This window comes from Bufo gargarizans, chromosome 7 (genome assembly GCF_014858855.1).
Source record: "Bufo gargarizans isolate SCDJY-AF-19 chromosome 7, ASM1485885v1, whole genome shotgun sequence".
Classification (NCBI taxonomy): Eukaryota; Metazoa; Chordata; class Amphibia; order Anura; family Bufonidae; genus Bufo; species Bufo gargarizans.
Window position 1 is genome coordinate 17,403,682 of NC_058086.1, and position 144,179 is coordinate 17,547,860.

The window sequence follows — 144,179 nt, forward strand, 5'->3', positions numbered from 1 at the left end:
ATACAGCTCTGTTTCATCTGTCTGTTTCTCTCTCCCACCAGCACTGAGGCTGAACCGCTGCATATACAGCTCTGCTACATCTGTCTATTGCCTTCCCCCACTAGCACTGTGGCTGAACAGCTTTATATACAGCTCTGCTACATCTGTCTATCTCTCTCTCCCACCAGCACTGAGGCTGAACCGCTGCATATACAGCTCTGCTACATCTGTCTATTGCCTTCCCCCACTAGCACTGTGGCTGAACAGCTTTATATACAGCTCTGCTACATCTGTCTATCTCTCTCTCCCACCAGCACTGAGGCTGAACCGCTGCATATACAGCTCTGCTACATCTGTCTATTGCCTTCCCCCACTAGCACTGTGGCTGAACAGCTTTATATACAGCTCTGCTACATCTGTCTATCTCTCTCTCTCTCTCTCACACCAGCACTGTGGGGGAACTGCCTCATATTAAGCTCTGCTACACCCGTCTTCCCTGAACCCCTCTATATACAGCTCTGCTACATCTGACTTCCACATATAACCAAAAAAGAACCAAACCATTAATCCCATAAGAAATGAGGAGAACACTCATATAAAATATATGAAGTTTATTAAGACATAAAGTAAGCATACAGTAACATAAGGCACAAGGTACTGGGAGGATGAGGCGCCCCGTGTATCGGAGCCACAAACCCTCACCCGCACATATACCGTACTGACAGGGGAACGTGCCAGAAATACAGGGTGCTGAATCACACTTAAATGGGTGAGATGTTAACTCACCCAGAGTAACATATAACTAAATGCATATCACAGATGTACTAAGTATCACCTATCACACACGCCATAGCTGCCAGCCAAAAAGAGCATCCGGGGCCTGCCCTTAGTATAGAGCAGAAGCCCGGTCACAGAGGCAGTTGCATCGGTAGCATGTGTGAGAAGTAACATCTGACTTCCACTCCACAATGCCAGCACTGTGTTTGAATCACTTCATATACAGCTCTGCTACATCTGTCTTCCACTACCCCACCAGCACTGCGTCTGAACAGCTTCATTTACAGCTCTGCTTCATATGTCTGTTTCTCTCTCCCACCAGCACTGAGGCTGAACCGCTGCATATACAGCATATACATATACAGCATATACATATACAGCATATACATATAAAATCGTTGGTGGTTTAGTGGATGAAGGAATTATGTGTGGCAGCCACTTAGCCAGTCTGTTGGTCCTTCGGGTCTCCAGGTCACATCCTCTCTCTGCTGCTTGCTCCTGTGCGCTCAGCTCCTCTCTCCCGCGCTCCCTCCAACTGCTATGCTGCTTGTAGAGCATGAGCGGCTCTGTATCAGATGCGGCCTTCAAAAAAGATCTGCGCATGCACGGCACCATGCGCGCTCTTGTGGGAATGACCGGCCGCCTGGGTGAAAAGTAAGTGCAGTCTGCGCAAGAGCAACCCATAGATGCAGCCGAGGAGCGGTGGCCGTATCAATGGGTTGCCACATGTCAACAATGGGGTAAGAGGGAAGGGAATTTATCAAAATGGGTGCATTTAAAATAATACAAGCAAATTGCAAAAATTATCTATGGCATTAGTGTAAACATCTCAAATATGATCTTGAAGATGGGATTACCCCTTTAACTTTTGAAGGAGAGCGCTATACATCAGCTACTGTTGTCACCAGACGAGCCTTTGGTGGTGGTGGTGTTACAGTGTGGGCAGGTGTGTCTGGTCAATACAGAACTGCCCTACACTATGTGAATGGTACAGTGACAAGCCCATACTACTTGAATAACATCACTAATCCAGTCATTGTGCCTTTGCATGGACTACACAGGCATAATTTCATCTTCATAGACGACAATACACCAGCTCATCGAGGTCGCATCATTAGGGAACGGTTGCTGGAGGTACTTCAAGCGGAATGGCCTGCACTTTCCTGAACAAAAAATAGATGCGTTTGTGATTTTTTTTTTTTTAGGCTGGTGGTACTTTACTTGACTAAATTATTTTGGTGATAATTATCATCACTTTACAGCTCACAGTAAATGCTGGTAATAAGTTTGTATCAGTATACTTATAATCTTTGCCATTTATTATGGTTTTCCAATTTGTCCATAAAAAATGTTGCCTGTCCATGATTTGGGGATAACCTGTCCATAAAAAAGAAAAAAATTCTAGTTGGCAACCCTGATTGGTGGAGAGCTAACGAACTACAGGAAATATGTTGTATAAAGTATAGTTATGTATTTCTGAGCTTCATGAGCCATCTATGGTGATATGTCTTTTTTCAATTGAGAGTTTTAAAAGTTTGAGAGAAGTTGGAGCTTTTTCCATCTGTGAAACAATTGGGGTAATATGGCTTTGTCAGTTTTAGAATTAAGAATGAGTTATATTCTTTGATTTATTATCCTTGGAATATGATCTTCCAAAGAGTATGTTAATAAATTATTATCAAATAAAAACTGGGTTAAAAGAGATAGGGTGGGAGAAATACACTACTCACAAAAAGTTGTGGGCGAAATTTCAGTATGAACATAAAATGCATTCTAACCTTTACAGGTGAACTTAATGTAAACTTCTCTTAAAGGGTTTTTCCCATCTTGCTAATTTATCTTCACCTGCAGCCAGCTATACTGTTCACTTCCTGGTTTCCTGCTTCTAAGGCTGGGCGAGCTTAGGCAGTGTAAGTGAAGGCCGGCCACGCCTCTGTATGACATCACACTGAGAACTCAGTCCTTGCGTGCTCGTTCATGTGTATAGTATGAGTCATCAGTCTGGCAGCCTGCAGTGTCTGTGAAGCCCATCCCTCCTGCTGGGGAATCATCATTTAGAGAGCAATGGTAGGTGAGCTCAGTGTACAGTAACATGTTGCTATCCTGCATTCTAATACAGTTTTACACACAAAATCTAAGTCTTATCTCTTACAAACCCATTCTGTGCAGCAAAAACAATAATTCCATATTATACATTAGCCCAAAAGCATGTTAGCTAGTAGACTTATAATCTGTGCTTTTGATTCCCATAAAACATGACCAACCCCCACCCACCAGCACTGATGCAGATTTGTTTCCATTGCAGCTGTACTACAGTTGTGTATAACCCTTAGACCATGATCTGTATAGATGCATATATAGCTCAGCTACATCTGTCTTCACCAGTCCCCTAACATCACTTTGGCTGAATGGCTTCCTATACAGCTCTGCTACATATTTATTCAACTCCCCTACTAGCACTATGGCTGAACAGCTTCATATACTGTACAGCTCTGCTTCATCTGTCTGTTTCTCTCTCCCGCCAGCACTGAGGCTAAACCTCCACATATACAACTCTGCTACATCTGTCTATACCCTTCCACCACTAGCACTATGGCTGAACAACTTTATATACAGCTCTGCTACATCTGTCTATCTCTCTCTCGTACCAGCACTGTGGGGGAACTTCCTCATATAAAGCTCTGCTACACCCGTCTTCCCTGAACCACTCTATATACAGCCCCACTACATCTCTCTTCCCTGAACCACTCTATATACAGCTCTGCTACATCTGACTTCCACTCCATAATACCAGCACTGTGTTTGAATCACTTCATATACAGCTCTGCTACATCTGTCTTCCACAACCTCACTAGCACTGTGTCTGAACCGCCTCATATACAGCTCTGCTACATTTGTCTTCCACTACCCCACTAGCACTGTGTCTGAACAGCTTCATATACAGCTCTGTTTCATCTGTCTGTTTCTCTCTCCCACCAGCACTGAGGCTGAACCGCTGCATATACAGCTCTGCTACATCTGTCTATTGCCTTCCCCCACTAGCACTGTGGCTGAACAGCTTTATATACAGCTCTGCTACATCTGTCTATCTCTCTCTCCCACCAGCACTGAGGCTGAACCGCTGCATATACAGCTCTGCTACATCTGTCTATTGCCTTCCCCCACTAGCACTGTGGCTGAACAGCTTTATATACAGCTCTGCTACATCTGTCTATCTCTCTCTCCCACCAGCACTGAGGCTGAACCGCTGCATATACAGCTCTGCTACATCTGTCTATTGCCTTCCCCCACTAGCACTGTGGCTGAACAGCTTTATATACAGCTCTGCTACATCTGTCTATCTCTCTCTCTCTCTCTCACACCAGCACTGTGGGGGAACTGCCTCATATTAAGCTCTGCTACACCCGTCTTCCCTGAACCCCTCTATATACAGCTCTGCTACATCTGACTTCCACATATAACCAAAAAAGAACCAAACCATTAATCCCATAAGAAATGAGGAGAACACTCATATAAAATATATGAAGTTTATTAAGACATAAAGTAAGCATACAGTAACATAAGGCACAAGGTACTGGGAGGATGAGGCGCCCCGTGTATCGGAGCCACAAACCCTCACCCGCACATATACCGTACTGACAGGGGAACGTGCCAGAAATACAGGGTGCTGAATCACACTTAAATGGGTGAGATGTTAACTCACCCAGAGTAACATATAACTAAATGCATATCACAGATGTACTAAGTATCACCTATCACACACGCCATAGCTGCCAGCCAAAAAGAGCATCCGGGGCCTGCCCTTAGTATAGAGCAGAAGCCCGGTCACAGAGGCAGTTGCATCGGTAGCATGTGTGAGAAGTAACATCTGACTTCCACTCCACAATGCCAGCACTGTGTTTGAATCACTTCATATACAGCTCTGCTACATCTGTCTTCCACTACCCCACCAGCACTGCGTCTGAACAGCTTCATTTACAGCTCTGCTTCATATGTCTGTTTCTCTCTCCCACCAGCACTGAGGCTGAACCGCTGCATATACAGCATATACATATACAGCATATACATATACAGCATATACATATAAAATCGTTGGTGGTTTAGTGGATGAAGGAATTATGTGTGGCAGCCACTTAGCCAGTCTGTTGGTCCTTCGGGTCTCCAGGTCACATCCTCTCTCTGCTGCTTGCTCCTGTGCGCTCAGCTCCTCTCTCCCGCGCTCCCTCCAACTGCTATGCTGCTTGTAGAGCATGAGCGGCTCTGTATCAGATGCGGCCTTCAAAAAAGATCTGCGCATGCACGGCACCATGCGCGCTCTTGTGGGAATGACCGGCCGCCTGGGTGAAAAGTAAGTGCAGTCTGCGCAAGAGCAACCCATAGATGCAGCCGAGGAGCGGTGGCCGTATCAATGGGTTGCCACATGTCAACAATGGGGTAAGAGGGAAGGGAATTTATCAAAATGGGTGCATTTAAAATAATACAAGCAAATTGCAAAAATTATCTATGGCATTAGTGTAAACATCTCAAATATGATCTTGAAGATGGGATTACCCCTTTAACTTTTGAAGGAGAGCGCTATACATCAGCTACTGTTGTCACCAGACGAGCCTTTGGTGGTGGTGGTGTTACAGTGTGGGCAGGTGTGTCTGGTCAATACAGAACTGCCCTACACTATGTGAATGGTACAGTGACAAGCCCATACTACTTGAATAACATCACTAATCCAGTCATTGTGCCTTTGCATGGACTACACAGGCATAATTTCATCTTCATAGACGACAATACACCAGCTCATCGAGGTCGCATCATTAGGGAACGGTTGCTGGAGGTACTTCAAGCGGAATGGCCTGCACTTTCTACAGACCTGAATCCCTTTGAAAACCTATGGGATCAGTTGAGTCGCTGTGTAGAGGCTTGTAACTCTGTACCCTAGAACCTCAATGACCAGAGGGCATTCAAAAAGAGTGGTATGCCATGCCTCAGCAGACAATAAGTCGACTTGTGAACAGCATGAAATGTCATTGTTAAGCTGTAATTGATGCTCAAGGCCACATGACAAGTTATTGAGACATTGACATTTTTTGTGGGGGTATACCCACCACTGGTCTTGGCTTTTGTTTCAATAAATTGTTTGAGATGAGGAAATCACCACTGCATGCTTCTACTTAAGTGCCCTTGTAACTTCCCAGAGTTATGTTACTAAACTCTTTTTCCCTGCTACTATTTGTTGGTAACATGTGCCTTGTCATCTAATTTGACTTTATGTAATATTCCTCACAAATGTGCATATTCTAAGCCTGTTAGATGTATTTGCTGTAATTTCCATTTGCAATGTGTCAGCAGGACCTTAGTATCAGTTTAGTGTTTCTAAACTGGAATAGTTTATTCCAGTTTATCCCCCCCCCTCTTTGAGGAGGTGTGGAATGTTCCTACATGCTGCCTCATGGGGAGGGAAGGAAGTTATAGTTAGTGTGCCAGCCACCCCGGCTAGGGGAAGGCTGTGCTGGTAGGAGCTCCCAGTTCTAGGGATCCCAACACAGGATCTTGTCTCGGTTGAGACCAAGGATCTTCATCCCCAGTCTGAGCCTTCAGCCTCAGCTGGTTGACAAGCAAGCAGCACCTCCAGCCCTCCAGGAAGAGCCATTCCCTGTGAGATAACTGTGAGTAACTATCCAGAGACCAGGAGAAGCCAAATTCCTCCTCAGCTAGTCAGTCCCATACACAGCAGAAGACAGACAGAGCAGAAGATAGATTCCTGCCACATATTACAGAGCCATAAGCAGACGACTAATCCTGCAAGAGAGCTCCAGGCACAAGATAGAAGCAGAAGAGATAGTAATCCCTGCCATACATTGCCAAATTCCTGCTAGGACCCAAAAGACTAATGCTGTATCTCATATGGATTAATGCTGCCTTCAGTAAAGACAAGTTGAAATTATATTTCAAGTCTGGATCTCATTCATTACTACCAAAACCCTCAATTACTCCTACTAGCAACACACTCATTTTATTGCAAGTGAGCCAGGATCCAGGAGTCCAGCCGTACCCAGGTAGGAGACACCGTTGACACTATTGCCATTATCACACAGAGACATTACACCACTCTGGCATTCCTCACCTGGTGCGTGAGTTGCAACACCTTAAAGGGCCCTGTGTTAGTACCCTGCGCACGCTGCAATTGGCGTCACAAACAAAAACTATAGACTTATATATCCATAACCGGACCCACTGCATAATTCGGCGTCCGTGTAACCGTACAACGCCCCGGTTCTATTGCACCCTACTTTCATGATATAATATCACTGTAGCGTGAACTTTTTAAGTTTTCCATAAATTTCACCTGAAAACCAAATATCCCTAACTTTCTGTGATTAGTGTATATCCGATTTGATGTTTTCGTGTTTTGGAATTGGGTTTTCTTTTAAACAAGGTTTATGCTAAATCTGCTGCCTCAAAAATACATCAAATGTTGATGAGATCTGAGAGCCTTGTTCCCCCTAGCTATTTTACAGAAAATCTGGAAAAAGATTTGGGTGCTATTTATCAAGATAATTGGAATAGGGTACTGATTAATATCTTCTCTGTGTCTTTGTTTTCATCACAGTGTATTTTGCAGATTTATATAGTGTACAGGGATCATTTCTCATTTTTGGGGAGAAAGTTTGTTGCCTACTTGAAGAAATATTTGTAATATCAATTTTGACAAATCCTCTTGTATTTTGGTCTTGGAAATTTAGGTTTCATGTCGTAAAGAGGAAAAATTGTGATTTCTAGAGCTCTGAATCTTGCTAGTAAGAGATTCTTAGAAATTGTAAAGGTGAGTTACTTCCAGCTAAGGCTACTTTCACACCTGCGTTAGGTGCGAATCCGTCTGGTATCTGCACAGACAGATCCGCACCTATAAATGCAAACGATGGTATCCGTTCAGAACGGATCAGTCTGCATTCTATGCAAAAAAAAGTCTAAGTCTAATTGTTAGTCAGACGGATCCGTCCTGACTTTACATTGAAAGTCAATGGGGGACGGATCCATTTGCAATTGCACCATATTGTGTCAACGTCAAACGGATCCATCCCCATTGACTTACATTGTAAGTCAGGACGGATCCGTTTGGCTCCGCACGGCCAGGCAGACACCAAAACGCTGCACCAAATCAGAGCCAAACTGATGCATTCTGAATGGATCCCCATCCATTCACAATGCATTGGGGCTAAACTGATCCGTTTGGGGCCGCTTGTGAGAGCCTTGAAACGGATCTCACAGGCGGACACCGAAACGCTGGTGTGAATGTAGCCTAATTGGAAATCCAAATTGTATAGACATATAAAGCTTGAGAAGGGGGCGACCCCCTCTGCAAGAGAACCAGAGCAGTCATATTGTGTGCCTTTATAAAATAATGTCCTTATTAAAATTATATTCAACGATTACTAGTGTTGAGAGCGAATATTCGAAAAGCAAATTTTTATTGCGAATATTGGCACTTCGAGAATTTGCGAATATTTAGAATATAGTGCTATATTATTTTATTTTTTTAACACAGTACACATCAGGTGATCATCCCTCCCTTCTTCTAGCTTGTGGGCCAATGAGAAGGCTTTGTCACAGCTTAGCAACATCCCTAGCAACCAATAGAAAAGTTGCCTACCCCTTACTATATAAGAACCTCCCCAGCAGCTATTTTCTAAAGTTTATTGCAGTTATGACAGAGACAGCAGTGTCATTATTGCTGTGTTCTGTGCTTTGCTTTATTACATTAGACAGTAAACTTATATATATAATACAGATAGTTAGGGGGGATAGTCAGTGTAGGTTAGGTTGATCTATAGTGTAGCTGATAGGTTCCAGTGCAGGGTGTTAGGCAGTGTGATAGGTTCTGCTGTCCATACATACATGCTACAGACATAGTGCTGTGATGTCACAAGTTGCACATATTGCCAAAAAATATGTGCATCATTAATTGCCGAAAATTCGCAAACGCGAAGCTATTCTAATGTCCTGCCATGCCAACCATTTTCTCCAGTCTCAGGAAACTTATACCAGCTTGAAAAATGTAGCATAAGTTACCCACCCCGGTATTTTGCGCACATTACGCGAATAATACATTGCCGATTTTCGCAATCAAGAATATAATCTCGAATTCGCAAATATATGACAAATATTCGACAAAATATTCACTAAATATTGCGAATTCGAACATTGCCCCTGCCGCTCATCACTAACGATTACTAAGAAAATGTAATCTGAATGGTTTATATAGTAGCATATTGCAAACTTTTTAGTTATCTCTCAAAGGGATTTTGGCTTCAAAGAGGTGCATAGTTATAAGGGATGCATGGGTAGCAGGTAGCAGAAGTACCACTCACCTGGAGCCTCTGGAGGCTCAAAGGCCCCTCTACTACATAAGACACCAGTAACAAATTGTCACATGGTAGGTGATTGGACTAGTTAGAGATTTTGCATTGTGGCCCAGGGGATTTTACTTTTGCTTGTGGCTGCAAATCATCTTGCCTCCTACCAAAAGATCAGCAATCATAAACTGATTTGCTACTGACACTGTGTTGAGCTGTTTTATTAACCTAGAGGAGGCACTGAAGGCTTTACTACTATTAAGGGAGCACAATGGGCATTACTATTGTGAAGGGGCACAATGGGCATTACTACTATGAAGGGGGCACAAAGGGCATTTTTACTATGAAGGGGCACAATAGGCATTACTACTATGAAATGAAGGGGCACAATGAGCATTACTACTATGAAGGGGCACAGAGGGCATTACTACTATGAGGGGGCAAAATGGGTATTACTACTATGAAGTGGGCATAATGGCTATTACTACTGTGAAGGGGCACAATGGGCATTACTACTATGAAGTGGGCACAATGGCCATTACTACTGTGAAGGGGGCACAGAGGGTTTTACTACTGTGAAGGGACATAACTGTTATGGGGCACAGAGTGGGTATTACTACTATGAAGGGGCACAATAGGCATTACTATTGTAAAGGGGGCATAGAGAGCATTACTACTATGAAGGGGCACAGAGGGTATTACTACTGTTAAGGGGGCACAGAGGGCATACTACTGTAAAGGGTCATAACTGTTATGAGGGCACAGATAGGGCATAACTACTGTGAAAGGGTCACAGAGAAGGCATAACTACTGTGAAAGGGTGCACAATGAAGGGATAAGTATTTTAAGGGGGCACAGTGTAGGCAAAACAACTGTAAATGTTGTATAATAAGAGCATAAATACTGTGAGGGGGTACAGTGTGGCCATAACTACCGTGAGGGGGTACAATATGGGTATAACTACCGTGAGGGGGCACAATATGGAAATTATAAGGGGGCACATATCTGGACATACCTACTGTGAAGGGTTGTACAATGAGGGTAATACTACTGTGAGGGTGCACAATGTTTTTAAGTATTGGGGGGGTGCCAGAGAAATGACCCGCCCTGGGTGCCAAACACCTTAGGCGTGCCACTGCCCCTAAAGAACCACTTTAAAGACTATGTACACCTTTGGGGGCAATTTTTTTTTATGATTGCATTTTACTAATTTTGGGGTAAAACAAAACATTGTTTTAATTGGTCTCTATTAAAAATATTGAGTTGTTCTGTCAAAAAGAGTTAACAGTTTTTCTAGCTGTATGAATGGTAGTTTTAACTTTCACTTTACCAAAAGTCATAAATGCTTATTTAAGCCACATTCCTATCAGTAAGATAACAATTAAGCTATATTGAGTGTTTAGAAGGTCAGAGATCAGTGACAAGGAGCCATTCAGCTGAGCTGCCTGACGGAACAGAGTGAATTCAGATCCTTCTACTAGAGAAACTCAAGGCTGCACAGAGACAGGGGTTCAACATTTTTCCTACAATTTCTAACATCTCCAGCAGCTGATTTCCTCCTCATTCCACGTTTCTATACACGTCCAGGTCATCGCTTCGTGTGATATGCAATTCCCAGGGGAAGAAGTTCTCTAGATGCGATTTTCTTTTTCCCTTTGTAACAAGAAGTTCCATGTCACTGTTGTCCACCAGGCGAATCAGATCACCATGGGAGTCCTTCATATTCAAGGCCAGGTCAACATCAGGGAACTGATTTCTGGAAGAAAAAAATTGATAGGAATGTGTTAAGCAGCATAGAACAAATTAATTTTGCACTGCCAGACACTGATATCAGGATACCAGGGGAGGTCTATGAGCGCAAGATGGGCGTGATAGAGGATATGATCCTGTCACTCGCCTCATCTGGTAATATGCCCCAGTGACTCCCAGAGCTAGGTTTTGATGATGTCAGGTGCATTTTAAAAGTGGATTTTTTACACAAACATGAATTTCAACAAAACCAGTTTCTGAAAGCTGGCAGCTTGAACAGTGGGAATGTGTCAATAGTTCAATGGACCAGTTCTGATAAGTTGTCTTTTGGGGAAGCAAAAGATTTATCAGTGTATTTATTCCAGTTGTGTGGGGTACATGCATTGAGAAATATGGTGGTCAGAATGAGCACCATAATTATGAAGCACTTGTTCTAATTATTCCCACATAGGAGTTGCATAAAGTGGGTGAGACGTAGGGTGACTTTTTTTGTATTCAAAATGTCTTCCTTTTAGACAAAATAAATTATCAAATATCTCTGGAATCTTTCTTTGCATTCTGCGCTAATTGGCACATGTGTCCTGGGAAACTGGGTGGGCGTGGGGCGCGCTTCTGGTATACCTCCAATGGACACTACAAAATGTAATATGAAAGTTGCCTCAATGGCATAGATCGATACAGAAAAATTAAAACTATATATCTAATAAACTGCAAATGGCTGGGATTGTCTTGACAATTAAGTCACATAACAAAAATGAATTTTCTTTTCTTTAGCGGCTATTGATTTTGTTCCCTGCTAAAAATACCAATACTGCATACTGTAGACTTGTTGAAAAAATGCTGCCCATTAGTAGTGACCTTCTTTAAACCAAGGGAAATGCCCCTTCCAGTAATAATGCACATATTGAATAAACCAACAAATTAAAGCCTGTGGTAAACCTATTGTATCCAATCTGCTATAATATGAGATTTATTGATCACACCATTTATAAACCAACTCTCTTGTTTTATATCCGAAACCGAGATTGTACCTCATTAATTCTAGCAGTTCATTGTATGGCGGTCGTTTCTTCACATCCTCTTCTAGAGGGATATCTCTGTAACACAGAAGATTGCATACTGTATGTCTATGTACTGCATGATGTGATTGTGAATGATGACGGCAACAGCGCCCCCTACTGTAATTACCTGATTGCGCACACATCATAATCATGGAAATAACATCGCAGCCAGCTGACAGGAAATTTTTCCACAGGAAGATCCTTGATAATTCTCACAAAGGACTGGGGAAATATTCCTATTCCATCGGGAGTAGATCCCTGATTACCAGAAAATGACATACATTTCATAATTACTAATTGATTTCTACCCTTTTATAATTATTATATCACCCATAAGTAATAAATAGGGATGAGCGAATCGAAGTCCATGAAGTTGACTTCGATCCGACTTTCAGGTTAAATTCCATCCGAGGCGAAGCCAAATATCCTCGTGCTTCGCGGTAGCGAATCAATTTAACCTGAAATAGTGTAAAAAAATTAATAAAAAATAATACTTACCTGCTCCATTTGCTCGTAACGGGCCGCCCGCTGCCATCTGGCTTGAAGATCTCGTCCGAAATCCTGTTAGCGGTGACGTATGACGTCACCACACCGGCTGGCGTGATGATGTCATCTCGGGCCGCACAAGATTGCGCGCCAGACCTTCAAGCAAGATGGTGGTGGCCGGCCCGTTGCGAGTAAATGGATCAGGTAAGTAATCGTACTACCTAGTAATTTGTCACAAAGGGGATTTTTTTATAAAATTCAGCGAAGCAACCGAATCAAATTTTACCAAACTTCGCTCTTCTCTAGCAATAACCTAAAGAACGAGTATCAGATGTGCTGTTTTTCTAAGCATGTTACTTAGCCGCAGTCTTTGCCAGGTGTGGGTGACATGTTTTGCCAACTGACCATTATGCACCACTTTTGCTCCAAGCGCTCAATGAAAGTAACAGTACCAAATTGTTAATGTATTCCCTATCCACAGAATAGGGAATAAGCATCTGATCAGTGGGGGTCTGACCTCTGGGACCCCAATGATCACGAGAACAGAGGCACCACCCCCCTGAATGAATGGAGTGGCAGGTTGTGCATGATCGCTGCTGTTCCTTTCATTTTCTCTGGGTCTGCTTAAGATAGTACAGCACTTGGCTATCTCTGGTGGCCTCATAAAAAATGAACCTGCAGCTCAATTCATTCTGGCAAATGAGCCCCCCATTCTCGTGATCATTGGGTTCCCAGAGGACAGACCTCCACTAATCAGATAGAGGAGAAATGGATAGGGAATAAGTAAATTATGTGGCAAAACACATTTGATTTAGATTTTTTATTTTTTTTATCAGATCATTTTTATTGTAAGGCAAAGATATCACATAATATTTTGATAAATACATGCCATGTGTACCAAATACAGAATAAAGCACAACATGCTTCAAGACATATCAGCATGACTCATAGTACATTACATTAATACAATCTTTGGAAAAGAGGAAATGTATAAAATCTTAGCAACAGTCCTGACTCCAATCCTTTTAAAAAATATTGGTGTTTTATACACCCTGTGTATAATAAAAAGTTGAGACAGCTTACCCTGTTCGCTCAGTGAGGACAGCGGAATCGCCTCCAAAACTTCCTCCCATTGATCTTGGGAGATCCCCCCCCCCCCCATCATTTTCCCACTTTTTCATCCGGGTCAACGGTTAAGAATCCAGGAACTTATCCAATAATAGGGAACACAGCCTAGAAATCAACCCTCTTTTCCCCCCCTCTGAGAGAATCAACTTTTGGGCTTCATCTAGTTTAGAGATGCTAGTACTATTTTTAATCATAGTGTCATACACATGACGGATTTGAAGGTATTGGTAGAAGCGCGTGCGTGGGATCTGATATCTTTCCTGCAAATCCGTAAAGGATCTAAACATACCATTATCTAATAAATCTCTTAATCTAAGGATCCCTTTATTCTCCCAATTCAGAGTACTTGACAAAGGAATAAATTCAGGGAGCCGAATATTATCCCAAATTGGAGAAACCTCACTAAGGCTACTTTCACACTTGCGGCAGGACGGATACGACAGGTTGTTCACAATGTCGGATCCGTCCTGCGGCTATTTCGCCGTGCCGCCGGACCGCCGCTCCATTCCCAGTGACTATAATGGGGATGGGGCGGAGCTCCGGCGCAGCACGGCGGTGCACGGCGAAAGCCGCCGGACTAAAAAGCCTGACATGCAGTAATTTTAGTCCGGCGGCCTTTCACCGTGCACCGCCGTGCTGCGCCGGAGCTCCGCCCCCGTCCCCATTATAGTCACGGTGAAATAGCCGCAGGACGGATCCGACAGGGTGAACAGCCTGTCGGATCCGTCCTGCCGCAAGTGTGAAAGTAGCCTAACTCCCCCAATTCCCCTTAGCTTTTTAATCTTGTCCCACACTTTGGAAATAAGCCCTACCAAAGGCGAATTAGGCTCCAAATTTTGTAACCCTGCACCCTCCAAAAACCACATTAAGTCCCTCTTACCTATATGGTGCCGTAAAATCTGACTAGACATATCCGCCAACCTCTAATCCAACCACCCCTTAAGATGCTGCAAGATAATAAATCCATGGGTTTGGTACCGCCAATCCACCCTTTGTTTTAGGATACTGCAACGTCTCCAATTTGATTCTGGGTTGGTTGGCCTCCTCTCCATATCAAATCTCTAAATATTGCATTAATTTTGTGGAACCTATCCATAGGCAACCAGACTGGGGCATTGTGAAGTACATACAACAATTGCGGCATCATTATCATCTTAAAGAGGACCTTTCACCAGAATAAAACTTCTAAAGTAACTATACAGGCATGCAGAGCGGCGCCCAGGGACCCCCCTGCACTTACTGTTATACCTGGGTGCCGCTCCGTTCTCCCGTTATAGCCTCCGGTATCTTCATAGTTAGGCTCCACCCAGGGGAACCTGCCGGCGTCTCATTCTCCCATGCTGTAGCGCTGGCCAATTGCAGCGCTCAGCTCATAGCCTGAGAGGCTTTTTTCTCTCTCAGGCTATGAGCTGAGCGCTGTGATTGGCCAGCGCTACAGCATGGGAGAATGAGACGCCGGCAGGTTCCCCTGGGTGGAGCCTAACTATGAAGATACCGGAGGCAATAACTGGAGAACGGAGCGGCGCCCGGGTATAACAGTAAGTGCAGGGGGGTCCCTGGGTGCCGCTCTACATGCCTGTATAGTTACTTTAGAAGTTTTATTCTGGTGAAAGGTCCTCTTTAATGAGGTTTACTCTGCCTACTACAGAAAGAAATAGTTTACACCACGTCTTAACCTTCGATCTGAGTCTCGACAACAGGGGAGCCAGATTAAGCTCCTTAAATTCTGCGCTCCTTGGCGAGATGTGAATTCCTAGGTATTTAATTTTCCCAACCTGTGGGATATTATTAGTATGAACCACGGCAGACACCTCCTGACCATCAATAGGCATTAATGCCGACTTCTGCCAGTTTATGGTAAGTCCCGAAAGACCGCCAAATTTGTCTACAAGTGACATAGTGAAAGCTAGAGAGGCCATCGTATCTCCCAAGAACAAAAGAGTATCATCCACATACAGCACAATTTTATTATGTACCCGCCCATACTGAAAACCCTTTATAGCTGGCGATTTACGCACAGCTGCTGCTAACGGCTCTATGGCTATTGTAAATAACAGCAGCGAAAGTGGGAAGCCCTGCCTAGTTCATCTAGCCAATTGAATGTAATTAGACACTCCCCCATTGGCCCTTATTCTTGCCTTCGGATTGGAGTATAAAACCTGCACCCACTGAATAAACCGAGGCCCAAATCCCATACATTTCAGCGTACCCTATAAAAATCCCCACTCTACACTGTCAAAGGCCTTGGCAACATCAAGCGACAGAATGGCTCTATCTCCACAGTTATCCGCTGGAATTTGCAGACTGGTATAAACTCTACGAATGTTAATTGCCGTAGACTTCTGAGGCATAAAACCTGTTTGATCAGAGAGTACTACACTAAGAATCACTGTAGCCAAACGTTTTGCCAAGACCTTTGCCAGTAGTTTAACATCCGCCGTCAGAAGGGATATGGGTCGATATGAATCAGGCATCCTCTTATTCTTTCCTTCCTTAGGTATTACCACTATAAGAGCCTCCTGCATTGACTCCGGTAGGAAACCCACCTCCAACGAGTAGTTGAATACTTTCAATAGTTCCGGTAGTAACACTCTTTGGAAATGCTTGTATACCTCCATTGGGAGACCATCCGAACCTGGGGCTTTATCATTTGCCATGTCTTTCATGGCCTCTTCTAATTCCTCTAAAACCAAAAGTTTCTCTAAGTTCTCCCTATCTCCCTTTGATAAAGACGACAAACGGTCGGTTTGATATGTCGCTTAAAGGGTTTATCCCATCATAATGATCACTGTTAAATCTGTTAATGATTTGACAGTGATCATTTTTGTAAATATACTTTATTAACAAATTCCCACCGATTAGGATAAAATTCACCCCCACTTACCTTATTGTTGTGACTCGGTCTCCCCTGGTTATGACCACCGCTCTTCTCTAAAATCCTGATGGTCGCGCTTGCCCAGAAGACTCCTTCTTTTCTCCCGGCCGGTCCGCTCGCTGTCCTGAACGCGCACGCTGCCGCTGCCTCTGTACTATACTGGACAGAAATAAGTCACCATTGCGCATGTGCGGCGGCGTGTGCGTTCAGTCCAGCGCTCGGCCCGGCCGGGAGAAGACTTCAATCAAGATGAAGCCCGCCCCCAGCCAGAATCCAGGAAGTGAGCGCGGTGGCAGCAGGTAAGTATAAAAATGCAAAGTGGGATAACCCCTTTAACTCTTTGGTTGCTTTTGCAGTATGCTTTGGGTCATTGTCCATCTGCACTGTGAAGCGCCGTCCAATGAGTTCTGAAGCATTTGGATGAATATGAGCAGATAATATTGCCCGAAACACTTCAGAATTCATCCTGCTACTTTTGTCAGCAGTCGCATCATCAATAAATACAAGAGAACCAGTTCCACTGGCAGCCATACAGGCACACTACCACCACCATGCTTCACTGATGAGGTGGTATGCTTAGGATCATAAGCAGTTCCTTTCCTTTTCCATACTCTTCTCTTCCTATCACTCTGGTACAAGTTGATCTTGGTCTTATCTGTCCATAGGATGTTGTTCCAGAACTGTGAAGGCTTTTTTTAGATGTCGTTTGGCAAACTCTAATCTGGCCTTCCTGTTTTTGAGGCTCACCAATGGTTTACATCTTGTGGTGAACCCTCTGTATTCACTCTGGTGAAGTCTTCTTTTGATTGTTGACTTTGACACACATACACCTACCTCCTGGAGAGTGTTCTTGATCTGGCCAACTGTTGTGAAGGGTGTCTTCTTCACCAGGGAACTAATTATTCGGTCATCCACCACAGTTTTCCGTGGTCTTTTGGGTCTTTTGGTGTTGCTGAGCTCACCGGTGCGTTCCTTATTTTTAAGAATGTTCCAAACAGTTGTTTTGGCCATGCCTAATGTTTTTGCTATCTCTCTGATGGGTTTGTTTTGTTTTTTCAGCCTAATGATGGCTTGCTTCATTGATAGTGACAGCTCTTTGGATCTCATCTTGAGAGTTGACAGCAACAGATTCCAAATGCAAATAGCACACTTGAAATGAACTCTGGACCTTTTATCTGCTCATTGTAATTGGGATAATGAGGGAATAACACACACCTGGCCATCTAACAGCTGAGAAGCCAATTGTCCTATTACTTTTGGTCCCTTATCAAGTGGAAGGCACATATGCAAACTGTTGTAATTCCTACACCGTTTACCTGATTTAGGTGTAAATACCCTCAAATGAAAGCTGACAGTCTGCAGTTAAAGCACATCGTGTTTGTTTCATTTCAAATCCATTGTGGTGGTGTAAAGAGCCAAACATTTTAGAATTGTGTAGATGTCCCAATATTTATGGACCTGGCTGTATAATGTTGCGACGAGATCTATTTTCTAAATCATCCGCCTTGGCGAATAGAGCAGCCATATCTTTCGCAGTTGATTTAGCCGCCCTTTTGAGAGGCCGCACATCATCCTCTAATACTGACGCTCTTTTTTCCACTTCTGAGGTTCTCTCAGTAATCTTGTGCATATCATTTCTTTTTAGGGAAATGTCTTCCCTCAGACTGCCCACCTGAAGATGAAGGGCTTTAAGAGTGGTGTTGCAACTAGCTCCTGCCTTCATTATATCTTTAAGAGTCGGCTCTTGCTCACTGAGCTTAGGAGAGTCAGCTTTCTCCTGTGACTGCACTTCTTGCTCAGGAAACTGGTGCGTCTTTTTAGCTTCTCCTTCCTCATCAGAGGAGCGATCTTCATGTTCAGAAGAGGACCCAGTCTCAGCTGTTTTGCTTTGTTACCAGTCCCTTACCTTCTCCGACTCTCTGGCAAATCTACTGAGGCGCGCTGCTGCGCTCCGACTCACTCCCTCATGCTGCTTGTCTTCCCCCTCCGCTGCGGCACCATTTTGACCGCTCTCCACTCTGTCCGAGCGGCTGCCGATCTTCACTCTCTTGGGCATCTTGAGCGCTCCGGATATACTTCTGAGGACTCCTTTCTCCCTCTTACTGTTGTCCATTAGTCAACGCCTGGTAAATTGTGCCTGACAGAGGATTGTAGCAGGATAATGGCAGGAGCGCACAGAAACGCGACTCACACCATGCTATGGCAGGCCACGCCCCCCTGATTTAGATTTTCTACGTACATTTTTATTACTTCACTGCATCATCAGAGTGACAACCTCTAGAGTAATACACAGGTCATGCAGACCTTTGTGTTCCCATGACTACGTCTGTCACCATATGGATGTATAGATCTGCATAGGATCTGTATACACAAATGGTTGGAAATTTTTAATCAAGTCCATCAGCAATTTTGCTAAGGCATGATCAAGTTTTCACAGCTTGACCCTGTCAATCAATGGAGAGGGTGCAGCAGTTGAATAAAGAGCAGAGCCCTTACGTTGCTTCTAGAGGCTCATTTGCATATATTAAAAAGCAATGTGGCCACATATGAACATGGGACCAACACAGACTCCTTCAGCTGCGTCTGGTCCCCGCTGTGCGCTGTGTCATAACCACGTACAGCATCAGGGCATAGTGCACATATGCACCATGCACGCACTATGACCTAACGCTGTGCAACACCAGGTCACAGTGCAGCGCGGGAAAGAATAAGCGGTGTGGTGCAAGGAGCAGCGAGTCCTGGATCTGCAGTGGAGCAAGTGAGGTAAGTTTATTTATTAACGTCTGATCTGAGGTCTGATAGGGGTCCAATCTGAGGCTGATGGGAGTCCAATCTAAAGGCTGATGGGGTCTTATCTGCGGCTGATGGGCTCTAATCTGAGGTTGATAGGCTATAATCTGAGGCTGGGGGGGTCTGATCTGAGTCTGATAGGGCCTGGGGAGTCTGATGGGGGCAGATCTGAGGCTAATGGAGGCTGGGGGGATGTATGATCTGAGGCTGATGGAAGTAGGGGTCTGAGGGGGAGCTGATCTCAGGCTGATGGAGCATGGGGTCTGATCTGAGGTCTTATTAAGAATGGATTTCTGGTTTGGGGATCTGATGAGGACTGGGAGTCTGCCCCGAGGTCCGCTGGGAAATATATATTTTTTTCTTATTTTCCTCCACCAAATCCTAGGTATCCTAGGTCTTGTAGTCCAAAAAATACGGTATATGTTACACACAATGTATGATTTCCTAATCTAAAAATAAATGAAAAAATAAAATAAAAGAATGATAATGTCTGTTGACTTTATTGGCGTTATTAAAATCAATATCAAAATATATTGTATAATATATAGTATATAATATATAATAATAGTATACCAGCTTTATGGACCTTCTTTGATATTCAAAACAACTCATATGTTGCATTGGATGTCCATAATTATACAGTTCTTCAAGATGAAATACTAATGGGTTGCAGAACATTCTGTAAATGTCTTTGCAGAGTCTATCCAGGATGTGCAGCTCTCAGTGAGAACCAACCACTAAGGACTGCTCCGATTCTATAATGTTCATCTTTACAGAGTCTGCAGCTGCTGGAAAGGGAAGCCAGCTGCCAAAGACAGCCGGACTGGACTCCTCATAGCAAAGGCAGAGTTGGTTTATTCCTGTTTCTGTCTTCCTGAATGCAGTGTGTATACATATAATGCTTACTGCTACAGTCCCAGAGATCATGCGATCAATGGGTGCTGGGCAGCTGCAGAATCTGCTGGGTCTTAGAAGAGCCAGATCAGGTCTGCATTGTATCTCCAGAGGTTGTTTTTCCACTGAAAATGGGTCTTATGTGTAAGAAATATAAAACAAAATAATAAAAAGTTAAAGGGGTTTTCCAGGACTTTGATGGCCTATCTTCAGTATCAGATCAAGGTCCGATACCTGGCACCTCCACCAATCAGATGTTTCGGGCAGCTATGGCGCTGGAAACTATACAGTGGACAGAGCTTTTCATACACTCTTTAGTTTCCGGTGTCGGCAGCCTGCCTTGCACCCCAAAACTCATATCCACCCAAGGCTCCCCATCTATCACTGGGCACCTTTTCCATCACTGCACAGTGAGGACTGCCTCCATAGCAATTACTATCACCATCATTGCTACCATCACTCCTGTTCTCCACTCCTCTCTTGGTCCCGCTGCACACATACTGGTCTCTTGGGCCCTGACTTATCATGGACTTGACTCCTGTTTTTGGCACAGAAAAGTCACAAATCTCATCACAATATGCATTTTACGCTGCCCTCACTAAGTCTACAAAATGGGGTCATGGTGAAGGTGGCGTGAGGAAATCATGAGGGCAGGGCGAGAAACTGGCATAAATACTGACTGAAATCTTTGGCAGTTCCGAGCTGCCATAGATTTCCCTCCAGTGCACAGAGAGCAGGAGGAGGCAGGTAATTTATGACAAGGCCTACGGCCCCATCAAGACAGGCATAGCACACACCAACTTTAATATGTCAGGGACTTGGTCTTCATCAGATTTTATTAAATGCATAAATTCTGTCGTGCATTTAATAGGAACGAACGTGTTGTGTTAAATCAACAGTCTCATTAGTCATTTAAACCCAGTGACTGTCTACATATTTATTTTCCATGTCCTAATTTTTTACTTTTATAGACTACAAATTTAAAATAGAACATTTCTGTTAACATTTAACACAACAGAATTTTTGTGGAGTAGATGGGTTTACAGGTGTGGAAACTGCCAGCTGGAACATTTCATACACAAGGGCCTTATGAAATATGCCATAATATACTTTTTGAAAAGAGTCACTGTATTTCTTAGACCGAGTTCACACTTCAGTTATTTGGTCAGTTATTGTGAGCCACAACAAGGTGCGGGTCAAAAACACAGAACAGGTGCAGATCTTTCCACTCTACTTTATTTCTATCTAGGCTTCACTACTGGTTTTGGCTGCGATTGGCTGAACCCCCTTTTTCCTCCCCCCTCAACACTGGATGTTTTTATCCGCGAACAAAGAGAAGCAGCGGCGGCCATGCGGGGACCAGGAGCAACGCGGCATATCGGGGTTATTTCCGGGGTCGGATAACCCCTTTAATACTTAACTCCATTCTCTTGTTAGGGTTCGTTTCCATTACAGTTTTGTTATCCATTCTTCTAATCCATCAGAAGAACAGAAAACATTTGAAAAAAACTGATCCTTTATTTTGGGCATCCGTTGTGTTCATTTTGCTTCCATTTGTGGCAGTTCCGTCAGAGATCCGTTATTTTTGATGGGTCCTGTTGTGCACCCCTTAGGTTAATACTTACCCTCCATTCTCTTGTTAGGGTGGTTCCTATCACAGTTTTGTTTTTCATTCTTCTGATCCATCAGAAGAACAGAAACATGTTTAAAACACGGATCCTTAATTTTGAGCATCCACTGTACCCATTTGTGTCAGTTCTGTCAGAGACCCCTGATTTATTAACTATACTACCATACAAAGAGCTGTCTCCGATATATTTATTGGGGTTTGTGCTCCTAGAGAACCCCCAAGAAAATCCTGAGAACAGGAGTTATAATGCATGTACGGTATTTTTTGCCCTATAAGACGCACTGGCCCATAAAAAGCACCTAGGTTTTTGGGGAGGAAAATAAGAAAAAAAATATTTTTAACCAAAAGGTGTGCTTTTGGTGGGTTTGGAAGTAATGGTGGTCTGTGGATGGCACTATTACTGGGGATCTGTGGATGGCACTATTATGGGGGATATGTGAAGGACACTGTTATGGGGGGATCAGTAAAGGACACTTTTATGGGGATCTGTGGATGATGCACTGTTATGGGGGATCTGTGGATGATGCACTGTTATGGGGGATCTGTGTATGGCGCACTGTTATGGGGGATCTGTGACGGACACTGTTATGGGGGGATCTGTGAAGGATACTGTTACAGGGGGGATCTGTGGCTGACATTGTTATGGGGGATCTGTGGATGGCACTGTTATGGGGGACCTGTGGATGGCACTGTTATGGGGGACCTGTGGGTGGCACTGTTATGGGGAACCTGTGGGTGGCACTGTTATGGGGGATCTGTGGATGGCACTGTTATGGGGGATCTGTGGATGGCACTGTTATGGGGGATCTGGGGATGGCACTGTTATGGGGGATCTGTGGATGACACACTGTTATTGGGGGATCTGTGTATGACGCACTGTTATGGGGGGATCTGTGACGGACAATGTTATGAGGGGGATCTGTGACGGATACTGTTACGGTGGGATCTGTGAAGGATACTGTTACGGGGGATCTGTGGATGCCACTGTTATGGGGGATCTGTGGATGGCACTGTTATGGGGGATCTGTGGATGCCACTGTTATGGGGGATCTGTGGATGGCACTATTATGGGGGATCTGTGGATGGCACTGTTATATATGTGCTATCCACAGACCCCCCCACCCCATAACAGTGCCATCCACAGACCCCCCCCAGCCCATCACAGTGCCATCCACAGACTCCCCACCCCTTAACTGTGCCATCCACAGATGTCCCCCATAAAACTGTGATCCACAGATTCCCCCCCCCCCCCCCCCCGCCGCTCCAGTGCTGCACTATACAAATATAAAATGTCTCATTCAATTAAAAGTGATTAAACATGCCCCCTCACTCCTAATATTACCGTACACCCTAACAGCTTCTGTACAACGCAGGCAGGCCGGGCGGCGCGTCACTCACTGACGTCACGTGCCTGCGCCACCTGCTTCATTCATAAAGTAGGTGGCGCAGGCACGTGACATTAGGGAGTTACGCTGCCGCCCGCCCGGCCTGCCGGCATTCTACTGAAGCTGTTAGGGTGTACGGTAATATTAAAATTGGGGGGGGGGCATGTTTAATCACTTTTAATTGAATGAGACATTTTATATTTGTATAGTGCAGCACTGGAGCGGTGGGCCGGAGTACAGTGACTGCACCGCCCCGCCGCAATTGTCGGCCCCCAGCTTCTCCTCCCAGTCCCTCCCCGCTCGCTCATATATCGCAGCCTGCGATGTAAAAAGTCAGCATTTGCCCCATAAGACACAGAGGCATTTTTCCCACATTTTTTTTTGGGGGGGGGGGAGTGCATGTTATGGGGTGAAAAATACGGATCTTCAAGTAACGAGGAGCTGCTTTATCCCAAGGTCAGAATGATGTCTACGGACCCTGTTGTTACAGACATGTAAGCAGCACAGACCTCTCCTCGTGTACAGAATCTACAGCTGCCGCCTATACAACATCTATTACACAGGATTTGTTTTATGTTGCAGAATCCAGTTTAGATAGATTTGCCACATGATCATTTTTAATATTAACTAACAGATTGGCAGCCAATTGGGTTCTGCTGGCAACTCCTGAAGTTGAAATTCAGCCCACACCTCCTCTTCTTACCTCCAGCCAGTTCTTGTTGACTCGACTTAAAAGATATATGAGATCTCCAGACTTAAAGCTAAGTTCTTGGTCAGCGTTTCCCTTAAAGTCAAAGACAGCCTAAGGAAAAGGAAAGAAAAGCATTACATGAACCAGGCGAACATCTGGAGATAGATTCTCCCTGTATACAGTAAATAAACCTGTGCACCAGTTTTGATAAATCTCAGTCATTATTAGACAATCCAAGGCTGGCGTTAGGGGGTATGTGACTAATACAATTACACAGGCCTGTCATTACTGAAGGGAGTGCCACTGGCCATGATGGATAAAGCACCTGGAGCTCCTCTAAACCTACAGTTGGTGCCAAAGCCTGTAAAACGGCATCTGTACAAGATGCAACTACATTCCTTAGTTTATTGATTGGGCAGTATTATTTGATCTCCTTACAGTAATATTATTTGGGCACTACATGCTACACCATAATGCAGAAGGTACTGCACAGAGCACAAAGAGTCCAGCCGAGGTCACTTTTAGACCGCTTCTTTTCCTCCTACAGAACTGTGGTACAAAAGGCCCAGGACTGATTATGAGCTGTACAACTATTAGGACAACCTTAACCACCTCAGCTCCCCTAGCTTAAACCCCCTTAATGACCAGACCACTTTTTACAATTCATGCACTACACTACTTTCACGGTTTATTGCTCGGTCACACAACTTACCAACCAAATGAATTTTACATCCTTTTCTTCTCACTAATAGAGCTTTCATTTGGTGGTATTTCATTGCTGCTTCATATAGAAGAAACCGCAGCACTCTCCTGTCTTCAATTCAGTGGAATTTATTTCACCAGCAAAAAAATGCGACGTTTCGACCGTAAAGGTCTTTCTCAAGCAACATACAGAGTGAATAGTAACAGACATATATACCCATTCATACCCTCCCAGTAAGTCACATGTCCCAATTATACATGTAAATTAAGTGAAAGTTACACCAATATAGTGGATCCTCTTTTCATCCACCCACCTGTGATTAAAACCAATAATATATTCTATTCTACTCTCTATCCACACAGTGACAAAATCATATACCATTAACATGGTGTTTAAACACAAATTTTTCAATTAAAACTACATTTCTATATATATTTTTCTCTAAATTTATTGTTCTACATGTCTTTGATAAAAAAAATGCAATAAGTATATTTATTGGTTTGGGTAAAAGTTATAGCGTTTACAAACTATGGTGCAAAAAAATTCATTTACGCACTTTGACTTTCTGTCATGTTTCCTGAAGTTCTACAATGCCCAGACAGTAGAAATACCCCACAAATGACCCCATTTCGGAAAGTAGACACCCTAAGGTATTCGCTGGTGGGCATAGTGAGTTCATGGAAGTTTTTATTTTTTGTCACAAGTTAGCGGAAAATGTTTTTTTTTCTTTTTTTGTTTTCTTTTTTTATAAAGTCTCATATTCCACTAACTTGTGACAAAAAATAAAATTTTACATGAACTCGCCATGCCCCTCACGAAATACCTTGGGGTGTCTTCTTTCCAAAATGGGGTCACTTGTGGAGTATTTATACTGCCCTGGCATTTTAGGGGACCTAAAGCATGAGAAGTAGTTTGGAATCCAAATGTGTAAAAAATGCCCTGTGAAATCCTAAAGGTGCTCTTTAGTATTTGGGCCCCTTTGCGCACCTAGGCTGCAAAAAAGTGTCACGATGTGGTATCGCCGTACTCAGGAGAAGTTGGGGAATGTGTTTTGGGGTGTATTTTTACATATACCCATGCTGGGTGAGAGAAATATCTCTGTAAAAGACAACTTTTCCCATTTTTTTATACAAAGTTGTCATTTTACAGAGATATTTCTCTCACCCAGCATGGGTATATGTAAAAATACACCCCAAAACACATTGCCCTACTTCTCCTGAGTACGGCGATACCACATGTGTGATACTTTTTTGCAGCCTAGGTGCGCAAAGGGACCCAAATTCCAATGAGTATCTTTTAGGAGGGCATTTTTAGGCATTTGGATTCCAGACTTCTCACGCTTTAGGGCCCCTAAAATGCCAGGGCAGTATAAATACCCCACATGTGACGCCATTTTGGAAAGAAGACACCCCAAGGTATTCCGTGAGGGGCATGGCGAGTTCATTGAAGTTTTATTTTTTTTGCACAAGTTAGCGGAAATTATTTTTTTTTTTCTCACAAAGTCTTCCTTTCCGCTAACTTGTGACAAAAAGTTCAATCTTTCATGGACTCAATATGCCCCTCAGCGAATACCTTGGGGTGTCTACTTTCCAAAATGGGGTCATTTGTGGGGGGTGTTTACTGTTCTGGCATTTTGGGCGGTGCTAAATTGTGAGCAACCCTGTAAAGCCTAAAGGTACTCGTTGGACTTTCGGCCCCTTTACGCACCTAGGCTGCAGAAAAGTGTCACACATGTGGTATCACCGTACTCAGGAAAAGTAGGGCAATGTGTTTAGGGGTGTTTCTTTACATATACCTATGCTGCGTGAGAGAAATATCTCTGTAAATTGACAACTTTGTATAATTTTTCTTTTAAAGTTGTCATTTACAGAGATATTTCTCACACATAGTATAGGTATATGTAGAAATACACCCCAAAACACATTGCCCTACTTTTCCTGAGTACAGCAATACCACATGTGCAACACTTTTTTGCAGCCTAGGTGTGCGCAAAGGGGCCCAAATTCCAATGAATACCTTTTAGGAGGGCATTTTTAGGCATTTGGATTCCAGACTTCTTCTCACGCTTTAGGGCCCCTAAAATGCCAGGGCAGTATAAATACCCCACAAGTGACCCCATTTTGGAAAGAAGACACCCCAAGGTATTCCGTGAGGGGCATGGCGAGTTCCTAGAATATTATTTTTTTGGCACAAGTTAGCGGAAAATGATTTTGTAAGAGAAACAAAAACAAAAAACATTTATACTGCCCTGGCATTTTAGGGGCCCTAAAGCCTCAGAAGAAGTCTGGATTATAAATGTCTACAAAATTTTACGCATTTGGATTCAGTGAGAGGTATGGTGAGTTCATGTGAGATTTTATTTTTTGTCACAAGTTAGTGGAATATGAGACTTTGTAAGAAAAAATAAAAATAAAATTTCTGCTAACTTGTGCCAAAAAATAAAAATCTTCTATGAACTCGCCATGCCCCTCAAAAGTGATCTTTATAGCGCCGCAGCGATTTTACAGTGTTTTTGCAGTGATCAGAAAAAAAAAATAGTTTCTGTCACTGTGGTGGGGCGGACTAAACGCAAGTGTACGCACAAGATCAGGCCTGATCGGGCGAACACTGCGTTTTTTGTAGAGCCTATAGAACATGTCCTATTCTTGTCCGCAATTGCGGAAGAGAAAATTCATTTTCTATATAGTTCTGGCAATGTGCGGATCCGCAAAATGCGGAAAGCACATTGCCGGTGTCCGTGTTTTGCAGATCCGCGGTGTCCGTGTTTTGCGGATCCGTGGATCCGCAAAACACATACGTACGTCTGAATGGAGCCTTACAGGGGGATGATCAGGGGTTAATAAGTGACAGGGGGGTGTAGCGTAGTGTGGTGCTTGGTGCTACTTATTACAGAGCTGCCTGCGTCCTTTGGTGGTCGATCCAAGCAAAAGGGACCACCAGAGGACCAGGTAGCAGGTATATCAGACGCTGTTAACAAAACAGCGTCTGATATACCTTTCAAGGGTTAAAAAAAATCGCATCTACAGCCTGCCAGCAAATGAGCGCCGCTGGCAGGCTGTAGATCAACTAGTTTACCTTCCGATCCTGTTAACGCGCGCTCCTGTGAGCGTGCATTCACAAGAAATCTCGCGTCTCGCGAGATGACGCGCCGGCGCGTCAATGAGGAACAACCTCGTTAGGCGGTCGGGTAGCGGTTAAAGGGGTTGTGTCATTTTAGAAAATAGCATTTATTATGTAGAGGAAGTTAATACAAGGCACTTACTAATATATTGCTATTAGCCATATTGCCTCCTTTGCTGGCTGGATTCATTTTTCCATCACATTATGGATATACTGTCGTGGCCAAAAGTTTTGAGAATTACATAAATATTGGAAATTGGAAAAGTTGCTGCTTAAGCTTTTATAATAGCAATTTGCATATACTCCAGAATGTTATGAAGAGTGATCAGATGAATTGCATAGTCCTTCTTTGCCATGAAAATTAACTTAATCCCCAAAAAACCTTTCCACTGCATTTCATTGCTGTCATTAAAGGACCTGCTGAGATCATTTCAGTAATCGTCTTGTTAACTCAGGTGAGAATGTTGACGAGCACAAGGCTGGAGATCGTTATGTCAGGCTGATTGGGTTAAAATGGCAGACTTGACCTGTTAAAAGGAGGGTGATGCTTGAAATCATTGTTCTTCCATTGTTAACTATGGTGACCTGCAAAGAAACGCGTGCAGCCATCCTTGCGTTGCATAAAAATGGCTTCACAGCAAGGATATTGTGGCTACTAAGATTGCACCTCAATCAACAATTTATAGGATCATCAAGAACTTCAAGGAAAGAGGTTCAATTCTTGTTAAGAAGGCTTCAGGGAGTCCAAGAAAGTCCAGCAAGCGCCAGGATTGTCTCCTAAAGAGGATTCAGCTGCGGGATCGGAGTGCCACCAGTGCAGAGCTTGCTCAGGAATGGCAGCAGGCAGGTGTGAGCGCATCTGCACGCACAGTGAGGCGAAGACTTTTGGAAGATGGCCTGGTGTCAAGAAGGGCAGCAAAGAAGCCACTTCTCTCCAAAAAAACATCAGGGACAGATTGATCTTCTGCAGAAAATATGGTGAATGGAGTGCTGAGGACTGGGGCAAAGTCATATTCTCCGATGAAGCCTCTTTTCGATTGTTTGGGGCATCAGGAAAAAGGCTTGTCCGGAGAAGAAAAGGTGAGCGCTACCATCAGTCCTGTGTCATGCCAACAGTAAAGCATCCTGAGACCATTCATGTGTTGGGTTGCTTCTCATCCAAGGGAGTGGGTTCACTCACAATTTTGCCCAAAAACACAGCCATGAATAAAGAATGGTACCAAAACACCCTCCAACAGCAACTTCTTCCAACAATCCAACAACAGTTTGGTGAAGAACAATGCATTTTTCAGCACGATGGAGCGCCGTTCCATAAGGCAAAAGTTATAACTAAGTGGCTCGGGGACCAAAACGTTGACATTTTGGGTCCATGGCCTGGAAACTCCCCAGACCTTAATCCCATTGAGAACTTGTGGTCAATCCTCAAGAGGCGGGCGGACAAACAAAAACCCACTAATTCTGACAAACTCCAAGAAGTGATTATGAAAGAATGGGTTGCTATCAGTAAGGAATTGGCCCAGAAGTTGATTGAGAGCATGTCCAGTCGATGTGCAGAGGTCCTGAAAAAGGGGGGGAGATCTGTGGATGGGACTGTTATGGGGGGTGATCTGTGGATGGCACTGTTATGGGGGGTGATCTGTGGATGGCACTGTTATCTGGGGGGTGATCTGTGGATGCCACTATTATGGGGTGAGGGATCTGTGGGTGACACATATATAGCAGGGCCAACACTGCAAATAGTGACTCTTTGCATAAATGTCATGTAATTGTCGATAAAAGCCTTTGAAACGTATGAAGTGCGTGCAATTATATTTCACTACATCACAGAAACAACTGAAACAAAGATCTAAAAGCAGTTTAGCAGCAAACTTTGTGAAAACTAATATTTGTGTCATTCTCAAAACTTTTGGCCACGACTGTACAATCCATCAGCGGTGGCCGTGCTTGCACACTATAAAAAAAAAGCACCAGCCTATATGGTTCTGGCCAAAAGAGAGGCCGGCACTTTTTTCTATAGCAGGCATGGCCACCGCTGATGGATTGCAGGGTGGTCGTAACTATGGAAACAAGCAGTTTTTTATTGACTTTCTCTACATGATAAATGCCACTTGCTGAAGTGACACAACACCTTTAATTATTGGGGTAATACTTATGGAAAATGACTTATTCACTATTCGACTGTAAATGAGCTATTAGAATATGTTCAAACACATCAGATACACTACAGATTGTCCATCCGGATTTGCAGTGGAAAATCCGCAGCATTTTACAGTAGCAGCAAAGTGGATGGGATTTTAAAAAAATCTGACCCATGCAGAGAGTGACATCTGGTGCAGGTTTAATGTCAATTCTCTCAGCAAATTTCACTCTTTACAATGCTTAGGGTGAAATTCATGGCTACAAAATCCATGACAAAATGCGGATGTGAATCGAGGCTGCTTGTAAAAGCAAAATCAGTTGAACCCGCCTAGTTTGATGGGACTGGATGACTTTCCTCAAACAGATGATGGTCTTTCTTCTCACGAGAGATAAGTAGCTGCCAGAGGTCTCTTGCAGTGGCTTACTCCACTCTACCAACTGTGAGCAGAGCGTGCACCGGTATGGAGAACTTAAGAATAATGGCTGAGCATTCTGCCAACACTGCAGGTGAAATGAAGTACTGCACAGAAGCACTGAAAACAATGTGCCCTCCAAGGTCTTGATGAAGGGCTAAAGATGTAATAGCCTGAAAAGCGTCACAGCAACTTGTCCTGTTTGATGTCTGGATTTTATGGAAGTCGATTAAAAGCATATTTTATGTGGCGCTGGATTCAATTTGTTTTATTGCCATCCAAGTAATGCATCGAGGAGCGAGGTCCTCCAGTGGGAGAGTAATTCTTTGTATCACTTTCCAGCTTTCTGGCTAACAGAGGTGAGTCCTAGGCAGGGAATCCCTCTGATGCTCTTTTTGCCCTTTTTTTGGAGATACAGTGAATTACTGGGATCCCCATGGCTTCCGCCTAGCAGTGAGCCCGGTGATGTCACCGGCACTAATGGGCGGGCTTTAGCACTGCCCTAGCCTGTAAAACGGTGAAGTCACCGGCAACACTGCTAGGTGGAAGCCTCTGCCTACCAGTGAAGGTTTGCAAACAAAAAAGCCCTTGCCCTGCGCGATACAGCAGGTGGCTGCCTGGGTGAAAATTGGGATATGTCTGAGTTCAGCTGTGAACCCTGACAACCCCTTTAAGGGTTTGGTTACACGGCAGCTGAGCTAGTTCTACAAGGTAATGTGTCTGGTTTAAAAGTGACAAATCACTTTTCCTAGGCTATTCCCTAATGTCTGTAAGGTTATGCTGTAATGTCATGTTATACCGTAACCAGAGTTTGCCTGATTGAGTTAGTAGTGAGTGTCATTCAGGTGTATTTTAAAATGTATTTATCCAGAAAACTCAACAGAAAAATAAAATAAACAAAAAAAAACATCATATCCATTCAATACATTATACCACTTACTTTACCAGGCACCTAGCGTAAGTATGTGGGGCATACAATAACTAATTTTGACCTTTGCTACTCATAATGATAAGATATCCCCCCCCCCCCCGCCCCCCGCTCACTCTATGACTTCATCTCATTTACATATAAATATAATCAGATCTCTAATTTATCTGAATACATACATCACACGGACAGAATTATATCAGCCTATTATAGGAAAAGAGACGTTTAGCTCTGAGCCCCTCTCTATAAATACATTAGTCTGCTCATTATATTGAGCGGCCGCAATCCCTAGCACAGTGCCAAGACTGTCTACAGCAGTTCCTGGAGACCATGGTATGTACAACATTAAACCATTAAAACTGGATTGTTGAAAGTGTATGGTAATCAGCCATATTGGATTCCTCTTATTAAGGAATGCAGCAGTGCAGATCGGGTGAAGTGATGACGCTGGGGCTAATTGCACACGATCAGGATTGCGTTCGGATTTAAGTGCGGAAAATCCGCACCGTAGGTCATGTACATTGTGTTCTATAAGAATTTGAAATCCTCATGTACACGATGCAGATTTTTCTGTGCGGATTTTGACCTACAGTGAGGATTTTAAAATCTGCAGCAAGTCAATTTATTTAATTTTTCCTGTCCGGATTTTCTCTATTCAATTCATTGGGGAGATTAAAATCAGCATGCGGAAAATCAGCACCAGATATGCATCAAATCTGCATGTAAGGCTAAATGCACACGATCAGGAAAGCATGCAGATTTTCAGTGCGGATTTGCGTGCGGATTTTGACCTGAGGTGCGGATTTTAAAATCAGCAGCATGTCAATTTATTTTATTTTTTCTGACTGGATTTTCAACGGGAAGAGTAAAATCTGCACCGAATCTGCATCAAATCTGCATGTAAATCTGCATGTAAATCTGCACCAATTGATGCAGATTGTCCGCACGGATTTCCCTGTAAACACCTGCGGATTTCAGTGCGGATTCTCAGCACATAAATCCTGAACGTGTGCATTTACCCTAGAGGTGAACTTCCCTTCTAGATGTATAGGTAATCCCAGACTTGTATAACAGAATTGATGATTTGAATATACAGTATTATATATATATATAAGACGGTTTTTGAGGAGGAAAATAAGAAAAAATATATTCTTAACCAAAAGGTGTGCTTTTGATGGGTTTTGAACTAATGGTGGTCTGTGCATGACACTACTATGGGGGATCTGTGGATGGCTCTGTTATGGGGGGATCTGTGGGTGGCACTGTTATGGGGGGCTGTGTGGATGGCACTGTTATGGGGGATCTGTGGATGGCACTGTTATGGGGGGATCTGAGGGGGCACTGTTATGGGGATCTGTGGATGGCACTGTTATGGGGGGGATCTGTGGATGGCACTGTTATGGGGGTGATCTGTGGATGGCACTGTTATGGGGGGTGATCTGTGGATGGCACTGTTATGGGGGGGTGATCTGTGGATGGCACTGTTATGGGGGGTGATCTGTGGATGGCACTGTTATGGGGGTGATCTGTGGATGCCACTGTTATGGGGGTGATCTGTGGATGCCACTGTTATGGGGGGTGATCTGTGGATGGCACTGTTATGGGGGAGTGATCTGTGGATGGCACTGTTATGGGGGTGGATCTGTGGATGGCAATGCTATATATGTGTCACCCACAGATCCCCCACCCCATAACAGTGCCATCCACATATCCCCCCCCCCATAATAGTGGCATCCACAGATCACCCCCCCCCCCATAACAGTGCCATTCACATATCCCCCACCCCATAATAGTGGCATCCACAGATGCCCTAATATACCGGAGCTAAACCTGTGGGAGGGGCCGGTGTCATGCAAATGCGGAGGGGCCGGTGCGGTCACTGTACTCCGGCCCCGCCGCTCACTCACTGCTTTATTGCCTAAACTTTTTATAATAATAGCTTTCATTGAAGTTCCGATCCCCAGCCCCATCTGTACTACTTACTAAATGTCCTGTAGCAGGCAGAGAAGGGCGGGCGGGCGGCCGGCCGGAACTCACTGACGTCATGTGCCTGCGCCGCCTACTTTATGAATGAAGTAGGCGGCGCAGGCACGTGACGTCAGTGAGTTACGGCCGGCCGCCCGCCCTGCTCTGCCTGCTACAGGACATTTAGTAAGTAGTACAGATGGGGCTGGGGATCGGAACTTCAAGGAAAGCTATTATTATAAAAGGTTTAGGCATTAAGGAAGTGAGTGAGCGGCGGGGCCGTAGTACAGTGACCGCACCGCCCGTCACATTTGCATGACACCGGCCCCTCCTCCCTCCCCCGTCCAGCTGATACATTGCAGTCTGCAATGCTGCAGCATCGCACTCTTGGGGGGGGGGGAGTGCGTCTTATGGGGCGAAAAATACGGTAGACTCTTCCCTCTGTGAGATGACCATTTTCTCCATATAACTGTATTACCTCCGCCCGGGGTCGCTCCATATCTGAAATGTGCTGGGAGTTCTTCTTACTGCCAGAAAAAAAATATATATACAGATTACTCCATGGGATTATACTGAAAAATAATACAGACTCTTCTTACACCTTCAGATTCACACAGCTACAAATGACAGTATATATTACAGAGTGCTGTACCCTTATAACTCGAGTTGGTCGATTTTACCAAGCAAAGAGTTTGGGCAGCACGGTGGCTCAGTGGGTAGCAGTGGGGTCCTAGGTTTGGATCTGACCAAGAAAAACATCTGCAAGGAGTTTGTATGTTCTCCCTGTGTTTGTGTGGGTTTCCTCCAGTTTCCTCCCACACTCCAAAGACATACTGAGAGGGAACTTAGATTGTAATCTCCCTTGGGGACAGTAAGTGATGATAATATCTGTAAAGCGCTGCGGAATATGTCACTGCTATATAAGAAAAATAACAATAATAATACTACAAGAGGGAAGTGCTCCCCCATCTCCTCTTCTTCCCCTCACCAGCGTGTGTATACATGTACAGATGTAGTCAAGCTAAAATTGACCGTGATAAGGCTACTTTTACACTAGCATTTCTATTTTCCAGAATTGAGATCTGTCATAGGCAGGGCCGTCTTTAATATTGATTGGACCCTGGGCAAAAATGTACTTGGGCCCCCTCGATCCCGCCTTCCCACACCTTAGCAAGCAATCACGCCCTCCACAACACACACACACAAAATCCACACATCTGGTAGAGTACAGTGAGTGACTTTAAATACTTCCAGTTCTAAAGACTCCAGCAGCTCAGGATCAGTGCTCTGGGCTCAGGCTGGAAGTGGGCACCGCTCTGCAGGAAGGAGACCAGGGCTCGGCGCACCCCAGCACCCCACAGTATGCAGTATAGCACCCTGTAGTATACAGCACCACACAGCATGCAGTATAGCACCCCACAGTATATAGTAGAGCAGTATAGCAGCCCACAGTATACAGCACCCCACAGTATACAACACCTCACAGTATACAGTAGAGCACCTCACCGTATACAGCACCCCAAACTATACACAATACAGCCCCCCACACTATACAGTACAGCAGTATTGCACTCCACACTATACAGCACCCACAGTATACAGACCCCCACAGTATACAGTACAGCAGTATAGCACTCCACAATATACAGCACCCACAGTATACAGTATACAGCCCCTCACACTATACAGGCCCCCCACAGTATACAGGCCCCCACACTATACAGGCCCCCCACACTATACAGACCCCCACAGTATACTGCCCCCCACACAGTATACAGACCCCACACAGTATACAGCCCCCCCACACTACACAGGCCCCCACACAGTATACAGCCCCCCACACTATACAGGCCCCCACACTATACAGGCCCCCCACAGTATACTGCCCCCAAACAGTATACAGCCCTCCACACAGTATACAGCCCCCCACACAGTATACAGACCCCCACACTACACAGGCACCCACACAGTATACGGCCCCCCCCCACACTATACAGGCTCCCACACAGTATACAGCCCCCCACACTATACAGGCTCCCCACACAGTATACAGCCCCCCCCCACACTATACACCCCCCCACACTATACACCCCCCACACAGTATACAGCCCCCCACACAGTATACAGGCCCCCCACAGTATGCAGGCCCCCACAGTATACAGGCCCCCCACAGTTTACAGCCCCCCCCCCACAGTATACAGGCCCCCCACAGTATACAGGCCCCCCACAGTATACAGTCCCCCACAGTATACATGCCCCCCACAGTATACAGCCACCCCACAGTATACAGGCCTCCACACAGTATACAGCACCCCACTATACAGTAGTTTACAGGATATTAGCATAACATCCCCTGTCACCTTTTTCTGATGTAATCTTCACAAAAAAAGCTCCACAATTAAAGGGGTTGTCCCACTTCATTAAATAGGGTTTAACTAATTCATTTCCCCCCACTGAACATATCCTCCTATATATGTCATTTTCAAAAAGTTCGCATTCGTCCTAAAAAAGGTTCTATGAGAACCCTTTGTTTATTATTGTCTCCCATGGATACGGCCTCATCTCGCCGGCCGCATCCATATGCCGCGCCTGCGCACCACAGCCGAAGACATTCATCGGCCAGCCTCTTCAGTATTACGAGAACGCGCACGTCCGCGCATGCGCAGTATATCCAGCGCGTCTGAGATAGAGCTGCGCATGCGTGGGCATCCGAACAGTTCGGGCGAGTCAGCGGAGTGAGCGGACGGACGTCAGAGGAACGGGATACTATTTCCTAAAAGGTAAGTATAATATCTACTGGCCCACTAATCCACCAACGATTATTGAATACTGGGCAACACCTGGGGGGCAACTATATGCTATATATGGACACCTGGGGGCAACTCTATGCTATATATGGACACCTGGGGGCAACTCTATGCTATGTATGGACACCTGGGGGCAACTCTATGCTATCTATGGACACCTGGGGGCAACTCTATGCTATGTATGGACACCTGGGGGCAACTCTATGCTATATATGGACACCTGGGGGCAACTGTATGCTATGTATGGACACCTGGGGGCAACTGTATGCTATGTATGGACACCTGGGGGCAACTCTATGCTATCTATGGACACCTGGGGGCAACTCTATGCTATATATAGACACCTGGGGGCAACTGTATGCTATGTATGGACACCTGGGGGCAACTCTATGCTATCTATGGACACCTGGGGGCAACTCTATGCTATATATGGACACCTGGGGGCAACTGTATGCTATGTATGGACACCTGGGGGCAACTCTATGCTATGTATGGACACCTGGGGGCAACTCTATGCTATATATGGACACCTGGGGGCAACTGTATGCTATGTATGGACACTGGGGGCAACTATATGAATTTTATGCAGACTGGGGGCAACTATATTATATGAATGGACACTGGGGGCAACTATATGAATTTTATGCAGACTGGGGGCAACTATATTATATGAATGGACACTGGGGGCAACTATATGAATTTTATGCAGACTGGGGGCAACTATATTATATCTATGGACAGCAGGGATAACAGGGATATGTAGCAGAGCTAGGTATGCGCTGGTACATTCTCAGTGATCGAAGAGGTGGGGATTATCAATATATGTCATATAAAGAATGGTGGAGAGATATTACAGGTGTAGGACTGAGATAACAGGGATATGTAGCAGAGCTAGGTATGCGCAGGTACATTCTGAGTGATCGGTGAGGTGGGGATTATCAATATATGGCATATAAAGAATGGTGGAGAGATAGTACAGGTGTAGGACTGAGATAACAGGGATATGTAGCAGAGCTAGGTATGCGCTGGTACATTCTCAGTGATCGAAGAGGTGGGGATTATCAATATATGGCATATAAAGAATGGTGGAGAGATAGTACAGGTGTAGGACTGAGATAACAGGGATATGTAGCAGAGCTAGGTATGCGCTGGTACATTCTCAGTGATTGGTGAGGTGGGGATTATCAATATATGGCATATAAAGAATGGTGGAGAGATAGTACAGGTGTAGGACTGACATAAAATGGATATGTAGCAGAGCTAGGTATGCGCTGGTACATTCTCAGTGATTGGTGAGGTGGGGATTATCAATATATGGCATATAAAGAATGGTGGAGAGATAGTACAGGTGTAGGACTGAGATAACAGGGATATGTAGCAGAGCTAGGTATGCGCTGGTACATTCTCAGTGATCGAAGAGGTGGGGATTATCAATATATGGCATATAAAGAATGGTGGAGAGATAGTACAGGTGTAGGACTGAGATAACAGGGATATGTAGCAGAGCTAGGTATGCGCTGGTACATTCTCAGTGATCGAAGAGGTGGGGATTATCAATATATGGCATATAAAGAATGGTGGAGAGATAGTACAGGTGTAGGACTGAGATAACAGGGATATGTAGCAGAGCTAGGTATGCGCTGGTACATTCTCAGTGATTGGTGAGGTGGGGATTATCAATATATGGCATATAAAGAATGGTGGAGAGATAGTACAGGTGTAGGACTGACATAAAATGGATATGTAGCAGAGCTAGGTATGCGCTGGTACATTCTCAGTGATTGGTGAGGTGGGGATTATCAATATATGGCATATAAAGAATGGTGGAGAGATAGTACAGGTGTAGGACTGAGATAACAGGGATATGTAGCAGAGCTAGGTATGCGCTGGTACATTCTCAGTGATCGAAGAGGTGGGGATTATCAATATATGGCATATAAAGAATGGTGGAGAGATAGTACAGGTGTAGGACTGAGATAACAGGGATATGTAGCAGAGCTAGGTATGCGCTGGTACATTCTCAGTGATTGGTGAGGTGGGGATTATCAATATATGGCATATAAAGAATGGTGGAGAGATAGTACAGGTGTAGGACTGACATAAAATGGATATGTAGCAGAGCTAGGTATGCGCTGGTACATTCTCAGTGATTGGTGAGGTGGGGATTATCAATATATGGCATATAAAGAATGGTGGAGAGATAGTACAGGTGTAGGACTGACATAAAATGGATATGTAGCAGAGCTAGGTATGCGCTGGTACATTCTCAGTGATTGGTGAGGTGGGGATTATCAATATATGTCATATAAAGAATGGTGAAGAGATAGGGTAATACACTGATATGTGGCCGAGTTCCATATAAGCTGGGTAATAGGTCAGTGATAATATCAGACACCGGGAAAGCTGGGTAATAAGTCTATAAGACTTATTACCCAGCTTTCCTGGTATCAGATATTATCACTGACTTATTACCCAGCTTTCCCGGTATCAGATATTATCACTGACTTATTACCCAGCTTTCCCGGTGTACAATATTATTACAGACTTATTACCCAGCTTTCCCGGTGAACAATATTATCACTGACTTATTACCCAGCTTTCCCGGTGTACAATATTGTACACCGGGAAAGCTGGGTAATAAGTCAGTGATAATATTGTACACCGGGAAAGCTGGGTAATAAGTCAGTGATAATATCTGATACCGGGAAAGCTGGGTAATAAGTCAGTGATAATATCTGATACCGGGAAAGCTGGGTAATAAGTCAGTGATAATATCTGATACCGGGAAAGCTGGGTAATAAGTCAGTGATAATATTGTACACCGGGAAAGCTGGGTAATAAGTCTGTAATAATATTGTACACCGGGAAAGCTGGGTAATAAGTCAGTGAATATATCTATCTATATCTAGCACAGATCATATGGCTACTAGCTAACATGCATTTATGCTGTAGTGATTTATTGTTTTTGCTGCACAGAATGGGTTTGTAACACAGGTTTTATGTGTAAGTGTATTAGAATGCAGGACAGCCACAAGTTACTCCATTAGTTCACTAGCATTGGTCAGTGGTCACTGAGTGATTCCCCAGCAGGGGGAGGGGCTTTACATACTCTGCAGGCTCCATGTGGATGACTCATCCACATGAACGAGCACGGACTGAGCTCTGAGGGTGAGTCATGAGGAGGCGTGGCCTTCACTCAACTGCCTGAGAAGCAGGAAGTTATCAGGACATCTACTGCTGGTAAGATTGAAACAGCAAAGTGGGACAACCCCTTTAAGGCAAACTTCAACTGCAACACTCCTGGTAGGACCTGTGATGACCTCATAGCCATGTGACCAGTAATATTGCTAGGTTACTGGTCACGTGGTGATTATGTCATCTAAGGTCCTAGATCACATCTCTAACACAGTACAATGCCTGGACTCAGTGCCGGCAGGCATGGCATGGCAGCACCCCCTGTGTAGCTGACAGCTTCACGTTTTGTCCCCATTCATTGTCAATGGGGACAAAACTGAACTGAACAGAAGTGAATGCTCCAAAAAGCTTTCCGTTCCATTTGGTTGCGTTCCCATGCCGGAGAGCATACTGCAGCATGCTGCGGTTTTCTATCTGTCATGGGATGCGTAGCAAAAAGGATCTGTCATGACCCACAATGCAAGTCAATGGGGACGGTTCAATAGAAAACACAATAGAAAACAGATCCGTCCCCCATAACTAATGTAAAAATTAAAATCAGAAATCATATAGTACATAATGACCTATTTCTAACAAAGCTAGAACCAGCCCTGTACCTCACATGAATCCAGAGATCTCCACATTCATTGCTCTGTTCATTTTATATGAAGCTGAAAGCTCAAGGGGAGTGTCTTTTCTGCTGCAGCTAAGGGGGCGTGTCTCAGCTCTCCCTATCACAGCTCAGGGGGGCGTGTCTCAGCTCTCCCTATCACAGCTCAGGACGCAGTTGAAGGATGAAACTGAGCATGCGCAGCCTTCTCAGTGAGCAGGACAAATAAATAAGAAAAAGACAAACAGTAGGTGGCGCTATACAGATACACTTTATTGAATAACTTAGTGGCTATGTTAAATTTTTAATTACATGCAATTACAAAAGTATTCAGATCTAGGTGTTGGTTTGTAAACCATAGAATACTTTTTGTGGGACAACCCCTTTAAAGCGTTAACCACCAAGTTTAGCTCGGCTACAACTGTAAATGAGGGGGTGGGGGAGAGTACTTACAATTATGAAATCTGCGCTAGATTGACAGTACAACAGACCTCCCCTTATTGGGACAGCCTATTATGGGTACATATTTGCTTTAAATGATGTCACTGTGTCTGTTATGATGTCATCGCTAACCCTAGCTTGTGGACCCTCACTCTATCCCTACCATAGTTATTTAAAAAGACCTGATATGCTAAATATGCAGTTTACAATGAAATTCATACATTTTTCGGGTAGGTGGACGTAACCTGCGCAAGGCTCGAGGTATTCTCACACTGTCATCTGCTGTTTGGTGGAAGAACAAACGAAGGTCTTCATCTAATAGAATCCAGGTAGGTAAATTCAGAAGCGCCTGTAGAGCAGACATGAGATAGATAATGCAAGGCTTTTCAGACGTGGTTGTGGAAACCTTTACAACAAACTTTATTGCTCTGTTTTTTTTTTTTATCCAAATGCAGCGCCATACTTGTCTATGAGTCACTTAGCAATCTGTTGCTCCTTTCATTCTGGAGAAAAAACACTTTTAATCTATATGCAAATGTGTAGTTAAGTGCACCGAGGTTGGGCCCAAGCCTCTCTGTGCAACCTTGCTCATTCTGCTTCCTCTACCAGCCCCTCCCTCTCTTTGATTGACAGGACCAAGGGAGATGACTATGGAAAGCTGGCCCTGTCATTAAAGAAGGAGTGGGAGAACTGGAAGGGGAAGCTGTAGGAGCCATGCTGCACAGACAGGCTTGGGCCCGCCCTCAGTGCACTTAAATGCTAATTTGCATATGAATTGCAAGTATTTTTGTACCCAGAATAAAGTAAGCAACAGATCACTAAGGGAAAGGTATCATTACATTCAGCTGAGCTAGCCTACAGGGCATTGTGTCTGGTTTAACAGCGAATCTCCTGGTGACAGATTCCCTTTAAACCAATAATAAGTCTACATTTTCATACAATCCATTGATCTCTGGTAGCAGCCATTTTGGACAAAGGAATTATTGATAGGAAATGCAAAAAAGAAAAGTTTTAATACCTCTAGTCTGCTAAAAAAATAAAGCCCATAAAAATCAGAAAGTGGCGAGGGTGGAGAAATGAAGAAATACATACCAAGAAACATGGCGGAATACCTATCCCCCCTCCTAATTGTATGGGTTCGTTCATCCCCCTAGTACGGTAATGTCTGAGCCAGCGATAAAGAGGCAACTCTACATCACCACAGCAAGGTGAATGATATAATTCTGCTGATGATTTTCCATCAAGTATATTTAGAGACTGATTAAGTACTTTTATGAATATACTGCGCTAGTTAATAAAGTCACATGATACCCCTACCCTCATTTATCAGGGGCAGTCACTGACAGAGGCCCCTGTACAGTATGCTATCACTGCATCATAGCTCCCTTATTATATTGACAAAAAGACCTGGTGATTTTTTTTCCCCCCTCTCCATCACCATTTTTTTAAACGATTTCTTGGGTCAACCTTTACAGTTCCTACATAGGTTCTTGTCACCCAATAGCAAAGAATATGGAAGTCCAACTAGGGCAGGGTCCCATCTCTCCAGTGGCTCTGTTGCAGCCACTTGGTCTCCAACATTTTATGTAGACCTTTGCTTGTTTTCTAGTTGATAATTTGATAATAGTGGGGTGTTAGCCATACACCTTCTCATTCTTAGCTCCCCAGAAATCATATCTATGTGCCAAACGTAAGACAACTATTTTCTCCTGGAAGAAAAATCGACAGGCGTCCTTTAGAGGCCAAATGGAAGACACAGATGAGAGTGTAGACCATGATGTGTGATCAACCAGACTGTAGTATTATTATTTTACTTAGCCCTGGGCCTCCTTGTCTACAGGTAGTGTGTGTCCACCCCCTGGACCATCCATTCTACAAATGTTCTGTGTGAAACGTAAAGGGGTTCTCCTTTTTAAAAAAAAATAACTTTATATGTTATAAGGGTCTCGCAATGATAAGCTGGCTGTATGGTATCCTTTCCCAGGAACCTCAATGACCAGAAAATCTGACAGTGCCATCACAAAGGAAATGATGCATTATATTGCATCCACTGAAATCAATGGGCTGTCCATGCAATACAATAGCGTCCTGAGTCCTCCATACCATAAAACCATCTTTGTAGCCATTCTCCATTCTGGCTAATAGATGAGGGCCCCTCTATTAACCCATTGTAGAATTTTCTAAAAATGAATTTGAAAGTGAGGTTTCTCTACCAGACAACCCCCATAAATGATTGGTTAGTTTGGAGGACACTGTGCAGGGGACATGTTCAGAAATGGATTGCACAAACTATACCTTTATATAGGCACTCAAGAGAGTTATGCGGCTCTCAGCAATTTCCTTTTTGTTCCCAACATAAATCTTTTCTGCAAGACAAGGTTATGAGAAAGATTACACTGGGCACAGCACACTTAACAGCCAACACATCAAATCAATGTTAAATTAGGCTCCAGAAGAACGCAGGTCATTGGCTAAAGGTACAGATGGCACTGACCACAGCTGTTTGCCAGAAAACAAAGAACTGCTCTGTCAGTTCCCAAGAGATGGAATGATTCAATTAGACATTCAATGAATGTTCTGAAACCATAGAAAATACCAAGGCCACTTACGTGGTAATGGTGGAAAGGTGCAAATATAAGGTGCCATGCCATTCTCAGGTCCATAATTGTTTTCCAGCTTTGCGTGCAGAGTGAAGAACTGGCTATATCTCCTGTATATAAAATACTTAGATCCACCTTTTGTTTTGACCTCGATCACAAAAGTCTGGAAAGTGATATTAGATAAAAAAACAAAATTGAAAAATTAAAATTCAACAAACTGGAAAGTGGTAGATCATCGCTAATAATTTCTACATTAATAATGATATTTTCAAGTGTTCAGTTCATGAGGCTTCTACTTGGATTATTGCTTATGACCTGACAGAGATGCACTGCTCACCAAGGTCATGGTCACTTGTGTGTAAGATCAAGCTCTAATAACTTCACTTAGCAACAAACAATGACCTTCAGTGACCCAGCAGCCTTGGGGAAAACAGTAATGGGTAGAGATGAGCAAAGCTTACAAAAATTTGATTTGGCTGTTATGAAGCGCATTTCTTTTCTTAATAGCTGGCACAATGACAGGGAATGGCGATTGCGTCGTACTGCGTCATTGAACCCCTCAGATACCATGCTCATTGCTGACCACGGCATCTAAGATGAAAAATGAGGACTTTTAGGAGTTAATCAATTAGTTAAAAAAAATATGTATATATATTCACCGCCGCGGCCATCTTGATTGAAGATCCTGCGTGAAATCTTGCGCAGTATGTGATGATGTCATGCGGAATCTTCAATCAAGATGGCCATGGCGGCCTCTTGGCAGTAAAATATATGAGGTGAGTATGATTTTTTTGGTTTTACCACAATTTCGCTGAAAATTGATTTATTTTTCAGCTTTGCAGCTAATCGAATTTTCCCTAAAATTCAGATCGAAGTCCACTTTGGATATTTCTATTCTCTCAACAATAGTAATGAGATTGAAATCACCTACCAGGTGACACCATGCTTTCCTTATCTTTGCAACCACAAAATGCACATGGCAGGGTTGTTACATACAGAGGCTATACACTGGTACACTTACTATGGACCATAATATGGAACTGCTCTGGAAGCTTTGCGTCAATGATTCTTTAAGAATCTGCAGAATCTAAAGGAGGCTGCCACTTATTAAACTAGAGGCATGTGCTGGTACTAGTGCTGAGCTAATCGAAGCATCCAAAGTGGAATTTGATCCAAAATTTAGGAAATTTTATATTTGCCATGAATCTGAATTCCTCGCGCTTCGTGGTAGCAAATCTTTTTTTTCTAAACTGGCAGGTGCGCAGGTTACACAGTGACAGTAAGAAGCCTGGGAACGCGAGATCACTCATAATGCCGTGCAGCCTGCCAATCCACTGTCAGCAACCCTCCCCTTGGTGATGTCACAAAGCCTCATCCCATGCGGTCTCTGCCATTTCACTGTGAGCTGAGCATAGGGAGAGACGTGGCAAGCAGTGATGGCCAGTTCGCAGTGTTCGCCAGCGAACACATGCGGGCTGCCATCTTTAGTAAGGTTAAACTCACCCGTCCGGCGATGCACTGTTAAGCTCTTGCCTGTGCCTGTGCCGCAAGCCGGTCTGAAGTCAAATGCGGTCACCGGGAGCAGGCAGGTCCAAGAACAGCCCGATGAAGGCCCCCGCTGGCTGTTCTCAGAACTGCCTGCTCCCGGTGACCGAATTTGATTTCAGACCGGCTCACGGCACAGGCACAGGAAACGGCTTACCTGTGCATCGCCGGCCGGGTAAGTATAACCTTACTAAAGATGGCAGCCCGCATGTGTTCACTGGCAAACACTGCAAACTGGCCATCACTGGTGGCAAGCGTTCATGTGCTAGGGACAGTGTTGCTGAAAAGAGTTTAAAAAAGAATATTGGAGAGTGCAGGGACAATGCAGGGAGATCATAGGGAGAGTTTTTTGAGACTGTAGAGAGAGCATAGGTAGACTGCAGGATGCATGTAATCGTTGCATGCATCTTGTTTAACTGCTGCGAAACTCATAGTACCTTTACACGAGGTACAGACAATTACACCACGGGTGTGTTTGCTTTGTGCAAATGGAACTCTCTGATATACAAATGATAGAATATGCGATCGAAATTACGATTTTGTGATTGATAATCAGCATGTCTAAAGGGTCACTGTTGAAACGTTCAGTAAACCAAGAAACAACTCGTTCGTTCCTCAGTGGTACCAATCATCTACTGATGTAAAGGTACTTTAACTTTCAAACCTTCAAGATTGGGTCACCAAGTGGAATGAATATGATTAGGCAGAGTTGCCTGGGTATTCCAGATTTATCTTGATTTGTAACTAATTAATTTAGAAGGAATCAAATTTCTTGTCGAATTTTTCAAAACTTCGCTCATCTCTAGCTGGTAGAGAGGTCTATTCCAAATCAGGTGGAATTTGAAAAAAAAAGCAATTCTGCCACAGTTTTGCAGGTTTTGTTCCTATGGCGTTCACTATGTGGTAAAACTGACTTGTACTCTTCATCCAGGTCAGTACGATTATGGCCACACACCACCACACATGTATAGTTTTTCTTGCATTTTAATACAGAAAAAAAAAAAGCTTTTGAAAATATTTTTTTTTCTTCTTGTCATCGCCATATTCGGACCCCCATAACATTTTTATAGGTATGCCTACGGAGATGTGTGGTTGCTAATACCATTTTGGGGTCTGTATGACTTTTTGATCACTTTTTATTAAATGTTTTGCGGAGGTAAAGTGATGAAAAAACGGCAAATGGCCTATTTTTAGTTTTTTTCCATTACGCCATTCGCTATATGGGTTAAGTTTTTTTTAAATATTTTGATAGTAGAGATGTCTTTGCTCGCAGCAATGCCCATGATGTTATTTTTTTAAATTGTGTATTTTTATTTTTGGAAAGGGGGATGATTTGAATTTTCCTATAATGTGCAAGCACGACCACCACTGCTGGATTGCACCATGGACGGCAATATAGACAATCACAATACATTAGAAAGTGGCTTGTATTAACTTTCTCTACATGATAAATGCCATTTGCTGAAGTGAGACAACTACTTTAATCATCGTATGAATGAAAAGGCCTACCACTCTTGAATACACTTTATGTTTGTGGTGGTCTCTTAGCCTTTTTTCACCCAGCACAATGTCCTCGCATTGGCCTATATCTCAGGTCTATCCAGCTTTAGGTCTGCTGCATGGACTTCTTCAGGTGTCCACACATGCACAGTTCTCTCCATTCACATCTATGAGAGTTCCGAAAATAGCCACATAAGCATGTTTGGCTATATTTGGAATTCTCATGACAATGAATAGAGAGCAGTGCATGCGTGGCCACCTCTTCATTCCCTACGGTCCTTAACAAAGTCCCGTTCTTGATATATGTGCAAGCCTCAGAGGACATTAATGGTATATGCTGGAGCAGACAGTATAAATTCTATGTTTTTAGATTGAAAGGGGTAATAACCTAGTAATAATTTTGCCATATACATTTACATCTGCTTACGTAGTACACTGAGAAACCACTTCTCTCCTCTATATCAGCAATATGGGCAGACACAGCAACGTCTTCTGGAAGCTGCTCAAAGTCACTAGTACAATAAAGAAAGGACATAAAAATCAGAAACATAAATGAATAACAGATGATAAATATGCCTGTACGACCTCAAACAGCGATTGTCTAACCTGCACCCGAAAAATAAAGGTCAACTACTAACTAGTAAGAGCCTATTCCATTGTATAAGCATACACGTGATACTTGGCTAATAGGCTTCTATAGCCATAGAAATCTCTTTGATGAGAAAACTCCTTGGAACTAACATTGGCTACCAATGGTGGGACAAGCTCTCTTGGTGTCCAAGGTTATGATTTTCGAATGTCTCCACCACCCTATGTTTCTGAGGATCAGCATAGTAGCTGTCAGGGGGCCAATCATTTGATGAACCTTCACCCTGTAATCCTTAGTGTACTGGGAAACACTAGTTGGTTAAAAATAAAAATAAAATTAAAGGCATTAAAAAAAGGAAAATCTATCAATTGTGCCCCAGAATCAATATCTAATCCCTAACATTAAAATGCTATTTTATTGTATAATTGAAAGCTAGTTTGAATATATCTCAAAGGCTAGGTCCACATTAACAACCTCTTTTATTGCCCCATTGTATCTAAAATGTAAAACATATGAAAAAACTGTGCGAGTTGCAAATGTCCTTACCATTTTCTGTCTACAGCTCCTTTGCAGAGCTATGTGTTTCCATGGTTGCAGACTAGAAACAACCCTGTGTAATCTGATCTTTTCATTACACCCCACCATTTGTAGGTTAGCAAGAAGTAGGACTGATAAAGTCACTATTTCGAAGACGGAAAACGCCTTGCCAATAAATTACACATCACCTGAAGTTGTACTACCTTATTGAATCGCGCCCATCTCCTGGCAAACGCCCTCACTCAATTTTTTTCCTGTATCTGATTTAGCAAGAAGTAGGGGATCACATGGAAAGGAGATGGATCAGACCAAACAGGGTTTGTAGTCTGTAATTATGGAGACACGTAAATATACACAGGAGCTGTAATCATAAAATGGTTGGATATTTTTTAATTGACTATTTGGAAAGTTGCTTCATTTTCTTAACTTTAGATGCACTGGATCAGTAATAAAAAGATGGACTTTCCGTTTAAGCTGTATCTTATCATCCATTTCTGTCATATACCATTTACCTTTCATCCCTTAGCTGGCGAGGGAGGGACATTTTCAAGTATCAGCTGGACGACCGCAGACCTGTATAATTCATAAAAATGTTTATAAGAATTTGCAATAAGAACGGTCTTCTGAAGAGATTGTACCAAGATGAGAGGTACTTCTAGGAGTGGGTATCTGTATTGCAAACCAGATTCTGCCTATACAGTGCCAGTCTCAAAGATTACATTGAAGCGCTTGTTCACATGAGCACTGTGTTTTCCGTGTTTCTGATCCGTTGGAGGAAAAGAAAAGACAGACTGAATGACGGATACAAATATTGACTTCAGTGTTAACAAAAAGAACAACAGAAAGCTCCTTTCCGTCATGTTTGTTATTTTTTGTTATTTTTTTAGTCTGCAGCAGACAGACCTTTATCTTACATCAAAAATAAAGGAAACTGATGGAACACACACAAACTGAGCTCAACTGATGCTCAAAAGAAATGGGGAAAAAAGGAGCAATTAATTTTTTTACTAAAAGAAAAAGCATGGATTGCACAACCACATGCTATGCATTGATCTAATTGTTTGTTAATTTATTTTTAAATGGTACATAAGATACTTTGTATACTTTTTGATCAAAATGCATAAGCCTACTAACGTCAAGGTGACCCACCTCTTAGTGTGGGTCTCTGATCTAAAATGGTGCAGCACCACGCGATGACCACTGCCAGAACACACATGTATGAAGCTCAACCCAGCAACACCTTTACTGTCAGACTAAGTCTCCCATGGCACCGGGCTACACCAAACCACAGGCACAGCACCACAGTAACAGCAGCCACCTGTCAAGGGTAATGGGGAAGGGGAAAACACCAGATACACACAAAAGAAATAGACAACAGTCTTGGCCTCAAAAGCTAAGGAAGAGGGATGGTGACCTCCTAGAAATCCCTAGGCCTTTCCTTAACTCCTGCCAGTATGTGCAGATCCTGATAGTAGAAATGCTCATACACCGTATACCTAGGCCCTGCTGAAACTGACAATTCATAGGATAGGTAGCAGGAGACGAGACAGCTGGTTCTTTCCCAGATGAAGGAACCCGCGTCTCCGTGAGGCCTAGAGCAAAACACACCAGCGAACAACAAACAGAAAAGGCAACAAGCACTTAGCTTTGGGATGTCTGGAGAAGCAGGAGATCCAAAACAAGCAAGCTCTAGCAACTCCAACAGGAAATATCAACCGCATGGTCAGCAGTGTGAGGCGGACCTAAATAGAGCCTCATCACTGAGCAGAACCTGAGGAGATGTGAGATCCTGCCAAACAACAACATGCTAAGAGGAAAACAGAGAGACCTGTCAGATAGCCTCACGTGCAGCAAGTCTATCTGATCTTCTCACCTCTGTCACGGGAGGGACCGTGACAGTAGCCCCCTTCTACGGGTGACCTCCGGACACCCAGGACCGACCTTATCAGGATGCGCCCTGTGAAAGTCCTTTACAAGGCGACTGGAATTCACGTTGGTCGCAGGAACCCACATTCTTTCCTCTGGACCGTAACCCTTCCAGTGCACGAGATAGTGAAGAGATCCACAAAGAATATGTGAGTTCAGTATCCTGGCAATCTGAAAAGATTACCATCCACCATGACAGGTGGGGGTGGCAGAGAGGATAGTTCAACAGGTTCGACATATCTGTTCAGCAATGACCTGCGAAACAGATTATGAATTTTTAAAGCCTGCAGAAGTTCAAGACGAACAGCAACCGGATTAATAATGGCAGAGATCTTGTATGGCCCAATAAATCTTGGCCCCAACTTCCAAGAGGGTACCTTCAACTTAATGTTTCTTGTGGACAGCCACACAGAATCGCCCGCTCTCAGGTCCGGACCACTCATACATCTTTTGTCAGCCATACGTTTATACTTTTTGCCCATTTTTTTTAAGTTGATTTGAATCTTCTGCCAAATAGATGAAAATGAAGAGGAAAATCTTTCCTCTTCAGGTATACCAGAAGTTTCAGTACCAGAAAATGTGCCAAACTGCGGATGGAACCGTAGACAGGATGGACTCCTGTCTACAGTTATTTATGGCAAACTCGGCCAACGACAAAAATGAAGACCATTCTTCCTGATTCTCAGAGACAAAACATCTCAAATAAGTCTCCAGATTCTGGTAAGTGTGCTCAGTCTGACCGTTCGACTGAGGATGAAAGGCCAAAGAGAAGGACAATTGGACCCCCTGGCGAGTACAGAATGCCTTCCAGAATCTGGAAACAAATTGAGTCCCTCTATCAGACACCACATCGGAGGGAATGCCGTGTAGTTTCACAATGTTATCGATAAACACTTGAGCGAGAGTTTTGGCATTAGGTAAACCTGATAATGCTATAAAGTGTGCCATCTTGCTGAAGCAACAATCACCAGAATCACAGTTTTCCCTGAGGAATTAGGCAAATTAGGCAAATCTGTGATAAAGTCCATGGACAAATGAGTCCAGGCCGAGTATGAGTCACCTTGGCACGCGCACAAGTCCCACAAGCTGCCACATAGCCCTTAACATATTTACGTAACCCTGGCCACCAGAATCTCCAGGAAATGAGATCCACAGTGGATCTGCTCCCAGGGTATTCGGTAAGAACAGTACCGTGATGTTCCGAAGGGACAAACAATTTCCCTGGAGGACAGGAATCAGGTGCCTCTCCCTGGGCCTCCAACACCTCTGCCTCAAGTTCTGGATAAAGGGCGTATACAACCACCCCATCAGCCAATATCGGACCAGGATCCTCCGAATCACCCCCCTAGGAAAACTACGTGACAAAGCATCCGTTTTGATATTTTTTATCCCCGGGCGATAAGTGAGAATTAAATTAAATCTAGTAAAAAACAACGACCATCTGGCCTGCCTTGGGTTCAGATGTTTAGCCAACTCCAGGTAAGCCATATTTTTGTGATCAGTAATTACCGTAATGGGATGAATCGCTCCTTCCAACCAAATTACGCCATTCCTCAAAAGCCAACTTAATGGCCAGCAACTCTCTATTACCTACATCATAATTTTTTGGGATAGTTTTTTAGAGAAAAAAGCACAAGTGCGCCATTTGTTAGGAGAAGGACCCTGCAACAAGACTGCTCCAACTCCTACCTCTGATGCGTCAACTTCCACAATGAATGGTTGTGACATATCAGGTTGCACCAGAATAGGAGCAGAAGCAAAACATTCCTTTATTTCTGAAAAAGCATGTAGTGCTTCTTCAGACCAGACTGAGAAAGCTGTGTCTTTCTTAGTCATATCAGTTAATGGTTTAACAACAGTTGAGGAAATTCAAGATAAATTTACGGTAGAAGTTGGTGAACCCCAAAAATCGCATGAGTCCCTTTAGATCTTCAGGTTGATCCCAGTCCAACACAGCACAGACTTTTTCCGGATCCATACGAAAACCCGAAATGAGAGTAAGTACCCCAGGACTTAAGTACCCCAGAATTTATTCTCTCTTAGGATCTGTAAGATCTGTCTCACGTGATCCTTATATGTCTCCATATCAGGGGAATAAATTAAAATACCATCCAGATAAACCACCACAAACCTGCCCACCAGATGATGAAAGATGTCATTGATGAAGTGTTGAAAAACAGCAGGAGCATTGGTCAAACCAAGGTCAAACCAAAAGGCATGACCAGATTCTCAAAATGACCCTCAGGAGTTTTAAAGGCCGTTTTCTATTCGTCCCCTTACTTGATTCTTACCAGATTATATGCCACCCTTAAATACAATTTAGAGAACACCATGGCGCCGACAATCTGTTTGAATAAATCTGGGATCAAAGGAAGCGGATAGGGATCACAGACAGTGATGCAATTCAGCTCACGGAAGTCCAAACATGGCCTAAGAGTTCCATCCTTTTTTTTTTAACAAAGAAGAACCCTGCAGCCACTGGTGATTTGGATGGTCTAGTATGACCTTTAGCCAAACTCTTGGTGATATACTCCCGCATGGCTACTCTTTCGGGTTCAGAAAGATTATACAACCGAGACTTTGGCAATCTAACTCCGGGAATAAGGTTGACGGGGCAATCATACTCCCGATGAGGAGGCAACTCCTGGATTCCACTCTCAGAGAATACATCAGAAAAATCGGAAAGAAAGGAAGGTAACATTTTAGTAGTTACAACAGTAAGCGACGTGCTGAGACAGTTGTCAATGCAGTAATCACTCCAATCAAGAATCTGTCTTGCTTGCCAATCGATGGTAGGATTATGTTTGGTTAACCATGGTAAACCTAGCACCAGAGGAGCAGGCAAGCCCTCCAGCACAAAACATGAAATCGATTCAATATGATAACCTCCCACCTTTAGGTGAATGTCCTGCATCATTTGAGACAGACACTTTTGAGAGAGAGGGACAGAATCAATCGAAAACACAGAAATATCTTTGTCTAATGTACTTGTTGTCAAACTCTGCATACAGACAAACTGACCATCCCCTAGGTTAACCCCTGCCCCACTGTCAATAAATACTTCCATTTCCACGTTTTGGAGTCTAGCACCACCTTGGCAGGCAGGAGAAATTGGGTACTACCGGAAAATGACAAAAGTACATTCTCAGATTCCCCACCCACACTACCAAGAGTGAGAGGAGGACTAAACACATTAGACTTTTTTTTTCCCTTTTCACCTTGATGTTTAACATAAGGACATACGTTAGAAAATGTCCTCCTTTACCACAGAAAAAGTCTTTTCTTAACCCTAAAGTTTTTATCACCTGGTCCATGAGTTACCTGCCCCAATTGCATTGGCTCATCACTAGACATAAACTCGAGTGTCTCTTTACCCAGAGTGTGTCACAACCCTTGGTCATGGTCGTGACTACTGTAACCGCATGCAGTTGCCTGCGGTCTTGGTGTTGTTGTCAATCACAGGTGAGGGCTATAGTATGTTGCCTCACCTGTGGTTGCCGCTGGCAACATTGTGTATGTGGCAGCAGAGCAGCCTGAGCGGTGCTAGGCAGCTTACTGCAGTAGGCATGCGGTTGCACCTGGCAACCTCTTTTTATAGGTGTGCCTTTTATCGGTGTGTACAGGGTGTTATATGTGTTGTGTGCACTTCCCCTTTAAGTTGATGTCTTCCCTTCCCTGGTGTTGGAAGGGTTAACTTCCTTCCTAGTGTGTTTGTGCACTGGGTGTCTCTCACTGTGGGTGTGGCTACTTGGCCCTATAAAGCCACTGTGAATAGCAGTAGTCAGTGGGGGTTCTTCAGCCATGCTTGCTGGAGACATCCTCCTGGTTACTTACCATCTGCCAGTGAGGGCCACCCTGGTGGTCATAAACGTTATGTCTGGTGTTAGTTTATGGTTTATCTGTTATTTCAGCATATGGTTTACTGGGTTCCCGTGTGATGTCTGCTGTGTGCTGTGTCCTTTGTGTTTGTTGTGGATAGCAGCACTTTCACGTGGGTTCCAGGTTGTGTGTCTGTGGCAGGTAAGTGTGGTACTAGTCTCACTTACCTGTCATTGCCATATGTCTGTTTATGTTCCCCTTTCTATGTAGCTTGGCCAGTGAGACTCCTGTTCCTCCGTGTATAGGAGGAACGGGTCGTCTTACCCTGCTCCTAGTCCAGGGCCACCCTGAGGGCGAGCAGGAATATGAGGTTCTGGAGTATGAGCCCTCCTACCTTCAGGATCATATGGATATGAGACAGGGTCAGAATTAGGGATGTGTATGAGGTGACCTTCTCCCTTATTCCTGTCCTGGCCATGCTCTGATCACCCATCTGCTGATACGTCACGGCTGAGGGTATTCCCCATCTGCAGCCGTGACAGAGTGTCATAAGCGGCCGCTTCCCCATATGAAAGTACGTCCTGGGCGAGAGGAACTTTAGATCTCTCCCTCAGGCGTCTATCAATACGTACAGCTAGAGACATGGCCGCCTCCAATGATTCAGGATTTTCGTGAAATGCCAAGGCCTCCTTCAGGTTCTCAGACAGCCCTTGACAGAATTGACTACGGAGAGCTGGGTCATTCCATTCCGTATCAGTTGCCCACCTCTTAAATTTAGAGCAATAGGACTCTGCAGAATGCTCTCCCTGCCGTAAGCCACGCAACATAGATTCGGCCGGGGAAACCCAATCTTGGTCATTGTAGAGAAGCCCCAGAGCTCTGAAAAATGAATCTACCGACTGGAGGGATTGTGATCCAGTTGGCAAAGAGAAAGCCCAAGACTGATCGTCACCTTTCAGTAATGAAATAATAATCCCCACTCTTTGACTCCCCAGAAGAGTTAGGACGTAGTCTAAAATATAATTTGCATGACTCCCTGAACCGAGCAAAGTTGTCACTTCCCCCGGAAAACCTATCCGGGAGATGCCTGGTTATCTGAAACTGTGCAACAGCCGTGCGGAGGTCAGCCACCTCCAAAGACAGCCTCTGCATACGATCGACCAGTGCAGAAACAGTATCCATAGCTGCACTGAAGAAAGAAAAGGATAACATTTTTTGGGGCGGTTGATAATGTCAGGTGTAATGGGGAAGGGGAAACCACCAGATACACACAATAGACAAGTGCAGAAACAGTATCCATAGCTGCACTGAAGAAAGAAAAGGATAACATTTTTTGGGGCGGTTGATAATGTCAGGTGTAATGGGGAAGGGGAAACCACCAGATACACACAAAAGAAATAGACAACAATCTAGGCCTCAAAAGTTAAGGAAGAGGGATGGTGACCTCCTAGTAATTCGAAGGCTTTTCCCTAACTCCTGCCAGTATGAGCAGATCCTGGTGGTAGAAATGTTCATACATCGTATACCTAGGGCCTGCTGAAACTGCCGATCCCTAGGATAGGTAGTAGGAGACGAGACAACTGGTTCTTTCCCAGATGAAGGAACCCGCATCTCCCTGAGGCCTAGAACAAAACACACCAGCGAACAACAAACAGAAAAGGCAACAAGCACTTAGCTTTGGGATGTCTGGAGATGCAGGAGATCCAAAACAAACAAGCTTTAGCAACTCCAACAGGAAATATCAACCGCATGGTCAGCAGTGTGAGGCAGACCTAAATAGAGCCTCATGACTGATAACGAGCAGAACCTGAGGAGAAGTGAGATCCTGCCAAACAGCAACATGCTAAGAGGAAAACAGAGAGACCTGTCAGGTTATGTTTTGTGGCAGTGGTGGTCACCATGTGGCATTGCTCCATTTTAGACTACAGACCCACTTGAAAGAGGTCACCTTGACGTAGTGCATGGGCTTATGCATTTTTAATCAAAAGTATACAAAGTACCTACTGTACCGTCGGTGGTATACCTCCAATAAGGCAGATGATGCAGCTGCTATGGGGCCTGTGGGGAAAAGGGGCCCACAGTGGAGGATAGGCACTGCCCCCTAATTACACTCTTTACTCTCAGCTCCAGTATAGTATTCCCACTATCGATGGAGAACGCTAAAGGTCATGTGATGATGTCACCACTGGTCCTGTACATCTAGTAAAGGAACTGCACAAACAATGGTGTAGTTCCTTGGTTAGATAAGAGCATCTGTCAGGACCTGTGATGACATGATCTTCAGCATCACAGATCCTGTACATCTAGTAAGGGAACTGCATAGAGCATGGTGTAGTTCCCTGGCTAGATAGAAGCATCTGCCAGGACCTGGGATCACATCATCATCATCTTCATCACAAGTCCTCTACATTTAGCAAAAGAGCTGCAAAGCAGAGCATCATCAAAACTCCTTCAACCCCCAACAGCATGAACAATGATCTCTCCACTGAGACTATAATGAAGTGGTAAGAGGAGGTGCTCCTCCTCCTTTCTCTTCATTTGCAACCCACGCACCCCATTCCCCATTTTTACTCATATCTTACTCGTACTGTATACTGTATAGACTGTTACAACCACTATTACCTGATGTACCTTACATAGTGATTATAATATATAACTGACTACATATATATGTAATACCTTGTACTTGTCACATCAGTACACACACACACACACACACACACACATATATATATATATATATATATATACACACACTGTATCAATTATACAGTATAATAGATGCAGTGTGTACATGTCATGCCCTGCTCTGACTATGTGCGGAGGTCGGCCAGAATAGCAGCACGTGTTTAGTATTTTGTTTTGGAGTCGTGCTGGATCCGCCTCCCATCAGGTGCACTGGGTGGGGTCATTAGTTTAAATAGCACTCCATCCCAGTGCTCTGAGCGGGTGATAGAAATCATTCTGGCCTTGGAAGCAAGGAAGGAAGATTGTCTGTTCCAGCTCTGCAGAGATAAGTGTGGTTTCAGTTTTTTGTTCTTTGCGTTCTTTGTTGTGTTGGTGTCATCTCTCCCATCCAGGTTCTGTGCGAGCAGGCTGCTCCTATTCCCCTTTTCACTATCTCAGGGAATCTAGGGTGTTTTAGCCCAGGCACGAGGACACTTCATTTCTACCATCTAGGTCTGAATGTGGGCTTAGCAGAGCAGGGAGAGAAGTCAGGGATTTGCTAAGAGGTGACCCTTTTCCCTGCTTCTCGCCTAGAGCCTGGTTTGCGGGTTTATCTGTATGTCTGTTATCCCGTCCGGCATGACAGTACAGGTATGTAGTATACCTAGCAGTGTACTGATATGTGAGGTACAAGGTAGAGTATAATATATGCAGTGTGTGCAGATGTATAGTATATACAGCAGTGTACTGATATGTGAGGTACGAGGTATAACAGATGCAGTGTGTACAGATATATAGTATATACCGCAGTGTACTGTTATTTGAGGTGCGAGGTATAATAAATGCAGTGTGTGCAGATGTATAGTATATACAGCAGTGTACTAATATGTGAGGTACGAGGTATAATAGATACAGAGTGTACAGATATATAGTATATACAGCAGTGTACTGATATGTGAGATACGAGGTATAATAGATACAGAGTGTACAGATATATAGTATCGCAAAAACACGAATGCAATCGCACTCTGCAAACCAGCACTCTGCCCTGCCTTTATGCTGGATGTTGAATAAGGCATTGGTGTACATTTTGGCCAAAGCGTAATAACCCACTCGCCACGTCAAGGTCGCCTTCATGAGTGGTCCCTAACACTAGTTCCTACCTGTTATGGGCCATGACAGCCACACAAAGTCCAGGGAGCGCAGGTACACCATGCACGCCAAGCACACTCTGCTTTTAACCCCGTACGGTGCCATTGCAGCTTTCATCGGATCCAGGGATGCAAGTACCAACATGCATGCTGAGCCCACTATATACTTCTCCTAGAGCCAAATAACTACTGGTAGGTGCTATATAAGCAGACTCGGTTTTATACTGACTTTAAAACCAGCCTCCAGGGCAAACTAACCGGTCAGGTGTGCATGGCAGCTTGGAGATCGCCACGCCGCCAATATATACTACAAAGAAAAAAATGTGGGGGGTTCAGCCCGCACAACCCTGTATGCAGGTGCACATTGCTATGGCGAAATACAAATACAAACGCAAAAACACAAATGCAATCGCACTCTGCAAACCAGCACTCTGCCCTGCCTTTATGCTGGATATTGAATAAGGCATTGGTGTACATTTTGGCCAAAGCGTAATAAGCCACTCACCACGTCAAGGTCGCCTTCATGAGTGGTCCCTAACACTAGTTCCTACCTGTTATGGGCCATGACAGCCACACAAAGTCCAGGGAGTGCAGGTACAGCATGCACGCCAATATGGTATAGTATATACAGCAGTGTACTGATATGTGAGGTACAAAGTACAATAGATGCAGTGTGTGCAGATGTATAGTATATACAGCAGTGTACTGATATGTGAGGTACGAGCTGTAATTTCTACCTCATACTTCACATATCAGTACGCTGCTGGCCAGGAACAACTTTAAATGGGGCATGGATACCCAATTTGGATTATTGCTATGGGGCCCAGTGACTTCTACGTACGCCCCTGTTATAAATTATGCTGAGAAGCTTTAGATCAATGCATGGCATGTCGATGTGCGATCCATGCTTTTTTTCTTTTTGTCATTTTCTGCTCAGAAATACTGAAAACTCAATGCTGATACAAACAAGTCCTTAGGGATGAATTTTTGTAAGGTATGATGTAACCTATAGTCAAACACATACATGGCAAGAAAGACATGAGGCTGCAGTTGGGCCCTTTGAAGAGAGAGAGAGAGACCCCAATTTCAAAGAAACTCGATTATTAGCAAATAAGGAGGTGGGAAGCTGGTGAAAAACAGGCTTCTGTCCTGTTTGGCAAATCTTAGCACTATAATGGTGGGAGTAAATATTCGATCTTTGCCATAGGGCCCCCTCTTTTCTAGGTAAGCCACTGATTTAAGTTATTGACCCAAATTAGTGAATGTTAGAACTGAAGAGCCTATTAAAGGTCTGCAATCAGATTTGTACATTTGAAGCTCTCTAAGTTGGTGAAGTAAAATGAGAAAAAAATATAAATAAAACTATTGTTAAGAAATAGAAATTAGAAAATTGCCATGTGCGTATATATTCACCTCCTTTGTTAGGAAGCCCATAAAAAGTTCTGGTGCAACCAATTACCTTCAGAAGTCACATAATTAGTGAAATGATGTCCACCTATGTACAATCTAAGTGTCACATGATCTGTCATTACATATACACATCTTTTTTTAAAGGCCCCAGAGGCTGCAACACCTAAGCAAGAGGCATCACTAACCAAACACTGCCATGAAGACCAAGGAACTCTCCAAACAAGTAAGGAACAATGTTGTTGAGAAGTACAAGTCAGGGTTAGGCTATAAGAAAATATCCAAATCTTTGATGATCCCCAGGAGCACCATCAAATCTATCATAACCAAATGGAAAGAACATGGCACAACAGCAAACCTGCCAAGAGACGGCCGCCCACCAAAACTCACGGACCGGGCAAGGAGGGCATTAATCAGAGAGGCAGCACAGAGACCCAAGGTAACCCTGGAGGAGCTGCAGAGTTCCACAGCAGAGACTAGAGTATCTGTACATAGGAGGACAATAAGCCTTACGCTCCATAGAGTTGGGCTTTATGGCAGAGTGGCCAGAAGAAAGCCATTACTTTCAGCTAAAAACTCCTATAGGAGTGTTTTGAATGAGAGGTGCCCACACGTGGCAGTTCGATGTTTTTGTCTATGTCCAGAGACGTGGAAGGTCTGATGCTTGAAGGAAGTTTCTATCTTTGAGTTTTAGACCTCTTTCACATGACAATTTTTTTTTTCCGTTTACCTATGAGACAGGCCTAAGCTTATCTCGTAGGTAGTCATCCCAGTAAGGTCCCTTTCACACGACCTTATGGCTTTTTCAGTGTTTTGCGGTCCATTTTTATACGGATCCGTTGTTCCGTTTTTTGTTTCCGTTGTGTTTCCGTTTTCTTTCCGTTTTTCCGTATGGCGTATACAGTAATTACATAGAAAAAATTGGGCTGGGCATAACATTTTCAATAGATGGTTCTGCAAAAATGGAACGGATACGGAAGACATACGTATGTGTTCCGTTTTTTTTGCGGACCCATTGACTTGAATGGAGCCACAGAACGTGATTTGCGGGCAATAATAGGACATGTTCTATCTTTCAGCTTAACGGAGAAATGGAAATACGGAAACGGAATGCATACGAAGTACATTCCGTTTTTTTTGCAAAATCATTGAAATGAATGGTTCCGTATACGGTCGTGTGAAAGAGGCCGCAAAAATAAAACATGTGCTATTATTGTCCGCATAAGGCCTCATGCACACGACTGTTCCATTTTTTTTGGTCCGCAAACCGCGGATCTGCAAAAAACAGAAGCCGCCCGCGGGCCTTCAGCAATGTGCGGAACGGAATGGGCGACCCATTGTAGAAATGCCTATTCTTGTCCGCAAAACAGAAAAGAATAGGACATGTTATATTTTTTTTTGCAGGGCCACAGAACGGAGCAACGGATGCGGACAGCACACGGACTGCTGTCCGCATCTTTTGCGGCCCCATTGAAGTGAATGGGTCCGCATCCGAGCCGCAAAAACTGCATAAGGCCTTACAGACAAAAGTATTACTGTTCTATCAGGGGCCAGCTGTTCCGTTCCGCAAAAAATGGAATGCACACGGATGTCATTCGTATTTTTGGGGTTCCGTTTTTTGCGGACCGCAAAATACTGAAAAAGCAATACGGTTGTGTGAAAGAGGCCTAATAGGACATGTTCTATCTTTAAATGGAATGGAAAAACGGAAATACGGAAACAGAATACGTATACGGAACACAAAAAACATAACGAAATGGAAAAAAAAACGTTTGTGTGCAAGAGGCCTTATTGTCCACATAAGGCCTCATGCACACGACCGTTGTTGTGTTCCGTTCCGCAAAATGGGGTTCTGTTGTTCCGTGATCCGTGTCCTTTTTTGTTTCCGTTTGTCTTCCTTTATTTTTGGAGGTTCTCCAGACATGAAGGAAAGTAAAAAAAAAATCTAAGTCAAGTTTGCCATGCAAATGATAGGAAAAAAACGGACGCGGACGCGGATGACAATCTTGTGTGCCTCCGCGTTTTTTGACGGTCCCATTGACTTGAATGGTTATATTTTTTTGACGGACTGGAACCACGGATCACGGACGTGGAGGACAAACGGTGCATTAGCCGAGTTTTCAACGGACCCATTGAAAGTCAATGGGTCCGCAGAAAATCACGAAAAACGGAACAATGGACACAGAATAATACAATGGTCGTGTGCATGAGGCCTAACGGACAAGGATAGTACTGTTCTATCAGGGGCCAGCTGTGAGACAAGCTTACTGGGATCCCTACCAACAAGACAAGCTTACTGGGATTCCTACCAATGAGACAAGCTTACTGGTATCCCTACCAACAAGACAAGCTTACTGGGATCTCTACAACAAGACAAGCTTACTGGGATCCCTACCAACAAGACAAGCTCAGGCTACTTTCACACTTGCGTTGTTGTTTTCCGGTATTGAAATCCAGCGGAGGATCTCAATACCGGAAAAAACTTAGTTTAGTCCTCATGTATTCTGAATGGAAAGAGATCTGTTCAGGATGCATTAGGATGTCTTCCGTTCCGGCAGCATTCCGTTTTGAGACCGGACACATAACTGCTGCGAGCTGCGGTTTTGTGTCCTGTCACAAAAACTGAAAAAAATTGATCAGTCACTAAAAACAATGTAAATCAATGGTGACAGATCCGTTTTATTAGAAGCCTAAAAAACTGGATCCGTCACCCATTGACTTTCAATGTATTTAGTGTAGGATCGTTTTTGTTTTGTTTTTCGTTTTGAGTTCACACAACCGCATCCTAACGGAATGGATGCATCCTGATTTGCAAAATCAAAACTGATCTGTTATATCCCAGTATTTAAATTCTCTGCCGGATCTCAATGCCAGAATTAACAAGGCAAGTGTGAAAGCAGCCTTACTGGGACCCCTACCTATCAGAGAAACTGCCTGAGACCCCCAACTATCATACAAGCTTACTGGGACACCCAGGAAAGAGAATTGTCACCTTAATATTATGTATCATAGTTTTCTAAATGGATAATTAATTTTATCTACTGTGAATGTATTTCTCTGTGGGAAATGTCCAGATGCACATTTTAGCAAACACTTGCGTTCAGCAGTTGCACTTTTAAAAATGTCAGATTTCTATATATTGTGGCAATCATGTAGCAAGGCATCAGGACGCCAGCCTGTAATCTTCCTCTTACCTCATAGGGACCTGAGAAACTGCCAGGAATGTACCCGGCCACATATCTGTAACACACTGCACACAGTAAGACGTATTATCAGCTTTCTAATCTGCCATGGACAATGCAGTTTACATGGTGTCACTCTACGACCTGCAAATAGTTAACCCCTGGGTCCCATCTTGAAGCACACAGCTCTACAGACCCATGCTGCTCCCATCTCTCACCTGTCCCACTGTCTTAGGACGCCACGGCGGGTTCACTGTTGTGTCTGTAGAAAAAGGAAGTATATAGAGTAAATTGTGAGCAAAAGCAGAAGGAGAGTCATAGGAAGTGGTGACACAAGTCGGACTTACCTCTCCCACCAGCTGCTCTTCTCAGTCTCTATTTCAACTCTTCCTATTTGCAACACTGATGACAGCTACGGGCAGCTACGGCACATGTAGGAGCCTTCTGTCAGTATATTAACCACCTCCGGACCGCCTAACGCACATGTGCGTTCCGGAGGTGGCAGGCTGGCGCACAGTCACGCATATATGCGTCATCTCGCGAGATGCGAGATTTCCTGTGAACGCGCGCACACAGGCGCGCGCGCTCACAGGAACGGAAGGTAAGCGAGTGGATCTCCAGCATGCCAGCGGCGATCGTTCGCTGGCAGGCTGGAGATCCGAATTTTTTAACCCCTAACAGGTATATTAGACGCTGTTTTCATAACAGCGTCTAATATACCTCCTACCTGGTCCTCTGGTGGTCCCTTTTGTTAGGATCGACCACCAGAGGACTCAGGTAGGTCAGTACAGTCGCACCAAACACCACACTACACTACACCCCCCCCCCCGTCACTTATTAACCCCTTATAAACCCCTGATCACCCATGATCACCCCATATAAACTCCCTGATCACCCCCTGTCATTGATAACCCCCCTGTAAGGCTCCATTCAGATGTCCGCATGCGTTCTGTGGATCCGATACATGTATCCATGGATCCGTAAAAAATCATGCGGATGTCTGAATGGAGCCTTACAGGGGGGGTGATCAGTGACAGGGGGGTGATCACCCTGATTACCCTGATCACCCCCTGTCATTGATAACCCCCCTGTAAGGCTCCATTCAGACGTCCGCATGCGTTCTGTGGATCCGATACATGTATCCATGGATCCGTAAAAAATCATGCGGATGTCTGAATGGAGCCTTACAGGGGGGGTGATCAGTGACAGGGGGGTGATCACCCTGATTACCCTGATCACCCCCTGTCATTGATAACCCCCCTGTAAGGCTCCATTCAGACGTCCGCATGCGTTCTGTGGATCCGATACATGTATCCATGGATCCGTAAAAAATCATGCGGATGTCTGAATGGAGCCTTACAGGGGGGGTGATCAGTGACAGGGGGGTGATCACCCTGATTACCCTGATCACCCCCTGTCATTGATAACCCCCCTGTAAGGCTCCATTCAGACGTCCGCATGTGTTTTGTGGATCCGATCCATGTATCCATGGATCCGTAAAAAATCATGCGGATGTCTGAATGGAGCCTTACAGGGGGGGTGATCAATGACAGGGGGGTGATCAGGGAGTCTATATGGGTGATCACCCCCTGTCATTGATCACCCCCCTGTCATTGATCACCCCCCCCCCTGTAAGGCTCCATTCAGACATTTTTTTGGGCACAAGTTAGCGGAAATTTTTTGTTTGTTTTTGTTTTTGTTTTTTCTTACTAAGTCTCATATTCCACTAACTTGTGTCAAAAAATAAAATCTCCCATGAACTCACCATGCCCCTCACGGAATCCAAATGCGTAAACATTTTTAGACATTTATATTCCAGACTTCTTCTCACGCTTTAGGGCCCCTAAAAAGCCAGGGCAGTATAAATACCCCACATGTGACCCCATTTCGGAAAGAAGACACCCCAAGGTATTCCGTGAGGGGCATATTGAGTCCATGAAAGATTGAAATTTTTGTCCTAAGTTAGCGGAAAGTGAGACTTTGTGAGAAAAAAAACAAAAAAAAATCAATATCCGCTAACTTATGCAAAAAAAAATAAAATTCTAGGAACTCGCCATGCCCCTCATTGAATACCTTGGGGTGTCTTCTTTCCAAAGTGGGGTCACATGTGGGGTATTTATACTGCCCTGGCTTTTTAGGGGCCCGAAAGTGTGAGAAGAAGTCTGGGATCCAAATGTCTAAAAATGCCCTCCTAGAAGGAATTTGGGCCCCTTTGCGCATCTAGGCTGCAAAAAAGTGTCACACATGTGGTATCGCCGTACTCAGGAGAAGTTGGGGAATGTGTTTTGGGGTGTCATTTTACATATACCCATGCTGGGTGAGAAAAATATCTTGGTCAAATGCCAACTTTGTATAAAAAAAGGGAAAAGTTGTCTTTTGCCAAGATATTTCTCTCACCCAGCATGGGTATATGTAAAATGACACCCCAAAACACATTGCCCAACTTATCCTGAGTACGGCGATACCAGATGTGTGACACTTTTTTGCAGCCAAGGTGGGCAAAGGGGCACATATTCCAAAGAGCACCTTTTGGATTTCGCAGGCCATTTTTTACACATTTTGATTGCAAGGTACTTCTCACACATTTGGGCCCCTAAATTGCCAGGGCAGTATAACTACGCCACAAATGACCCCATTTTGGAAAGAAGACACCCCAAGGTATTCCGTGAGGGGCACGGCGAGTTCCTAGAATTTTTTATTTTTTGTCACAAGTTAGCAGAAAATGATGATTTTTCTTTTTTTTTCTTTTTTCCTTACAAAGTCTCATATTCCACTAACTTGCGACAAAAAATAAAAAATTCTAGGAACTCGCAGTGCCCCTCACGGAATACCTTGGGGTGTCTTCTTTCCAAAATGGGGTCACTTGTGGCGTAGTTATACTGCCCTGGCAATTTAGGGGCCCAAATGTGTGAGAAGAACTTTGCAATCAAAATGTGTAAAAAATGCCCTGCAAAATCCGAAAGGTGCACTTTGGAATATGTGCCCCTTTGCCCACCTTGGCAGCAAAAAAGTGTGACACATCTGGTATCTCCGTACTCAGGAGAAGTTTGGGAATGTATTTTGGGGTGTCATTTTACATATACCCATGCTGGGTGAGAAAAATATCTTGGTCAAATGCCAACTTTGTATAAAAAAATGGGAAAAGTTGTCTTTTGCCAAGATATTTCTCTCACCCAGCATGGGTATATGTAAAATGACACCCCACAACACATTCCCCAACTTCTCCTGAGTACGGCGATACCAGATGTGTCACACTTTTTTGATGCCAAGGTGGGCAAAGGGGCACATATTCCAAAGTGCACCTTTCGGATTTCACCGGTCATTTTTTTACAGATTTTGATTGCAAAGTACTTCTCACACATTTGGGCCCCTAAATTGCCAGGGCAGTATAACTACGCCACAAGTGACCCCATTTTGGAAAGAAGACACCCCAAGGTATTCCGTGAGGGGCATGGCGAGTTCCTAGAATTTTTTATTTTTTGTCGCAAGTTAGTGGAATATGAGACTTTGTAAGGAAAAAAGAGAAAAAAAAAAATCATCATTTTCCGCTAACTTGTGACAAAAAATAAAAAATTCTAGGAACTCGCCATGCCCCTCACGGAATACCTTGGGGTGTCTTCTTTCCAAAATGGGGTCACTTGTGGCGTAGTTATACTGCCCTGGCAATTTAGGGGCCCAAATGTGTGAGAAGTACCTTGCAATCAAAATGTGTAAAAAATGGCCTGCAAAATCTGAAAGGTGCACTTTGGAATATGTGCCCCTTTGCCCACCTTGGCAGCAAAAAAGTGTGACACATCTGGTATCGCCGTACTCAGGAGAAGTTGGGGAATGTGTTTTAGGGTGCCATTTTACATATAACCATGCTGGATGAGAGAAATATCTTGGCAAAAGACAACTTTTCCCATTTTTTTATACAAAGTTGGCATTTGACCAAGATATTTTTCTCACCCAGCATGGGTATATGTAAAATGACACCCCAAAACACATTCCCCAACTTCTCCTGAGTACGGCGATACCAGATGTGTGACACTTTTTTGCTGCCAAGGTGGGCAAAGGGGCACATATTCCAAAGTGCACCTTTTGGATTTCACCGGTCATTTTTTACACATTTTGATTGCAAAGTTCTTCTCACACATTTGGGCCCCTAAATTGCCAGGGCAGTATAACTACGCCACAAGTGACCCCATTTTGGAAAGAAGACACCCCAAGGTATTCCGTGAGGGGCATGGCGAGTTCCTAGAATTTTTTATTTTTTGTCGCAAGTTAGTGGAATATGAGACTTTGTAAGAAAAAAATAAAAAAATAAAATCATCATCATTTTCCGCTAACTTGTGACAAAAAATAAAAAGTTCTATGAACTCACTATTCCCATCAGCGAATACCTTAGGGTGTCTACTTTCCGAAATGGGGTCATTTGTGGGGGTTTTCTACTGTTTGGGCATTGTAGAACCTCAGGAATCATGACAGGTGCTCAGAAAGTCAGAGCTGTTTCAAAAAGCGGAAATTCACATTTTTGTACCATAGTTTGTAAATGCTATAACTTTTACCCAAACAATTTTTTTTTTGCCCAAACATTTTTTTTTTATCAAAGACATGTAGAACAATAAATTTGGCGAAAAATTTATATATGGATGTCGTTTTTTTTGCAAAATTTTACAGCTGAAAGTGAAAAATGTCATTTTTTTGCAAAAAAATCGTTACATTTTGATTAATAACAAAAAAAGTAAAAATGTCAGCAGCAATAAAATACCACCAAATGAAAGCTCCATTAGTGAGAAGAAAAGGAGGTAAAATTCATTTGGGTGGTAAGTTGCATGACCGAGCGATAAACGGTGAAAGGAGTGTAGTGCCGAAGTGTAAAAAGTGCTCTGGTCATGAAGGGGGTTTCACCTAGCGGGGCTGAAGTGGTTAACACCATTTCCATTATCTGGGAACTGACGATTGCATGGTTAGCGTTAGGAAGGTGCTTCGCATGTCTGTGACTTTGAATCTCAATTCCTGTGTATAAAGTGAAAGCTGATTTTAGAACTAGAGAGAGAGATTTACTAAGGCCTCATGCACACGACTGTTCCGTTTTTTGCGGTCCGCAAATTGCGGATCCGCAAAACACGGAAGCGCCCGTGGGCCTTCCGCAATTTGCAGAACGAAACAGACAGCCCATTGTAGAAACGCCTATTCTTGTCCGCAAGACGGACAAGAATAGGACATGTTATATTTTATTTGCAGGGCTACATAACGGAGCAACGGATGCGGACAGCACACAAAGTGCTGTCCGCATCTTTTGCGGCCCCATTGAAGTGAATGGATCCGCACCCGAGCCGCAAAAACTGCGGCTCGGATGCGGACCAGAACAACGGTCGTGTGGATGAGGCCTAAGACAAATGCATCAATATTCTCGTTCAAATTGTTAAAAATTGTCCTAAAAAAAAACATATGCCAGATTTTCCATGTGTTTTAGACACTTTTTACAACTTACTAGAAAGGCCTGAAAATTGTCTACGGTATAAATGAGGGCTAAAATGCACCCAATTTATTAATGTCACGCACTATTATTTTGGCATTAACCCTATGTGGGCATCCGCCGCATATATACAGCAGATGTAACGGTATTTAAAAATGCATCCCGGTTTCTGCTGTTTCAAATTATTATGTGGTATAATCACCGTGGTTGAGTTCAAAAAGTTTTTAAAAAAGGTAGAAGTTTAAAAATATAAAAAAAATGAAAATTCTAATCATCCCCTCTTTCCCCAGAATTAAAATAATAAAAAAATAAAAATTTCAACATCATAGGTATTGCCACATTTGCAAATGTCCAAACGATTTAAATATAAATGTATTTATCTTGTACGGTGAACACAGTACCAGAAAAAAAAATCTAAATGATCAATTTGCCATTTTTTCATCGCTTCACTTCATCCAAATTTTTTTTGATAGATAAAAAGTTATCAAAAATTCATGCACACTCTAAGATGGTATAGCTACAAACTAGAGATCGCCTCAACAAAATGAGCCCTCCCACAGCTCCGTAGACCTAAAATTAAGAAAGTTATGGGGGTCAGAATATGGTGATAAGTTATTTTTTTCAGTATTAAAACACAAGAAAAATTAAACAAATGTGGTTTTGTTGTAATAGTGCTGACTGGAAGTGAAGGTAACAGGTCACTTTTACTAGAAAGGGAACTCTGTGGCAGAATTGCGTAATTTTTTATTTTTTTTTAAAGTAAACTTTTATTCGGATCTGGATCTACAGTGCTTATTACACAGAGAATAAGTAATATTGATACATCGTACAAGAAATGCCAAGTACATCTTATCCATTCTGGAGCACTTCCACAACGAAGTCCTCTTTTATCTATATGTCTGTGAAGGTTCTCATTTATCCAGGTCATGGTATATATCTGTAAAGAATAAATCAAGGCAACTGAACTTACTGTAGATTTCTTGAAAACGTTTCACTCGTTCTTCCAACGAGCTTTCTCAATTCTGAGTGACTGTACAAGAATTCTCTTTTATCTTTACATTTGTATATCCTGACCCTCTTTTCAATATAAGCAAACCTCTCCTCCACCCCATCCCACTCCCAACAAAAACCCTCAGCACTGTGGGGTCCCCGGATCAATAGACTACACTGCTAGTTTTCCCAAACCATTGGCTATTTGTTCTGTCATAAACCAAGTAGTTCCAACAAACAGTGTCGTGAGCAGCTCCTCAATGAACCTTCTCCATGTCTTGAAGAAGTTCCCAGTGGCCTTTTCCTTATGCCTTTCCATATCTAGTCTATCCGTATACATGACCCTTTTCATTGTCCTTATACTTAATCTAAAATGGGTAGCTGAGATTGTAGCCATTTCTTTAGGATAAATTTTTTTGGCTGCTAACAAAAGAATATGCGGCCCTTTAGTCGCCACTATATTCGTTGAGTCATCTTCCTGGTCCCTGGGTATGTACTGAAAGAAAGCATTTTTTCCCCGAATTTCCCCGAATGTCTCTATGGGTCAATTCACACATCCGCAAAACACGGACAGCGGCAATTTGCCTTCCGCATTTTGCGGACCGCACATTGCCGGCACTAAGAGAATATGCCTATTCTTGTCCGCTATTGCGGACAAGAATAGGACATGTTCTATTTTTTTCAGGATCGGAATTACGGACCCGGAAGTGTGGGTCCGCAATTGTGCGTTGTGCGGCCCCATAGAGATGTATGGGTCTGCAATTCCGTTCCGCAAAATGCGGAATGGAATTGCGGATGTGTGAATGGAGCCTATTTGTGGAACCTTGCTGGAAGGATGGCAGCGACTACAAGGGCATGTCTGCCGAGACATACATAGGGAGTTTGAATAATTTGCGGATGTGTCTCCAGGTCGCTAGAGTGTCTCTAATTAATGTGATATTTTTGCTGGCTCTGTGAGAAGGGCTATTTTGGTGTGTAGCAGGGCCCTCAAATCATATGGCGCCACCAGCTCCTGTTACAAGACCGTTAAATTGTACCCTCTGATATTTGGTAGTTGCAGCCCTCCCTCCCATTTTGGTAAGCACATCTTCTTATAGGTTATGGGTGGCTACTTTTTCTGCCACGGAAATTACACACAGGCTGCTTGTAGCTTACTTTACATCAGTGTGCTTCAGCAAGAGATAGTTTGCATCGGGTATGGTAAATGTGCAAAACTCGTCATTTTCAATAGATGTGCCCTTCCCAGAAGAGACAATTGCCAGTCTTTCCATCTGTGCAATTCCTGGATAATCTTGTTTATCAAGGGGATGTAATTTAGTTTATAAACCGATGACGGAGTTCTGCCAATTTTAATCCCCAGATACATAATCGATTCCGTTGCCACTGATACTAGATCTGCTCCCCTGGTTAGTGATTTTCCGCCTATCTGTAGTAACTGGCACTTTGCCACATTTATTTTATACCCCATGAAATAACCTACCTTATTAAGAGTATCCAACACCCTGTCTAAGTGTGTGGCCGGGTCATTTAGAAATAGGAGCATGTTGTCACGTTGCGGTTCACTGTGACAGTTGTGCCATGTAGGCTGGCAGCATGCCCTCTCGCGTACTGGCTGCAGGCTGACTCTTGTGTATGCTGGTTGCTTGGGGCTGCGGTGTTGTATGTGAACTGTGGCCAGTGTTGTGGCTTTCCGTGTCTACATCTCTGTGGTTCCTGTCACCGATGCTGTGCAGGCTGGCTGCCTGCACTTTGTGTACTGACTGTGGGTGTTCCCATGTATGCTGGTTCTGAGATGCGTGCTGGCTGCAGCCTTGTGTGTGAACAGGGTCTGACTATGGATTTATTTCTGTTTGTCACTGGTTGTTTGTGCTCTGGCATACTGGCTGCGGGTGTGTCCATGTTTGCTGGTTGACAGGGGCAATGTTCAGTACTGCAGCCTGTGTGTTCACTTCTCTGTTCATGCAGGCTCACCTCTCAGTTTGGTTCTGGTGGGGTTAACTTCCCCTGGTCTGTTCCTGGTGTGGCTTATCAGGTACCCTTTTTTCCAGCTATATCTATCTGTGAGCTGTGGGGCTTGTGGTCGGTCTGTCTTGGGCCTTGCTGGGTGTGGCACCTTGCTGCTCACCCAGGGGGTCAGTTTGTCTTGCGCCTTACTGGGTGTAGCCCCTTGCCTTCTGTGTGGTGTCGCCTGGTAAAGCATTGATGTTATTGATGATGTTGTTGTATCCTTGTCCATGCCTTTCCTGATCTTCTGTACCTGTTCTGTGTCTTAATCCACTCTGTTCCATGTTTAGCCTAGCAGTGCTCTAACTGAGTCTGATAGCCTGGCAGTGCCCAACTGCTTCTGATCCTGTCTGTTCTATGTATAGCCTGGCTGTGCCTACTGCTTCTGATCAATTCTGTTACTTGTCTGTCCTGCAGTGCCTTACTGCTTCTGTTCCTGTGTTTGTCCTGCCTTCGTGAGAGGGTCCCTGGGTTCTCCAGAGGGAGGATCTCTAGTTTGTGTGCAGCTCTGCCTGAGCCCGCCATGCTTCCATTCCGCATGGGGTCCAGGCACCTGCTTCTGTGCTGGTTCCCATTCGTCTTGTTGTCTGAATCATGTCCTGTGTTTGCTTGAGTTCCAGTTCTGTTGTCTCTTCCACTGATGGTTTTACCAGCGTGGTTCTCTTCTGGTAGCGGCCAAGTGTACTGGGACCTTCCTGGAGGTGGGGCCAGTGAGTCTTCGGCCAAGTTCATCCCCACCAACAGGGGCTCTGTGAAGAATGGGGCTCACTGGCTCTCTGCCTTCAGCTCTGCTGGTGCACTTGATTATATGGTAGTGCTACCACTATTGCTTATCCTGCTGTACTGTCATGTTCTTTTATTACATGTTTAATAAAGTATTCTGTTGTTCCCTGGTCTGTTTCCGCCTGTGTCCTGTTTGCAACATGTCTCGGATGTCTGCCTTGGGCCTCAGCGAAACAGGTTATTTTTACTTCCTGTCTACCTATCTTTATCCCCTCATATACCTCTGATCTCAATAAATGGAGGGCCAATGGTTCCAATGCTATATCGAATAAAAGCGGCGACAGTGGGCACCCCTGTCTTGTCCCTTTCTGGAGCTGGAGCGGAGTGGACAGGAACCCAGGTAGGCAAATTCTCATCTACGGTGAGGTATATATTGCTTGAACAAAGGCCTGAAAGCCTCCCCTGATCCCCAGCTGGTCCAGAACCAGCCCCAGCCACTCCCAATTTACATTATCAAAAGTTTTTTTCTGCGTAAATCACCAAGAGTGCTGGGCCCCCTCCCTTCTCAATTCCTTTTCTTGTTACCTAATCTTGCACTGCCGTTACAGTATATATTTGTGGTGGCTGACCGCACCTTGACAAATCCCACCTGATGGTGACCTATTATTTTAGGAAGAATGTCAGCCAATCTATTGGCCATTATTTTGGATAAGAACTTCAAATCTTGATTGATCAGGGAAATCGGCCTATAGGAGCCAGGGTGAGTTAGATCCTTATCTGGCTTGGGCAGTAATTGAATGTGAACTACTTTACCTGATGGGATAACATTTTGACCCTGCAGGATCTAATTGAATAGTGACATTAGGGTGGGGGTTATTTCCTTGCTACCTTGTAGAACTCAGCCGTGAATCTATCTGGACCCAGTGTCTTCCCATTACGCAAAGATTTAATTACTGAATGTATATCCTGTTCAGTGACTTGGGCATTCAGGATGGCAATATCTTCCACTTGCAGTAGATCTATATCATCCAAAAAGGCTTTCCCGATCTGCATGTCATATAGATCCTGTGTATATAGTGCTTTGTAGTAATGTTTAAATATTTGTAATGTATCTCTAGGATCATCTGTCATCCCTCCTATGTTGGATCTGAGTTTCGGTACTGGTTGTTACGGTCTCCTGCCTTTTGCAAGCCTTGCCAAAAGCTTGCCCAATTTATTTACCTAAAAAAGGCCACTGATGTATGATCAGCATATACCCTCTCTAATTTCTCAGTATAATGGTCAAAGTTATGTTTAGCTGTCACCCACCTATGTTTGTTTTGCTCTGTGGGATTCTACAAGAAAGCAATGTAGTTGTGGCATCTAGAAACTTAGCTCTCGCCTGTTTCTTATGAGCCGATGTGTATAAAATGATGTTTCCTATATATAGATAATAATAGTGCTAAAAAAAAAAAAAAAAACTCTGAGAAGCGGCATCTAGAAGAATAAGGTTAGTCAGTCCCAGTCTCTATTTGTGATCTCCTGTTCTTCCCCACGTCGTCCTCTGGGCAATCTGGATGACTTGGTTGAGCCTGGACTGTTCTGTTTCTGATGTCTTCTGGACGGTGATGAAAGTCCACGTGGAGAAAGGTCTATCTGGCTAGAAATGTCTAAAGGCAGCATGGCTTCCTCAGGAGTCTTATAAATGTCCGTCTTACCCTTGTCTCTGAACATCTTCAGGACCACAGGAAATTGTAGGGAAAAATTTACCAAAGCTGAGCAAATTATTGTAAAAGCTCTCCTTTTTCTTGAGACCTCTGCAGAGTAGTCCCCAAATAAAAGTAGTTTATGGCCTCTGACTACTATGGGCCTTCCTTGCCCAAAATGGCGGCTTTATCCGCATTGTTCAGATATTTGACAATGGTTCAGTGAGGCCTTGAGTCTTCATTGTTGTTTTCTAAGTCCCTTGGTGGTCCAATATGGTGTGCCCTTTCCACTGTACATAGAGCATTAATGCCTAGGGCAAATCCGGGAGAGCTGCCCAGGGGGAACAGATTCCGGAAGGCTTATAATGTGCACATTACTCCTTCTGGATCTATTCTCTAAGTCCTCCTTCTCTTGTAGGGATTTGTTGGATTTCAGAATGTGCTGCATTTGGGTCTTTTCTAGTTTATCTTTTAGCAAGCTCAGGTGTTGTTCTACCTCAGTTATCTGAGAGGAGTGCAGTTTAATGTCTGCCTGGAGCTGCGTCAGAGTTGCAGCCACCATTGTCTCTATTGTTGTTTTTATATCTGGGGCTAACAGTTTTGCCACCTTGACTGCTAGTGGTTTGCAAAATATGGCTGACCCTTTTAGCACCTCCGGTTCCTTGTCCTCCTCTGAGTCTAGTCCTGTAGGCCTGTGAGGAAGATTGAGTGAAGCGCATGGCGCGTTCAGGCGCAGCCGCCATCTCCATCTTGCCACTCTAGTGTCGTCCTTCTCTTCAAGGTAAAGGGCCTCCTGCAGACATGCCACCTCTGACCAAGTACCTCTCCATCCACTGCTGGAGAGGTGCAGACACTGTGAGCAGGGAATTCTCCCCTCTGTAGGGTTTGCCGGCTTAGTCCTGGGCACTGAACGGCAGAGCTTCTTATTCCTGCTGCCTTACATGCGTGCGCCAGAACAGGAAGTCAATTTTTTTTTCCAATTCCACCCCATTTTGGATTTTTTTTCCAGCTTCCCACTACATAGCATGCAATATTAAATGGCATCATTAGAAAGTACAACTTGTACTGCAAAGAACAAGCCCTTATATGGCTAAGTGAATGGAAAAAAAGAAAAAGGTATGGCTCCAGGAAAGCAGGGAGTAAAAAAAACAAAATCACAGAAATTGAAACTACCATCAAGTTTATTATGCTTTAGTTAGGGCAGCATAACGTACATGCTGAATTCAGTAGAGTGTCACTCATGAATATTAAGTGGTTGTGGAGAGCCAGAGAATCATCATAGCCCAGGCCTGAAAAAGAGTCATTGCTGCCGGAGAAGAGTAATGGTTATTCAAAAGAACTACTGCCCTCCCCACCCACCCACTGATTATTGGGAGTTCTCTCCTTAGTTTACTCTCTAGGAGAAAACTGCTAATCATCCCCAGGCGGGAGGAGAAGGGGGCTCTTCCCCGGCGGTGGTGACTCTTTTCCAGACCCAGGCTGACATGACTATACTACAGGTTCTCCACAACCAGTTATCTAATGGCAAATGGGTATTAGGGTTGTAATCAATCTAACAATCAAAGGGGTATTCCAGTAGAAATTTGGATAGAGTATAACTATTAGATTAATGGGGGCATGATTGCTGGGACCCCCACTGATCATAAGAACAGGAGTCCTGTATCCCGTAAATAATATTTAAACCACTGCCCCTTAATTTATTTTGGTACTATGTAGGTCTATGTTTTCTCTTTTTGAGCAAAGTATGGCAAAGTTATTTGGACAGTTTCATAACCATCCATTTAAACAACATATATAGTCCTAATATGTTTTCCAGGATTTTCTGTAGATCTTTATCAAGCCCTGAGTAAAACAAAATGTGATTTACTCTATACAATCTGGTAAACAAGCCTTATGGATCAGTTGTTCACACCCTATGCTCTAAGTCAGTGGGTATCCCAACAACCAGACCCAAATAGCAAAATGACAAGTACTGCTAAAGGTAATGGGGGGAATAGTAGCATAGTAATATAGTTTGTAAGGCTGAAAAAAGACATACAGTCAGGTCCATATTGGGACATCGACACAATTCTAACATTTTTGGCTCTATACACCACCACAATGGATTTGAAATGAAACCAACAAGATGTCCTTTAACTGCAGACTGTCAGCTTTAATTTGAGGGTATTTACATCCAAATCAGGTGAACAGTGTAGGAATTACAACAGTTTGCATATGTGCCTCCCAATTGTTAAGGAACCAAAAGTAATGGGCTTCTCTGCTGTTCCATGGCCAGGTGTGTGTTATTCCCTCGTTATCCCAATTACAATGAGCAGATAAAAGGTCCAGAGTTCATTTCAAGTGTACTATTTGCATTTGGAATCTGTTGCTGTCAACTCTCAAGACGAGATCCAAAGAGCTATCACTATCAGTGAAGCAAGCCATCATTAGGCTGAAAAAACAAAACAAACCCATCAGAGACATAGCAAAAACATTAGGCGTGGCCAAAACAACTGTTTGGAACATTCTTAAAAAGAAGGAACGCACCGGTGAGCTCAGAAATAGCAAAAAAAAATTCTATCTAAAGTGTATTTATTCAATTACTCTAGCTCCCATTGCTCCTTGGATATTTTTCTTTAATATACCTCATTTGCAGTATTCTCTTATCTCCCATGCTTGAAACATACTTCCTAGTTTGTCATGCAACTGCTGTCCCATCATGCCTTAGGGCAGTGTTGATTGAGCACTCTACTGTAGTTCTCTTTGGAAATCCCACAGAGATTAATGGACGACCAGATTCCAAGCTTGGGCGCACTCAATTCATATGGGAAGACACAGGGCCCATGTTCTTGTTCTCCCAGCGGTCATACCCCCACCAATCAGACACTAATTTATTATCCTGTGGATAGAGGATACATTTAAAATCTCCTTAATGAAAATGCTGATTTTTTTTCAGTCTAGGTTTACAGATCTCTTCAAATCCACTGACTATTTGTGGTTCCATGGATTCCTGGTTAAGAATCCCTTGGCTAGAGGAGTCCATATAGTAACTACTACTCATATGTTTATCATGCTTCTGAACTCATAGATATATATTTTATACTTGAGGTTCTTCAGAATTGTTTTGGATCCCACATCACATGCAGATCTTTTTCTTTCGCATAAGGACAACACAATTACATGTCAACAGCCGACGGCTGCTAACATCATTCTCAAAGTTGTGAGCTGTCACCTGTAGCATATTATCGAGGCTATCCCTCAAAGGATAACCAGGGTTAAACAAACCTGCTAGAGATAATCTGATTATCAATATGAGTTAGAGCAGATAGTTAATGGCTTCACCTCAAGGGGCATTCCAAATTGAATTTTGAATGTAATATTGTTGAGAGAAAGGGGAGGACAACATTAGCTACTCAAGTCAAACTGGTTAGAAAGAATTATGGTTGTTATTAAAAAAAAAATCCATGTACTACATCACAATAAGGATTTGCAAAAAAGATGGGATGCCATTCGTAAGAAGGTCTCATTATTTGATACAATTGTTTCTAGAAGACAAGTGCTCATAAAGTACCTCCACCTATATTGTATGTTGAAAGTCAATAAACTGTTCCAAAACTTACATTGTACAAGGAACTTTCTGACACTGTAAATGTGCAAGACTTGGTAAAATTTACTTCTATGGGAGAATTTTGCGAACATGCGCTGTGATCTTTGCAAAAGGCATTTTGCAGGGAAGGGGAAAGTCGTTAATCGTGGATCCTACATTACCTGCCTCCAACTTTTCAATACAATCCTGTCTGTGATAATATGCTGAAAGTGATCTCTAGAGAATGGGAAATGCCGGCCTATTGTTGGGGCCAGAAGTGAGCTAGGGTGAAAACTGCAAGATTTCAAGATTTTTATTTTATTTTATTTTACAGTTTAAAGAAAATCAATGCTTAACATAAAAACTTGATTTGAACAATGCTATTTTCTGATGATGCATTAATTTTAAAGGGGTTGTCTGACAATGATCACATTCTGGTCTGGAACTTATTTTATATACAGGTATAGTCTTACACGTATTGATGTCACATTATCTTTGATTTATGATTGATTTATTTATTTGTATATTGTCCGTGACTTTATATGCTTTGTCCTTGTTTTGGAATTGGTTAGTCTTTTGTCTGTGCTAGGTCACATTATTTCTGCCACTTTACCAATTGTACAGGGTGGGCCATTTATATGGATACACCTTAATAAAATGGGAATGGTTGGTGATATTAACTTCCTGTTTGTGGCCCATTAGTATATGTGAGGGGGAAACTTTTCAAGATGGGTGGTGACCATGGTGGCCATTTTTAAGTCGGCCATTTTGAATCCAACTTTTGTTTTTTCAATAGGAAGAGGGTCATGTGACACATCAACCTTATTGGGAATTTCACAAGAAAAACAATGGTGTGCTTGGTTTTAAAGTAACTTTGTTCTTTCATGAGTTATTTACAAGTTTCTGACCACTTATAAAATGTGTTCAATGTGCTGCCCATTGTGTTGGATTGTCAATGCAACCCTCTTCTCCCACTCTTTACACACTGATAGCAACACCGCAGGAGAAATGCTAGCACAGGCTTCCAGTATCCGTTTCAGTTTCAGGTGCTGCACATCTCGTATCTTCACAGCACAATGGGCAGCACATTGAACACATTTTATAAGTGGTCATAAACGTGTAAATAACTCATGAAAGAATAAAGTTACTTTAAAACCAAGCACACCATTGTTTTTCTTGTGAAATTCCCAATAAGTTTGATGTGTCACATGACCCTCTTCCTATTGAAAAAACAAAAGTTGGATTCAAAATGGCCGCCATGGTCACCACCCATCTTGAAAAGTTTCCCCCCTCACATATACTAATGTGCCACAAACAGGAAGTTAATATCACCAACCATTCCCATTTTATTAAGGTGCATCCATATAAATGGCCCACCCTGTATACAATTTTTACTGTGTTTGTGTTTTTCTTTAATAAAACTGGTATTAGATTTTAGTCATTTGTGATGTGCATTCTTATTTGTGTTTTTTCTTGGTCTTGTTTATGTTGATTATAGTTTCAAAACCGTTTTTGTACTCCATGGTGAGTCTGCCCCCTCTTCCCATTATTACTATGAATGAGAATGACATGTCATCACTTGTGATCCAGTGGGGATCAGAACTGTCAGGGATGGAAGCCATGTCACTGGAACAGTGGGACTTCAAAGGTGAATAACCCTTTTTAATTATTTTTTTTACCCACTCCCATGCTTCTACTCACTTTAACTTTTTGGTTGGACAACCTCTTCAAGAACTTTAACACAACCTAAGAGTAATCTATTCATAGGTTGGTTCAGGAAGGAAAGTCTCTAACTATAACTGTTCCTGGCAGACATCTACATTGTCTCACATCAATCCATAAGCATGACAGCTCAAATATTTGCCCCATCATTCCCTCGAGATCCATCATTGCTATGGGGTGACCTTGGTGCCTGCTATTAGTTGTAGTTGAATTGTATATTTCTGTCATGGTTACCTTCTAGATGCCTTTGAATTATTAAGCAGTAGTGATAAGCAGCATAGGCAATATTCGTCTTTGCGGTATTTCGCAAATTTTTCACATAATATTCACAATAAATTCTAGAATTCGTGATCTCCAGTCATTATTTTCACTATTTTCACGATTGCGCAAATCAGCACTAATGATGTGCATATTTTTTGTACAATACATGCAATTTAACATTTTATCAGGTCTTAGTAGATATTACTGATTGGTGCACAAGTATGGTTGTGACATCATAGCACTATGTCTGTAGCATGTATGTATGGACAGCAGAGAAACAGTAATTCCTATCACACTACCTAACACTCTGCACTGGAATCTGTCAGCTACACTATATCACTATCTAACCTACACTGACTATTTGTATTATATATGAGCTAACTAACTAATGTAATTGGATAAGGAATAGGATCCAGATGAAAGCACAGAGCACAGTAATGACACTGCTGTCTCTCTCAGAACTGCAAAAAAACTGTAGAAAATGGCTGCTGGGGAGGTCCTTTTATAGTAAGGGTTAGGCAACTTCTCTATTGGTTGCTAAGCTTAGACAAAGATATTGCAGCCTTCTCTTTGGCCCACAAGCAAGAAGGGATGTTACTGATAAAAAAAAAAACTTGAATATTCGCGATTACGAATATATAGCACTATATTGTAGATTTTCGCGAATTCTCAAAAAGCCAATATTCACGATAAAAATTTGCGATTAGAATATAAAATCTAGTCTAATATATTAGCCGGACTCTTCATTGTTAATTCATACCTAATCTGCATATTAATGCAACAAGGGCTTTGTCTACGGCGGGGTCGTCTCTAGGTGTGAGTTTTTTAGTATGATAATTGTATAAGATGAGGTGAGATACTGATTATTACATGCTCTGCTGCTTTCCAGCCATGTGTAGTAAAAGTTCAATGAAGGTAAAACCAATGACAGTAACAACATCTGCTTTATTTTAATGAGCTTCAAAGCGAGAAACCAGGTCTTAAAAGATAGATTCATTAAAAAGTGTAACTCCGGCCTAAGAAGAAATGCACATTCCTTGGTGTTTTCTATCATAAATGTCTTATTATTTAGGAAATGGCAACATATTCCACAGTGCTGTACACAAAATGTATTTTTTGGGGGAGAAAAAATACTAGCTGGTGAAAATTTACACAAAAACATTTCCAGAAAAAATGGCATACATGCCCTGCTGCTTTCCAGCCATGTGTAGTAAAAGTTCAATAAAGGTAAAATATTCTTCATTGAATCTCACCTCATTTGGCCGTATTGCAAGATCCTTTTCTTGTAACTATTCTGAATCTATCAATATACAAGGACAATATACACAATACAATTCTAGTTTAAGCATGTGCATTTCTTAATGCTACGACTAGTGATGAAAAACTGTAAAAACAGTTTTCATGACAAGATGCCTTTCTGAAAAATGGCCATTAAAAACAGCCCCCTTCACTTGCATGTTTTTTGTCGGCCATGAAAATGGACATGATAGGATGGCCAGTATGCACGGTTCTTTAAAAAACCTGACATATGAATATATTCGTAGACTGTCGTGAAAATGGCTGCTAAGAGAACAGCCATCCCACCGCTTTTTTTCACTTGTCTTGTGATTAAGGCCTTATTTCATGAGCACCCATTGGGTCTTTTTAGAACCAATCTAACACAACCCACAGTTAGGGTTTATGCACATGTGCATATTTTTTGTCCGCATCCGATCCGCACTTTTTTCAGGTCAGATGCGGACTCATTCACTTCAGTGGGGCCACAAAAGACACAGACAGAGCACCGATGTGCTGTCCACATCCGTATGTCCGTTCTGCAGCCCCCCCCCCCCCCAAAAAAAACAAAAATGTCCTATTGTTGTCCGATTTATGGACAAGCATAGGACAGTTCTATTGAGGACAGGACGTTCTGTTGCGCAAAATGCGGAACACACACAGACGAGACGGTATCTATGTTTTGCAGATCTACAATTTGCAGACCGCAAAAACATCACCGGCTGTGTGCATGAGAACTTATGAATCATTCAGCATATGAGAAATTACCTGAGCTTCCACAACCTCTATAAAAGTACGGGGTCTCCCCCTTTGACTCCTTGACATTTTAACAGACCTATTAAAGTGCAGTACAAGCACCGGTCAACAATAGACAGGGTGATGTGTAATGCCCCTCTGCTCTCTCCTATGGTTGATCCTATGTCATCATGTATATTTATTGCCAGTACTTGCAAAATGGGTATTTGTATTTCTGATTTTATGACTGTTAAAGTGTAATGTGCCTGGTCTACCAGCAGATGGCAGCAACAATGGCAGAACTACCTAGCCTAGAGTGTTCTAGCCCTCTCTAGAGAGGGAGGAGTTTAGTTAGTGAAGGTCAGTTCAGAGTATGGGGAAGGCAGCAGGCCCTCGTTTATGCTGGACGAGCCCTGCAGAAGGTGGTTCTCCTTCCATCAAGACAGTGACCCTAAGCACACAGACAAGACAAATCAGGAGTGGATTAGGGACAACTCTGTCAATATACATGAGTGCCCCAGCCAAAGCCCTGACTTCGAAAGAGAGAGACCGGAATATGACTTCCACCAATAGTCCCCATCCAACCTGGCAGAGCTTAAGAGGATCTGCATAGAAGAATGGCAGAAAACCCCTATATCCAGTTGTGCAAACCTTGTGGCCTCATACCCAAGAAGACTGGAGGCTGTAATGGCTGCCAAAGATGCTTCAACTTTAAGTACTGAGTAAAGGATCAATGCAATATTTTATTTTTATTTTATTTTTTATTTCAATAAATTAGAAAATATTTCTAACATTCTATAAAAATGGAGATATGGCACTCAATATCTGGAAAGTTGCTCAAAACAAATTACTTTATTATCATATTAAAATGATTAAAATGTCATACAAGATACGTAAATTGTACAAAAATTAAATAACAAGGATAAAACGTCACAAATGACGATACAGTAAAAAATCACTCAAGGTATATATGTATATAGGTAATTTCTCATATTCAAATTGATTCACCACAGAAAATTTATTGTCGACAATATAACACTGAATATGTTATTTACCGATAATTCTATGCGAATTTTTCGATGAGAATGAATCGAGAGTCACCATTATTTCGATATAATATAATCGTCGATTTTCATTACTATAATGCAATCGCAGGCTTTTCGATTTAGTTATGAACTGTTATTTCAAATATTTGGGAAGGTCACAATAATTCTTATGTCCCAGTTCCTTAAGCTTATTGAATTAAAGTTCGGGAGTTATTAGCTCTAGGTCTCGTATTCATCTAATCTGACAACAGTCCCTTATTTTTGATTGATTTATTTTGACTTATCTTCTTCTATATGTATAGGAATATGTGAAGGTGTATTTATTTTCACTTTTTAAACATTTTTATATTCATTTATATATTTTAACCTAGGTGAATTCTATGTTATTGTGAATAATGAGAGTAAGAAAGCAAATAACATTAAATCCCTTATCCAAAGGATTAAGGATGAAATTTCAGCAGCTTTTCTGAAAAAAACGCATCAGCAAATAAAAACCGCATGGAAATCGCACCATTACCGCATATGCGTTTTTTTCAAAAATAGTACAATTTTGATATATTATATCAAGAACGTGCATGCAGGCGAAAAGCAGATGGCGCTGCATGCTGCACCCTCTTTCGAAGGTGTGCAACCGCACACCAAACAAAACAACGGTGAGGGAATAAAAAGTAAGGGGTCGCCAAGACAGACAACGGTGAAGGAATGGCGGGGAAAAGCCACTCACCGTGCCGTCAGCGGCGAATCCCCCAAAACGCTCTCCCTCCGGAGAACGCGCATGCACCCCACAAACTTATGGCGATGCATGCTGCACCCTCTTTCGAGGGAAACGCCACGTGAGGAGCCATTGTGGTCATACTTTCACGGCTGAGGATGGGGAAAACCCTCAAGCGTGCGATGCCGGAAGATGTTAGTGGCTGCTCGGCCAGGACGACAGAATTAGGGAGCAGGTCACCTCCTAACGCATCCCTAATCCGACCCCAACTCCTAGCTGCATGAGCCGACCTTGAAGGTAGGAGGGCCCATGCTCAGGAACCTCGGATCCCTACTCACCCTCCGCCGATCCCTGAACTAGGAGCTGGGTAGACCACCTGTTCCTCCTGGATGCCATAAACAGACTATGGATATGGCAGGAGAGTGAAAGACTTCCACCTCTACCTGCCACAGACACACTGACTGGATCCCTGGACACAAGTGCTGGCTCTCCACACACAAACATAAAAGGACACAGCACACATAAACACACCGGGACCCAGAACCATAGCTGCAATAATAACAGACACCACATACACATAAACTTAACATCACATAAACATATAGTATCACAATTTTTGACCACAAGGGTGGCCCTCACTGGCAGATGGTATATGGGACCAGGAGAGTGCCTCTAGCTTACTACAAGGCTGGAGTACCCCTCAGAACTCAGGTCTCAAATGAGGTTAAATAGCCCATGTAGCCACACCCACGCAGACACACCCAGTGCTCACAGACTAGGAAGGGAATTAACCCTTCCAACACCAGGGAAGGGAAGACAGCAACTAAAAGGGGAATACACACAATAAACCCAGTGCACACCAGACAAGGAAAGTGCACACATAAACACACATTGCCAAAGACAACCGCATGCATGGACAGCGAGCCGCCCAGCAACCAGCTCAGGCTGCTCCACTGCCCAACAACCACAAGTTGCCAGCGGCAACCACACGTGAGGCAAGATACTAGCCCTCGCCTGTGGTTGACAACAATACCAGACCGCGGGCAAATGCATGCAGGTCCCAAGGAGTCACGACCATGACCATGGTCGTGACATATACCTATGGAAGAAATATAGGAGCCATTCAGATGCCGGGCGCGGGCGCGTTTGATACAGGATGTCGGGCGCATGCACAGTGCGGCGAAAGTAAGACGGCGCGTAGTACGCGCGGCAGCCGGGACCGCGCTCCTGCCGCCCTTTACTGCGCATGCGGCCGTTGAGCGCGGTCCCGGAATCGGATTTCGGCTGTCAGTCACAGAGGCAGGGGGCGGGGAGAGGGCCATGTAAGACGCCGAGGCCGCTGCCCCCGTGACTTCAAGCCTGACTTGAAGCACGGGGCAGCAGCTGAATATAACATCGATTTCTGACTGAGCATACATGCTGCAAAACTAACAAAAAGTGCATCAGGAAACGACTATACAGCACTATAAGGTACTGTAAACAGCTTAATAGGCGATTTTTGGGTGACAGGTTCCCTTTAATGAAGAAACATCAAAGTAATTAACAGCACCTGTTGGGTGGCAAATGTCCATCATGACAAGTATTCTGTTATTCAATAGCTGTAATGATAAGCCAGCCACCCAAAGAGTGTGCTAGCGCAGCCTTCATGTGGAACCAGTGGTATTAATGCTCATTATGTAACTATGGATATCTTATAAATAGTTAAGTATAGTGACATTCATCAGGGCATTTTACATATATTTATATATCACACGTGAACTTAGATCACTATTTTAAGTATATTCTTGAAGTAAAGCTCCACTTTGGAGCTACTTTGAAGAATACATTACGACATTTCTTCACCATTGGCATGTCAATTTGGATATTACAGCACTTAGACAAATATCATCTGCCTGACACCAAAACACAGCCCAGACCCCACTCCAAAACCGCAAATGTAGAGGATTACACAGAATGCCAAGGCACCAGGATTATAGATTGCAGTTCTTGCTTTACTGAATTCATAGAACACAGCAATATTTCATGCATTAGGGCCAATAAAATGACTGGAAGATGGCCATGAATAGTCAAAATATTGCCCATCATGTGCTATTGTCTATGGATGAAATAAAACAAGAATTTAAACGGATTCTCTGGGATTTTCATACTGCTGGCCTCTTCTCATGACTGGTCATCAATATGAGAGTGGTAGGGGTCTGACTGCTGGCACCGTGTCAATCAACTGTTTGAGGAAGAAGCTTCACTCACCAGAAGCTCTGGTGAGCTCTGTGGCCTCCTCATAGCTTACCATACACAGTACCATCCATTGGATAGCAGCTGTCCTTGGTATTGCAGCTCATCCCTATTCACTTGAATGGGACTAAGCTGTGCCTAGGCCATGTGACTAATGAATGTGACATTACATAGCCTAGGAAAAGGCCGGAGGACCTGCATAATCTCTGATGTGTCAATCAGACCATGTCTATAACATGTAAAATTCAGAACCCAGCTCTGGACTATAGATCAGTTACTTAGAACAGTAAGTGATCTGGAGAACAATTTATTTTTAGAGTTACTCAATTTATTATTATATACGGAGAACATTTGTTATTCTAACCATGAATTAACGTTCACAGGATGCTGTATTTTTTGTTCTCTTTTCTTTCCGTTGATGGGAAATTGCTACACATTCTGTGCTGTGCTCATGTTTTCAGTCACGTCTTTCATGACATCTTATGGGAAACCTAGAAAGCTTCATCCTCTTGGCAATTAATGCAAAGTAGACAAGTATTGGCAATTCAATTGTTTTCCTACTTTGGACCATACCAAATAAGACAGAAAATGTTTTCAGTTGAAAAGTGAATGCTAAGCAGATACGCTGTGCAGCTCCAAAAACTACAATATGACTAAGGGTTCATAAGGAAAAACCAATTGTCAAGACTTGTCCAAGTGTAGAATGGACAACACTGGGGCTGAACACTGACACATTAAAGTCAATAAGCGAGCTCACATTTGTAGATTTTTCTCAAGCATCTCTCAATATAGAGAAGATGGCAGCATACTCTCTTATGGTCCATTTGTCCTAGATTTGACTAGACATCCAGCATTCCAAACTGTGGTATAAAAGCTTGAATGTTCTTTCTATGACATCAACATGGAGAATTTTCAACACATTAGCCGACGTGCTGCGATCAAGCAGATCTTAGTCATATGCTCCTGGTCATCTGTTTTTGTGGTCTCCATCTTGCTTCCATGCAGTCAGCAGACAACTATTTGAGAACCTGGTGAGCTGACCATATACATTGTGTCTTATTTGTTTGTCCTGCTAGACTCACCCATTCAAGTCAGTGGGTCTTTGACAATAAGTAACAGAACACGCATGCCACCCATGTGTGGTTTGTTTTATATTGATGGCTGGTAAGAGACATTGAAATTGGATATGGAAAATGGATTACATACTAATGCCATCCAGGTGAAAAAAATCTGGCAAATTGAACACAACCGCAGAATAAAAGATTCAGCTCAGATCGAAACTCAGACAATTTCTACATTGCTCATCTGAGTAAGCCCTTAAAATACTCAGTCAGCTGGGCAGCATAATGTGAGGGAATCCCATCAGCAACCAGGAGGAAAATTGATTAAAGTTGTTGTCGCATCTCATGGTTGAGATGGAAATAACTACAGTAAGTGCTGTGCTGTCCAGGGGAGGCAGAGTTACAGAAATGGCTGAGCAGCCCGCGCTCCTCTGTTTCAGAAAGTCCCACAGCAGTGAACTCCGTGGCATAGCCATCTCTCAAGTTACAGAAATATTTGTTCTTCCTCAACGGCCTTCCTGTAATCCCAGGTGTTAGTGGTGTGGGCCATCACTCTCAGGGGAAACCCCGGGTTGAGGGCATCACCACCCTCGCTCTTTCTGGGCTGCGGAGTGGGATCTCGGGCCGCCTCCACCACGCCAGCCAGCTCGGTGAATGCGGGCGTCTCCTTCCCAGTTGTGAGAGCTGGATCTGCTCCACAGCTTCTTTCAGTTCGGGGAGGTTGTCGGTGCAGACCATGGCTCCCCAGCTGGGTTTTGGGAGAGCCTTCCTGTCGCTCTGCTCGGTCGCCATCTTGTCAAGCTGTTCACTCTCTGCGCTCACAGGAGAAGAAGGAGGAGCCAGGGGAGAGTACTGTAGCATCGTTCCCTGTAGGCAGGGCCAGAGTTTCCCGCTCCCGAGAGGGACGTTCCTGAATTTTCCCGCTCTATTTGCTCATGAAGAAGCTGCCCATTACATGTAAAAATGGCAGATTACCCCTCGGGCTCCGGCACAGCGTTTTGCAGTAAATGCATTAGAGTCATTTGCAAAGGTATTTTTGTAGATCCAGTAGGCTAGATAGTCCATGGGCACACAGTTTTAACCCATTCGGATCCTCTTCGTGATGCCAAATGCATCGCGTTTGACGCTGCTAGGGGTCCTTTTAAGGTGTTATAAGTGTTTGTCATGACACCAGTTGCATTGCAGCAACGAGGGCACAGGGCCCCCTTTTAGTGATATGGTGGTACCCAGTGTAGGAATGCCAGAGTGGTGTAGGGCAGCCTAAAATGTCCCTGAATGGTGTTGCACTTCTCACGGTGCTCCTACCTGGATACGCTGGAACCCAAGGCGGAGTCGTCTGTTGCAGAAAAGGGATAGTTGATGAAGAGAATGGAGAAAGAAATGGAGTCCAGACTTTGTATAACGTTAAACAGCAGCTTTACCTAAATACATTTTTATCAGGGAAACAATCTTCCAACTTTATCTTGGTTACCAGCAGGCTTTGGCATAAATTCTGGCAGGCAAACACACTCGGCTCTGCTACATACATTACTCTCTAGCTCTGCTGTGCTTACAGGATTAAATAGAAACTTTTCCTTTCTGCTGCACTTAGCTTTCTGTAGTCTGACTCTGTCTTTATCTTTATCTTTATACTTATCCTTACCCAGGGAACTTTTCTTCCGGGCTTGTGAGGCTTGCAGCTTTAGCCTCCATGTCCAGCAAAGCTTAGGGGTGCTCTGCTGGCTTGCACACAGCCTTTCCCTTACCGGGGGTTCTCTAGAAGGGGTAAGCTAGACTGACTTTCACTAACTAAAACTCCTGCCTTGAGGGAGCCAGCTAGAATGGAAAGAAAGTTTCATTCAAGGCAAAGTAACTCTGCCATGCATGCCACCATCTGCTGGTTAACCAGGCACATTACATGTTAGCAGTCACAAAATCAGGAAATGCAAATACATAATGTGCAGGACCTGGAAATAAATACACATGATGACATTGAATAAACCATAATAGATAGTAGGGAGGTATAAAAGGTGGTAATACACCTCTGTGGAGTCACACAGGTAACCTGGAAGTGATGTGCCACTTGAGGACACATCACCGCTGAGGCCAGTCATTGGGAGCAGTGATGCACATCACCCCATCCATGTTGCAGTTGACAGATGGGTATAGGATATCCAGTGAAGAAAGACCTGGAGTCAAAACGGAGCAGTGGGGAGCAGGTAAGTATGGATTTCTCCACTGATACCACTACATGGGAGAGAAATAGTAATTTCCGTTGTTCCGGAATCGTGTCAGATTCGCCCCATAACTGACACAAACAGAGCTGAACAGACTCCATTGACTACAATGGTGTCAAAAAAATCTTGCATGCAGGACTTTTTTGTCCAGTCTTTTTGACAGAATCTGTGACGGAGGCCCAATGTAGAAGTGAACAATCCCTTAGGTCTCATTCACATGTCAGTAAATCACAGATGTGTGCTGTTGTCTATAGATTTTAATGTGTTTATTCAAACATCCTTGTTTTTTCACTGACCATGCGTCAGTAGAAAAACGATGGCGGCGTGCACTACTGTGGTCCGGGCCAAACATTCCCACTAAAGTCTATAGATCTGTGAAAACCAAGGGCAGAACACGGATGACCTTCATGTTCTGTCAGTGGCGTTCACTGACTGTTGGTAGGAAATGTTCAGAAAATTTCCTTTTCAGCCTAGCGGGGCACATTGAATACAGATGACATGGGGGAGGGGGGTTTGAGGGGCAAAAAAAAGGGACACATGGTCCAACAACAGACCCTTCATGGACATCTTCATGGATGAAACACTGTCCTTCTTGTCACAGATGTCATCAAGGACACAGACGTGTGAATAAGGTGGTTTTCACCCTAAAAGGGGTTGGTCCATCTTATACATTGGGGCATATTACTAGGACATGCCGCCAATAGCTGATAGGTGCGGGTCCCAGAGGTGGGACTCGCACCTATCTCTAGAACAGAGCCTGAAAATTGAAGGAGAGTGGATCGCTTCTACAGGAGTGAAGAGAATAGCCGAGCAGCAGAGAAATGAATGGGAGCAGCAAAGAAATTAATGGGAGCCTCGGTCTGCTCTACCTCACTTTGCAGGCTCCGCTCTAGAGATAGGTGCGGATACCATAGGTGGGACCCGCACCTACCAGACACTGGGGGCATAACTTAAGAGATATGCCCCCATTGTATGATATGGGACAACCCTTTTAATGTTTCTGTTGGTCTGGCATTATAATCATGAACCTGGAAGATTAGGATTAATAGTACTCTAAATTACTTAAATATAAGTATTAGAATCTGCGTCATGCAGAAAAAAAAGGGATTGAAATTATATATATATATATATATAATAGCATTTTACATAAAATATGCAATTATTATCTGTGCGACCTATGGATGTTCTGAAAACGAAGTACTTAATTTTTTTAATGAATGAAAATAATATGAGGATTTTCTTTCTGATTCAAAAATGTATGTAATATTTGACCTAGCCCAGCACATGGTAGCCCTCTCCTCGGCTGCTGCAGTCCTCAGACTGACCTGCAGATGGAAGTAGAGAGGCAATGTGGTATGCTGCAGACTCTAAAGTGCTGAAAGTGAGAAATTCAATCGAAGGTCATACTCCCGTCTCTCAGAGGGAGACACATAGACACAGTATCAGTGACATTCACAGTAGGTATCACTGATAAATTCAGGCACAATGTCACCGATGTGCAAAAGGAATATGTGGGTAACAAACAAAAATAGCTGAACTTACTCAAATGCAGTGTGCAAGGCTTGTGAGTTCAGGGTAAATGTGATGATTTTGTTTGGAGACTAAACCATAATCTGCCTGTCTTAGTGGCCTGTGAGAACTGGCTATATGACCATAGAAAACACAGCTAAGTGCAAATATGTTTGACTGGTTTGTAAGCCGTGTACCAGGGTGGGCTCCCCAGAATACAGCGAAGTCACAGACAAGGAAAGTGACACTGACACCAGCTTAATATGCAAAAACAGAAACATTTACTAAGACAACAAGTAATAACATAAACATCACCAAAGCAATAAAAACATGCATAGAAACACTATATCCCGGACCCACAGTCAATGTCCCTGCCCACTGGACAGGCCTAGCCAGCGGTGCTTGAATGGTTGACTTGGTCTTTGACTTTGTCGCAAGTGACATCAGACACCCCAGCCAAGATTTGTGGGTTCCTCTGAAACGACGCTTAGTAGACATGGCCTGGGAGCAGGCCCTGTGCCCCCAACTGTCCTTAACCTGCCTCTGTCATTTTCTGTTACCTCAGCATAAGAAGTATTATATGCCATAGGCTCGGCTTCACTTTTCAGAGAGGATGAGCTACTAGAGGACAGTCAGCAGCTACTGCCCAGCCAAGATCTGGAGGAGACATCCGCCGCTTCCTCCGGTAGGTGGACAAGTAGTGATGATGAGAGTCGCGTGGGAGCAGGTGTTGTGAGAGGTCAGGCTCCTGGTCCTGAGACCGTTGAGGGGGACATCAGTGACATGCAGATAGTAGCAGAAGAGGATGATGTAGCCGATCGCACTTGGGGGCCGGGTGAAGAGAGCTTCTTCATCATCAGGAGAAGGGGGTGGCAGCTTGCACGTGAGGCAGCGGCTGAGCCAGCAAGGTTGTAGCGTGGCTGTGAGCCAGCAGGGTGGTAGCAGTGGGAGGTCAGGAGCCAAACGTGCCAAGGGTAGACCACCCGCTTCGCAGAAGCCTACCTGCCCAGAAAGTAGCAGTGCAGGGATTCACAGAGGTAGCGGTAGCAGGCAGTCAGCGCAGAGTGTTGGGGGGAAAATGCCATACTCGTCGGTGTGGCAATTTTTTGTTAAGCCTCCACAGGAGGTGAACATGGCCATTTGCCAAATTTGTGAGCAGAAGGTGAAGCGTGGCCAGGGTGCCAATGTTGGCACCATAGCCCTGCTTTAACACATGCAGCATCACCAGAAAGTGGCCTGGGAGAACCGTGGCTCCGATTTGGTGGTCCAGCCTGCCGCAGCAACCGCTGTACCACCCGCTGTACCCTTTTAGGGATGTATTTAAAGTAGGCCTGATACAGCAGAAACCACTAAATTAGGAAATTGCTAAATTGGGAATTGTATTTCAACCCAGAACAAAAAATGTGCTTTGACGGACACTAAATAACTTGCCCAGCCACAGCAGTACAGCAGTAACGACAGATTTAGCTGGATATAAATTTGAGGCCTAGTATTTAGGCGCTGGGTGACAGGTATAGGTTTACTGACAGAATTAGACTTGGAAATGCACAGTAGCGTGTGTGTGAAGTTATTCAGAATGACCCTATGTACACCTTGAATCTGATATACCCTTTTAGGGATGTATTTAAAGTAGGCCTGATACAGCAGAAACCACTAAATTAGGAAATTGCTAAATTGGGAATTGTATTTCAACCCAGAACAAAAAATGTGCTTTGACGGACACTAAATAACTTGCCCAGCCACAACAGTACAGCAGTAACGACAGATTTAGCTGGATATAAACTTGAGGCCTAGTATTTAGGCGCTGGGTGACAGGTATACGTTTACTGACAGAATTACACTGGGATATGGCCAAAAAATAACCACACTATTGATGGTTAAATGCACTTGGTGTGACAGCTTGACCAACCACACTAACTGAGGGTTAAATGCACTTGGTGACAGGCGCAGCTTGCCCCTGATGTAGTATATGGCCAAAAAATAAACAGACTATTGCTGGTTAAATGCACTTGGTGTGACAGCTTGACCAACCACACTACTGAGGGTTAAATGCACTTGGTGATAGGCGCAGCTTGCCCCTGATGTAGTATATGGCCAAAAAATAAACAGACTATTGCTGGTTAAATGCACTTGGTGTGACAGCTTGACCAACCACACTACTGAGGGTTAAATGCACTTGGTGACAGGCGCAGCTTGCCCCTGATGTAGTATATGGCCAAAAAATAAACAGACTATTGCTGGTTAAATGCACTTGGTGTGACAACTTCACCCTGATGTAGGCTTTAGCCAAAAGACAACAACACCATTGAGGGTTAAATGCACTTGGTGGCAGCTTGTGCCGGACAAAATGTCCGCCGATCACCCCAGAAAAAAGTGTCTGAAAAACGCTCTGGGCAGCCTAAAAACAGTGAGCAATTCAATAGCAGCAGTTCAATCATCCACAGCTGCAGATCGATCAATGGATGGAGTCTTTTGGAGGAGTTAATCAGCCTAATCTCGCCCTACTGTCGCAGCTGCAACCTCTCCCTATGCTAATCAGAGCAGAGTGACGGGCGGCGCTACGTGACTCCAGCTTAAATAGAGGCTGGGTCACATGGTGCTCTGGCCAATCACAGCCATGCCAATAGTAGGCATGGCTGTGACGGCCTCTTGGGGCAAGTAGTATGACGCTTGTTGATTGGCTGCTTTGCAGCCTTTCAAAAAGCGCCAAGAAAGCGACGAACACCGAACCCAAACCCAGACTTTTACGAAAATGTCCGGGTTCGGGTCCGTGTCACGGACACCCCAGAATTCGGTATGAACCCGAACTATACAGTTCGGGTTCGCTCATCCCTACTCCCCTTCTATTCCGGGGAACCACCCTCCTTGGGCTGATCTGGGTACTGTCATCGGACTGCTGGGTGGCGACCGTTGATACCTGCTCTTCCTGATCCGATGGCAAGAATGGCTGCGCATCGGTAAGGTCTTGGAATGGATGGGAAAATAATTCCTCTGACTCGAGTGGAGGGGATATGGTGGTGGTGGTGTCTTTGGGGGTGCACACAGCAGAGAGTAAAGAGCGCGCAGATAGAGAGGATGAGGAGGGTGCAGAAGCAGAAAGCTGAGTGAGCCACTCAACCAACTCTGGTGCGCACACACCAAATCGCGCGCACCTTCTGAAACTTCCCACTTAGGCCCTGGACTGGTGCACCTGCTCGTCCCCTACCGTATATCACACCAGTAGAAATTATTTGTTCCAATAGCGTTTATCACTCTGTGTAGCTGCGATAACGCAGCAAAACTGCAAATAAATGCTGCACTACCCAAATGCACTATATAGAAAGTACATTATTGGTATATCACACCCCTGCCTTAATCACTTTTTTGGGGGGGACAACTAGTATATCACACCAGTAGAATTCACAGCTAGGACAATTACCAGTCAAAGTGAGTAATCATTGAGGAAATATAATAATCAGAATTCACACATTATCCCTCAAAAAGCCTTTATTAGAATCTATATTAATAAAACACCCCAAAATAACAACTAGACAATTTTATCACAGTAAATTGTCGTTTAGTTCACTGTCTTGTAGGTAGGGTAAAGATGATATAGATCTCGGGTACTGTCCCTATTTCTGACCCTAAAACTGTAGACCCTGCCTACAATGACGGAATAGCCGCCCCGACAGGAACCTTCTAAATGCCCTAGGATGGTCCTAACTGTCATGGAACCATGAACCAGACGTACAACAAGAGATAAGTGGAAAATAAGAAGGTTTTATTGAAGAGCAAGCCGTAGCAAAGTCCGAACGGATGGCTAAACCGAAGCAGGGTCTTGCGGAGACAGAGGTCAGGAACCAGAAGGGTAGTCAGACGAAGCCAGGAACAGGAACCAACGGGGTAGTCAGACGAAGCCGGAATCAGGAACCAACGGGGTAGTCAGACGAAGCCGAATCAGGAACCAACGGGGTAGTCAGACGAAGCCGGAATCAGGAACCAACGGGGTAGTCAGACGAGGCCAGGATCAGGAACCAGAAGCAGCAGCAGTCTTGGAAGCATGTGAACACAGGAGGACCAAGCAAGGAACTGAAGCCACAGACCTCCTATATATATGAGCTAGGCATCCAGCTCCTCCCAGTGGGAAGGAGGAGCCGCAGGGTGGGAGGCTACAAGAAAACCCAGAAACCAAGATGGCCGCCAGCACATGTCAAACGAAGGGAACAGCAAGGAGGTAAGACCATGACACTAACTCAGGGTTAGATCTATTATGGAGATGATCTATCACTAAATAATTGACCAAACTACCATCAATCACATAAAATTATAAACAACAATGTGCAGTTGTGAAAAATCTAAATGTGAAAACACAGTTAATATATGCAAAAAATAACGCAACTCAAGCTACATTGGTACAACCGCTCAATCTGAGTTGTCCATCCATCTATAGTTGTGATGGTTTTTGGTAAGACGATATAGATATAGTTTATTCAGATACAAAATCTCTTAATATATGGTCCCAAGTCCCAACCCGTTTCACCCTGTTTAGTCTTGGGCCCCTCAGGGGACAGTAAAGCAGTGCACCGCACCAACACAAATTCAACACAGGTCTAGTATGTGGAAACATTGACAATATAAGCTGGGTACATAGTGAATACATACAGTATCTAGGTTCAAATGCCTGCTGAATACATTTCTAGATCACATTGTCTAAGCTAGTTAATTGCTGATTACATATTCTTTAGGCTGATTACAAGCTGATTACATATCAAGGTTAAGTTGATGCAAGTTAAATCAAAAACCTACACCAAATGTCTTCACAATAACCTGATTAAATACTAATGATCAGTATAAGTTACAAAGATAAAGTTGACTACAACTCTGCTCCCTATGATGCAAAAAGTATGATTACCCCTCCAAGGTGATCAAGAATGTGACTGTATGAGATCCAATGAACTCTCTGAGCTGATTTTGTGCTGATTATAAATATCTAGCTTGTCAACATATGTATCTTACTTCCTCCACTGAAGGAATCAGACCCAGGCCAGTGATCATCCGATAGAGACATAAAGCTAATGCCAAATATCAAGGCATGATATACAGAACGTAAGTGTCATGGGGTGTTTCCCCACAGTACACAACGTCCCATAGCTACAATGCAATATTGGCACCTATGCCGTTAAAAAAAATTGATACATGTTATAATACAAGGCAGTTACTCGTGCAGAAATATTACTGCACAACAGTGAGCGATCAATAATGTACATATGCAATAAGATAGTGAGATATGCCCACACTGTAACCAATATACAGGAGAGACCGCTATTTAAATAACGCCATTAGGTAACCAGATGATGCTAGTCTCAGCCAACACGGACGGTTATTTGCATGCCGCCAGGGATGTATACATGTTGTAGAAGCGGGAGACATTCAACATGATGTAATGGGGACGCCAGAGTAGCGGTAATACCAGCGTGCAGGATAGAGTACCAGTAGAAATTATTTGTTCCAATAGTGTTTGTGACTGTGTAGCTGCGGTAACGCAGCAAAATCGCAGACAAATGCTGCACTATCCAAATCCACGATATAGAAAGTATATTATTGGTATATAACACCCCTGCCTCAATCACTTTTTTGGGAGGCAACTGGTATATCACACCAGTAGAAATTATTTGTTCCAATAGCGTTTGTCACTCTGTGTAGCTGCGGTAACACAGCAAAACCACGAACAAATGCTGCACTACCCAAATGCACTATATAGAGAGTATATTATTGGTATATCACACCCCTGCTTCAATCACTTTTTTTTTGGGGGGGGGGGGGCAACTAGTATATCTGTAACACCCCAGTGTTGTGTTAGGAAACTCTTCTACCCCGCTACAATCTGTTAAGAGCTTTCACTTTGTCATCTGATGTAATTTTACATTATATCTTCACAGATGTGCATAAAACCTTGTTAACTCTAATAATTGTTATTTTCCATGTTCACCAGCAGGTTGCAGTATTGGTCTGGTAAGGTCTTAGGTTCAGTTTAGTATTTCTAAGCTGTAATAGGTCATTTCAGCTTCGCTCCCCCTCTGTGAGCAGAGTGGGCTGTGCCCACATCCTGCAGCATGGGGAGAGAAGGAAGTTAGAGTCAGCGTGCCAGCCACCCCTGTTGGGGAAGGCTGTGTGATAGTATTCAGGAGTGTAGCCCACCCCCTGCTAGGCGTAGGGTGTGATTGTTAGGAGCTCCCTGAGATAGAGAGGGAAGCCAGGATTCTGTCTCGGCTGAGACATTGATCAAATCCCTAGCCAGAGCCCTGCAGCCTCAGCTGGATGAAACAGCAGACAATCTCCAGTCCCAGGAAGAAAGCATACCCTGAGAAGATTACTGTGAGTAAAGTCCAGAGACCCAGGAGAAGCCATATTCCTTCTCAGCTAGTCAGTCCCCATACAGTAGAAGATAGAAAGTGCAGAAGCCAAATCCCTGCCACATGTTTAGAGCTAACAAGCAGACGTCCTTTCCTGCAAGCTTCAGGTTGATAGACCAGAAGAAAAATTCCTGACAAACATTGCCAATACTTGCTGGGACCTAAGACTAAAGCTGTACCTTGCTTGGAAAAAAGTTACCCTCAGTAAAGACGAGTTTGAATTTTGCCAAAGGTCTGGATCTCAATTTCTGCTGCAAAATCCTTCTATTACTCCTCCTATCACTACACTCAATTTATTGCAAGTGAGCCAGGATCCAGGAGTCCAACCGTACCCAGGTAGGAGACACAGTTGACACAAGTACCACTACCATATCCATTACACCACTCTGGCATTCCTAACCTGAGACGTGAGTTAATACACCTTTAAAAGGGCCCTGGGATTGTACCCTGCGCATGCTGCAATTGGCGTCACGAACAAACAGACTATTAATTGCACCTGACCCAGACATTGCATAATTTAGCGTCAGTGTGTATACCCCGCATCCTGCTCATTGCATATCACACCAGTTGAAATTATTTGTTCCAAGAGCGTTTGCCCGTCTGAATAGCTGCAGTATGGCAGCAGAAACGCACACAACTGGTGCACAATACAAATGCACTATAATATAATTTTTATGTTAGAAAGTATATTATAAGTATATCACACCCCTCAGTAAGTCACACCTATCGATAGCACATCTATACCAGTCCTTAAAATGAGTTTTATGGCCCTTTTAGCTAGCATTTGGTGTCCCTAAAAGTCTGTCCCTGCTTCATACAGAAACCTCTCCCTACACTGGCAAAAGACTGAATATAAAATGGTGGCCAGATCGGGTTTATTTATAAGGTAGGGGGTATGTCTGTGTGCTGAAACATCTCAATTGGCTGTCCTGTACCACCTCACAGATGTGTCATGGGTCAAAGGTCTTCACAATGTAAAATAATATGGCGCCAGAGGACATCGCCATATGCTCGCCCGTTCGGCGAACCGCAACGTCATCTCTACTCCTCATGCTGCTGAGCAAAGTTTGCCGCAAAGCGACCGCTCGGAGAACCGCAACGTCATCTCTACTCCTCATGCTGCTGCCAGATCACCACTATGTTGCTGGGTCACACTTTGGTTTTCTCATACTGCTGCCACCTCACCACTCTGTGGTCTCCTCATGCTGCTGTCAGTTCACAACTATGTCACTGGGACAATCTGTGGTCTCCTCATGCTGCTGCCACCTCACCACTCTGTGGTCTCCTCATGCTGCTGCCAGCTCACCACTCTGTCACTGGGCCACTCTTTGGTCTCCTCATGCTGCTGCCACCTTAGGCTACTTTCACACTTGCGTTTAGAGCGGATCCGTCTGGTGTCTGCACAGACGGATCCGCTCCTATAATGCAGACGATGGGATCCGTTCAGAACAGATCCGTCTGCATTATATTTTAGAAAAAATTCAAAGTGTGAAAGTTGCTCAGACGGATCCGTCCAGACTTTACATTGAAAGTCAATGGGGGACGGATCAGTTTGAAATTGAGCCATATTGTGTCAACTTCAAACGGATCCGTCCCCATTGACTTACATTGTAAGTCTGGACGGATCCGTTTGGCTCCGCCTGCTGAGCGGAGGCCAAGCGGTGCCAGACTGATGCATTCTAAGCGGATCCGCATCCACTCAGAATGCATTGGGGCCGTACGGATGCGTTCGGGGCCGCTTGTGAGAGCCTTCAAACGGAACTCACAAGCGGAGCCCCAAACGCTAGTGTGAAAGTAGCCTGAAACTACTCTGTGGTCTCCTCATGGTCACCACTCTGTGGTTTCCTCATGCTCACGATCAAACCCCCAAAAGTTGAAGTCTCAGAGTTGGACAGAAATAAAGTTTAAAAAAAAGAAAGTGTTTTGAATTAAAAAAAAGTTTCATATCAGGGGTCAGTACAGAGATCTATCCCAACATCTATTTATCCCCAGGACTGACTGTGACGAGGGGACATCCTCTGCGTCTGGAGGAAAGAAGGCTTGTACACAAACATAGAAGAGGATTTTTTACGGTAAGAGCAGTGAGACTATGGAACTCTCTGCCTGAGGAGGTGGTGATGGGGAGTACAATAAAGAAATTCAAGAGGGGCCTGGATGTATTTCTGGAGTGTAATAATATTACAGGCTATAGCTACAAGAGAGGGGTCGTTGATCCAGGGAGTTATTCTGATTGTCTGATTGGAGTCGGGAAGGAATTTTTTATTCCCCTAAGGCCTCATGCACACGACCGTTGTGTGCATCCGTGTCCGTTGTTCCATTTTCCGTGATTTTCTGCGGACCTATTGACTTTCAATGGGTCCGTTGAGAACTCGGAAAATGCACCGTTTGTTATGCCTGTCCGTGATCCGTGTTTCCTGTCCGTCAAAAAAATAGGACCTGTCCTATTTTTTTGACGGACAACGGTTCACGGACCAATTCAAGTCAATGGGTCCGTGAAAAAACACGGAGGCACACAAGATTGCCATCCGCATCCGTGATACATGTCCGTAGGCCACTTTAGCACAGACGGATCCGCAGATCCGTCTTCATACAGCTTTTTCAGAGCTGAGTTTTCACTTCGTGAAAACTCAGATCCGACAGTATATTCTAACACAGAGGCATTCCCATCGTGATGGGGACGCTTCAAGTTAGAATATACTAAGAACTGTGGACATGACTGCCCCCTGCTGCCTGGCAGCATCCGATCTCTTACAGGGGGCTGTGATCCGCACAATTAACCCCCTCAGGTGCCGTACCTGAGGGGTTAATTGTGCGTATCATAGCCCCCTGTAAGAGACCAGGTGCTGCCAGGCAGCAGGGGACAGACCCCCCTCCCTCCCCAGTTTTTAATTCATTGGTGGCCAGTGCGGCCCCCCGGACCCCCACCCCTGTATTAAATTCATTGGTGGCCAGTGCGCCCCCCCCCCGCCGCCCCCCCTCCGTCCCCTGTATTAAATTCATTGGTGGCCAGTGCGGAACTCTCTGCTGCCACCAATGATGGGAGGGGGGAGAGGGGAGGCCGTACTGGCCACCAATGAATTTAATACAGGGGAGGGAGGGAGGGGGGACCGCTATGGCCACCAATTAATTTAATACAGGGGAGGGAGGGAGGGGGGCCGCACTGGCCACCAATGAATTTAAAACTGGGTAGGGAGGGGGGTCTGTCCCCTGCTGCCTGGCAGCACCTGATCTCTTACAGGGGGCTATGATATGCACAATTAACCCCTCAGGTGCGGCACCTGAGGGGTTAATTGTGCGAATCACAGCCCCCTGTAAGACATCAGGTGCTGCCAGGCAGCAGGGAGCAGTTATGTCCACAGTTCTTAGTATATTCTAACTTGAAGCGTCCCCATCACCATGGGAACGCATCTGTGTTAGAATATACTGTCGGATCTGAGTTTTCACGCTGTAACTCAAATCCGATGGTATATTCTAACATAGAGGCGTTCCCATGGTGATGGGGACGCTTCAAGTTAAAATATACAATCGGATTGGAGAAAACTCTGATAGGGACTACTGACTTTTTCCCCACTTTAGGCCTCATGCACACAACAGTATTTTTTCACGGTCCGCAAAACAGGGTTCCGTTGTTCCGTGATCCGTGTCCAATTTTTCTTCCGTGTGTCTTTCGGGATTTTTGGAGGATCACCAGACATGAAGGAAAGTTATAAAAAAAAGTCGTTTTGGTGTCCGCCTGGCCGTGCGGAGCCAAACGGATCCGTCCTGACTTACATTGAAAGGGGGGACGGATCCGTTTGCAATTGCACCATATTGTGTCAACATTAAACGGATCCGTCCCCATTGACTTGCATTGTAAGTCAGGACGGATCCGTTTGGCTCCGCACGGCCAGGCGGACACCAAAACTACTTTTTTTTATAACTTTCCTTCATGTCTGGTGATCCTCCAAAAATCACGAAAGACACACGGAATAAAAATTGGACACGGATCACGGAACAACGGAACCCGGTAAAAAAATACTGTTGTGTGCATGAGGCCTAAAGTGGGGAAAATTGGCTTCTACCTCAAAGTTTTTTTTTTGTGCCTTCCTCTGGATCAACTTGCAGGATGACAGGCCAAACTGGATGGACAAATGTCATTTTTTTCGGCCTTATATACTATGTTACTATATTACTAAGTAAAAAAAAAAACACGCCCCTTTCCCCTGATTTTATAAGAAAGAAAAGAAAAAACAGAAAGACCTCACATATTAGGTATCGCCACGTCTGTAATGACCGGCTCTATAAATATATCACATGATCCATCCCTTCCAATAGACACCATAAAAAATAAAAACAGTGTAAAAAAAAAATTGGGGTCACCTCACATCACTAAAAGTGCAATACCAAGCCATCAAAAAGGCGTATGCCCCCAAAAATGGTATAGATCTAACCGTCACCTCATCCTGCAAAAAAAAAGCTTTTACAATCGCCAAAAATATATATATATATATATATATATATACATGGCTCTCAGACTATGGAGACACTAGAACATGATTTTTTTTGTTTCAAAAATGCTTTTATTGTGTTAAATGTAAAAAAAAAAGTATACATATTAGGTATCATGTCCGTATCAACCTTCTCTATAAAAATATCACATGATTTAACCCCTCAGGTGAACACCGTAAAAAAAACTAAAATAAAAACAGTGTAAAAAAGCCATTTTGTCACCTTACATCACAAAAAGTTTAATATAAAGCGATCAAAAAGTCATATGCACCCCAAAATTGTACCAATCAAACCATCATCTCATCCCGTAAAAATGATACTCTACCAAAGAGAATCGCGCCAAAAAAAAAATATATATGGCTCTCAGTCTCAGACTATGGTGACACTAAAACATGATTTATTTATTTTTGGTTCAAAAATTATATAAAAGTGTATAAGGCCTCATGCACACGGTGATGGGGACGCTTCAGGTTAGAATATACTAAAAAACTGTGTACATGACTGCCCCCTGTTTTTAACTCATTGGTGGCCAGTGCGGCCGCCCCCCCCCCCCCTCCCCCCTGTAGTTAACTCATTGGTGGCCAGTGGGCCCCCCCTCCCTCCCCTGTAGTTAACTCATTGGTAGCCAGTGGGCCCCCCCCCTCCCTCCCCTGTAGTTAACTAATTGGTAGCCAGTGGGCCCCCCACCCTCCCCTGTAGTTAACTCATTGGTGGCCAGTGGGCCCCCCCTCCCTCCCCTGTAGTTAACTCATTGGTGGCCAGTGGGCCCTCTCCCCTCCCTCCCCCTCCTAATTAAAATCTCCCCCCCATCATTGGTGCCAGTGGAGAGTACCGATCGGAGTCCCAGTTTAATCGCTGGGGCTCCGATCGGTAACCATGGCAACCGGGATGCTACTGCAGTCCCGGTTACCATGGTTACTTAGCAATTTGTAGAAGCATCATACTTACCTGCGAGTGACAGGTCTGTGCGGTGCATTGCCTAATGATCTGTCACTTACCAGTAGGAGGAGCTCCCGGCCGGACACAGACATCGCTGCTCGCAGGTAAGTATGATGCTTCTACAAATTGCTAAGTAACCATGGCAACCGGGACTGCAGTAGCGTCCCGGTTGCCATGGTTACCGATCGAGCCCCAGCGATTAAACTGGGACTCCGATCGGTACTCTCCACTGGCACCAATGATGGGGGGGAGATTTTAATTAGGAGGGGGAGGGAGGGGAGAAGGCCCACTGGCCACCAACGAGTTAACTACAGGGGAGGGAGGGGGGGCCCACTGGCCACCAATGAGTTAACTACAGGGGAGGGAGGGGGGGGGCTGGCCACCAACGAGTTAACTACAGGGGAGGGAGGGGGGGCCACTGGCTACCAACGAGTTAACTACAGGGGAGGGAGGGTGGGCGCCACTGGCTACCAATGAGTTAACTACAGGGGAGGAAGGGGGGGGCCGGCCGCACTGGCCACCAATGTGTTAACTACAGGGGGGGAGGGGGGGCAGTCATGGACACAGTTCTTTTAGTATATTCTAACCTGAAGTGTCCCCATCACTATGGGAACACCTCTGTGTTAGAATATACTGTCGGATCTGAGTTTTCACGAAGTGAAAACTCAGCTCTGAAAAAGCTTTTATGCAGACGGATCTTCGGATCCATCTATATGAAAGTAACCTACGGCCACGGATCACGGACACGGATGCCAATCTTGTGTGCATCCGTGTTCTTTCACTGACCCATTGACTTGAATGGGTCCGTGAACCGTTGTCCGTCAAAAAAATAGGACATATTTTTTTGACGGACAGGATACATGGATCACGGTCTCGGCTGCAAAACGGTGCATTTTCCGATTTTTCCATGGACCCATTGAAAGTTAATGGGTCCGCGAAAAAAAACTGAAAACGGCACAACGGCCACGGATGCACACAACGGTCGTGTGCATAAAGCCTTAAACTTAAATAAATAAAAAAGTATACATATTAGGTATTGCAGCGTCCGTAACAACCTTCTCTATAAAAATAACACATGATTTAACGCTTCAGGTGAAGACCGTAATTTAAAAAAAAAAAAAAAAAAACCTCAAAAAGCCATTTTGTCATATTACATCACAAAAATTCTTGTAACAGTAAATAACAAAAAATAAAAACTGTGCAAAACAGCTATTTTTTTGTTACCTTGCTTCACAAAAAGTGTGATATAGAGCAACCAAAAATCATATGTACACTAAAATAGTACCAACAAAACTGCCAGCTTATCCCAAAATGGGGTCACTTTTTTGTAGTTTCTACTCTAGGGGTGCATCAGGGGGTCTTCAAATGTGACATGGCAAGTTAAAATTATCCCAGTGAAATCTGCCCTCCAAAAACCATATGGTGTTCCTTTTCTTCTGCACCCTGCAGTGTGGCCATACAGCAGTTTTTGACCACATATGGGGTGTTTCTTTAAACTACAGAATCAGGGCAATAAATATTGAGTTTAGTTTGACTGTTAATCCTTGCTTTGTTAGCGGACAAAAATTATTAAAATGGAAAATCTGCCCAAAAAAGTGAAATTCGGAAATTTCATATCCATTTTTAATTAATTCTTGTGGAACACCTAAAGGGTTAACAAAGTTTGTAAAATCAGTTTTTAATACCTTGAGTGGTGTAGTTTCTAAAATGGGCTCATGTTTTGGGAGTTTCTACTCTAGGGGTGCATCAGGGTGGTTTCAAATGGGACATGTTGTCAAAAAAACAGTCCATCAAAATCTGCCTTCTAAAAATCATATGGCGTTCCTTTCTTTCTGCGCCCTGCCATGTGGCCATACAGCAGTTTTTGACCACATATTGGGTGTTTCTGTAAACTACAGAATCAGGGCAATAAATATTGAGTTTTGTTTGACTGTTAACCTTTGATTTGTTAGCGGGAAAAAATGATTAAAATGGAAAATCTGCCAAAAAAGTTAAATTCTGAAATTTCATCTCCATTTTCCATTACTTCTTGTGGAACACCTAAAGGGTTAACAACATTTGTAAAAATCTGTTTTTAATACCTTGAGGGGTGTAGTTTCATTTTTGGGTTGTTTCTATTATGTAAGCCTCACAAAGTGACTTCAGACCTGAACTGGTCGTCAAAAAGTGGGTTTTGGAAATTTCTAAAAAATTTCAAGATTTGCTTCTAAACTTATAAGCCTTCTAATGTCCCCAAAAAATAAAATGGCATTCAGAAAATGATCTAAACATGAAGTAGACATATGGGGAATAAAAAGTAAAAACAATTTTAGGAGGTATCACTAACTGTTTTAAAAGCAGAGAAATTGAAATTTGGAAAGTTGCACATTTTTCTACATTTTTGGTAAATTTGGTATTTAAAAAAAATATATATATATTTTGATTCAAATTTACCACTGTCATGAAGTACAATATGTGGCGAGAAAACAATCTTACAATGGCTTGGATAAGTAAAAGCGTTTTAAAGTTATTACCACATACAGTGACACATGTCAGATTTGCAAAAATCAGTCTGGTCCTTAAGATAAAAAATGGCCCGGTCCTTAAGGAGTTAAGGGAGAGGGTGGCACTGGCAAAGTCAAACTGACCTATATGTTAAAAAGCACAGATCGCTTACATACTCAGCAATCATTCTGCATCTATAAAAAAAAATCCCTCCCTTATTCCCAGTATCAGAGAGTAAGGCCTCTGGCACACAACTGCATGCCCTCTGAGACATACGGTCAGTGAGCGGGCCATATGTCCCGGAGCGGCATTAATCGTGCGCATGGGAGTACACAACTATCATAGATTACAATGATGCTGTGGACGTCAGGTCGCCCGCGGGACTATTGTCCTGCACTCATATGATTTTATAAGTGCAGGACAATAGTCCCGGGGCGGCCCTACGTCCACAGCATCATTGTAATCTATGATGCTGTGTACTCCCACAATCAATGCCGTTCCGGGACAAATGGGCCGCTCATGGACCGTATGTCTCGGAGGGCATACAGTCATGTGCAAGAGGTCTAAGACGCATAGTCAGTGATCCTGAAAATTGCAAAACCAGACTGAATGAGATGACTACTAAACTTAGGGCTAGAGGATACCCTGTACACCTATTACAAGAACAAAGGGATTAAATCAATGCACCACAAATAATGAAGACAACTAAAAAATCCTGCTAACTCTTCATAGTCAAGTATCATCCATGGGTTAGGCTGCTTTCACACTAGCGTTCGCTGGTCCGCTCGTGAGCTCCGTTTGAAGGAGCTCACGAGCGGACCCGAACGCAGCCGTCCAGCCCTGATGCAGTCTGAATGGAGCGGATCCGCTCAGACTGCATCAGTCTGGCGGCGTTCAGCCTCCGCTCCGCTCGCCTCCGCACGGACAGGCGGACAGCTGAACGCTGCTTGCAGCGTTCAGGTGTCCGCCTGGCCGTGCGGAGGCATGCGGATCCGTGCGGATCCGTCCAGACTTACAATGTAAGTCAATGGGGACGGATCCGTTTGAAGATGCCACAATGTGGCTCAATCTTCAAGCGGATCCGTCCCCCATTGACTTTACATTGAAAGTCTGGACGGATCCGTACGAGGCTATTTTCACACTTAGCTGTTCTATGCTAAAAATAATGCAGACGGATCCGTTCTGAACGGAGCCTCCGTCTGCATTATTATGAGCGGATCCGTTCAGAACGGATCCGCCCGAACGCTAGTGTGAAAGTAGCCTTAGTAAAATCAGGGCAGTCATTAACAGACATTGGAATATTATAACAAAATCCTACCCACAGATTGAGGAATTCCAGAGTCCCCCTATGATTTGCTACAAAAGGGCAGAAAATATCAGGGACAAGACCATTAGGGCAGACATTGGGAGCAATAAAATGGAATTAAAGCAAAGTGTTCTTCCCACCCCCAGGCGAGGCACTTTTTCCTGCCTAGGTTGTATTCACTGCTCTAGTGTCATAAGAGGCTGAGCCACTCACTTAACTCACCCACATAGAGGTGAATAAATACCCATACGTGGCATGTTTACATGCAACAGTAAATTTGTTGTCTATACTCTCAAATGCGCCACATGGGCATGCTGGGTTGCTATTAGTAGGGGAAACATACACTCGCATGAAAGGCAGATTTTGCAAGAATAAGGCAATTTACTGCTGCTCATACCATATCATTTTCATCAACAAAAACATACGTTACGTTTCCAGATTATCGAATGTGTCTCGCAGCCACGTCGGGGAGGGGACAGGAACAGACTATTGATGAAGCGGGAGGCTTATTGGATCCACCGACTTCAGACCTTGGAGCCGATGGGCCTCAACCACGACTATGAATTAAGTAGTTTTTTGTAATTCATGTTATCAATATGTGCTATATTCTTAATATGTGCTATTATTTTATAACAGCGGAATTGGAACAATACGATCTGTATAACACAAGCAGAATACAATTATGGACATTGAGAGATCAACTCTGACCTTCCTGCGTAGTTTTTTTTCTTTTCATTTTGTTTGTTTACTTGGTCATCACAGTAACGTGACGTCATCACTTTGTTGTTTGGCGGGCTATTTAAATATATTTGTTTAGGGGATTCTTTGCTGTCTGAGGAAGGCCCAGGTTCTGCCGAAACTCATCACAAATATGTGACAATAAATGAGCATTTCAAAAGAAACTAACAGTTACTGCCGGTCCTTCACTATTACTATCCTCAGGATAGGTCGTCAATATCAGATTGGCAGGGGTCCGACACCTGGCACCCCACGCCGATCAGCTGTATGATGAGAAGGCACGCACCGTCTCCTGTCTCTCCTCATGCTTGCAGCAGCAGCAATGAGCCGGAAGAGAGACAGGAGATGGCATGCACTCACGGTGCGTGTCTTCCCTTCATACAGCTGATTGGCGGGGGTGACGGGTGACGGACCCCTGCCGATCTGATATTGGTGACCTATCCTGAGAATAGGTAATCCCTATTATTAGCCTGGAAAACCCCTTTAACAAGCTGTATAGGCTGCCAAGGTTTGACTTATTTGTTTGCAATTTTCCCGGAGATCGCTGCCATCGCTAGGCCTTAAAGGGGTTGTCCGGGTTCAGAGCTGAACCCGGACATACCCTTATTTTCACCCCGGCAGCATCCCTAAGTCTAGCATCGGAGCATCTCATGCTCCGATGCGCTCCTGTGCCCTGCGCTAAATCACGCAGGGCACGGTAACTTCCGCCCGGCAGTGTGTTCGGTGACGTCACCGGCTCTGAGGGGCGGGATTTAGCTCTGCCCTAGCCGTTTTACTGGCTAGGGCAGAGCTAAATCCCGCCCTTCAGTGCCAGTGACGTCACCGGGGTTCCTGTCAGACCCATGGAGAGCCCCCGTACGTCACCGGAACTCCTAAAAATGCCTTTGCCCTGTGCAATTTAGCTCAGGGCAAAGGAGAGCATCGGAGCATGAACTGCTCCGATGCTCCTGTCAGGGGGGCTGCCGGGGTGAAAATGAAGGGATGTCCAGGTTCAGCTCTGAACCCGGACAACCCCTTTAACTAAAGCCTGTGCCAGGCATTGACTCTGTGGTGCAGTTATGCATTACACAGTATAGAAAATGTATTTTCCACTGGTCACTACACAGAGGGAGTATATGCTGGGCAGCACATGGGAAAACTGCTCAGGAGTTACTGTTGTGCGCAAACTTAAAGTTTTTTTTTGGAAGTACAATATTGATGACCTATCCTGAGCATAGATTGTCAATATCTGATTGGTAGAGGGTTGGACTCCCCACCACCCCCTTGCCTATCACCAGTTTGAAGAGACTGCAGCTCTGCGCTCTGTTGGGTGCTCTGGCCTCGTCATAGCATACAGAGCACAGCACCTTACATTGTATGGTGGCTATGCTTGGTATTGCAGCCTAGGCCATTACTTTGAATGGAACTGAACTGCACACAGGCCATGTAACCGATGAACTGGCCTCAGCGCAATGCCATGGGCTCTTCAAACTGCAGATCATCGGGAGTTCTAGGGGTCAGATTTTCACAATCAGATATTGTTGACATCAATATTTTACTCTCGGAAAACCCCTTTAAAAGAAATCTAATGCGATTTAATGTCAGTAAACAGAGATATTACTGGGGCAAATAAAGCCCCTTACTGTTAAGCCAGCCTTCTTGTATTTTTCCTGTTTCTAATAAAACTGTATCAAAATCTACTCATGCTTTTCCTCTGGGCAGTTTGGAAGAGGGTTGAAATTATTTAACAGGTCAAATGTACAGTGACTGACGGGAAAAAAAAAAAAAAAAAAAAAAAAAAGCATGAAGAAAGAGTTGTTGGAATCGGATTTGGGGGGTACTATCTCTCCTTGGGGAGAGAGCGCTTTAATCAGTATGAGGAGACTTATAGGCCGTACATGCTCCTCTGGAATTTTGGGAAGAAGGGATGCAAATGAGCTCTTAACAAGCTCTGCCTCTAATGCCACCAGATATAAAGCAGCTATCCTATAAGTCAGGGATGCCCAACCTGCAGCCCTCCAGCTGTTAAACTACAATTCCCACCATGCCCTGCTGTAGACTGGTAGCTGTAGGCTTTGAGGACATGCTGGGAATTGTAGTTTTGCAACAACTGGAGGGCTGCAGATTGGGCATCCCTGCTATAAGTCAATGTTCAAACCTTTAAGTAGGCCTTGAGACATGACTTGGATATTAAATAAGCCAGCATCTCATCTGCAGACATCTGTTTGGAATGAAATCTGGCTTTGAATGAAACTTTCTACGTGTGAATGTAATTAGTATATATGTAAATGATCACAGTATTAGAGGGAAAGGATAAGATTATTGGGGAAAACTGTACAATTGAAAGGAGGCTCTAGAACCCTGTTGGGCCACCTCTAGCCTGGATACAAGATGAGATATGGTCTCTAGCCTGGATACAAGATGAGATACGGTTGGACATGGTATCCTGTGGCACATTTACTTTTGCCCACAGATGGTGCAGCTGCACCTGTAGATCCTCCACACTCGTAGGTTGCTGTAGCTTGTGTCCCCGCTGGCCCAATAAATGGTTGGTTGACAATAAATTTGGTAACCTGGCAAGCGAAGGAAGTGCTACAATCTAGCAGAAGCATTCCTGGGAAACCCTTGCTGCGTGTGGGCGAGCATTATCCTGCTGAAATATGCAAGTTGGAATCCCTGCCATGAGAGACAACACATGTGGCTGCAGGATCTTCAGTATATGTCTCTAAGCTGGTAGTATCATTTCCTGGAGTGACCGACTGTGGCAAGCAATGACTCCTCAGATTGTCTCACACCAGCAGTTACATAATAACATAGTTTGTAAGGCTGAAAAAAGACATCCGTTTATTCGGTTCAGCCTGTTATCCTGCAAAGTTGACCCAGAGGAAAGCAGAAAACCCTCATGAGGTAAAAGCCGATTCCTCCTTTTCCTCAAAAAATTCCTTCCGGAGTCCATTCAGGCAGTCAGAGCAACTCCCTGGATCAATTACCCTTCTTCAAAAATCTAATACCTATAACCTGTAATACACTCCAGAAATACATGCAGACCCCTCTTGGACTCTTTTAGTGATGTCACCATCACCACCTCCTCAGGCAGAGAGTTCCATAGTCTCACTGCTCTTACCGTAAAGAATTATCTTCTATGTTTGTGTACATACCTTCTTTCCTCCAGATGCAGAGGATGTCCCCTTGTCAGAGTCACAGTCCTGGGAATAAATAGATGATGGTAGAGATGTCTGTACTGACCCCTGATATATGTATACACAGTTGTTAGTTCTTCGCTCAGTTGTCTTTTTCTAATCTAAATAACCCTAATTTTCATAATTTTTCTGGGGTTAGGGTTAGTGTTAGGACCATTGCACACGAATGTGTGATCTCGCTGTCCGTATTGCGGACCGCATTTGCGGATCCGCAATACACGGGAACCGTTCCGTGTGCATTCCGCATCACGGATGCGGACCCATTCACTTTAATAGGTCAGCAAATCCGGAGATGCGGAATGGTGCAGAACCGAAGCACGGAACGGAACCCTACGGAAGCACTACGGAGTGCTTCCGTGGGGTTTCGTCCCGTACTTCTGTTCCACAAAAAGATAGAACATAAAAGTAAAAAATAAACGGGTCCAAGATCCGCTGCTGCTGCCCCACGGATGGTGTTCGTGCATTGCAGCCTGCATTTTGCGGGCCGCAGCACGACCACAGGGTGCACACGTTCGTGTGCAGGAGGCCTTACTATAATCCACCGATTCCAGTTATTACTTTAGTTGTCCTCCTCTGAACCCTCTCCAGCTCTGCTATGGAGCCAAGAATTGTACACAATACTCCATGTGTGGTCTGACTAGTGATTTGTAAAGTGGCAGGACTATGTTCTTGTCACGTACAATTATTTATTTTGGGTTCCATCCTTTTGATGGAACCCATAATCTTATTGGTCTTGGGAGCAGCTGCCTGACACTGGTTTCTATGGCTTAGTTTACTGTCAACTAAAACTCCTAAGTCCTTTTCCATGTCAGTGTTGCCCAGTGTTTTACCATTTAGTATGTACGGGTGACTTGCATTATTCCTTCCCATGTTCATAACTGTACATTTGTCAGTGTTAAACCTCATCTGCCACTTCTCTGCCCAAGCCTCCAATCTATCCAGATCCATCTGTAGCCGTATATTGTCCTCTTCCATGTTAATTACTTTACACAGTTTAGTATCATCTGCAAAATGATGGTGATGAGGAGAAAGCAAATGTATTAATTTTATTTTTTTCTCACACTCATGCGTAACCACCTCTCCAACTCATCTCCTCCTGTGTGGCACAATAGACAGCAGTAGATGAGTTGGAGAGGTGGCCATGCATGAGTGTGGCTATCTTCATTGTAGTTTATGGGAGTAACTAAACATTTAATTGTCTTGTGCATGATCTCTTCCTTTCTGGAGCCCCAAAGATGGCCATATAGTGACTGCTAGTACTTACTCGGCCCTGCTACTGAACTTCACCCCTCCACATTTCTATCTGGCTTATAGAAAAACATGTATGCATCCACAACACACAGACAAGCAAGTCTGTGTCTAGATGCTTCTTGGCCAGACAGAATGGCATCCCAAGGCCACATCATGTGCACCCCTGCTTTAGATGTATGTATAAATTATACCAGCCTGAGCTGTTTTTGTGGCTGCAGAAATGGATATGAGATGACAGATTATGCATATTTCTTCATGTTTGTTATGATATGGCAAGTTAGATGAAAAGGTATAGTTTACTGGTATTATAAGGATAATAACACTACATTACACTTCATTAATTGGTAAATCAACTGTTAACTCGTTTACTACCACTTTGTTAAGTGATCAGAAACTGTTGCCTGCACAGGATGCAGTCATTTTGAGGCCTAGACAAACATAATAATGTCATCTGGACAGTGATTAAGAAAAATTGTCATCCTAATTTACTGAATGACTAATACTGAGAAAATAATCAAAGAGTGGCATTAGTATAAATTATATTTAGATACCCACTAAGTATAAGATAGCTCTTTGAAGGAATCATCCACTTGAGTACAACCTTTCTTTGATATAAGATATCAAGTATGATCTTCTACATATGAAATAGTGTCCCCATCCATGTTAATTCAATCAACATGAGGTTTATATAACTAATGGTGCTGTCAATCTTTGAGAATTATCCAAGACCTTACCACTTTTCTACCTAGGGTTCATTGAAAAGTAAAAAAAATACATAATCACGGGTACTGAATTAATGGGAAGCATGTGCATATCAAGCCCTGGGGTCTCCACCACTTTGAGGACCTCTACCTCCCACCATCCTTCGCCAGGCCAGTATTTCTGATCTTCTTTCTCTGTCATTTCCTAGTTACAACCCTGGTAATCACCATATTATGGATAGTGTATACTGTATACAGCTCATCTCTAGGACTCTAACTTCCTCTAATGGCTCTTTAGGGAATATGTCCTGCTGAAAATGAGTGTTTAGGTGGCCACACATGTGTGGCTCTCTATTTTAAAGCCAAATAGAGGTGTTAGGTGTTGGCTTGGCTGTCTCCATACCTCCCCAAAAGTCAGTAGCGTAAGACATGCCTACATGTTGCTGTGATATGGGGTTTGGTGTAGTATATGTCTTGATGGTGGAATAAGGGCCAATAACAATTTTTGTCCTGAGGCCTCCACCTGCCTTAGGCTAATTTCACATAAGCAAGTTTTTTGTCGGGTTGCTATACGTTATGTGAACGAACAGCATCTGGACTTCATCCTGACCCATTCAGTGACCATCTTTGTGTTCAAGAAAAATAACAGCTTGTTCTATATTGTCCATTTTGCATTCGTCCCTGGCTCCATAGAAGTGACTGGGTCTGAATGAAAAATGGAAGGCATTCGGATGCAATGCGTTTTTCATTGATTGCCGTTAGATGTTGAGCGTCATTCTTCATTTTTTGTTGACATGAGTAAAAAATGTATGCAAAACAGATGCAATCTGGATGGAAAAATGCAATTACTGGCGGCGGCGATGACTTATCACCCATATTGCATGTGATCCAGTGAGATACGGCATGAGTGATAGATCACCACTGTGGACCTGTAGAGGCGTCCATGGAGCAATGGAGCCGGAACCCAGCAGCATGGACCAGGTAAGTATGATCACCACCGTGGGTCTGGCCACTCTGTGAGAACTGCTAAAAATGTTTGAAGTTGCTTGGCCCTAATCATCATTTCAACTCATTGTGGTAACTTCTGGGGAAAAAAACACCCAGCTTCTTCTTAGGAGAAGAAAAAATGGCAGCTCTTGAGAAAATCAACAAAGATCTGTTTCTATATGCAAATAAACATATGAGAATGTATGACAGATAAAAAAAAGAAGCTCCTCTCATTTGCACCACAATCTGTGACAGATACATCAGTACAGGGCTGCACTGTATGTCTCAGCTCCCTGTATCAAGGCTGTTGTGTGTGGCCTAATTGTGCAGCGGATGAGAATCTTGTACACAGGATAGCCGTGTTTTTAATTAGAAGCATTTTATGACATGCTGCAAAATTCATAACTCTTAGAAACAGCAGCCAATTAGCAGTCTGCCATCAACCCTCCAGGCTCCTTAGCAGATGTATACAAGCACAATGCCATGGCAGGTTTGTCAAATGAAAAAAATAATGATCAAAAGCAACTGGAGGTGTTTATCTTAATGCAGGAAGAAGGTATATTGTTTATTACACTCAAGGTGTCACCATAAAACATGGAGCTCTGCTCATATCCTTGTTTCCAAATATTGTTGACTATAGGGGATAACATCTTATTAATGATTTTTTACACCCCAAGTTGGTACAGTGAAAACTCTAAGAGACAACCACTCACATTCTTGGTGGCAATCCTGTCAAAGAAGATGGCCAATATGCATAATATATGGTGAAACCGAAGATCTGTCACAAGACATCTGGTCTGGATAAGGGATGGTCATCTCAAAGAAAAGGCCTTTTGGAGAAGTTTCGCTGCTGGGGTTCTCCTTTGCGAATATTTTATCTTGGATCTTATAAAGCAACTAAAGAGTTTTTATTTGGAATTGATTCTGGAGCTGGATACATTTTTTGCATTACTACTGTTGGACTACCTCTCCTGGTTATCCGAGCACATGGAGATCTTCCAGCACCATGGATGGATGAGTGATCATATTACTTTACTTTCACTGTATCCATACTGGTCAATGTGCACAGTAAACTAGTTAAGACTGGATCTAGAAAAAATGAAAAGTAGCTACTATCTGCAAACCAAACACCTGCAGAATCACTGAGGAAAACAGCATTCATTGTAGTAATTCATTTTGTGGACAATTGGCCAAAATTGAACCTGAATTTTAATCAAACCCCAAGGGAGATAAGGTTTGTGGTATCACTTCAGTTCCACAGTATTATGGTCCTTTATGTGGTGTTTTGTACCTCAAAGTGAGGAATTTCACTGTGCATGTGAAATCATCAAAAGGACCATCCGAGAACTTCTGCCTATTGGTCCATATTCTGTAAAATATACTTTTACCTGGGTTCTTTAAAGCAGGATGAATAGTTTATCACTTAGGTGGATGTTCCTTATGGTAATTATTGGATGAACAGATGAATACTCATCCATACAATATAAAATCGTGTGTTTTAGGGGGGTTTGACTTGTTATATGGGAATGGAAACCAATCTGAGTTGCAACTAACTAGTCAGCTGCCATCCCGTGTGCTTGTGTTGAGGGAATCAAAGTATCTGAAGTGGACTTCGATCCGAATTTCAGGGAATATTTGATTCGCCGCGTAGCCGGATTTCCTCATGCTTCGTGGTAACGAATCAATTTTGCCTGAAATGGTTGTAAAAAATACTCACCTCATCCATTTGAGCGTGAAAAGGCCATTTGCTTGAAGATCCCGCGCAAAATCTCGTATGTGGAGATGTATAACATCACCACGCTGGTTAGCACGCGCAAGATTTTGTGTGGGATCTTCAATCAAGATGGCCACCAATTAACCCCTGAAAGTCCTAATTTTCTCAGATGCCACGATCAGTGATGAACGCGGTATCTGAGGGGTTCAATGATAGGAGGCAGCACAATCGACGTTCCCCAATATCGCACCTACTCTTTACAAGAAATGTGCTTTGTGACAAAGTAATCCAATCATCAAGCAAATGTCTTTTTGAAATTCAATGAAGCAGTTTTGTAAACTTCGTTCATCTCTAGTTGTAGCATTTGAAGGTGATCAAAGATCCTTCATTGGGATTGGACCGTCCGATGGTTCTAATTTACTGCTTTTCAATTGCTTGTCCAAATTTTTTAGATAAAATAGACTAAAGTTGTAAAAGGAAAGGAAGCTGTCACGCAGTGCATCCCATGGAGATCTCACCTGAAACCGATTAAAACCGATTCTGGTAATTGCCTCCACCCTGGCTTTCTGACCTGTATACTTTATGATTTATGATATTCTATTATATATAACTGAACCAGCATAGAAGGCATATAGTAAATCACTGTAATGATGCTAGCTTTACAATTCTGTATAACTGAATATGGTCATGCGATTTCCGTATATCAAATGACTAAAAGTGCCTACTGACTGAACCAATTTACATGCCCTACTGCTGTTGTGAGGTGCAAGGGTTAAGTTTTACTGTAAAAGGTAATCAGATTGAATGTGTGAAGGCAAATCATACTCATTTGTCTTAAAAATCTGCCCATCTCTAGCTGCATCTTCTCTGTTTCCTAGGCCTGCAACACCATTCAAGGCAAGTCAGGATGCTTTCCTTGTCTCTCTCCCGCCCTGAGGCTCCTTTTAAGGCCCTCTCATGTCTTTTGGGCTCCTTAATCCCCCACTAAATTTATCAGCATTCGAAACATGGCCAAGGCTGAAGCTAAATTAAAACTTGGAGCCATTGGGAAGCAGGATCAGGTGTAAGTGTATGTCTAGTGGCCAAAGAACTGTCCAGCACCACAGTAGGAGTCTACTGGGGTCTGCACTTATTGGTCTGCCAAGTGTCATTCAATTCCATACACATGGTGCACTAGTGTTATATCACCGGGAATGTAGACAAGCCACCCTGCATTTGTTTTCATGCAAACACATTTTCATTGAGAAGAAAACACACTGCAGCCAAGAGTTGTATACATCAAAATGCCGTAATATAGATCCCGGATGTTACACATTACATGTAGCTGAGGCAAAGAAGCAGGGTGATATCTGCATGGGGCAGGAGAAGCATCCCCTTCACTGGGAAAGAATCCAGCAGCGTGTATGAGCATGAAATTAGAATATAAAACATGTTAGAATCACATACAGGAAAATGCTTTTGCCAGACTTCTAGGATGGAGTAGATGGAGTAAAAAAAAACAAAAAAAAAACAGGGTAAAAGCAGGGGCGCTGATCAAAAAATTATAAAATAAAAGGCAGTGATTTATTAGGTAAAATACAAATGTAAAAACATAAAACACTGTGTAATGCATTTCGAAGGGGGTCCCCTTTCTTCATCATGCGCATGACTTACCCATTAGTTATAGTAGGGTCGCTCCAGATTTACCTATAAGAACCGGCCTATAAGCAGACCTGGAGTTAAATCCTTACCCATCAGAGCATTCCGTAAATGATATGTTTGTATATGTTAAAAGGGTTTACCAAGATTTTTAAATTGATGACCTATCCTCTCTATAGGTTAACAGTATCTGATCGGTGGGGTCAGACACCCGGGACCCCCCGCCGATCAGCTTATTGAAAAGGCACAGATGCTCGCATTAGCGCTGCGCCCTTCTTGCAGCTTTCCCTAGGCCATGTAACATCAAATTCATAGATCACATGGCCTAGGATGCAGCTCAGCCCAATCACTGCAATAACAAGTACAGCCGCTATACAATGCTTGGTGAGCTGCGAGAAGGCTGCGGCGCTACAGCGAGCAACGGTGCCTTCTCCAATAGATGATCTGCGGTTGTCCCGGGGGTCACATTCCCACCAGATACTAATGACCTTTCCATCAGTTTTAGCAACTACCTGCATCCTCCTTGTAATAACCATTTGGGAAAATATATTCTTATGACTATGTTATGCCATTCATTTACTATTCATGCTAGACTTTATGAATTAATTACTAGCAGTTTGCAATGGTGGTCCAGGTGGGTGTTACCAGTTGGGGAGGGGGGTCCCTATACAGTCCGACACTGGCAGCACTGATTGGAAAGTGTCAGACTGTGCAGGGACACATCCCCAACTGGTGGACCTTCATTGCTAACTTATGCTAATTTATAGAACACCAGATACATAACTAAGAATCAATGTGTGGTCTAGTTGCACACAACACCAAAAATATGAAACCACACATATAATACAAATACATCCTTTTTTTTATCATAATAAAACTATCAAAATTTAAGGACATAAAAAATATGCAGTATGGACAAAAAAACACCTCCTGGGAAACGTGGTCAATATGTCTAACACATGAAGCAGTCATAGGGCTGCGAAAGATGTGAGAATATCACCATGATGCCAACAGTTTGTTCTAATCCCAAATGGCTAAAATCAGTTCTAAAGGTAACATATATATAATTAATGCCAAAAATGAATGAAAAATAGTTGCATAATGCAGCTTATCCTCAGATTAGAACAGCATACAGTACAGACCAAAAGTTTGGACATAACTTCTCATTCAAAGAGTTTTCTTTAATTTCATGACTATGAAAATTGTAGATTCACACTGAAGGCATCAAAACTATGAATTAATACATAACAAAAAAGTGTGAAACAACTCAAAATATGTCATATTCTAGGTTCTTCAAAGTAGCCACCTTTTGCTTTGATTACTGCTTTGCACACTCTTGGCATTCTCTTAATTAGGATATTTTTTCTACTAATTTATTCTTAAAAATCTAGCAGGTATAATATGGCACTTCGTAGAGTCATCAGAATAGATGCTCCAGAAATCATATTACATGGGGAATGCATGTAGTTTCTAAAACAGGCATGTCAGGGGAGGTGATAGGTAGGGGTGGATCGACCATAAACCTTACAGGGAAATTTCCCCGTAGGCCAATGCCACAGAGGGCCACCCCAGTCCACCTATCTGCTACTGACCAGGTACATAATGAGCTCTCAACAGTAATTAATGCTGTGAGAATCAGATACTCATGTACCCAGCCAGTGACCCCACATGCCCTCCTGAATTCAACTGCTGTGGCCCACACCTCACCTCATAAGCCCCCTGCTCCATAGACAACTGGAGAAGGAGGACAGAAGATGGCAGCTATTGATATACACTGTGTTATTTGGTTCTGATGGATGGTATTTTGCTCTATGGTATTGTGGTAAAAGCGGTTTACTCATGTTGCCTTGCGTTCTGTGAATTTTGACCTGCCTACGAAATGTGGCCGCTTTTATTTTTATTTTTTTCCAGGGCCACTTTAAGTTCCCAGTCCTCCCCTGGTGACAGGTCCTCTTTAATGGGATGGTACAAAGGAACCACCCCATTACATTAACATAGCCTAATTATAACATGAACACATCAGCAATAGACATATATAAAATATAACATAAGTCATATAGGTAAAACATAGCAACTGTGAGTCCCAGCTATACAGCTTCGCACATAGGGGCAGGTTTATCATAACTTTTTTCATTGACTTACACCAGCTTTTTATGCCTGTCTTAGATTGCCCCCTGCTCTGCCATAAGATTCTGCTAATTTATGAACAGGTATGAGCCTCATCATGAATTAGGCATATCTATAACAGTCTGTGCGCTTGGCGTAAAATATACTCCAGCCCCGTTTTCAGGCATAATTTTAGTAATCTGCCCCCACCCTGCCCAGTTGTCTAACACAGTGTAAAACCAGTCATGGACGGATCCGTTCAGATAATTCAACCGTCTGCATTCGATCAGAACGGATCCGTTTGTATTATCTTTAACATAGCCAAGACGGATCTGTCTTGAACACCATTGAAAGTACTGCCTCCATCTTCCAATTATCTGATGTTGTACATGCTAGTTAGTGATGGACGAACATCGGCTGGGATAGTTCGCGAACGTGATTGCGCAAATGTGATCAAATGTTCTCGAACTGCAATTTCGCGGGGGGCACCATTCACTATAATGGCAGACGAACCTGAAAAACCTTCAGCTCATATTTGCAGCCACCAAATACTTAGTAGAAGTGCACAAATAGTCCCACAACATGGACGGTGACATACTAGAGGGGGATCAATGACAAAAATTCCAACAAAAAATATGTATCTTAATCAGGGGACATTTTTATGCGTCTTTAAGGGAAATTCTCTGAAATGTGCCCTGTTGGAGCCTAGAATTTTTTTATTTCCGACCACGGGAGTACGGGCCTTAAAAATTAGGCATTCACCTGACATAAAAGAAATTCTGATTATGTGGTTCGAGGTACATTATGTGGTCAATGGATACAAATTTTACCGTAAGCCACTGGACTACAGGCCCCAAACATTAGGCATTCACCGGACAGAAAAGATCAAGTGATTATGTGGCCGGAGGTATATTACACGGTCAATGGATATCAATTTTACTGCAGGCCAGTACAAATACAGGTCAAATACATATGTTTAAAATAACTAAAAATGTAAAATTGGATTAAAAACATGGCTAACGAAATCCCCCCTCTTGCAAAAAAAAAATAATGACAATTGTTGAAATTTGATAACATGTGGTCGTCACTGGTGTTGAATTCCTCCAAGGCCGCAATTATTCATTCACCTTACATAAAAGAACAAGTAAGTATGTGGCTGGAGGTAGATTACATGGTCATTGGATATCAATTTTCCAGCAGGCCAGTGTACTACAGGCCCAAAAATTATGGATTCAGTGTACAAAAAAGAACAAGTAAGTATGTGGCTGGAGGTAGATTACACGGTCATTGGATATCAATTTTACAGCAGGCCAGTGTACTACAGGCCCCAAAAATTATGCAATCAGTGTACATAAAAGAACAAGTACGTATGTAGCTAGAGATAGATTACATGGTCATTGGATATCAATTTTCCAGCAGGCCAGTGTACTACAGGCCTAAAAAATTATGCATTCAGCGTACAAAAAAGAACAAGTAAATATGTGGCTGGAGGAAGATTACACGGTCATTGGATATAAATTTTCCAGCAGGCCAGTGTACTACAAGCCCCAAAAATTATGCATTCCACATACATAAAAGAACAAGTAAGTATGTGGCTGGAGGTAGATTACACGGTCATTGGATATCAATTTTCCAGCAGGCCAGTGAACTACAGGCCCCAAAAATTATGCATTCAGCGTACAAAAAAGAACAAGTTAGTATGTGGCTGGAGGTAGATTACACGGTCATTGGATATCAATTTTCCAGCTGGCCAGTGGACTATAGGCCCCAAAAATTATGCATTTAGCGTACATAAAAGAACAAGTAAGTATGTGGCTGGAGGTAGATTACACGGTCATTGCATATCAATTTTCCAGCAGGACAGTGGTCTACAGGCCCTAAAAATTATGCATTCACCGAACATAAAAGAACAAGTAAGTATGTGGCTGGAGGTATATTACACGGTCATTAGATATCAATTTTCCAGCAGGCCAGTGTACTATAGGCCCCAAAAATTATGCATTCAGCGTAAATAAACGAACAAATAAGTGTGTGGCTGGAGGTAGATTACACGGTCATTGTATATCAATTTTCCAGCAGGCCAGTGTACTACATGCCCCAAAAATTATGCATTCAGCGTACAAAAAAGAACAAGTAAGTATGTGGCTGGAGGGAGATTACACGGTCATCGGATATCAATTTTACAGCAGGCCAGTGTACTACAGGCCCCAAAAATTATGCATTCAGCGTACATAAAAGAGCAAGTAAGTATATGGCTGGAGATAGATTACACGGTCATTGGATATCAATTTTACAGCAGGCCAGTGTACTACAGGTCCCAGAAATTATGCATTCAGGGTACAAAAAAGATTAAGTAAGTATGTTGCTGGAGTTCTATTAGACGGTCAATGGATATCTATTTTACTAAAGGCCAGTACAAATAGAGGTCAAATACATATGTTTAACCCCTTAAGGACCGGGCTCATTTTCATCTTAAGGACCAGGCCATTTTTTGCAAATCTGAGCAGTGTCACTTTATGTGTGAATAACTTTAAAACACTTTTACTTATCCCAGCCATTCTAAGATTGTTTTTCCGTCACATAATAAATAATAATAAATTTACTCAAAATGTGTGGAAAAATTTGGAAATTTCCAAGTTTCAATTTCTCTACTTCTATAATACATAGTAATACCTCCAAAAATTGTTATTACTTTACTTTTCCTATACGTCTAATTCATGTTAGGAACATTTTGGGAATGACATTTAATTTTTTGGGGACGTTACAAGGCTTAGAAGTTTAGAAGGAAATATTGAAATTTTTCAGAAATTTTAAAAAACCCACTTTTTAAGGAACAGTTCATGTCTGAAGTCACTTTGTGAGGCTTACATAATAGAAACCACCCAAAAATTACCCCATTCTAAAAACTACACACCTCAAGGTATTTAAAACTGATTTTACAAACGTCGTTAACACTTTAGGTGTTCCAGAAGAGTTAATGGCAAACTGAGATAAAATTTCAGAATTTTCCATTTTAATCAATTTTTTCCAGTAACAACCAAGGTTTGCCAGCCAAACAAAGCTCGATATTTATTGCCCTGATTCTGTAGTTTGCAGAAACACCTCATATATGGCTGTAAACTACTGTACGGGCACACGGTAGGGCGTAGAGGGAAAGGAGTGCCGTGTGTTTTTAGAAGGCAGATTTTGCTGGACTGGTTTATTTATACCATGTCCCATTTGAAGCCCCCCTGATGCACCTCTAGAGTAGAAACTCCATAAAAGTGACCCCATTTTGGAAACTACGGGAAGAGGTGGCAGTTTTGTTGGGACTATTTTTAGGGTAAATATGATTTTTGGTTGCTCTATATTACATTTTTGTGAGGCAAGGTTACCAAAAATAGAAATTCAGAAATTTCATCTCCATTTGCCATAAACTGTTGAGGAACACCTAAAGGGTTAATAAAGTTTGTAAAATCAGTTTTGAATACCTTGAGGGGTGTAGTTTCTTAGATGGGGTCACTTTTATGGATTTTCTACTCTAGGGGTGCATAAGGGGTTCTTTAAATGGGACATGGTACCAAAAAAAAAGGCCATCAAAATCTGCCTTCCATACAGCGTTCCTTTCCTTCTGCGCCCTGCCATTTGGTCAAGCAGCAGTTTATGACCACATATGGGGTGTTTCTGTAAACTGCAGAATCAGGGTAATAAATATTACGTTTGTTTGGCTGTTAACCCTTGCTTTGTTACTGGAAAAAAACGGATTAAAATGGCACCGTTTTTATTTTGTTTTATTAACCGTGTTTATCTGAGGGGTTAGGTCATGGGGTATTTTTATAGAGCAGATTCTTACAGATGCGGAGATACCTAATATGTCTACTTTTTTAAAATTTATTTAGGTTTTACACTATATTATCCTTTTATAAAAATAAAAAAAACAATTTAGTGTCTCCATAGTCTAAGAGTCCGTTTTTTTTTTTTTTTTTTAGCAGATTATCTTAGGTAGGGCTCATTTTTTGCGGGACGAGAGGACGGTTTTATTGGCACTATTTTGGGGGGCATATGACTTTTTGATCGCTTGCTATTACACTATTTGTGATGTACAGTGACAATTTTTTATTTATTTTTTGACCGTGTTCATCTGAGGGGTTAGGTCATGGGGTATTTTTATCGAGCAGATTCTTCCGGAAATATGTCAACTTTTTAAATTTATTTTAGTTTTACAAAATAATATTTTTGAAAACTATTTTTTGTTTGTTTTAGTGTCTCAAGTCTGAGAACCATAGTTTTTTTTTTGATTGTCAGTGGCTAAATGGAATTAAAATTGGGGAAGGGGATTATAAATTTAGTACTCCATGGATGTGTAGTACTACCTGAAGCAACCAATAATGCAAAGGCCCGGATGATCTAGGCATGTGTCACACTGAGTGGTGGTGTCCTTTCGTAACCCCCTCCTGTGACACACTCTGCACCTTTTTTGGGTCTGTCCCTTCTTTCCAGTATAGGGGACCACACCTGGAAAGTGTTGGTCAGGGATGATCTTGGCGCCTCCAGTTCCCGAGGTACTCTGGCCTGCTCTTTCCCGGTCAGAAAAGATCAGGGACTTGAGGACTGCCTCATAGAACTGGAGGAATTTCCCTGTGTTGCCAGCGCTCCGGGACAGCACAAAAGAGTTTGCTGCGGTACCTCACACAGGGACAGGGGTGATGCTGTTACCGTGAATTGTGGACAGTACAAGGACATCGCTCTTGTCCTTATATCTGACCAGCAACAGGTTTCCACTGGTAAGGGCACGGGTCTCACCAGTGGGGATAGGTACCTGGAGAGGGTGGGGAGGGAGGCTGTGTTGATTTTTCCGCATGGTCCCACAGGCGGACGTGGATCTGGCAGCGAGGGACTGGAACAAGGGGATAGTAGTATAAAAGTTATCCATGTGGTAACCCTTATCTAGCAGTGGGTGCATAAGGTCCCACACAAGTTTCCCGCTAACACCCAGAGTGGGGGGACATTCTGGGGGTTGAATACGGGAATCTCGCCCCTTGTACACACAAAACTTGTACATGTACCCTGAGGTACTCTCACAAAGTTTGTACAGCTTCACGCCATACCTCGCCCACTTAGAGGGAACATACTGGCAGAAAATGAGTCTCCCCTTGAAAGCAATGAGAGACTCATCAACCGCGACCTCCCTTTCAGGTACATAGGCCTCCAAATATTTGGCCCCAAAGTGATCGATGACTGGCCTGATTTTGTACAGGCGGTCATAGGCAGGATCACCTTGGGTGGGGACATGCTGCATTATCTGCATAATGCAGGCATTTCCGGGTGGCCTCAAACCGGGTACGTGCCATGGCCGTACTGTAAAGTGGGGTCTGGTAGAGGACGTCCCCACTCTAGTAATGCCTGACATTGTTTTTTTTTTACTAGGCCCATGTGCAGCACAAGGCCCCAAAACGTCCTCATCTCGGCTGCACTGACCAGAGTCCAGCCACCGGCCCTAGCCAAAAAGGAGCCCGGGTGTTGAGCAATGAACTGTTGGGCGAACACGTTTGTTTGTTCCACCATCAGATTCACAAAGTGGTCACCTTAAAAAAGACTAAAATAGTCATATTCAGTGAAGCCCACTGTGGGAATCTGGATTCCTGCTTGGCCAACAAAAGCAGGAATCACAGGCTCAAAATGCTCTGGGGTACACCATGCAAGTTCACCGGTAGAGGGCTCCGGTGGACTTAACTGGTGGGCCAGAAAACTAGTACGAGCCCCAGAGCTGCTCGTACTAGCATGGGCCACAGGGTCCCTGGCATGACGGTCCCCTTGCTCCGCCTGGCGGCGTCTCCGCCGCCTTGGGGGTTCATCATCATCGCTAGATGATGAGGAGGACGCGAATGACAAAAGTAAAGTGGGGTCATTCTCGTCCTCACTGGGGCTCTCGGAGTCGGAGGCAAGCTAGGCGTATGCCTCCTCGGCCGAGAACCTCCGGCGGGCCATAGGGGAGTGTGTGTGTGCGTGTGTGGAAATCTTTATTTAGGGTGCGTATGTGTGGGGGCACGAGTGTTCGCGTACTTGTCCCTAAAACTAATGGGAAAAAAAACTAAATAAAAAAAGGCCCAAAAATGTGAAAAATAAATTATAACTTAAACTCGCTGATCAGCCATCCGAAGCTGATCAGCGGTGGGGTGTGCGATGCTCTCACAGTGGCCGGAAGCTAAGAGTTACGGCCAAAGTCAGCGTAAAAAATAAAAAATTTGAATAACTGCTTGTGCACCAAAATATGTGTGTTGGGGGGGGCAAGCTACAGCTGTGCTGTGTACCCCAGACACCCGATTAGGGTGATGCAACATTCAACCTTTTTTTTTTCCCACTAAACTTTCCCTGAATATCCCTGCCTAATCTGTCCCTAACCTTTCCCTAAGTACCTTTTAGGGACAGATGGCACTGTGGAGGGTCAGAAGGGGGTGATGGGCACAGCTCCGATGCAGGTTCCTCTCTCCCTGCTCCCGGACACAGAAAGGAAGAGGAAAGGAGAGCTGCATCAAGTTAAACCTCCCGCCCCCCCCCCCCGTGCAGCCAATCAGAAGCGATCCTGAGAGGTGATATCACAATCACCTCTCAGGATCACAGGATGGTGATTGGTGGTGTATTAGCACACCACCGATCATCATCCTGTTCCGGGTTATCGGGTCACCAGAGACCCGAATAACCCGGAAACGCAGCAAACAGCAGGTCTGAATTGACCTGCGGTTTGCTGCAATCGCCTATACGGGGGGGTCACAGGACCCCCCCTGCGCATTGTCCTAGGGTGCCTGCTGATTGATTTCAGCAGGCACCCAGTTCCGATCACCGCCCGCCGCGTGGCGGTGATCTGAAATACACATGACATATCGTCATATAAAAATATAAAATTGGATTAAAAACATAGCTAACGAAATCAGCCCTCTTGAAAAAAAAACTAATGATAATAGTTGAAAAACATGTGGTTGTCACAGGTGTTGAATTCCTCCGAGGCCTGAAACATTAGGCATTCACCATACAGGAAGGGCCTTTTATGCCGCTGCTACCTAACACAGGGACCATTATTTGTTCTGGGTAGTAGTGGATATTTGTGGGCTGTCATGAATAAATTCAATTAAAAGTGGTCGTCATGTGTTGAATTCCTCCGAGATCCATGCCTCATTAAATGAGCTAGGCGAGTGCGCTTATCAGTCACGATCCTCACTGCTGCGCTGAATGTCCTTTCGGACAGGACACTGGACGAGAGGCAAGCCAACAGTTCCATGGCAAATTGTGCCAGCTCTGGCCACAGGTCAAGCCTGCACACCCAGTAATTCAGGGTTTTCTCGCTTCTCAGAGCGTCCACATCGGCCGTTAACCAGATGTAGTCTGACACCTGAGGCGTTCCCTGAGGCTGGATCCGGAGGGCGGTTGTCAATGGGTTGGCTGCAAGAATGATCTCATATTCGAAGTGACCAACACATCTTCAAACCGCCCTCTTCCTGCATGCGCTGATGGATTGCAACTGTTTCTCTGTGAGTGGAAATTTCTCTGCCAACGCGTGCAAAAGCAGAATGCAGCATTTCTCGAAGCAAGGCCTGGAGGTGCTGCTTTCTGCCAGCCCTCTGTGATGCTAGTAACATGTCCTCCATTTTCTGTTTGTACCAGGGGTCTAATTATGTTGCCACCCAGTACTGGTACCTTCCTTGCCCGTGTTTGCTAGACCACGTGTCTGTGGCCGGAGCTATCTTGGCACCGACACTGTGTGCCAGAGATACATTCACTTGCCGCTGAACTTGGCCATATAGCTCCGGGATGCCCTTCTGGGAGAAATATTTCCTTCCAGGAACCTTCCATTGCAGTGTGCCAATAAACACAAATTTTCTAAAGGCCTCCAAGTCCACCAGTTTATATGGGAGTAGTTGGCAGGCTAGCAGTTCCGACAAGCCAGCGGTCAGCCGTTGGGCAAGAGGGTGTCATCATCTTTTTTCGCTCAAACATTTGGACCACGAAAACCTGCCTTATGCCAGATAAACGCAACAATGGCACGGTGGAAGGTAGAGTAAAGGATAAATAGGAGGAGAGAAGAGAAGGAGAAGAGGCAGGACGTGGAGCGCCGGGAGTGTGGCTTTGTGGGTTCTGATGATGTTGCTCCCACTGGGCTCGGTGATGGGAGGCCAGGTGCCCTCTTGAGGCGATCGTCCCTAGGTGAGTGTTGGGCTTACTGTGACTTATGCGTTGACAGCACAGGCTGCAGATGGCAACACTATTGTCAGCAGCAGACATGTTAAAAAAAGCCCACACTGCGGAGCCATGTGTCGGCATCCTGGGAGCGCCGCAGATGTGACCGTGCATGGTGGATGGCTCGTTCCAGATGCATTAGCAGTCTGCTTTTTGCCTCTTGTGCACTGCAGGTTCTGCCTGCTTCTCCTCCTTCTCCTACCTATCTTCTGCTCCGTCTTTTTCCTTTGAACTCCCCTCCTCTTCCTCTCTTGTGGGCACCCACGTGACGTCCATCGACACGTCATCATCGTCACCTTCACCACCACCGAAATTAGAGATATCGGAGTAGGCAGCAACAGCGGGGACCACCCTCCTTGGGCTGATCTGGGTACTGTCGTCAGACTGCTCGGGGGCGACCGTTGATACCTCCTCTTCCTGATCCGATGCCAAGAATGGCTGCGCTTCGGTAAGGTCTTGTAATGGATGGTAAAATAATTCCTTTGACTCGAGCAGAGGGGATATGATGGTGGTGTCTTTGGGGGTGCACACAGCAGACAGTGAAGAGGATGCAGATAGAGAGGATGAGGAGGGTGCAGAAGCAGAAGGCTGAGTAAGCCACTCAACCAACTCTGGTGCGTCCTTTCACATAATCGCACGCACTTTCTGCAACTTCCCACTTAGGCTCCGGCCTGGTGCACCTGCCCAACCCCTACCCCCCCCCCCCCCCCTCGCGGAATGGCCTGACTCTTCCTCTGCCTGTCATTTTCAAAATGACCCTGTGACAAAAGTCCCTATAGAAAAGCAGTATTTGTGGAACAAGGTATATCACACCCCTGCCTCAATCACTTTTTTGGGGGGGCAACTTGGAGGCAACTGCACTATATAGAAAGTATATAATTGGTATATCACACCCCTGCTTCAATCAGTTTTTTTTTGGGGGGGCAACTGTTATTTCACACCAGTAGAAATTATTTGTTCCAATAGCGTTTAGAAATCTGTGTAGCTGCGGTAATGCAGCTAAACCGCAATCAAATGCTGCACTACCTAAATGCACTATGTAGAAAGTATATTATTGGTATATAACACCCCTGTCTCAATCACTTTTTGGGCGGGGCAACTGGTACATCACACCAGTAGAAATTATTTGTTCCAATAGCGTTGTCACTCTGTGTAGCTGCAGTAACGCAGCATAACTGCAGAGAAATGCTGCACTACCCAAATGCACTATATAGAAAGTATATTATTTGTATATAATACCCCTGCTTCAATCAACTTTTTTTGGGGGAAACTGGTATATCACACCAGTTGAAATTATTTGTTACATTAGCGTTTGTCACTCTATATATTATTGGTATATAACAGCCCTGCCTCAATCACTTTTTTGGGGGGGGCAACTGTTATTTCACACCTGTAGAAATTATTTGTTCCAATAGCGTTTAGAAATCTGTGTAGTTGCAGTAATGCAGCTAAACCGCAATGAAATGCTGCACTACCTAAATGCACTATATAGAAAGTATATTATTGGTATATAACAGCCCTGCCTCAAACACTTTTTTTTTGGGGGGGGGGGGCAACTGGTATATCACACCAGTAGAAATTATTTGTTCCAATAGCGTTTGGCACTCTGTGTAGCTGCGGTATCGCAGCAGAACCGCACACAACTGCTGCATAATACTAATGCACTATAATATACTTTCTATATTAGAAATTATATTATGAGTATATTACACCCCTCAGTAAGTCACACCTATCATTAGCACACCTATACCAGTCCTTAAAAGGACTTTTGTGTCCCTATTAGCTAGCGTTTGGTGTCCCTAACAGTCTGGCTCTGCTCCACACAGCAACCTCTCCCCACACTGGCAAAAGGCTGAATGTAAAATCGTGGCAGGGGGTATGTCCATGTGCTGAAACATCTCAATTGGCTATCCTGTACCACCTGATGGATGTGTCATGGGTCAAAGTTCTTCCCAATGTAAAAGAATATGGCATCGGCAGACATCGCCATATGTTCGCCCGTTCGAACCTCAAGACCATCACTAATGCTAGTGACCATAGCTGGCCTCAGTGGTCTGCCATGTGTGGTAAAACCATCTGCATTTGTACAAAACCTCGAATTTCTGGTAGCAGACAATGACGCTAGCAACATTGGTCATAACTCCCTAGTTTTAAAAAGCACAAGGAGGGACAGTAGCAGAGGCCTAATGACTATATTTATGCACCCAATCCTGCCCAGTCTCTGTAATGCCCCCACACAGTAATTATTCCCCTTTACTACCCCCACACAGTAGAATGCTCCCTTTGTGCTCCCACACACAGTAGTTATGCCCTTTTTCTCCCCCACACTCAGTAGTTATGCCCTCTTTTTGCCCTCAAACAGTATGTATGCCCCTTTGTGCCATCACACAGTAGTTATGCTGCCTTAGTGCCCACACACAGTATTTATGCCCCCTTAGTTATCCCACACAAATTTTTCTGTTTTGTGATATCTAATTAAAAATGTTAATACTATAAGTCAGAGCTTTTCTATAGATGAGTGGGTAAGGCAGCTGTTTACTGAACAGAAGATCTGAAGTTTGGATCTCACTGAAATCTAGTTTTTACTCCAGCGTTTTTCTTTTATGGTAAAAGTTATAATTTTCTGAAAAGTTATTGTTACTAATAGAAATAACAAAGCAAAAATCATTAAAGTTTTTGTAACATACCGTACTTAGTATGAAATATCACAAAACAATATTTGGGATCCCTGTAATTATAATAAGCTGTACAATATGGTGAACACATTATTTATGATGATTGGCAAACAGCAATTTTTTCCCTTTAATTTCAGTAATACACTATTTATTTAGTGTTACTGTTATGTGTTAGCGTTACTGTTAGTGTAATGTCAATGAAGAAAATACCTTTTTAAGCACAGTAAATTCAGCAGGTCCAACAGAGCAGGTATGTCGTGTATTGGCAACTCTCCTGCCTACCGTACAGAAGGTCATGTCCTGAAAATAACCTGTTAAATAATTTCTTTAGTATAAGTCTATGGTGGGGGATTTAGCATTTTCGGTGGTTTTTATGTCAGTATTAAGTCTGTTTTTGTGAGGTAAGGTTGCATCAAATTTATGAAATGGATCACAGTAATCATATATTTGGGCAAGAGCAATGATGGTGTATGCCTATGGCTGCAAAATTACACCATGGGGTTGACTGGCATGAAGAGGCCATTTTGCAATAGTACATGTGCCATAATCAAGGTATTATTCCAGTTGTTGAAATTAAATTTAGAAAACTGGGGAACTGTGGTGTACACAGGTAAAAGTCACACGATTTTGCGCAGAAAATTACATTTGTTAAAATTTGCTACAAATTACCACCACAAAAGAGACATATATCCAATGAGAAATGTCAATAAGGGGGGCCCTTCCTCAACCCTTATCCAATGCAGCTTCATTAGTTTGATTAGTGAATACTAATGGGTAGGGATGAGCAAATCGACTTAGGATGAAACATCCTAAGTAGAAATTATTGCCTCGCGAAGTTTCAGGAGACCGAACCGAACAGAACCCGAGTTCGGGAAATGCTTTTTTACAGTAGAAATTAATTTATGAAGTTATTGCGCGAAGTCTCCTGAGACTTCGCGAAGCAATAACTTCGGCTTATCGGAGCCAATACATTCTAATACTGTACGGATAATTACACCAAAAGGTCAATTCACACACAATTTTGCTCTTTGCTTTTACCACTAAAAATGCAGAAACCACTTGCATTTTCACCTCACCTGATTGATTAGATGTATGAAGGAAACTAAAAATTACAATTATAGTATGCTGCAAAATTAATATATTTAGATAAGTATAACATAGTTGAGATACAATGCCTAATTTTCCCTCATAGAATAGAAATCCAACAAACCCCTGTGACTGAGGACATGGATCTTGGATTTTCACAAAAACAAACCGGAGCCAAAAAGCTTGAGTGTCCTTACCATCCAAGTAGTAAATTTTATAAACCTATCGGCAAGTTCACATCATTGGTGAAATCAACGAACATGAAGCCTATGGTTGTAAGATATTAGCCTACAAGCATGGCAAATAGGTTAATACTGTCAGTAAATTGCTGTATGATGTTGCGATATCAGCGGTGAGCAGGTGAACAGTGAAGAGAACGCAGCACTGACAGGAGTGCTGTGTTCTCTTCATACAGCTGATTGGCTGGCGTGCCAGTAGTCGGATCACCACCGATCAGATATTGGTGACCTTTCCTCTGGATAGGTCATCAATATAGGAAACCAGACAACCACTTTAAATGCCTTATAATCAATGTAATGGGGATAAAAAATATACTGTAGATGTGCAATAGGCAGTCAGTTACAATTAATTATTAAAGGGTTTGTCCCATGAAAAATATTCTACAGCTTTCAAACCAGCACCTGGATCTGAATACATTTAGAATTGCATGTAACTAAAAATTTTGCATAACCACTGAATTATTCAATAAAATCTATCTGTATAGCGCCACCTGCTGTTTGTTCTTTTGCTTATTTCTTGGTCAGGCTTGCTGAAAAAGTGTCATACCTGTGACAAGTGTTAGAAGGTCTGAAAGACTGGCTGCACATGAGTGATCTGAGAGCTTCTTTTGATTTTGGAAGAGTTGGTGTCACGGATGATGTTGCAGATAGCTGGAAGTTATGAATAAACGTCCAACTGGCTTGATCCCAAACTAAGGAGCATATAGGTGACCCCTATATAAAACCCCTAGAGCTCTCCCTGACTGCTAAGCACATACAAGGGTCTCAAAGGTAGACTATTGTATGCGCACGTACCTAAGACTGTGTGACACCTGAAAACCCTATAATAGTGAGGGGGCACGACCACCGGCTCCCTGCACTTAATACGGAGGGAGTCAGGGTCACCTAGAATCAAGCCAGCAAGGAAACACAATACATGAAAGGACTTATCTGAACAAACACCAGCAACAGCAGCCTCCAGCAGTAAACACTACATCCAGGAAGTAATATAAACCACAAAGTGAGGCAGTATGGGAGGGAATATAAAGGAAGAGGATTAGTCTAAATAGGTGACACCTGGGAGAAGGAAAAGAGATGAGAAAGTGAAACAAAGAACATTATGCAAGAGGTAGAGAAGGACGTCTGCCAGACCTTCTGACAGAACTGGCGGTGACAGTACCCCTCTCTCTACGGGTGGACTCTGGACACTCAGAACCCACCTTCTCAGGATGAGACCTATAGAAAGCCTTGATGAGACGAGTGGCCTTAATGTCTGCCACTGGGACCCACATCCTCTCCTCAGGACTATAACCCTCCCAATGAACAAGGTACTGGAGAGAACCGTGGATAATGCGAGACTCCACAATCCTAGAGACCTGGAATTCAAGATTACCATCAACAAAAATCGGAGGAGGAGGCAACGAGGAGGGAACAGTGGGTTGGACATAAGGTTTTAATAGGGACCTGTGAAAAACATTATGGATCTTCCAAGTCTGAGGAAGATCAAGATGGAAGGTAACGGGATTGATGACGAACAAGATCTTGTAAGGCCCAATAAACTTAGGACCCAACTTCCAGGAGGGAACCTTCAGTTTGATATTCTTTGTAGACAACCACACCAGATCACCCACATTCAGGTCCAGACCAGGCACATGTCTCTTATCCGCCACACGCTTATATCTCTCACTCATCCTCTTCAGATTACCCTGAATCTTTTGCCAAATAAATGACAAAGACGAAGAAAATCTCTCCTCATCAGGTAAACCAGAAGACCCCTCTCCAGAGAATGTCCCAAACTGTGAAACCCATATGCACCAAAAAATGGTGACTTATCAGATGACTCCTGGCGACGGTTATTTAAAGCAAACTCAGCAAGGGACAAAAAAGAATACCAATCCTCCTGATTCTCTGCCACAAAACAGCCCAGATATGTCTCCAGATTCTGATTGATGTGTTCGGTCTGACCATTCGACTGCGGGTGAAAAGAAAATGACAACCGAATCCCCAAGCGAGAACAGAAGGCCTTCCAGAATCTGGAAACTAATTGCGTGCCCCATTCAGAAACGATGTCTGAAGGAATCCCATGCAATTTAACAATGTGATCAACAAACGCTTGCGCCAATGTCTTAGCATTGGGCAACCCAGGAAAGGGAATGAAATGCGCCATTTTGCTAAAACGGTCCACTACCACCAGAATCACAGTCTTCCCCGAGGAACGAGGCAGACCCGTAATGAAGTCCATGAACAGATGCGTCCAAGGACGGGAAGGAATGGGTAATGGGAGGAGAGAACCCGATGGCCGTGAATGAGGGACCTTGGCACGAGCGCAGGTCTCGCAGGCTGCCATAAAACCCTCAACCGTCTTACGAAGAGCCGGCCACCAGAATCTCAGAGCAATGAGATCTACTGTGGCTCTACTCCCCGGGTGCCCAGCAAGGACAGTATCGTGGTGCTCTTAAAAACCTTGTGTCGTAAAGCGAGAGGCACAAACAACCTCCCAGGAGGAAAAAGATCAGGAGCCTCTGCCTGGGCTGCCTGAACCTCTGCCTCCAAATCAGGATAAAGAGCAGAGACGACCACCCCTTCAGCCAAAATGGGACCCCGGTCTTCAAAGTTCCCCCCTCCCGGAAAACAACATGACAGGGCAACCGCCTTTCCATTTTTAACCCCAGGGCAGAACATGACAACAAAATTAAACCTAGAAAAGAACAAAGACCATCTGGCCTGTCTCGGGTTCGGACGCTTGGCTGATTCCAATTAGGCCAGATTCTTATCGTCAGTAAACATGGTAATAGGGTGTCTGGCTCCTTCTAACCAATGGCGCCATTCCTCAAAAGCTAATTTGATGGCCAACAACTCCCTATCTCCCACATCGTAATTTCTCTTTGCAGAGGAGAGTTTCCTTGAGAAAAAGGCACACGGTCGCCATTTGGCAGGAGAGGGACCCTGAGATAAGACTGCACCCACACCCACCTTAAAAGCGTCCACCTCAACAATAAAAGGTAGAGAGACATTAGGTTGTACCAAAATGGGAGCGGAAGCAAAACTCTCTTTGATACTAGAGAAGGCCTTAAGCGCATCTACCGACCAGGAGGAAAAATCAACCCCCTTTTTAGTCATATCAGTGAGTGGCTTAACAACAGAGGAATAATTCAAAATGAACTTTCTGTAATAATTGGCAAAGCCCAAAAACCGCATCAAGCACTTTCTGATTCTAAGGACGCTCCCAATCAAGCACAGCACGGACCTTCTCAGGGTCCATGCAAAAACCAGAAGCAGAGAGAAGAAAACCAAGAAATTGAATCTCCGTAACCGCAAACACACATTTTTCCAGTTTAGCGTACAATTTATTCTCCCGCAGAATGAGAAAGACCTGATGTAAGTGGTCCCTATGAGTTTTGAAATCAGGAGAAAAAATCAAAATGTCATCTAGATACACCAGTACAAATTTCCCCATTAAATGATAAAAAATGCTGTTCACAAAATGTTGGAAGAGCATTCATCAAACTAAAGGGCATAACCAAATTCTCGAATTGACCCTCAGGGTGTCACGAGGGTATCGAGAACCACGCCTGACTCCGTTATACCCAGGGTCAGGAAGTCGCAGCGGTTGGCTGCATGCTCTATTTAAGATAGGGCTGTTTTCCTTATGGTAGCTTTCTGGGTTTGCTTTGCAAACCCTTTTGGCTCACTCAGGGATCCGTAGCTCCTTCTCCTCAGCTGTTCCTTGTCCAGCACTCCCAAACCTCCTTATATTCCTCTCTCACACTTCTCTGGTTGCCAGAGATAGAGCTTCCTGCCTGGACATCTATCCTGACCCACTGGAGCTGTGTTGCTGCGTTCTCTGACTGTTGATTCAGAACGCTACCCTCCGGATCCCTGTTGGACCTTTGTGGACTGCTGTGGTCGCCCCACCTGGGTGTATGTGTTTGTCTGTATTTGTCTGTCCTCTCCCTGGTGTTTCCCTCTCAGTGCAGTGGTGTGGACTAGCGATCCCACCGGCCCGTTCACTATCTAGGGCTCATTTCAGGGAAAGCCAGGGTTTAGGCACGTGATCGCCGCACGGGTGAGGAACCCGTCTAGGGACGTCAGGGCAGTCAGGTGCCAGCCGCAAGGTGAGTTAGGGGTCACCACCTTTCCCTCTCTCTTGGGCAGGGCTTTCCCTGTTTTCCTCCCTGTGCATGACACCGGTCATTACATTATCTCTGGCCCTTATTTTGTGTAGGTAAAAAAAAAATATATTTTTTTTTACCTACTTAGAATCCAGTATGGATCAAATTGCTGCTCTGTCCAAACAATTTCATGGCCTGTCTTTGGAGGTGGTAGGATTGAAGGCGTCGGTCCTCCAGCAACAGCAGCAATTACAACTGACTGCAAGCCCAGCGGTTGCTACTGGTAACCAGGTTGTTGCGGAACCCAAGGTCCCTCTCCCTGACAAATTTTCTGGGGGAAGGGACAAGTTTTTGACATTCCGTGAGGCCTGTAAGTTATATTTTAAATTGCGCCCTCACTCCTCTGGTAATGAAGATCAGCGGGTGGGGGTTGTTATTTCCCTGCTGCAGGGGGACCCGCAGTCCTGGGCATTCTCTTTACCTACTGATTCCCAGGCTCTTCGGTCAGTGGATGAGTTTTTCGGGGCCTTGGGTCTCATATATGATGACCCTGACCGAGTAGCACTGGCTGAATCAAGATTACGGAGACTCTTACAAGGAGAACGGCCGGTAGAGGAGTATTGCTCTGAATTCCGTAGGTGGGCTACGGATACCCAATGGAACGACCCGGCTCTCAGGAGTCAGTTCTGCTCTGGGTTATCCGAAAGGGTTAAGGATGCGCTTGCATTATATGAGACCCCCTTTTCCCTTGATGCGGTTATGTCCCTTTCTATCCGTATAGAGAGACGCCTTAGGGACAGGTTGAAAGAACCGGAGAAATTGGTAACTCCTCCCAAGCAGCCGTTAGTCTGAACGGACTTAGACGAGCCTATGCAGCTAGGAGGAACCACTCGTCAGGTCCGTCCTTCTGAGTCTTGCCGTAGGCGTGGGGTTTGTTTTTTTTGTGGGGAGAGGGGTCATTTCATTAATGTTGTCCTTCTTTCCTCAGAAACAAAAGACCGTCGGAAAAACTACTAACCCCAGGCTGTGTGGAGGATGTCAGCCGGGGGGTATACGTCTCCTCCATACGTACATCGCAATTTGTGTTGCCAGCGGTTATTATTTTTGGTGATAAGACAGAGACTATTTCCTTCTTTTTAGACAGTGGAGCAGGGGTAAATTTGATAGATGCCCATTTTGCCCGCACTTTGGGTTTGTCTCTCTGTACGTTACAGAGACCCATTCCCATATTCGCTATTGATTCTGCTCCCCTGTCTCAGAGAAACCTCACCCACATTGTTCATAATTTACACCTTCGGGTAGGGGACCACCATAACGAGATGCTTTCAGGTTATGTTCTGGAGGGGCTTCCCACTCCGGTGGTGCTGGGTCTTCCCTGGTTGGTAGCGCACAATCCAGTAGTGGATTGGCAGGCCAGGGAGATATTGGAGTGGAGTGAGCAGTGCAGAGAAAATTGCTTAAATAGCAATTGCTTAGTCGCCTCCATAACTACCCTACCTACATTTATTTCGGATTTTGAGGATGTTTTTTCTGAAAAGGGTTGTCAGAAGTTACCACCTCATCGTCCTTATGATTGCCCGGTTAACCTTATTCCCGGCGCAAAATTACCCAAGACCAGGTTATATAATCTTTCGGGTCCAGAGAGACAAGCCATGAAAGATTATATCTCCGAGAGCTTGGCTAAGGGACACATCAGGCCCTCTTCTTCACCCGTGGCTGCAGGGTTTTTCTTTGTTAAAAAGAAAGATGGGGGCCTGCGTCCTTGCTTAGATTTTCGTGAATTAAATCGGATAACCATCCGAGACCCATACCCTCTTCCTCTCATTCCTGACCTGTTTAATCAGATTGCGGGTGCTAGGTGGTTCTCAAAACTTGATCTTAGGGGGGCCTACAATCTGATTCGTATTAAGGAGGGGGATGAGTGGAAGACAGCGTTTGGATACACGAAAATGGGCCCTAGTGAGACCCTCGGGATTTAACCCTGAAATACACCACTGGTCAAAAGACCAAAGAAAGTCCCTATAGGGGTCTACTAATTTGGAAAATAAAAGCCAAATACTTTATTTTGTTCATTTAAAAAAGGGGAGTTGCTACCCCACAAAAACCACACATTTTAAAACTATCAGGTGGCAGTGCAAATTTATGTAAGGATTTGCTTCTCTCTCATTTAATTTGAGAACATATACAGTGGCGGAAATAATTATTTGACCCCTCACTGATTTTGTAAGTTTGTCCAATGACAAAGAAATGAAAAGTCTCAGAACAGTATCATTTCAATGGTAGGTTTATTGTAACAGTGGCAGATAGCACATCAAAAGGAAAATCGAAAAAATAACTTTAAATAAAAGATAGCAACTGATTTGCATTTCATTGAGTGAAATAAGTATTTGAACCCCTACCAACCATTAAGAGTTCTGGCTCCCACAGAGTGGTTAGACACTTCTACTCAATTAGTCACCCTCATTAAGGACACCTGTCTTAACTAGTCACCTGTATAATAGACACCTGTCCACAGAATCAATCAATCAAGCAGACTCCAAACTCTCCAACATGGGAAAGACCAAAGAGCTGTCCAAGGATGTCAGAGACAAAATTGTAGACCTGCACAAGGCTGGAATGGGCTACAAAACCATTAGCAAGAAGCTGGGAGAGAAGGTGACAACTGTTGGTGCGATTGTTCGAAAATGGAAGGAGCACAAAATGACCATCAATCGACCTCGCTCTGGGGCTCCACGCAAGATCTCACCTCGTGGGGTGTCAATGGTTCTGAGAAAGGTGAAAAAGCATCCTAGAACTACACGGGAGGAGTTAGTTAATGACCTCAAATTAGCAGGGACCACAGTCACCAAGAAAACCATTGGAAACACATTACACCGCAATGGATTAAAATCCTGCAGGGCTCGCAAGGTCCCCCTGCTCAGGAAGGCACATGTGCAGGCCCGTCTGAAGTTTGCCAATGAACACCTGAATGATTCAGAGAGTGACTGGGAGAAGGTGCTGTGGTCTGATGAGACCAAAATAGAGCTCTTTGGCATTAACTCAACTCGCTGTGTTTGGAGGAAGAAAAATGCTGCCTATGACCCCCAAAACACCGTCCCCACCGTCAAGCATGGGGGTGGAAACATTTTGCTTTGGGGGTGTTTTTCTGCTAAGGGCACAGGACAACTTATTCGCATAAACGGGAAAATGGACGGAGCCATGTATCGTGAAATCCTGAGCGACAACCTCCTTCCCTCTGCCAGGAAACTGAAAATGGGTCGTGGATGGGTGTTCCAGCACGACAATGACCCAAAACATACAGCAAAGGCAACAAAGGAGTGGCTCAAGAAGAAGCACATTAAGGTCATGGAGTGGCCTAGTCAGTCTCCGGACCTTAATCCAATCGAAAACCTATGGAGGGAGCTCAAGCTCAGAGTTGCACAGAGACAGCCTCGAAACCTTAGGGATTTAGAGATGATCTGCAAAGAGGAGTGGACCAACATTCCTCCTAAAATGTGCGCAAACTTGGTCATCAATTACAAGAAACGTTTGACCTCTGTGCTTGCAAACAAGGGTTTTTCCACCAAGTATTAAGTCTTTTTTTGTTAGAGGGTTCAAATACTTATTTCACTCAATGAAATGCAAATCAGTTGCTATCTTTTATTTAAAGTTATTTTTTCGATTTTCCTTTTGATGTGCTATCTGCCACTGTTACAATAAACCTACCATTGAAATGATACTGTTCTGAGACTTTTCATTTCTTTGTCATTGGACAAACTTACAAAATCAGTGAGGGGTCAAATAATTATTTCCTCCACTGTATATGTGCAGGTGGGTGGTTGGTGACAGTATACCACAATTGGATATACCCTATTGCTTTGTGTCCTGGGACCTGGGCCCAAGTTCCGGACACCGCTACGCTGGTTGTCTCTACACTGGCACCAAATAAACACCACACTGGTTCATCACACACAGAACTGCAGCCCTACTGAGGTTTCCACATTTGCTGCCAACTGAACTAAAACAAGCGCCTAACACTAGTCCCCACCCGACATGTTTCGCCGCGATGCGGCTTCGTCAGGGGTTCGGGGTATTAGCGTCGGCGCGCTGAACAAACAAGGGTTTTATGCCTTAGGTAACGCCCCAGTTTGTCTGTTGCAAAGGACCCATTGGTCATATCGGCAGAGGTCACCACAGGCTGCATGCGATGAGGTCACCACAGGCTGCATGCGTCCGGCCGCAACCAATAGCACATTAGCTGTGGAAACAGTGCTATGGCCGGACGCATGCAGCCTGTGGTGACCTCATCGCTAGGCGCCGGCACACGTGACATGTGACTTCGGAGACACGCCCCCCTCTGCCGATATGACCAATGGGTCCTTTGCAACAGACAAACTGGGGCGTTACCTAAGGCATAAAACCCTTGTTTGTTCAGCGCGCCGACGCTAATACCCCGAACCCCTGACGAAGCCGCATCGCGGCGAAACATGTCGGGTGGGGACTAGTGTTAGGCGCTTGTTTTAGTTCAGTTGGCAGCAAATGTGGAAACCTCAGTAGGGCTACAGTTCTGTGTGTGATGAACCAGTGTGGTGTTTATTTGGTGCCAGTGTAGAGACAACCAGCGTAGCGGTGTCCGGAACTTGGGCCCAGGTCCCAGGACACAAAGCAATAGGGTATATCCAATTGTGGTATACTGTCACCAACCACCCACCTGCACATATATATGTTCTCAAATTAAATGAGAGAGAAGCAAATCCTTACATAAATTTGCACTGCCACCTGATAGTTTTAAAATGTGTGGTTTTTGTGGGGTAGCAACTCCCCTTTTTTAAATGAACAAAATAAAGTATTTGGCTTTTATTTTCCAAATTAGTAGACCCCTATAGGGACTTTCTTTGGTCTTTTGACCAGTGGTGTATTTGAAGACAGCGTTTAACACCCCTGAGGGGCATTATGAAAATCTAGTTATGCCTTTCGGTCTGACCAATGCTCCTGCCGTCTTTCAACATTTCGTTAATGACATTTTTAGTCATCTAATCGGCAGGTTTGTGGTAATATACCTAGATGATATTTTAATTTATTCGCCTGATCTGAAAACACATGAGGTGCATGTCAGACAAGTACTGCAGGTCCTACGGACGAATGAATTATATGCTAAGATTGAAAAATGTGTCTTCGCCGTTCAGGAAATACAATTCCTGGGTTATTTTTTATCTGCTTCAGGTTTCCGTATGGATCCTAGGAAGGTCCAGGCAATTTTAGATTGGGATCTTCCTGAGAACCTCAAAGCACTACAACGGTTCTTGGGCTTCGCGAATTTCTATAGGAAATTCATTAAAAATTATTCACTTATTGTAAAACCGCTTACTGACATGACTAGGAAGGGGACTGATTTTTCTAAATGGTCTGACGCCGCTAAAGTTGCTTTTTCCTCTCTAAAAGAGAGGTTTACCTCAGCACCTGTACTAGTCCAACCTGATGTCTCTCAGCCTTTTATTGTTGAAGTCGATGCGTCAGAGTTGGGAGTGGGGGCGGTGCTGTCTCAGGGTCCGTCTCCTGGCAAATGGCGTCCTTGTGCTTTCTTTTCGAAAAAACTATCTGCAGCAGAAAAGAACTACGATATTGGCAATAGGGAACTATTAGCTATTAAACTTGCGTTTGAGAAGTGGCGTCACTTCTTAGAGGGGGCAGTCCACCCCGTCACTGTGATTACGGACCACAAAAATCTGCTGTACCTCGAATCAGCTAAGCGTCTCACCCCTAGACAGGCTAGGTGGTCGCTATTTTTTTACCAGGTTTAACTTTGTTATTACCTATCTTCCTGGGGCAAAGAACACCAAGGCTGATGCACTATCTCGTTGTTTCCCTGGAGGGGGTAATGTGAGTGATCCGGTGCCCATTCTACAAAGAGGAGTGGTTGTCTCTGCGGTACACTCTGTTTTGGAGGGGAAGGTGTTAGAGGCCCAGGGGGACGCCCCAGTCTCTTGCCCCTCAGAGAAATTGTTTGTACCGTTGAACCTACGTTTCGAATTATTAAAGGAACATCATAATTCGGCACTTGCTGGGCACCCGGGTAGTAAAGCAACCTTGGAGCTATTGTCTCGTCGTTTTTGGTGGCCAAGGTTGCGTCAGGATGTATTGGATTTTGTGTCTTCTTGTTCTACCTGTGCGCGCGCAAAAGTTTCACATACACGTCCTGGAGGGTCTCTATTACCACTCGTCATTCCGAATAGACCGTGGACACATCTGTCAATGGATTTTATCACTGACTTACCTTTGTCTGCGGGTAAAACAGTTATTTTGGTAGTAGTGGACAGGTTTAGCAAAATGGTACACTTCATTGCGTTACCCGCACTACCTAATGCTAAGACTCTTGCTCAGGTATTCGTCAGTGAAATCGTGAAGCTTCACGGGATCCCCTCCGATGTTGTTTCGGATCGGGGTACCCAGTTTTTTTCTAAATTTTGGAAAGCTTTTTGTTCCCGTTTGGGGGTACACTTGTCCTTTTCCTCAGCTTTCCATCCTCAGTCGAATGGACAGACTGAGCGTACCAACCAAAACCTTGAGACATATCTAAGATGTTTTGTGTCTGAAAACCAAGAGTTGTGGTCATCATATTTACCGTTAGCTGAGTTTGCCATAAATAATCATCGTCAGGAATCCACTGGACTCCATTTCTTGGTGCATATGGTTTTCATCCCCAATTCTGTACTTTCAAAGAGGGGGGGGTCTTCTGGGGTTCCCGAAGAGGAACGTTTTTCGTCATCTCTTTCATCGGTATGGCAGAAGGTGCAAGCTAACTTGAAAAATATGGGAGGTAAATACAAATGCATGGCTGATAAGAGACGGTCGCCAGGTTCGGACCTAGGAGTGAATGACTATGTGTGGTTGTCTACTAGGAATATTAAATTGAAGGTTCCCTCTTGGAAACTGGGCCCTAGGTTTATTGGCCCTTACAAAATTGTAGCCATCATCAACCCCGTGGCTTTTCACCTGGAGCTGTGTTGCTGCGTTCTCTGACTGTTGATTCAGAACGCTACCCTCCGGATCCCTGTTGGACCTTTGTGGACTGCTGTGGTCACCCACCTGGGTGTATGTGTTTGTCTGTATTTGTCTGTCCTCTCCCTGGTGTTTCCCTCTCAGTGCAGTGGTGTGGACTAGCGATCCCACCGGCCCGTTCACTATCTAGGGCTCATTTCAGGGAAAGCCAGGGTTTAGGCACGTGATCGCCGCACGGGTGAGGAACCCGTCTAGGGACGTCAGGGCAGTCAGGTGCCAGCCGCAAGGTGAGTTAGGGGTCACCACCTTTCCCTCTCCCTTGGGCAGGGCTTTCCCTGTTTTCCTCCCTGTGCATGACACCGGTCATTACACAGGGGTATTGAAGGCCGTCTTTAATTCGTCCCCTTCCCTGACCATGACTAGGTTGTATGCTCCTCTTAAATCCAACTTAGAAAAAACTTTAGCCCCAACAATCTGGTTAAACAGGTCCGGGATCAGAAGAAGCGGATATGGGTCACGAATTGTGATACGTTCAGCTCCCTGAAATCCAGACAAGGTCTTAAAGAACCATCTTTTTTCTTAACAAAAAAAAAAAAACAGCGGCAACAGGTGACTTCGAGGATGTGTCCCTTTATCAGGCTCTCAGAGATATAGGTACGCATAGCGACTCTTTCAGGTTGGGAGAGATTGTATAAACGTGATTTTGGCAGCTTGGTGCCTGGGATGGTATTAATAGGGCAATCGTACTCCCAGTGAGGGGGCAACTCCTGGACACCACTCTTGGAAAACACATCCGAAAATTCAGAGAGAAAAGATGGTACAGTCTTGGTAGAAACTTCTAAAAGAGACGTCGTGAGGCAATTCTCTCAGCAAAAGTCACTCCAACCATTTATTTGCCTTGCTTGCCAATCAATCGTGGGGTTATGTTTAGTGAGCCAGGGTATCCCAAACACTAGAGGAGTAGGTAATCTGCTTAGGACGAAACATGACATATCCTCAACATGAGCATCACCCAAAGTCAAACGGATATTGTGAACTATGACCTTTAACGATCTCTGAGAAAGTGGAGCGGAATCGATAGCAAAAACAGGTATATCCTTTTCTAAAGTGCATACCTGGAAACCATGCTCCACTATCAACAAAAATCTCACAAACAATGTCCTTGCTGTCTAGTGCCACCCTGGAAGGTAGGAGAAAACAGGAACTACAAGCAAACGGCAAACCTTCAATTTCCGCATCAACCTTGCCAATAGTAGCAAATGGAAAGTGTTTAGAGGGTTTTTTATTTTTTATTTTATTACCCTCAGAAAACTCCATGAATCTCCTGGAGGGGCAAACATTAGCCAAATGATTTATACCCCCACAACAGAAACAAACCCTCCTCTGAGAGCTGAATCCTCTACTATCAGAGGCAAGCAAACCCAGCTTCATGGCCTCCTGCTCAGAGGGGATTGAGAGAGACTGAGACCCCTGCGCACTGAATGAGACAGCCCCACTGTCCTTGGGCTGAATATGACAGGAAGGAGTAGTCTCCTCTCTCTAAGACGCCTGTCAATACGAACAGCTAGAGACATGGCAGACTCCAACGAGGCAGGTCTCCCATTAAAAGCAAATGCATCTTTCAATCCCTCCGAAAGACCATGGCAAAATTGACTTCGGAGTGCAGCATTCGTTCCAACCAGTATCAGCTGTCCATCTCCGAAATTCTGAACAATATATCTCTGCGAATCCGGGTCATCATATATCTGCCCCAGGGCAACAAAAAATTCATCCACCGATCGGAGGGGTCATGCCCCCACCGACAGCAAAAAGGCCCAAGACTGAGCGTTATCCCTGAGCAGCGAGATGATGATCCCCACCCTCTTCTCCTCATCACCAGAGGAAATGGGAAGTAGGCGAAAATGGAGTTTTCAAGCCACTCTAAAGCGGACAAAATTCTCACTACCCCGGAGAACATATCCGGAAGCAAGATCTTAGGCTCGGAGCAAACTCCATGAAGGCAAACAGAACTGGTCACCTGAAACTGAGACACAGTTTTATGGAGATCTGCTACCTCCAGTGAAAGACCTTGCATGCGGTCAATCAAGGCTGAAACCGGATCCATGCTTAAGACGGTTATGGCGGTTTATAATGTCACGGATGATGTTGCATATAGCTGGAATTTATGAATAAACGTCCGACTGGCTTGATCCCAAACTAAGGAGCATATAGGTGACCCCTATAAAAAACCCCTAGAGCTCTCCCTGACTGCTAAGCACATACAAGGGTCTCAAAGGTAGACTATTGTATGCCCACGTACCTAAGACTGTGTGACACCTGAGAACCCTATAATAGTGAGTGGGCACGACCACCGGCTCCCTGCACTTAATGCGGAGGGAGTCAGGGTCACCTAGAATCAAGCCAGGAAGGAAACACTATACATGAAAGGACTTATCTGAACAAACAGCAGCAACAGCAGCCTCCAGCAGTGAACACTAAATCCAGGAAGTAATATAAACCGCAAAGTGAGGCGGTATGGGAGGGAATATAAAGGAAGAGGATTAGTCTAAATAGGTGACACCTGGGAGAAGGAAAAGAGATGAGAAAGTGAAACCAAAACAAAGAACATTATGCAAGAGGTAGAGAAGGACATCTGCCAGACCTTCTGAGAGAACTGGCGGTGACAGCTAGAGTGTGGTTCTTGTTGAAGTCCTGTTCATCCATCATCCTCAGAAGTTAAGTGTTCCACTTGTTGCGTTTTGTATCCCTTCCCCCCTGGTTGCTTACTAGGCCTCAGCGAGACGCTGGTTCCTTCACCAGGGAAGGAATGGGTTGTCTCTGCCCTGGTATTACTTTTAGGACATCCAAGGGTCACCAGGGTTTTCTAGGTTATTGTGTATGGGCATCTCTACCATCGAGAGGTGCCCATACGGATAGGATTTAGGGCCAGGAGCAGGGTTTTATAGGTGGTGACCCTTTTCCTTCCCTAGCAGTGAGGCCTAGTGTATTTTCCCTTCCTTCTTGTTGTCTTTTGGTGTTTGCCCCTACTACATCCGTAACATTATCCAGAGCCAATACCGCCATTTTTGTTCTGATCTGTGCAGCTATGGATACTATGTCTGCACTGGTCGAACAGCTGCAGAATCTGACTTTGGAGGTAGCAAACCTCTGTGCGATGGTCTTGCGGATACAGAGTCCACAGGCTGCTGGTTCCGGTGGTGGGTCCCAGGACTGCCTTAAACCAAAAGTGGCTCACCCAGACAGGTTTTCCTGGGGTAGTGACAATTTCATCTGGTTCAGGGAGTCATGTAAATTATACTTTAGGCTGTGTCCATACTCTTCTGGGGATGAATGTCAACACATAGGTATAATTATTTTGTTGCTTAAAGAGGATGCCCAATCTTAGGCTTTTTCTCTGCCGACCGGATCACCGTCCCTCCGGTCGGTAGATTCATTCTTTAGAGCCTTGGGTCCTATCTACTATGACCCGGATCGGATCTTTCAGGCCGAGACCAAGTTACAGGGTTTTTGGCAGGGAGAACGTTCCGCGGAGACCTATTGTTCTGAATTTAGGAGATGGGCTACAGATACAGAGTGGAACGATCCTGCTCTGTTAGGGTCTCTCTGAGAGACTGCAGGACACGTTGGCTTTTCATGAAAATTCTGAGTCATTGGAAGCAGCTATGTCCCTTGCTATATGTCTTGATCTACACCTGAAGGGGAGATCTAGGGGTCCTCCCCTTCAGAACGTCCAACAAGGGTACTGCTTCCTTTGACACTATGCATTTAGGAGGAGCTACTCCTGGAAATACTGGCAAAAGCTTGGGTCATGTGAAAGGAGTCTGTTTTTGTTGTGGCAAGAAGGCACATTTTGTGAATATTTGTCCATACTTGCAGCATCAAGGTGTAAACAAAAAGAAAAAGACATTTAATCCCCAAATTAATATTGGTGGTGTGGGTGGGGAGCAAGAAAACCTACTTTTGTCTTTTACTGGTAGTACTCATTTTCTCCTGTCTGCCGAGGTGGAGCTAGAGTAAAAAACGGTGGAAATTTAAGCATGTATGAACAGTGGAGCAGGAATTAACTTGATTGATGGATAGTTTGTTCACATTCACGGGTTGACTACTAATGCATTAGGGAAAAGTATCTCTGTCTTTGCAACTGACTCAGCACCTCTCACCCAAAAATGCCTGTCGCAGGTAGTGAATGACATTCATTTAGGAGTGATTTTCATCAGGAATCTATCTCCTGTTATGTGTTGGAGGGTCTGCCTGCTCCGTTGGTGTTTGTCACGCCTGTTTGTGAGCAACAAGAGCAAACACAGTAAGAAGAGCTACTGACCGGACCCAAACTAGGGAAGATAAAGGGTGACCCCTGTCAGACCCTCAAAGCTCTCCCTATGCTGCTAAAGCACATGCCCGGATCCAAATGGTGGAACGAGGCATGCCCGCGTACCTAAGACTGATGACCACTGTAACCCCTACAATAGTGGAAGGGGCACGGCCACCGGTGCCCTGCTCAGTATATGGAGGGAACTGTGGCCACCTCAGATCCAGTCAGAAAATAACCAAGTACACAACAATGTCTGCACACTTAGCTGAAGGAACTGCAGCCGCAGAGAAGACTGATCCAAGGACAGCTGGCAATATCCGGAGAGCTTGCTGCAGCAGAACACAGGTCCAGTACACTGATAGCTTACAAGTGAAGATACTCAAGCAAGAGCTACAACTGAAATGAGAAATATAATCCACGCCCTACAATAGGAGGAGGGGTGATTTAAAGG

At 43.9% G+C, this 144,179-nt stretch overlaps 1 protein-coding gene across 1 annotated transcript; it reads right to left on the reverse strand.

Moving 5' to 3' along the window:
- Positions 1 to 9,706: 9,706 nt before the first annotated feature.
- On the reverse strand, positions 9,707 to 61,275 carry NCF4 (neutrophil cytosolic factor 4). The gene is made up of 11 exons (XM_044300905.1): positions 61,235 to 61,275; positions 47,377 to 47,437; positions 46,166 to 46,250; positions 42,703 to 42,856; positions 42,389 to 42,459; positions 40,315 to 40,442; positions 33,540 to 33,588; positions 23,806 to 23,904; positions 12,042 to 12,172; positions 11,885 to 11,950; positions 9,707 to 10,860 (listed from the first exon to the last, which is right to left on the reverse strand). Exons 2-11 carry the CDS (start codon positions 47,406 to 47,408, stop codon positions 10,665 to 10,667), a joined length of 1,011 nt encoding a protein of 336 aa, XP_044156840.1. The 5' UTR covers positions 47,409 to 47,437; positions 61,235 to 61,275; the 3' UTR covers positions 9,707 to 10,664.
- Positions 61,276 to 144,179: the final 82,904 nt, after the last annotated feature.

Excerpts from the sequence above, each read along its gene's own strand:
- NCF4 (XM_044300905.1), bottom strand. The coding sequence starts at position 47,408 with ATGTCCCTCCCTCGCCAGCTAAGGGATGAAAG. Across the intron at positions 23,905-33,539 it reads TGGAGCGACCCCGGGCGGAG|GCTGTCTTTGACTTTAAGGG; the intron begins GTAATACAGTTA and ends CCTTTTCCTTAG. Across the intron at positions 10,861-11,884 it reads GAACTGCTAGAATTAATGAG|AAATCAGTTCCCTGATGTTG; the intron begins GTACAATCTCGG and ends TTTTTCTTCCAG.